General features: G+C 43.4%; 1 protein-coding gene across 1 annotated transcript; it reads right to left on the bottom strand.

The window, feature by feature from the left end:
- Positions 1 to 23052: 23052 nt before the first annotated feature.
- Positions 23053 to 124522, bottom strand: LOC144782355 (protein SSUH2 homolog). The gene is made up of 13 exons (XM_078661673.1): positions 124448 to 124522; positions 74105 to 74172; positions 73004 to 73114; positions 70030 to 70108; positions 67595 to 67724; positions 66837 to 66897; positions 57564 to 57688; positions 57125 to 57187; positions 48765 to 48844; positions 45254 to 45346; positions 31528 to 31633; positions 30084 to 30191; positions 23053 to 23704 (listed from the first exon to the last, which is right to left on the bottom strand). Exons 1-13 carry the CDS (start codon positions 124468 to 124470, stop codon positions 23564 to 23566), a joined length of 1188 nt encoding a protein of 395 aa, XP_078517799.1. The 5' UTR covers positions 124471 to 124522; the 3' UTR covers positions 23053 to 23563.
- Positions 124523 to 144179: the final 19657 nt, after the last annotated feature.

Raw genomic sequence — 144179 nt, 5'->3', positions numbered from 1 at the left:
CTAAGCACCCAGCAGCTCTTCTTACATGCTTGCCAGTCTGCTCATTTGGAATGCAGTACAACAGACTTACAACCACTACTACTTTACCATTAGCCTATCACCATTCCCATCAAACCCACTAATATTACTGTCACTATTAGCATAATTTCCACTATCATACTATCACCACTATGATTTGACTGTTACCATTACCTTAGCACCATTACCAGCTATTCAGTTACCACCACCATTATCAAATTACCACCACTACCAACACCATTGCACCACCACCATTAATGCCACAACCACCATTACCAGCACATTACCATTACCACTAACACCTTAACCACCATTACCAGCACATTACCAGCAACACTATTATCATTACCTCCACCATACACCTTCACCACTATTACCACATTACCATTACCACCTTTACCAACACCACTGCCATTACCATCACTGCTAGTACCACCACCATTACCAACACTATCACTCCAGTTAACACCACCAAAGGCACCACTACCATTCCCACTAACACCACTATCAGCACCATTAATGCTATTACCACAACCACTGTCATCAATAGTTACACCCACTGTCAGCACCACTATCAGAACCATCACCACTACCACCACCACCAGTACAACTATCACCACAACTACCACTACCAACTCTTATTAGGTGGACCTATGTGTATGATAGTTGTGTTTTGACAGTGTTGTGTATGTGTAAGCGAAAGAGTGATGTGGGCATGAGCTTGAAGTATCATTAGTATTAAAGAAGGCTAGACCTATTGGCTTTTCCAGGGATTGTTTTTAAGTCATATTTTTCATTTAAAAGAATGGACTTGTGGATATTGCACAAAGGTTTGGTGAAGAATCTGCAATTCCTCCCGCTTATCCTTCCATGCTGACGCTGTCAGTACACGGAAAACCCCTGCTGTTTCATCACATTAAGGGGGTGATTTACTAAGATTTTATGCTGTGTTTTGTTACACAGATCGGCGCAAAATCTTTATTTAAATTTCTTTCCAGTGCTAAACTTTTTTAGCGCTGGAAATAATGTGAAAGTAATGCAAAGCAGCGCATACTTAGTGCCATGGAGGCATACCATGGGTGGAGCATGGGCGTTCCTATGCAACCACCCTAGGATTCTGACGCGAAACCCAATTTACTGAATAAAGTAAACAGGGTTTAGTGTCAGAAAACTGCGCCCTTTTGAAGTAGTTTCAGGGAAAGAGAAAATGCTTTCTTTTCTCCTTTTTTTCCGACTTTTTACTTATGCTGCACTTTACAGCACACATGCAAAGAGGGAAAACTCAAGTTAGTCTAAGCTTGGTATTTTGTACTGGAAGGACACCCTTCCAGTACAAAACCTATGCTAGACTCACAGAGACACCCTTGCACCATGGTGCAAAGGTGTCTCTGTGGCGCACTGCAGCTGATTTCAGTGCCGGTGCTAGGGAAATGGGAGGAGAGTTCCAAATTTTTGTAAACTTGTCGCTCTCCTGCTCTCTCCTTCTCACGCTGGCCTGTGCTGTGTGATAAAGTGGTACATCTGGCCCTGAGTGTCAGACGTGACATACTTCTTACGAAGGTTGGCCATGATCCGCAAGTGAGTGCCAAAAATCACATCGCACGATGTGTCTCGCTTTCCTGGAACCATGTTTTCGTAAAATCTTTTTTTCAAGAATTTTGGGATATTGAAAAGCGTAACATACTGTTCACATTCAAGGCTTCGAGATCTTAGTGTGATCCAATTGTCAAAGCAAAAAACACCTTGGTATGAGCCAGAGAAGTGGTAAGAATGTTTGTTGAAGACCCGTTCATTTGAAAAGAAATAGCTAGCCTTTGGTTAGGGTTTCAGTCGTCTTGGAACCTTGCAGTGTAATAATTTGGTATTCCATGTAGCTGGAGGTGGAGGATGTGTGTGCTGGTGGGTGAACACCCCTGGGTGCTGAATGTCTGGAATCCAACAAGAAAGGTGTAGATAGGTCGAAATAGGTATTAACTCCTTGAGTGCTCAGTTAATATGCACGTTTATATTTACTAAACCAATAACCATGGTTCATTTTTACTTTATTTTTCTTTATTTCCTACGGCGAGAGACATTTTACATCATGGAGAAAACTCCTTGAACAACAACTTCACCAATTGTAGGGTTGTTTCCTGCCCGTTACCTTCCTGGAACGGGAGTTACTCGACAGTAATAATCTCTGATTATTTCCGCGGTGGATTACGGATCATGAAAATATATAGGGCTCGATTCACAGAACTAATTTAAGACAAAATCCTAAACTTACTACCATTTTGGTATTCACAGAAGGCACCTACTCATTTTGGTATTGACAGAAGGCACTTACTCATTTTGGTATTCGTAGAAGGCACTTACTAATTTCGGTATTCACAGAAGTTAGGAGTCCTAACTTTAGGACTCCTAAATGCCTTCTGTGAATACCGAAAGTCTTAAAGTTAGGATTTTTCTCAGTTTAGGAGTTGTAAAGTTAGGACTCCTAACTTTAGGACTCCTAATTGCCTTCTGTGAATACCGAAAGTCTTAAAGTTAGGATTGTTCTCAGTTTAAGAGTCCTAAAGTTAGGAGTCCTAAATGTACGACTCTTAAACTGAGAAAAATCCTAACTTTAAGACTTTCGGTATTCACAGAAGGCATTTAAATCTATTCATGTGTGTAAAAAGTAGTTTGACATGCATAAAAATTCTCTTTGTGTATTCAAGCTAAACGTACACGTGCAAACAGCTAAGTGCCTTGATTATACTCAATGGTTAAATATTACATTTCCTTGCATTTCGGGGGTGTTAAAGTTCTGACACCTGCGTCTGCAGTTGACTTATAGGGATCAATCCAAAGACCTGGGGCCTGATTCACAAGGGTAAACTTAAACTTAAGTCTAAGTTTACTACTTTTGGTATTCATAAAAGTAAGTTACTACTAGTAACTTAAGTACTAGTAAACTTACCAGTACCAAAGTTTCTACTAATAAAAGTACTAGTTTTAAAGTTACTAGTAGTAACTTACCTCTGTGAACACCAAAACATAGCGAGGTTGGATTTAAGGCTAAGTTTACTAAAGTCTAAGTTAACTACTTTTTGGTTTGCACTAAGGTGTTACTACTCACAACGTTACTGCTAGTAAACTGACTAATACTAAAGTTACTGCTAGTAAAGTTACTACTAGTATGATTTCTCGTAGTAAACTTACTACTACTAGTGTGAATGCCAACATGTAGCAAAGGTAGATTTAAGTCTAAGTTTACTACTTCTTGGTATTCTCAAAGGTAAGTTACTTCTAGTAACTAAACTACTAGTCAACTTACTAGTAGTAAAGTTTCTACTAGTAAAGATACTACTAGTAAAATTACTATTAGAGGAAGATACTAGCAGTAACTTACCTCTGTGAAAACCAAAATCAAATAAAGCTCGATCTACATCTAAGTTTAATACTAAAGTCTAAGTTTACTACTTTTGCGAATTCACAAAGGTAAGTTATTACTAGTAACTTTACTACTAGTAAACCTACTAATAGTACATTTATTAGTAGTAAAGTTATTACTAATAAAATTAGTAGTAGTAAACTTACCTCTGCGAATACGAAAAAGTAGTAAACTTAAAGTTAAGTTCAGCAGTCTTGGGATCGCCATACTCATAATTAGGCCCTAAATTTGTGAATTAGGCCCTGGGAATGTAGATTCATTAAACCACCTGCACAGTTACATTGCACTCGTGAGGTTACATCAAAGGTGGTAACATATGGTTTAAAATAGTACGGATCAAGTATTCTTTGGAAGGCCGTCTGCGAAAGAGCTACGGATGTCTGGCTGACTGGCATCCCGCTAATCCTGCTAGGGTACCACATTTTTCCATACCATCTCTGTCCATTAAATTCTCTATAATGCAGATAAGCATAGATGAGATACATGCATTGCCAAGGAACTTGGATAATACAGAGGCGACCACTGTGCAAATCGTGTTTTACTCTGACAGTAGTTTCAAGCAGCAAGAACTGGTCCTCTGCTCTCAGGGGTCAGGAGTGCGTGGGATGCTGACAGAAAACATTTCTGGACTCTGCACATTCGCGAGCATAACACCAACAGCTGATGCCAGTTACCCAACAGCATCATTAAGGGGTTAATGTGTCAGTGCCTGCCAAGTGTATGTGGCTGCTTGCAATCCCAATTGGGGGGCATATTAACAAGGGCCATATCTCTGCTTTTTTGGTTTTAAAAGCCATAAAAAGCGTAGATAAAATTATCGCCCTATTTACAAGAGGGTGATAACATGCATTAGCACATGTTAGCACCCTTTTACCAGATGCCTCCCTTTGCATTTCTAATGAGATGCAAAGTGGGCGTCACTGGGCAGAACAACCTTGTGTAAATATCGCTGATGTGCACATCGCAACATTTACAAGGAGGCCCAGGCATTTTTGCAGACGTTAGTTTTTCGTGAAAACCGCAGTTTTCGCCAAAACGAACGTCTGCAAAAATGCTGACTTACCTATACTTCATATTGGAGGTGGATTATGCTGATACGACCACTGGGTCGTATCAGCAAGGTTATCACCGTTTTCCATGGAACATCGCTGGAAAACCAGCGATGTTCCATGGAAAACATCGCTATCGCTGGAATAATTATAACCATTGCGCTATGCGTTTTTAATACAGCGCTAGCATGGCGATAATTATCAGCGATAGCCGGCGATAACAATTCTCACGCTAAGAGCGGCCAGCGATAATTATCGCTGGCCGTTGATAATATGCCCCAGGGTTCTTTTTCACTTAAAGTGATCCCCCCTCCCAATGGCACCATGGAAGGTAGAAGGCATTTCATAGCTTTTTCTAGTTTTTACCAAAGTGTTCTTTGTGCAGGACCCAAGTCACTGCTTGTTCCTTCTTCAGATTTCCAATAAGCACTTTTCCAGAGAATCCAATGCTCAATCATAGTGTCACAGCCCACTTAATGTTACTTTCTATCAAGGCATCTAGGTCAAACCACATATGTCATGCCATTTCCTCTACTCTTAGGATTTTATTTCCCAGTGGAAGTTGAACGAAATTATTCTCATTTTTCACCTTTCATCCGGCTATGTCTTGTTTATTATTCAATGGGAAGAAAAAGTCACTTAATACTGTGGACTTGCTGGCGCAGCAGAAAGCCAGCGTGGGGTGCACTCATCAATCTGCCTTGTTGACGTCAGCGGCACCTGGACAGCTCCCCGCGTTCTGCCTTTCTGTCAGCGCTGCACAGGATGTACATTTGATGAAAGTGACTCATGATGCCAAAACCAGTGCCAAGAATCTCATTCCCTCTAACCATCCAGTTAAGTTCCTGGAACTATTTATATATGTCATTGCATTACATTATTCAATACTTTTGGGATATTTAAAAGCAAAACAGATCCTAAGTTTTAAAGTATGGAAGTGCCCCGTTGAGTTACATTGTCAGGGTAAGACGCATCCTGTGATGTGCAAAGAACAACACAGATTAAATTTCTTGCGTATCCCCAAAATGCTCGAGTACTATTGACCATAGAGAAAAGAACCACCTAATAATACGCAAACACCCCCCAAAAAAGTTTTTAAAAATGATGCACTCTCCCCACGTATCACAAATTAGAAGGCTGAGGGAGATCAATTAATCAATCAATCAATCAATCAATCAATCAATATGGTGAATTGTAAGTGCGCTACTCACCCGTGAGGGTCTCAAGGCGCTGAGGGTGGGGGCGGGGGGGTCTGTAGGTCGATTCAGCCGAAGAGCCAGGTCTTGAGGGTCCCCCTGAAGGTGTTCAGGGTGGGGGAGAGTCTGATGTCTGCCAGTAGCTCGTTCCAGCTCTTGGCTGCAATGTGAGAGAAGGATCTTCCGCCTCCTCTGGCTCTGTGGATGCGTGGGGTTTCGGCCAGTGCGAGGTTAGCAGATCGGAGGTTTCTTTGGGGTATGTGGAAGTTGATTCTGTCATTGAGGTATTTGGGTCCGTTGTTGTGTAGGCATTTGTAGGCATGAGTGAGGATTTTAAAGGTGACTCTTTTCTCCACTGGGAGCCAGTGGAGTCTTCGTAGGTTTTCGCCAATGTGCTCGTGCAGAGGGATGCCAAGCACGAGTCTGGCAGCGGTGTTCTGTATTGTCTGGAGTTTTCGGAGTAGGGATTTATTGATGCCGGCATAGAGTGTATTTCCATAGTCCAGTGTGCTGGTGATGAGTGCATGGGTGACGGTCTTCCTTGACTGAGGCGAGATCCATTTGAAGGTCTTGCGGAGGATCCGGAGGGTGTTGAAGCAGCTGGATGTGACGGTGTTGACATGTCGGTTCATGGTGAGTGAAGAGTAGAGAAAGAAGCCAAGGTTTTTGGTGTGGTCTGAGGGTGTAGGTGGGCTTCCGAGGGCGGATGGCCACCAGGTGTTGTCCCATGCTGAGGGTTCCATGGACGAGCACTTCTGTCTTCTCGGCGTTGAGTTTCAAGCAGCTGTTGGTCATCCAGACTGCGATGTCTTGCATTCTTTTCTGGAAGCTGAATTTGGAGGTGGTGGGGTCTTTGGTGAGGGAGAGGATGAGCTGGATGTCTTCCATGTAGAATACTATGTTGAGACCGTGTTGTTGGATGATGGCTGAGAGGGGGGCCATGTAGATGTTGAAGAGGGTCGGGCTCAGTGATGACTCTTGTGGAACTCCGCAGGTGATTTTTATGGGATCGGAGAGGAAGGGTGGTAGTCTGATCCTTTCGCTTCTTCTGGTGAGGAATGATCAGATCCAGTCCAGGGCTGTTCCTTGTATTACCGGAGTTGTGTAGTCTAGTGACTAGTGTGCAGGGGGAGACGGTGTTGAATGCCGCTGATAGGTCGAGTAGGATGAGGGCTGCAGAGTGGCCTTGGTCCAGGAGGATGCGGATGTCGTCTGTGGCTGCGAGTATGGCGGTAACCAAGGGGTGTGTGAGAGTTTGAGTCTGTGCATGTCTATAGGGTATATGTGTGTGTGTGTGTGTGTGTGTGAGAGAGAGTTGTAGATGTGTGGTGCTTGTGTTTAGCTCTCTGTACATGTTTGTCGGCATATTCTGTGTACGTTGAAGCCACGTGACAGGAGGTGGGCAAGAATCTATATCTCATCTGTGTTTCTCTTTGACATGACTTAGGATAGTGCACAATAATCAACATTAATCTTAAAATGCGCCCTGTGACAGCCAAAAATTCTGGCTCTTTTATAATTTACTGATTGGTCATTGTGTCTGTGTGAATGTGTGGATAGACAAATGTGATAATGAGTCGATGATTGGAGGGAGGGGTAACTCATGGATGGAGGAATACGTGATTGAATGAAAGGATGAGTTAGGAGATCGGTGAATATTTAATACACCAATACATTGATGGGTGGATGAATTAAATGCTGGGCGAATAAATGCAAGCATTACACCTAGGGTGGATCACTTTATTCTATGAATGCCTGAAATATGTCCAGGATTGCCCCCTGGATGCCAGTAAAATCATACACAAGATTGGACACCATTGTGCCATGCAAGCCAGCTGCTTATCAGGAATAGAAATTATCACGGTTTTAAAAATATAATTTATCTTGAGATTCCCCCATCCAAAATCATTGCTTGTCCATATTTGCACCATTACGCAGTATTACCTGTGTCTGTAGATTTGCCCCTAATAAATACTTTCAAAGAGTTTTTTTGGCCTGACAAATATTAAATGGAATTTACTGATGCATGTAAATCATAGTTCAAGTAAGCCTTTGTTTATAAAAGGTGTTGCTTTCATTATGAAATGCCTTATTTTCAAAATGGCATTTGCGTTCTACTAATAATCCATGCAAGATGCTGAAAACACTGCACTTTCTACATCAAAATGGAAGCACATCCCATGAGGAAAAACAATGCACCCAGTAGCCAATAGTTTGGAAGTGAAAGATAAGAACTCCTCTGGACCTAAAGGCAATATTGTCATCTCAAGCAATGTAGAACCCAGAGGTCTTCTGAAGAACACACATTTGATACCCTACCTAGGGGTGGACGAAATTTGTCGCGCTATGCAAAGCTCAGCAAAACGGTAAAAAATCTCCGCGAGCACGCAAAAGTTCAGCGAACACACGGAATTGCTTGTTCTGCCCGTTCGCGATGCTTTCTTCCTGTTCGCGAATGCTGTTTGCGTGCTCGTGGAGAAATATCTTGTGAACACACATATTGAAAGCGCAAACAACCAAAAAATTCAGCGAAGCCACGGATCGTGGAATTTTGGCAATTCCGCGTTCTCCGCGGAACGCGAAATTACCCAAATTCCGTGAGCGGAACGGAATTTACCGCCCAGCCTACCTACTACCCAGCTCTCCCTGTACATAACATTATTCATTTACATTTGTTCTGTATAGCGCTCTCTTATACCTCTCAGAGCTGGGAGCCATATAAAGCTGTTAAATAAACAGCAAATAGTTAATGTACTAGAAATGGCTTGCATCTCTTTGACATTCATCATTCAGATTGTAAGATCTTTGTGTCATTGCTGTTCTATGTAAAGTGCTCTCACAACTCTCAGTGCCAGGCGCTTCATAAAAATATTAAATATATACAACTTTTAATTGGTCAAACCATTGTCGCATGAGACTGCATATACCTGAGCTTGTCCTCATGTAAACAATACATTTCAAGGCCAGTAAACTCTTAAATATTTTCTCTAACCTACAAGGTGGTGCCAGTAATGTCATTTCCTGATCCTATGGTGAATAGCGTATCATTGAGCCATGTCCAGCAGCACAACACTCAGTTTGCATTCAATCCACGAATAATAAGACAGGTGAGAACACAATAATGTTATAAAAAGTTCCTTATGCGGAAGATGTCTGTGGATCACTTGGGTGCAGAGGACAGGGAATTCATATAGTCCCTTGGCATTGGATATGCTTATGTATTTGTAACTCTATAGTGTCAACCAGGGGTCTCCATCTAGTAGTTCAGGAGCTACTGATAGCTGGCCAGCTCCCTGGCAGCCGCTCGTAGAAGGCTAGCCCAGTCCATTAGGCCATAGAGAGGGTTTGGGAACATTAAAGGAGGGGGTTATGCCAGCCAAACCAATGGCAGGCATATACAGTAACAGATAAACATACACTATGACAGCCCAACGTGACCTCCTATCTCCACACACTGTCTAGCAAGGTGGCATGAGATTGGCATGTGAAAGGCCCTGCTCTATCAATCACACTGTGTGACTGAATACTCAGTCAAGAAAGAATGACATTAGGAGCAAGAAGAGGGTCACTTGAGTGCAAGGTTGCAATGGTGGTGGTTATCAGTATTGTTTTAAGGGAAGGTCAGAATTGGAACCTTATTGAATATGGTTGTATTGTATTGTGATGTTGACTGGATGGAAGGAGCTCGTATCATAGAAAAGGTTGGAGACCCCTGGTGTAAACTGAGTTACCAAGCACTGTGAATTAGGTGAGGACATGAGAGACGTATATTGTATACGTCAGGTGGGGATTAAGCCAATACACTGCACACACAATACTTTTCTAGGCAGAGGGAGCTTACGTTTTTGTGCCTGGAATCACATGATGTTGAGTGAATCACCGAAGCGGTATTCGAGCATGGGTTCCCAGGTTCCAAAGGCAGCAGCTCTAGCCACCAGAACACATCTCCCCCCACCCCCCCTTAATGCTCTTCCCTCTTACATAAGGTAGTGGCAGCTGTTTCATTGGGGCTGAGGGGCCACGCCTCTTCACATTTAGCCCCTCAAGAACAGTATCTGTCAGGCTGAGCAAAGGTCAACCTGACAGACATTATTTATTTTCAGGTCAGGCAGCAAGGAGTTAGACAATCACTAACTGCGCAGGCGTAGCTTGAGCTAAAATTTGCTGAGCTAAGGATTTCGCAGCCCATGTAGGTGTGACCTCCTCAGCTCAGTAGAGGTCCTCGAGGCCCACCCCTCAGTGGTGAGGGGTAGTGTCACTCATTGCCTCGCACATGGGCGCTTCAGTTTTAGGCCCTCAAGCACCCAGGGTAGAGTGTCAATCAGTGACACTTCATCATAGAGTGGGGTCAGCGGTCTCACTGACCCCATCCCACTCTGTGACGACATCGAGACTGCTGCCTTCTCTCATTGGCGGATCCTAGGTCAGCCAATGAGGGAAGGCAGCCCCTCATTACCTGACCTTGGGTCAGCCAATGAGGGAAGGCAGCAGTCCCAAGCCTTCTGAGACCACCGAGGCAGAGCTGCAGGTAAGTGCGATTTTTAATTGTTTGGTGCATAGGTGTATGCTTGAATATTTGGAAATGAAAGTTGTGAATTGATGTGTGCATGTTTGTGAATGCATGGTATGTGTGTGTGTATGTGTGTCCCATCATTCCCTCCTCCTAAAATGACAGCCCGCCACTGCACCTGGGAAGGAGTTATGCAAGTGGCCCTCTCTGAATTGAACAGAAGGTGTGTTTATAATATTGGCATGAATGTCAAGGATCTATACAGCTTTCCATGTGTGTACAATCGGGCTTTTGGGTGTGTGGGACAATTGGGCATCAAGAGTGCCAGATATCCTTGGTTTAAATACATAGATCTTAGGTGCGAAATACATGACAAACTGGCTCAGTGCATTTACATAGCAATGAGGAATGACTGCTCACAGGTGGATTTACCAGGTAATTTTCCAATAATTTTTTTACCATTCTGGCAAAAGAAACACTGACATTATCCACCTGCGTTTCGAAGCAGGCTAATTGGCAAAGGGATTGCTGGTGGGGGTGTTAAATGAGAGAGCCAAGATGAAGGACACACTTATGCCTGTCCGGGGAGCAATTTCTGCTTGCATAGGACTGCGCCAGACAGTGGCTTGGCTGTGCAATTCCACCTACAGCAGGCCCACCCTCTGCAGCTTTTCTGAAAGGCCAATTTGTCTCCAGACCTGGAATGATTGGGTCCAGAGATGTCCGACCTGATCATTCCAGGCGCGGGTACCATTGTATTTGCAAATTGCATACCCTTGTAACACAGCTCCTAATAAATACCTGAGAAATGTATAAAATAATGAAAACAAGACTGCAGGCCTTTTCCATCTATGCACCACATCCCCAAATCCATCAGAACAACCGCAATGCTGCTCCAATATAGACAAGTCGTGAAGATGCACTACTCTAAGAAGACCACACTACAATGAAGTACACTTCTCATCCCAGAAGTGAGCTGCCTCTCCTATCGCTCATTAAATGTATGGATGCGTTTGACCCTGTACAACACTCCGCTGCCTTATGGCTGGGTTTGCAATATACAAATACCGCATACATCCATACAAAAAATGGTGCTTATCATATTTCATATGTGAATAATCTGGCAAGGAATGCTGCATGCAGCAATAGGGAAAGTATTGAAGTCTCAACATTATGTAGTGACTGCCTTTATCAAGTCTTAGGACCTAATTTTGAAGAGTGAGGCATATAGCCGACTACCCACAACCTCCTTGGTTTACACTCCAGCTCAGGGAGTGCCTACAAAGTCACATAGCTGTTTGGACCATGCTGCAGGGCACCTTGGACATAGAGATGTGTGGGGTCCACTTCCTCAAGACATAAACCATGCTGCGGTGCCCAGTTCCCCAAAGCTGGACTATGTCTGACGCCTAACTTTGTTGGGATTCACAAACCAGTTGAATGACTTTTCTCATCTTGAAAACACAGAAAGATCTCACGTGAACAGCGGGACTAGGGTGTTTTTCCAATTTGGGAAAGAGAAACCTCTACGTGTACCTTCCCTGTAACTCATTCTTATGAGGGTTTAGGGGGAGGGATTTATCTGAAAACATTCTCCTGAAGTTGAAAACCACAATTAATGTTAACACGCTGGTTACGCTATTCAGACAATCCATATGGTCTGCTTTAAGACATTGTCACAAATAAGACTTAATCCAGCTCAAATGTAGATATATTGTAAATCTAATCCTACAATGCTATACATACACTCATATGCTTTGATGACCTGGGCTCATGGAAATCAGTCTCAACTTCTGTTTTGCTTTCTTTCGCAGAGACAAACCCTGGAGCTGGTTGCACTCACCAAGGGGAACTATACCTGGGGAGGGAAGCTGCACACAGATTTTGTATATGGAGAGGAGAATGCATTATATACATTTTTCGAGCAAATTGCTGCTGCGCTGTGATGTGAATAGGGAGAAGTCACTGATGGGTATTCCATGGACCAAACCTCCAGCCGGCATCGGCATCACATAACCGGCCAGGACAATGATTTTATCTTCAATTTATATCAAGAAGTACAATTAAAATCTGGAAAAGATTTTGCTATTAATTTTTAAAGTTTCATAATGTTTTATGATAGAAAATGAGTTGCTGAAAAAACTATTAGTTTTTTTTTTCATTTTAATACTTATTTACAAATATAGAGCATGGGATTAAGGGCATGGATTACGAGCAAGTGGCAGGTGGAGGTATTTACTGAGGCATAGCCAACTAAGGTATTTACCAGATTCAATAAATACCCCATAATCCAAGTAGCTAAAAAATTGGGCATAACAAGTGGGAATTCGGTGCCTATGGCATCAAATTATATATGTCTTTGTAATTAAATAAGCATGGTTTACCAGTGAAGGACAGCATGTTTGACCTACAGAAAAGTGTTGTGAGGAAAAATAAGTGGGGCTGATGTTCACAGTACATGATCATTCACCGATGTGAAAAACTCTGTGGGGTCATATTTTCATTCTCTGCACAAATAGGAGGTTCCACAGAGATCAGACTTTAGCCCTACATTTGGAATCACACCCTAGCATTTGAATGTCTGATTCCAGACCAAAGTAAATTTATCAAGATAAGTGGATGAGGAAAAAGTGAGAAAGAACCGGATTCAGAATTGGTGGTAACAGAAAATCTTCTGATGCTTAGAGTAAATGGAGAGTCCTGCATTGGGTTATTCTCACTGATGGAGAATCCACTCGCGGAATTACTTTCAATATTTATATAAGATGTAATTTGATTGGAGCATTCTCTGCCAAATGACAATCCCCCAATTGGGAACTTTCCACTTCCCTCAAATCTCTTAATTATACGTACCCTTTCATTTTCACAGCTTGATACAATGACCCCTTGACTGGTGTGTGGGTACTTTCTGAAAAGAATTATGGTTGTCATCAGAAAGTGCCAACACATAAAACTGAAAACATGGGATTCATGCATACTCACAAGAGCCAAGCGTCTAAGTGAGAACCGATTTTCAATGTGCCTTCTCTCTGACACCTTCATGACCACAGGTATACAGACAAAATATTGAATCAAAAATATAGAATAGCACCAATATCGAAGTGAAAATATAGAATGGACAAAATATCGAATGGACAGAATATAGTCAACAAAAATATCGAATTTAAGGTAAGTATTTTAATATCGATTTTCATAAATATGGAAAGTCAAAATATCGAAGTATATAATATAGGTAGTAAATATATCGAATTTTTAATAATATCGAATTTTTTAAAGTGTTTTGTATGTTAGTATATGTGTGAAAATTGTATATTTATTTTATTATTTATTTTAAGTAATGAATTCTATGTTATTTAATTTTTGCGTAATTTAATTCTGTAACGGGTTGTGGGTTTATAGGGGAATAGGGTGGGAAGTAATTTAATTGTAATTATTTAAATTTATTTATTGGTATTTTTTATTAATTGTTAATTCATTTTTAATTGCTAATTAATTAATTGTTAATTGGCAATTCATTTTACTTAATTGATAATTATGTTAATTTTATTAATTTATTTTCCGGGTTGTGGGTTTATAGGGGAATAGGGTGGGAAGTAATTTATTTATAATTAATTAAATATTTTAATGTATTTATTGGTATTTATCTTGAATTAATTAATTTTTAATTGGTAATTCATTAAATTAATTGGTAATTAATTTTTATTGATCGATTAATTGACAATTATGTTAATTTTATAAAATTATTTCCTGTAGCGGGTTGTGGGTTTATAAGGGAATAGTGTGGGAAGTAATTTAATTGTAATTAATTAAATATTTTATTTTATTTATTGGTATTTATTTTGAATTATTTGTTAATTAATTTTTAATTGCTAATTAATTAATTGTTAATTGGTAATTCATTTGTATTAATAGGTAATGAATTTTAATAATTTTTATTTGTATTTTTAATTGATTAATTATTATACTATATTAAATTGGTAATTACTTTTAATTAATTTTGTATTGGTATTAATATTTAATTTTTTTTAATTAATATATGAAGTATTTACTTTCCCTACTGTTGCACTCTCTGGAGTGGGAATAGTAATTGTTACCCCTACGCTATCCAACGCTTTCCATACTGTTGCACTCACTGGAGTGGGAATAAGTAATTTTTACCCCTACGCTATCCAATGCTTTCCCTACTGTTGCACTCACTGGAGTGGGAATAGTATTTTTTACCCCTACGCTATCCAACACTTTCTCTACTGTTGCACTCACTGGAGTGGTAATAGTAAATTTTACTCTATTTTGTTAGTATATATATATATGTTTTGAAAAATAAAATTGTATGTTTTTTTATAACTTAAATTAGTTATGTAATACTTTTAAGGTTAAGTATATTTTAGTTAATTCTTTTTAATATTTCATTAATTTTAAATTATTTTTAAGACATTTAAAAAAATTCGATATTTTGACTATTTTTTTTAACTATATTTTTGATTTGATATTTTTGTACTTACCTGTTTGTAGATAGGATTTCGATATTTTTGTATTCGATATTTTATCCTCGATATTTGTGTAATTCTATATTAGTGTAATCGATATTATGTCAGTGATCCTGACCACAGGGTCAGACGCTTATGCAAAAATAATATTTATGCTGACGGTAAGAGTAAATGAAGAACTGAAAAAGTGTGCTAAAACATATGCAACATCTGGTGCAAACAAACATTTATCTATGGTATTCCCTATATTGTACACCCTGCTGAATTGAATCCAAAACTTCAGTATGAACAATACACAATGAGTGAAAGCACGACTGACACACTCATTCAAACACGTAGACAATGTGGTTTAAATGGAGAAAGCACCAGGAAAAAAGAAAAGGTGCTGTGGTGCTTCATGTTCTTTCCTCATATTTTAACCATGAACACATTGAAAGAGAACTATCAATTATATTAAATTTTAACACTTTGTCCTAGTAAAAATGCAAGCAGAAAACCTGCTTAAACTGTAGTTTCTCAGGACTTTTCCTGCTCCTAGCCAATATATACCTTCTGGAGACTTTTCAGTTAACTATGGGGAGCATGTCTACTTTCTGCCAGCTTCAGGATGGTGGTAGAATAACTAAAAACATTATTTTGCCACTTTTGAAAAACGTAATTCTGAGGGGAAGCTGTATTTCAACCTAACCCCGCCATACACCAACTTGTACCCATGTACCAAACATAAGCTATAAAGCAAGTAAGCCAATGTGATAGCTTACAAAGCTTTTGTTTTTTCCCACTTAACTTGGGGACGGATTTAAAGCAATTTCTCTCATGATCTAAAAGTGTGTTGGATGGTTCTTTTGGTTTTGATGGGTGTCTACCAAACTTTTAACATTATTTAGTTTGTTGGAAACAAAATACTAATGAATTCCCAAGCCGAAATGCTTTCTCCCAGGGTGTGGGGGTCAGTTTTGTTGTTTTGACTTGTCCCTCACTGCCAGGATATTCCTGGGGGTGATGGGCATGGAAAAAAGATTAGGTATATCCCCCATGAATGGGGCGTCCAGTGTAATGTCCTGCCTCCAGGCCGTTGGACTAAGTATTCCATTGGTTTTGCCGAAGGGGGCTCCATTGACAAAATACATAAGGTCCCCCTGTCTCTAAATGAGGAGGAATTTGGCCAGCAGGGTGCTCTGTCATATTTGCAACAGAGTATCCTCACTGACAAACTCTATATCGGGCCCTTGGTCTCCTAATGAGCGCCTTAAGGTCTCAAACTGACCACTGAATTGGTGTACCAATGGGCTTATTAGATTGGACCATATGGGAACACCAGCATCTAATCAATGCTCTAACTGTGCTGGTATCTTTGTTTATAACACATCAATTCACACCTCGGAATGGCAGAAAAGGATTTAACCGCATGTGTCTCACCTGTTATGAGATGGGTAGACGTGGATTTCACACAATATTTCTGCACTATTAGCTCCAAGTTTTTTTCCTGATGAAATATGAGGGGACAGACACCTGCGGTGAGCAGGTAACACCTGAGATGAATTCCAATCTATACCTGAACAGGAGCTTGTGCCCAAATCATAATTAACTAAAAGGTCTCACGTGTGCAATGCGCAAGGCTTTACATAACACACACAGGGCAAAGCCAGACTTGAATGGTATGCCATGACAAAACTCTTAAAATTCACTGAAACTAAATGAATGAGATTGAATTAGCCTCCCAAACAATGACTATTGTCACAGCCGTTCCACCGCCTCATCAGATTTGGCAATACAGACCAGATAGAGTGGAACATTTCGGTTCAACTTGTGTATCTTTGAGCCCATGTATAAATGATCTATAACAATCAGCTTGAAAAGTGTGGTCTTAGGTTAATGGTAAACCATAGATGGACACACTTTGGTCTAAAGGCTTTTAAGGGGTTCAGACTGACACGTCTTCCTCACCCTATGTACGCATCTTCATATTACGTAAATTCAGAATTACAACATTTTAACTCCTGGAATAACAATTATCTGCCTTGTCTTGAAGTTTGGTCTATGAAATATACAATATTGATCTTGGTATATTTTAAAATAGTATCAAATGTCAGCATTTAGGAATCTTCTTTTCACTACGTGGAGGAATAAAAACATTCTATTCAAGTGTGGAACAGGTTCATTCAACCATCATCATAATTTCAATGCAGTCTGCTGTCTTCAAGAATATGAATCTTGCAGAAATCCTCTCAGAATGTCTTCCACTTAACTCTTCACTGCATTTAAAAAGCTCATGCTCCTGTTTCATGTCCAGCTCAGGCTCCTCGAGCCAAGTGGGTTATGCAATTGGCGGGCTTAGAAACTGGTAATTTTTGGCCTCATTCCTCTAGATGTCATACGGCATCTACAGTATTTTAAGTGGGTGCCAGACTTCCAGTAATTTAGAGAACTGCTTATGATTAAGGGATACCACTTTCCATATGCCTTATTGCAATATGTGATAATGGTTGTCTCAGGAAATATGACAGGCAACCCGCTTTTCCTTGTTGCTCCACAACTTCGTATCTCCTAGCTTCTTTAACAAAGCCTAATAAAGTGTCTCATCCCTTGCCATCCATCCTTGGATCCTCTGGGAAATAGTGGTTGACAATATTGACATTTCCAAATGTGACACTCACTTTCCTCGTTGTGCTATGGTCTCAAGAGCCGCATTTGTAGGCTGTGGTCAGACAAACATTCTGGAAATGGTCAACTGGTTCCATGCCTCCATCTTCAGATTTAATGTTCACTACGCATGCTGCTTCCTTGGTGATTGACTGGTTTTCAAAGTATTTAACAATATAGTTAGCACTTACTTAACATGAAACAGAGATTTTCCACGCCTGTATAGAGACAAGCAAGACAAGGAGGTTGCTATTATTTCCTTCACTCACATCCAGTGGCACATATGTGCCTTCTTTAACTAAAAGCAGATATTTGGCTTGTTGGCATATCATGTGCAGTTGATTTCAACTTTTTCCAGGCCACACTATTGATACTAGTATACAGTGATTAAATGTTAGTCTGTCTAAATTAGTGTGCGATTTTTCTGGTGTTGTGCTTTCACTTCATTACTGTTTGAAGTGCTGCATAAACAGTTTACTCATTCTCTCTAAGTTAAGCCTGACTCCTTCTGTGCCAAGCTACCAGAGGGTTATGCACAGGTTATCTCAGGGTTTGCTTGTGTTTCACCCTTACAGAAATTCTGGTTGCTGTTTGACTAGGGTTTCACCTTCCCCGGATGAGCTTTTATCTAATACATTTGAACACCAGCACTTGTCTCAATCCTACATCATTTGATATTTGATTGTCACATTGGGCATTGATCATACAGAAATGTTAATCCAATGTGAGAAAATGAGTATATTATTTTCAGTAATGTCAATAATCTTGCCTGTCATGAATGAAAGATCTTGGTTGGGCCATATTTCTGGACTTGGGTTAATGCTTTAAATGTTACTCCATCAGCGATATACCTCCAGATCTCCTCTATTTGATAGAGCGGTGAGAGGCTGCATAACCACCCTTCCATTTCAACTGAAAGAACACATCCATGTATCTACATCTCAAGCCCTGTAAATCAGATTCAGGTGCCAAAGAGGCTGAGAGAGCCACCCACCTCAAACCAACGCCAATTCAAAATGTGCCAATGTGAGGCCTTAGCTAAAATGCCATTAACATTGGTTTCTGAAAATTCAACCCCTTCAACAGCAAATGAGACCTGGTTTGCTCCATGATGCACCTTTCAAAAGGTATGCCTGCACATACAAGTAAAGAGTGTCGTATTAGAAAGAACGCACTACTCCCAGGGCAGCCGGGAACTTGTGCTGCCCCCAGGGCAGTGAATTTAAGTGAAATACGGAGTAGCTGTTTAAAAGCTGATCCCTGTTTCTCTGTGCAGGCGGCAACCCGCCTGTACGTTCAAGGGGATTAGTGAACCTCTTGCATGCAGGTGCAATGAGTGCAAATGAGGAAACACCCTCTCATGATAGCGCCGGCTCTATAGTGCACCAGCGCTATCAGTATTCTAGAAGAGAATGCACAAACGTCTGCAGGCCTGTCTGTAATACCATTGTACCCCAGGGGCAGACAAAGCGGGTCATACACCCGTTGCGCTCCCAGGCAAAATATATAATATGTCCCAAGGACTTTCTATTTTCTGATTACCAGCATAAATGGAGGGAACCATCAGTGATAGAGCTAGAGCATATGCTCAAACCCTTAATGAGTGAAACATACCCTCTGCAACATTAAATGGTGCACCTTGTAGGTTATTTCACACCTTGATTGACAATCATATCTATAACTAGCTCCCAAGCACGACATGTAGCAGTCATCATAATCTCTTATGGAGATGGCTTGCATTCAATGCTATGTAATTTACATCCTGAAGTCTACATTCTTGTTTTGGTAGACCATGGTCTGAGAAACCTTTTAATGGCTCTGTAGGACAACTGTAAGTTTCCCATAAAAAAATATTAAATAGACACGTTCAATATGTACATTTCAGCGTACATACTCGCCACATATACAACCTAAAATGAAATACTGACGCTGGGTTATGGACAACAAATCAAGCACAGAAAGTGCAATAAGCATAGGTAGTAATCTCAATATGTGTAAATCCTAACATTTATGAAAACTGAAATATATTGCAATAATGCCCTTGGTATTTGGAAGGGATAACATATTTCAAAACTAGAATCGGAATCATTAATTAACTCTAGATTTAGAAAGCACAACCACACATCATAAGCATTTATACGTATCGTGGAACTTTAATGGCAATCACAAAAAATGTAATCAATGATCATTTTGGGTTATGAAAGATTCAACATATACATAAATTCAGTTTAAAAGTAATCTTTTTGTACTTTACAAGAGATGACAAATTCAATATAAATCTTCAAATTAGGATATATAATAATGCTGTAGAAAGCTTAAAATAACACAAAAACTGATATAAACATCAATATTTATCTTGCCCAATTAATGGCATATATATAATGTGAGAGGTGCATCAATAATGAACAAACAAGAAAAAGGGCCTTATTTGGAGTTTGGTGGACGGGACACTATCGTGGTGGATATCCTATCTACCATATTACAGGTACCATGGCCCACAAAGCACTTTTAATTGTGATAAAGTATCCCATCCGCCCAGCTCTAAGTAAGGCCAAAAGTCACCAAAAAGTGCTGCAATAAATAACTTTGGATTATGCATATGATGCATTCAAACTTGGCCTTTGAGAAGGAAAAGTACAATAAGAAATTCCAGAACACTGTCTACTGTGTGTTTTGCTAATCAAAAATAGAGATTTTTAATCTTGAAGATCTTAAATTGTGAAAGAGCAGGCTGCCATCTGTCAACAAAAGTCTCCTCTGGCAGCAATTGCCACATTCCCACCAACAACGAATTGGAAGTCCAACTCAGGTAGTGAAGCTTCGTGTTTTTAAAAGTCTTTTCCGACTATTATTACATGAAGGAAAATAGATTCTGAAGGCAACCACTCCAATCATTAACAAATAGCAGCGTATTACGTCTCACTCCACATGCCCCCCCTATATGTATTGTGTTTATGTACACCCTAAAGTCAAGTGGGGTTCCAAAATATCCCCAAATATTTACAAAATCTGCTGATACATCTGAAAAACCCTACAAAAGTTGGTGGCTTTTCTCATATTGTCTGGAGTTGGCTATGGCTTTTCACACAATTGATCAGAAAACAAAATATCCCACAAAGTTTGTTTAAAAAAAACAGTAGGAGTTTACGAACGCCTTGCCTCTGAAAGACAAACTTCTTTATAATAAAAGTAGTTTATCCCTATGTCCCTTTACCCGCTTTACAAGTGTAACACACACACTTGCAGCTTCTAATCAGTAGCATACTACACATAACACAAACATAACGTTCATTAGTAAGTAGTTTGCGGGCTTCTTTTTTAACATGGCCGCCGTTTTCCAGTATGAACACGGTGCAGTACAAATCACCCGCACATCACGTCAAAACAATGTGGAAAAACACAATAGAGAAAAGAATACCATAAGATATAACAAAGGCTAAGGAATGACATGTACCCATTAAAGAAACAGCAAATAGATTATAAATAAAACAAATTAAACTTAAGAGTGGTAGTGACACAAATTAAAGTTATAAAAACTTAGTCCGCAAATGTGATAGAGGTGTGCCGAGTGGTGAAAGTTTTTCATGTACCAACATATTGCAATCTCAGTGAATGATAAGAAATTTAGGGGCAAAAAAGGAGTGAGTTTAATTTACTTTTAAATGTATGCCTACAGCAAATAAACTGCAAAATCTGTTTTCATATCCAATGTTTTCTAACATGTTAGGTTTTTGTGAGAACAGTTTTTGCCAGTAAATACCTCCAGAATAAAGGTTGATTCAAACTGACCAAAGATGGGAGACAAGAAACATTTAAAAGTGATCGGAGTGTGAAGTTTGCCAGCTTCTCGTTGGGGTGAAATTTAAAGCTTTGTCCCTTCCTTTTATATCATTGAGAAGCATTTTCAGCAAACAAAATAATGAGTAGGCAGTTTGAAAATTTTTGCTATGAAAAAGTGTTTGTTTTCTTATAACAAAGTTCATTAAAAGCCTGTTAGCAATTAAAATATGTACAATGTGAAATGTGTTGTTGCAGAAAGTCCTGCACTGGAAGCCCTGGAACCTGATGTCTTGGAAAGCAGTGCTAGCTACCCAAACTGCATCAAAAGGCAGAAAGGCCACTTGGCTTATTCAAAGTAATATTGCAATGTTGTGCTTGTAAGAGAACGCTAGGGTCAGACCTAGTTAAGAACTGGAAGAAAGACAAAAGAGAGAGTGTTCTGGCTGTTGTTGGAAAGTAGGTGCATCAACTTCAGAAAGATCCTGCTGTACATTGCATAGCAGATGTGGAGGGTTCGAGGTAGAATTCTGAAATACCACTGGACTATGTGAAGTATACTGCACAAGTTACAACACATCTGTTTGCAGTGATGTCAAGATGGCATAGTAAAGAAAGCTGCAAAATAATGACGCAAAAGTCATTACCATATCAATTCACACTTAGCCGCACAGAATGTTGTAAAGATCTATGGGATGAATATACATAGACTCTAGAAAGGAAAACCCCAAAACTGGAGGTGAATTTAGTGTGCATCCATCTTCTACACAAAAATAAATGAAATCATACCATGTATCTTGTAAGAAGACAATTCGGTTCTACAAAAAAAACCTCCAAAACTGGAAGCGCAAATGTACGTCTTCCATAGGAGAAAATGTAATTATACCAAATAACTCTCTTCCAGAAGAAATCCACTCGCCAGCCCCAAAGCTACCAAATTCCAAATGAGCACTAGTAGAGCACACTTCATTAGAACGCTAAGGTTTCACCCTAATTTGTGTACCATAGTGGAGAAGCGTGGCTCAGTGGTTAGAGGCGGCAGACCCGGAAGCTGAGATCGGCCGTGGACCAGGGTTTGATTCCCAGCCTCGGCGGGTCTCGGGCTCAAAAATTCCACGGACTCAACAATTCTCGCTCCGGTGCCTACTCAACTCACGGGGTCACACTCTGCGACTCTGGGCAATAGCTTGCTTAATCTCCACTACGGCCCCTCACGGCGGGATGCCTGGCTTTCACCTTGTGGATACCCTGCCGGGGTATCTCACAGGGGAATACCAGGACGGGTTCCCTAAGCAAGCGCTTAGATACCGGGTCGGTGATTTGCGCTATATAAATACATGTACATGTACATTTACATTTACATTTACATCCGGTGCCTTCAGACTGACCGCAGGGTATACGGGCACAGTTGTTGCAGATATAATTCAGGAATGGAGTTGCTTTTTTTTTAAAGTTCACCAAATCACTCCCTTTTAGCCCACCTGAATAAGATATTGTACTTCTACTTACCTATATTTATTTCATATCTTGTTTAGGAAGGCTCAGGTGTCAAGTGATGTACATATTCAGCCTGCAGTCAGTAGGGCAGGAAATTGACTCTAAAATTCAGGGAGGAGCTTCTTCAACATGGCCCTAGATTTTTGTGTTAGGAAAGGTGATAGGCTTATGACTCCCAGTGGGGGATAATGGGGAAATGTGGGTGTGTGAAATGAGCATCCAATGGGGTTTTCCCTAAAGATGTAAGCCTTGGAAGGTAGACAGGAGCAGCCTTAAATAAGTTATCTTTGTGGACAGATAACCTTGTGTGTGGCTAGATATGTCTGTATGCGCCTTGCTTAGTCCTTAGGACCCCTAAGCTGATCCAGCATGATGGGCACTGTTACTTAAAACTAGACGCGTGTCCTTGGGGTATGAGATTCAGAAGGGGTTAAACAGACTTTACGCATGTACCGTTGTCATTTTCCTAGGATTTCTAACCTTGGTGAAAATTTATGAAGCATGGTTTGTATATGTGTGTAGCTTTAGTACATGTACTCTGGTTAAAGAAAGGCATGCACACATGCAAATCTGACACCATATGAATTTGTATTTAAGTTTTTCAAAATCTCCCTACTATGTGCACTAAATATTTAACTATAGGTTGTTTATATAGTAATTCATCAATTGTATGTCATTTCAAACCATTGATACTTGCAGGTATGCACAAAGGTCATGGAAAATGTAATTAAATAGATAACAATCACAAAAAGTGCTTAGAAGAAGTCCTAAAATAGATAACAACCTCAAAAAGTGCATAGATAATGCCCTAAAGTAGATAACAACCACAAAAGGCACATCCTGAGTGGGCGGAGTGAATCAGTTGAGATGAGTCGGTCGATGTGCTTAGCCGATGTAGTCCATGGAGAGTGTGGCTCCTTCCTTCTTTTTGCATGTACACCCTTCATGGGCGGTCTGCTGCCCTTTACTGGTTACATGACAGAGCAGCAGCACTTCGCTGGATAGTCGTCTGTGAACACTTGATTCTCCACTCCATACACAAAATAAAAGTGTGACTTGTCTTTCCAGGTGTACTCCACCTTGGTGAGTGGAATCAGCTCAATGGTGTGCCTCTGGAGGAGAAAGCCAAACAAAAAAGGTAAAAAAAGACAAGAAAAAAATATATATGATTACTCAACCTCTCAGAGGAGGATTATTAATGAAACGGGAGAGGAATGAGAGAGAAGAGGGGGGGTCACACAACAAAAGACGGACATAACCCGTACTTACTACTAATAGTAAGACAGGGCACCTCGCCATAGTAGTTTCCACTGGGTGATAACCTTGCAGGTTTAGGTTGGCACACATTGTTTTCATTTTCTTGTAGCGCTCTAGAAGTGCGTAGCTCCTCGCCATATCGCTGCCATACTGGAAGGGTTGTTACCCTATTTTAATCGTTTTATGTTTTTCAACCTTGCTCACTTTTATTTTAATTCTGCGTTGGTTACAAGTAGCTCTCCCTCACGGGGAGTATGCGAGTGGATTGCAGGGGTTGCAGGACCCCAGTCTTGCATTTTGGTTAACCCACCTGTTTATTCGGAGTCGCACTGCAAAGCTCCGGCTCCTGGTCATGCCCCATCGCATGGAGGGTTCTTTAAATTGGCAGGAAGTGCAACTGTGCTGCTGGCACACCAAAGGCAAACCTGTCGGAACCCATCAGCACCTGGACTGTGCACTGTGCATGCGATTATGCTGGTTGTGACTTCCACCAAGTCTCGCATAGAATTTATAAAGCAGATACCCTCTGTGCACTCAACCGAAATGGTAAGAGTTCTGCCAGCCATCTGTTAGACCCACTGCCGCTTGTTCACAACCCTAATATGATCTGTCCTGAGTGCAGTTTACCCTTTTGTTAATCATAAGCCGAGTGTTATAACTATGGAAAAGCCAACTAACAGTAATAAATTACAAACTGGAAGCATGAATATGAGCTCTAAATGCTAAATTCTCTCTGCCCTTGTAAATGCCAGATCACTGATAAATCCCTCTTCTGAATTTGTGGACTTTGTAGACTGCAATCAGCTGGATATAATTTTCATGACTGAAAGCTGGGCCGACCAATCCTCATGCCCTGATAGACCTTATAAACGAGATGGAGGTCTGTCAGTAGTTTATAGGGAAATCATTACGACCAGAATGTAAGGTCTTGACTTTTAATAGCGAACTCACCAAAACTCTATCCTTCAAGGAGCTCCTAATCTTTTGCCCACCAGGCCACATGAATAGTTTCTCTCAGTCAATAGGTGCCCTTCTAGAAGCTAGCCTGTGTGCAAATAATTTGACTGCACTAGGAGATTTCAATTATTAACTTGAAATCTTAGATGACAAATATACAGAGGATATTACTAAAGCACTGGCTAGTTTTGGTCTATCCCAACTGGTGGATGACGTCACCCACAGTGCTGGCCATATGCTGGATGAGATATTCTCAAACAATTCCTCCCTTCTGCTGGTTGCTCGTGTGCCACAGATGTGGACTGACCATCATGCAGTTATATTTGTGATGAATCTACAGTACACCACAAAGCTGGGAAATATGTCCTCTAATGCTGTCTAGTATTGGGCAGGTTGAACTACTAAGTCAAATTCTTGCTCAGGGGCAGCCAGATATCACAGAGGATCTGGCTCTATCTACCTCCTCTTATGAAGAAAGGTTGTCTTTGGCAATCTCTTGGTCAGCTCCACTTAAAGCCAGAAAACTTCCCCGAACTGAAATGGCGGAAGGAGTATAGCAAGGCAGAGAAAGTAAAATACAAACTATCGGTCAGCCCTTCTAAAGCCTTCATTTTAAAAGAAAAGCTAGATACTTCACAAAAAGAGCTAGCAAAATATTCTACCAAATAACGCTTCCGGGAAGTCTCTAAACGCTCTACTGTGCCTGCTAATAACCAATTAGACAGTAATCAGGATTTCGGTAATACACTTGTGACTTTTTTTAATGAGATAGCGGAGCAGATTTACAATAAGTTTGAGCATAAATCTAATCCCGTTCAGAAAGTCAATAATCAGATGACCAGGGAAGTAGGTCAAGCTACCGTTTCAGAATTCTCCACTTTGAACAAGAGCCAGGTTATAATGCAGATAAATGCTATGTCAGGACCCCCTCTTGATCTCTGCCCTTCTGCCGTAACTTTTGAAACAATTGGTGTCACGTTTAAGAAAGGTTACTTCCCTAAGCAGTGGAAGATTGCCTCTACCTTCCCCTTGCTGAAAAAACCTAGCGTAAATCCAACAGATTCTTACAACTTCTCCCATTTGCTCCAGACAGCAAAATTTGTGGAAAAGGAAATGAACCAACAACTAGCACAATTTATTCAGAATAATCATTTATTAGATAACACTCAGTTTGGCTTTAGATCTGGTCATAGTACTGACACAGCCTTAGTTCAGACCTCCAAGGAGGTAGGGATGATAAAGTAGGTAATGTTGCTCTGGTACTTCTTGACCTATCGGCTGTCTTCGATACGGTCGACCATGCTTTGCTGGTCGACCGTCTTCGAGCTTTGGAATTGAAGGATCAGCCCTGGTCTATTAAAATCCTTCCTATCGGAACAGTCACAGACTGTGGCCCTGTATCCATTTGTTCCAGACACCTTCTCTCTTCAGTGCAGGGTCCCACAGGGTTCCTCAATCATCCCAACTCTGTGCAATATTTATGCCACCTCACTTGCCCCTAAATTAGATCATTCAGCTTTGAAGTAACTTCTTATACAAATGATACACAAATTGTGGTTTCAGTGGCAACCAAGGACATAGGCTTTTGAGAAAGGTTTCATGACTGCATGTTAGAAATAAGCAAATGGATGAACATAAACTGTATAAGACTCAACTCAGGTAAAACTGAGGTCATCTTGTTAGGGAACCAACCTACCTTCTGGTCTCCGGCATGGCCGGAGGAGTTAGGCTCCCTCCTGGTTCAAGTACATAAAGTCATTAATCTAAGAGCCATTATGGGCAATAAACATACTTTTAGAAAACAGGGGAATGCTGTGATCTGTTCTACTTTCTATATACTGAGAATGATCAAGAAAGTCCTGCCTTTTATCCCAGAAAAGGCTAAGAATACTGAGGTTGCAGCTTTGATTTTATCAACAATTGACTACAGTAATGGCTTGTACCTTAATATGCAGAACCAACACCTGAATAAATTGCAAATCCTCCAGAACGCTGCAGCTATTTAACACAATCTGTAGAAGATCTATGGATTTAGTAGGTCAGGAAGAAAGCCTGCTGACCCTGAGTGGCACGTGTAACAGGCTGAAACATGTCGACCTTACCGAGCTATAGATGTTAAGGGTCATTGCACTCATAGAACATCACACTGTTTTTATCCCAGCTAAAGGACCTTAATAATAAACAAGAATTAGGATCCTGAAGGCTTTATTAACTTGCACTTAGGTTTTAGTAAGCGCTATGCTTACAAACCGCATTGAGCCCACCCACTCACACTAGGTGCACTGGGTCACAATCCGATGATGATGCATACCACTGGTGGTACTAGTGGGTGAGGATCCTACTAATGTATCCATGTGATGCAAGGGTCACACGATACACCTGGGTGCAGATCCCTTTCCACTTTGATATATATTGAGACCAGTTAATTAGACCTCTTAAAATGTTAGGAGTTCATCAGTTATGAGGCTGTCCCTCTTTTGTGTACTGGATTCTATACATCAGCACTCTTAAAAACAATGGCAGACTTTCCACTACACTTACAGTGTGACTGACAGTGCAGGGACTCCATTCAGGTTCTGTACCATGCATTCGTATCAGAAGAGTGAGGGGGCATCCATAAAACCTAAGCATTGCACAGCGACTAACCTCCTCATGTATTTTGAGTTCAGTTAGTTACTTTCATGCTAAACAAAAGTAATATGATTTCGATTATTTATTCACAGAAAACAATACATGTAAAAGAAAAAGAGAACAAGTCAGCCCACGAGGGAAACGGCAAGGCAGTACGAGCCATCACTGTCTAGGGAGAGTGAATCCTTGTTCATGAACAGCAGGAAAGCAACAGCAATGGTAACCCGGGAGACAGCGCGGGCCATCACTGTCAAGGGAGAGTGAATCCTTGTTCGTGTTCAGCGGGAAAGAAGCAGCAATGGTCACCCGGGAGACAGCGCGGGCCATCACTGTCAAGGGAAGGTTCACTCACCAAGCAAACACAGTGCATACCATCACTATCAAGAGAGGATTCACTCTCCCAGCAATACAGTGAGCACCATCAGTGTCAAAGGAGGATAAATTACCCAAACAACACAGTGCATACACTCAGTGCCAAGGGAGGATTCACTCTCCCAACAAAACAGTGCATACCATCACTGTCAAGAGAGAATTCACTTAATCAGCAATACAGTGCACACCATCACTGTCAAGGCAGGATGCATTCATCAAACAACACAGTGCATACACTCAGTGCCAAGGGAGGATTCACTCTCCCAGCAAGACAGTGGGCACCATCAGTGTCAGGGGAGGATTAACTCACCAGGCAACACAGTGCATACCATCACTATCAAGAGAGTATTCACTCTCCCAGCAAGTCAGTGCGCACCACCAGGGAAAAGGGAGGCTTCACTCTACCAGCAAGACGGTGCGCAACATCAGTGCCAAGGGAGAATTATCTCTCCCAGCAAAACAGCGCAGAAACACAGTGCGTATCATCACAGTGAACGGAGGATTCACTTTACCAGTGACACAATGCATATCGTTATGGTCAAGAGAGGATTCACTCTCCCAGCAATGCAGTGCGCACCATCAGTATCAAGGGAGGATTCACTCTCCCAGCAAGACAGTGGGAACAATCATTGTCAAGGGATGATTCACTCTTCCTTGACATTGACTGTATCCACCATCTTGCTGTTTCCCATGTGGGCTGACCTATAATCATTTTCTCCTTACAATGAGGACATGCAGTGTCCCAATACTCATGTCCTGACCCCCTGGTGCGAGTTAACCAAGTACCACTGCATGTCCTAACATTGTGGGCCGCTTCCTTTCCCCAAAAGGTATTCATCTATTCGCCCAACTGAAGTGCCCTTCGGATGCTTCACTTTGGAGCACACAAGCAATTATAGTGTCTCTTCACCATTAAGACCTGCTGAGTGAGTACAGTTTTGTTGCCTTCACCCTGGTTTCGACCTTTATTCTTCAAGGTTCCTTCCAACCAGTGCATACACAGTTTATTCTCAGGTTCCTATTGGCAAAATGGATTGCTCTTGTAGGCTTTAAAGTCCCCTGTGCTAAGCATCCATCTTACAAAGTTATTTTTCCTGCACTTTTTTATCATTGCATCTATGGAAACTCCTGTCTAGGACTCTGTCTGGCAAACCTCTGCTGAACTGCCTGTTGGGCAAACTCTCCTGCCCAGGGGTCAGGCAGCACCATGTCATTCTGAGATCTTGAGGCATCAACATTTTCCTCATGTATCAAGCACTGTCACTCTTCAGTTTCAGAAGACAAATACTGAAATACCTCTTGACGATTTGATAATATAATACAAAGCATCAAAACCTAGATGTCTGTGTTTCACTTCATTCCTACCAATACTGAGTAGGCTCCCTCCATAATGGGCAAGCTTCTAGAGGCCACTGTCTACTGCCCTGTTATTCATTCCCCACATTATCTCTGCACTTCACTTACTAGCAATTCTGCATTTGCGTGAGAATGTCACAAATGATCTCCGACAAGTATTTTAACCACAACCTCCCATCCTATGCATGTCTGTCCTGCATCACTGTGCTCAAAAATCCAAGTCCTGCACCATTATTGCCTGACTAGTAGAGTGACACCAACTCTGCTCAGATCTCTCGGGTCATCTCCTCTATTGCAGATGTATCTATTAAATACTCATTCTTACATGAGTCTGCCCACCAACACACACAATACCAGCTATCTGTGGTCAGAAACTCTATAATTCAAATGTCTTACTAGTACCATATTTGGACATGGGCTGTATAGCTCCCCTACTTCTCAAGTGTCCTCCAAACAAAGCTCAAGAGCAGAGGAGACAGAAGCTGCCCGGTCACTGGACTGGAAATCAGCAACATCCCACCTATGTTGACCCCTGTCAAGGCAGCTGGTATACTGTCTTGCACATGACATGTTACACTAGATGCCTATGAAATCAACTGATGTACATGTGTTTCATATATATAACATTCTGCTCAACAGGAGCTCAGATAAATGCAACTCATGCTGCATACCAAGAACATATGAATACCTAAGAAAACTATTTAGAAGCACCTACTCTCAGCTCAAATGCAAATACGCTGCCTGTCTAAAGAGTACTTAGACTCAATTCAACTTACTGTAGACATATATCAGATGGCACCATCCTCCCTCGCTGGGTATGCATTTGTGGCAGCACCTCTGCTTCCCTGGTGGTTCACAGACACCCCCTTACCCACAGTTGTCACATCAACATAGCCTGAACAATCTGTTGTGTCTCACCTGTCTTAGAATGCGGGATGTTGAAGCAAACTGGGCCTGATGTTGCTGAATAGCAATCTGAGAAGCCTGATTAATCGAAGCTTCAGGGAATGTCATCAGCGGATAAACCTAGGAAAGGAAACGCAATCAAGGGTTAACCAAGCTCCAGTTATGATCACAGCTGTTATTTATGAAGCTGCAGAGTCATCTTCTTAAACACAAACCCAATATCGGATACTTCGGTCAAAATAATGATATTTGCCTTGATTCATTTTTCTTATTTTATCCAACGGTTGGCACCAAAATATAAAACGACACTTGCATTGTGTCCTATTTGTGATGTACTAGATCTAAAAGTGAGAAAAATTCTTTATCTTGAAGCCTTTCCAGTCCTACAGCAAATTTTTAGCAGGTCTATAAAATGGATCCTTTGGCAACACCAACCAAAGCTCCATTGAAGTACCAACCACAAATGACAACACTGTCTCAAAAGCAGGCACATACCCAGCAGTGGTGACATCAGTCTGCCTTATTCTCTGTGATGCATTGGAGGGCACAATAGAAAGAGAGCAGAGCCCAGAAATAAAAATAACATCATCTTGTTACAAGGAAACCACTGGTGCTGCAGTACTACAGAGTGTGGTGTAAATAAATGTGTGCTAAGATTGAGATTGAAATGCAATGCTGCATGGTGATGTTGTGGTTGGTCAAGAGGGGTGGAGTAACAGAATAAACTGTACACCGGAGAAGATTAGGGTGCATGTCAGGCCCCTGGTGCATTGGCATGGATGAATTGTGTGCGTGTGCTGCAGTATTACAGTGAGGTGCAAATGTATTCAAAGATTGAGCTGTGCATGCAATGCTGCAGGGGTGTGCTGGGGTTAGTCAAGAGACTTAGAGTAACAGTATAGACTTACACTAGAGGAGTGAGGGTGCATGTCAGGCCCCTGGGGCATTGCCACGGATGAGTTGTGTGCAGGTGCTGCAGTCCTACAGAGTGAGGTGTACATACATGCTAAGACTGAGGTGTGCATGCAATGCTGTAGGAGTGTAGTGGTGTTAGTCAAGTGACTTAGAGTAACAGTATAGACTTACACCAGAGGAGTGAGGGTGCATGTCAGGCCCCTGGGCATTGGCATGGATGAGTTGTGTGCAGGTGTAAGGTGTACATGTGTGCTAAGATTGAGCTGTCCATGAAATGCTGCAGGAGTGTAGTTGGGTTAGTCATGTGAGTTACAAAGACAGAATAGGGCGTATACTGGAGGATTGTGGGTGCATGTCAGAATTCTGGTGCATTGACAGGACTGTGTTAGTAGCTGATGGTGCAGTTGGGTGGACTGACATGTGGAAGCATCAACAGAGTAAAAGATACTTGAGCTCTGTAGTCATTAATGGTATTTACTTTTCAAAATACATATTCAAATGTTCATGATTCTAAAAAATTGAATCATGGATCAGGAGTTACCATGAATTGTTCATCTGTGAAGAGCTTCTTGCCGGTAACCTTCTTGAAGAGCTCAGTGGGAAACCCTGAGTTCTTGTCAGACAAGTATTCATGGATATTATTCTTCCTGTCATGTAGGAAAGAAATATGAGAAGAAACATTCTTGTACCATAAAATCAACCACAACAAAGACTTTGAATGCAGTTCCCATTACCTGCTCTATCCCTAGCACATCCTGTTGTTTGTAATTTGGTTTCAACCAGACTCTGCACAGCATACTCTTTATGTACAACATCAACAGGACGCCAGGCAACATATTCTGAGTACAATATCTACAGGATCATGCAAAAACATACACTTCCATGTACAACATCAACAGGACCCAGCACAACTTACTATTGTATGTAATACATCGACAGAACACCACACAGCATGCTCTTCCATGTACAACATCAACAGGATGCCGGAAGGAAGTGGCACACCATACTCTTCTCCGTACAAAATCTACAGGACCACCCACAGCCTGTTCTTCCATGTAAAAGATCAACAGGACCCCACAGAACATACTACACCATGTACAACATCAACAGGACCTAGAAAGGAGCTCTCACAAAATACTTTTCCATGTATATCAACAGGCCCGTCCAGGAACACGTCGGGATCAGCGTGGCACCGAAATCAGGGAGGGGACAATGGATTGAATGTTCCATACTTAGGAACTTCGGATGATGGTTTTTGGGTGAACCATTCAGGACTACGAATACTGTTTGGCTCACTTGCATTAATACAGAAAATTTGATTGAGCTTCGCTCCCCAATGACTGAATTAACAAAGAGAGAACTTTATTAAGGGTTCACTTGGAAATCCTGACTACCAAACACTTTTAAGATTCTTTGACTTAGCCGTGAGAAAGGCAAAGAACGTTCTGTGCCTTGGGAGATCATATTCTTATTATTGATACAGATTTATCGTACCAAGCCTTGAAAAAGTCGCGTTTGCGATGAAACACGTGTCGGCTGTGGAGTTTTGGCTGTGGAGTTTCAAACAAACATCGTGTCAACCTTTTCTCACAAATATTGGCTGCCTAAATACTTTCTACTTGGATCTGAATATGCTATGCTGTAAATTGTGATATTAAAACATAAGTCCGACTTGAAGTGATCGGAAAAGAAATTACTTTTTATGCAGTGCTCTGTTGCTTATTGTTATAAGCCCTCAAATGATATACTTTTCGAAATAGAACATGAACCTGGCCCTGCACAACATGCTATCCTACTTGCAACATCAACAGGACCCCACACAACCTACTCTCCAGTGTAAAAGATCAACAGCACCCCACACAACATACTATCTTATGTACATCAACAGGACCCAGACAGGAGCTCTCACAACATATTTTCCTATGTACATCAACAGGACCTCACACAACATACTATTCAGAATACAACATGAACAGGGCCCCCGCACAACATGCTATCGTATGTACAACATACTCTTCCATGTACAACATCAACATGACCCTGCACAACATACTCTTCCATATAGAACAACTGATGGCCGACAGCCACCTCCTTCAAAGACACATGTTATCACTAAATTTTTCTACTGCTCCATGGCTGGTCTGTGCTTTACAAATACCACCCAATGTAATTTAATAAATACACAAACTTAAAATCTGTTTTAGTTCAGTTAACAGAAGACACAAGGATTATTGTGTCCAACTTTCGTGTGCTATGCAAAATGTGTGTAACTATCTACTGGATGAAGCTTTTGATGATGGGAGCAAAAAATAAACCACAGTCAAGCAAGACGCAAAAATGGCTGCACCCAAGTGTTGTTTCTTGTGTGCTATGGCGTTGTCCAGTGTGGAAGGATGGAATAAGCAATGGGTGAGCAGGATGCAGAAGTTCCAATCTTGTTGTAGCCTTCCACATGCCTGTGCATCAAAGCAGTGTGACCAGTCCAGCTGCCAAGGTTGCCTTTAGCACTGGTGAGCCTGGTACGACAATCTTTTTTGTCCGGACCCCCTGACCCTCCACAACCTCCCCCCGCCCCCTCCAACCCCAGTTGGCCTTCTTCTCGGATTCCCTCACTACTATCTGTCAAAAGTGCCCCTCATCTCTCTATCGCTCCTCTCTCACAAACATTTCATTTGTTTTAAAGCATTTGTAAAATCTGGCTTAAGTAATACACTCAGCTATCCACGTAAAATAATGATCTGTTCTTTGCAGTAGGCATATCAACACTCTGCGCTACTTTATGGCAAGCCAAAACTGCGACTAGACAAAACTCAGATCTATCTCTAGCATAGCAGGAACATTAATCACTAGAGTTATCTTGCCATTTTTATTGCTGCCTGAAAGCTGGACGCAAAAGGAAAACTGCAGCAGGTGCTTTTAAATCGTAGTGAATTGCTATACAAAGCGCCCAGATAGGGGATTGGGTTTAACTTGTATATAATATGATTCCTAAGACAGCTGTTGTGTGTACTGATGCACCAGAAATAGAAAACAACATTAACCCCTTGCATGCTGGGCCGATTCCGCCGCTGTGCGGTAAACAAAAGAACAGGGCGGGGCCGTGACGAACCCCAGCCGTCATCAGCACACGAGCACCGTGGAGCGTGACGGCTGGGGTTCGTCATCAGCATGGAAGGGGTTAAAGCGTTAGTTCAGACATCACAGATATCAGGCAGGTCCGTATGGAGAGCACTCATACATACACAAACACAGCACCGTAATTCGGGGCAACAGATTTCCGGCAGGTTAGTTGAAAATGCACATGCAGACACCGTGGTCCATGCCCTCCTCACTCTTCAGCTATCCCTGACTTCCCTATGCCCACGAGTTGGAGATAAAGTAAACTTTCCCCCTGGTAGCAGGCCGATCGCAGCCCAAGTCACATTTAGTCAGGGTTCCAGGGAAGAAGTGGCTGCAGGTAGCCGGGCTAACTGGGCGGCAGTCGACACATGGGAGTTGGCCACCACTCAAGAAGTTCACCCACAGTACTCAGAGCAGAAGCGGGCTGAGGGCGATAGTTGTTCAATCGAAGGGTTACACAAATGGCCTTCCGGAACCAGCCCAGTTCTGCGACGAACATTGGGGGGGGGGGATGGGGTAGTTACACAGTCTCTTGACTCGCTTCTGTCCGCACTTGGAAGAGTTCCTCAGCCCAGTCAATTACTCTCACCATCCACACCCGATCCGGGCAATACTACCTGGCAACACAAAGACGTCGGGCCGGGTGAGGAGAGAGCAGTTGGTCCACCACAATGGAGACACAAAAGGAACAATTGATGAATGGGGGATGGAGCAGGGGAGCCTCTCAGAAGGAGAAGGAACCCCGTCAGACCCACATCAATAGAAGTGACACCCAGACAATCCGGGCACCACGAAACACAAGTCTGCTCCTCTGCACCCCCCTGGAAATGAAGCACAATTCCTGGCGCACATTGATATGTTTCGCACCAGACAGTTCTGGTTACAAACAATAAAGATTCACAAACCCAGTAACTACCTGGAAATGAGGCACAATGTCTGGAGCGCGTTGATACGGGTTGCACCAGACAGTACTGGTCACACACAACCAATTTGCAAATTCCGTACCTCCCTGGAAATGGTGACACACACAGATGCAAGTTCAGCGGTGCCACACAAGGTAGAATGAGGTACTACTATGGGTACACTCTTCCTCCAAGAGTTGCAACCTGTGAATTGGACACCGCACACAATGATCATGCAGTCAACTTGCACGAGAGAGATGCGGCTTGCTGGATGAAACGTCCATGCTGGATCCTGCAACCGGTGAATCTGCTCACATCCAACAAGACGCTTATGCGTATTGAGGCTCCCAATCTGCAGGGGTCACACTCCTTGGATGTGGGCAATACTTTTGGGGCTGCTCCGCACCAATAAATCCGGTCTCCAGACATAATACTTAGGTCAATGTTCATGCTGCATTACCAGTCTTGTTTGTCATGGGGCCATGGAAGGCAGATCTTAATCTGCAGTGGGGCCATGATCTAGCTACCCAGAGGCCAAGTGTCAAAAACTCTCCCTCCAACTATCCAGCCAGGCCCTCAAATGGCATAGGGCTATCATTCCATTTGCTTGCCCAATGTTTAGAGATGTCACTGGGGAATGCACAGATGCGCTACTCCCCCAGCCTTTAGTGTGGACTGGAGTCAAACTAAAAGGTCCATAAAGAGTTTTAGAACAAAGAAATGCCCACTAGAAGTGGCATTTCTTAACTATAAATGACAAATTCACCTTCACCCCAAGTGAGGATGTGTCATTGTGAAACCAATGATGAGAAACACAATGAGGCTGCTCCAGCGTATGCCACCACTGCAGCTTAAAGTATTTTGAGCCATTCCCCCATGATAAACTATGGGAAGAGCAAACGTCCTAGGTAGTGAAACCACACTTGGCTATTCTTCACTACCTGGGCAGGAAACACACATGTGTACCTGCCCTACCTTCCACCTAGTTCCTGCTTCACCCCTAAGGGCTTACAGTAGAGGTGCTCTAGTGGTAGAGAAAGGTACCCTTTGGATTGGTCAGTGGTTAGCAAGGCCAACCTGAGCATACGTGCAAATGCGCACACACACATACCTGCAATGGCAAGATTGAAACCTGTTTGAAATGTGATTCTAGTGGGTGGCACAATCAGTGCTGTGGCCCACTAGTAGCCAGTGCTGTACCTACCCTGGGTATGTGGTATACCTCCCTAGAGGGTACTCACAGATACAGCACCTAAACCAATCAGGTCAGCACCATTTCCTAGCATGTATAGGATGGGCGCATGCACTTTCACACTAAATTACAGTGGGAAAGTGCCCAGAGTCATAAGGCCATGAAAAGACAATCAGGCAGGACCACCATGAGGCTATCCCCGTTGTAAGCTAAAACTGCAATTTAAAAGTAACCCATGAGAAGAGAAGACCTCCTAGGTAGGGAAAACCCGCATGGGGATTATTCACTACCTGGGCAGGGAATATACAGGGAATACACTTGTGCAACTACCCTGCCTGTTCCTACCACTTGCCCCACGCCCCAGAGCTTACCCAAGGCATGTCCTAGTGGTAGTGAATGGCCCATTCAGCATTGACAACTAGTTCAGAAATGCCAACCTGAGCATACATAAGCTGCGCACATACAGGCCTGCAATGGCAGGCTTGATACATGTTTAAAGGCTATTCTGGTGGGTTGCACAATCGGTGCTGCAGCCCACTCTTAGCCAGTGCTGTACCGGCCCTGGGTACGTGGTAAACCTTTTAACAGGGCACTCACAGGAACAATACCTAAACCAATTACGTAAGCAACACTTCCTAGCATGTATAGGAAGGGTGCATGGGCTTTCATACTGCAAAACAGGGGAAAGCACCCAGAGTCCTAACACCACAAAAAGAGAATCAGCATAAACCAGGAGGGAAAAAAGCAAAGGGTTTTAGGGAAATCCCCTAAGAAGTGCCATGTCCAACAAGGAGGCATTCATCTACAAGGAAATTTCAATCAATCAATCAATCAATCAGGATATTTATAGAGCGCACTACTTACCCCGAGGGTCTCAAGATTCTGGGGGGGGAGGGGGGAGGGGGTGTGCTGCTACTGCTCGAAGAGCCAGGTCTTCAGCTTCTTCCTGAAGGAGAGGTGGTCTTGGGTCAGGCGCAGGTCGGTCGGGAGGGAGTTCCAGGTCTTGGCGGCCAGGTATGAGAAGGACCTTCCTCCTGTTGTCGTTCTTCGGATGCGGGGGACGGCGGCGAGGGCGTGGCTGGCTGATCGGAGATGGCGTTTGGGAGCGTAGAAGTTGACGCGGTTGTTGAGGTAGCTCGGGCCTTGATCGTGTAGGGCTTAGTGTGCGTGGGTGAGGAGACGGAAGGTGATTCTTTTGTTGACGGGGAGCCAATGCATGTCTCTCAGATGTCCGGAGATGTGGCTGTGTCGCGGGATGTCGAGGATGAGTCTGGCTGAGGCGTTCTGGATCCGCTGGAGTCTCTTCTGGAGCTTCGCGGTGGTTCCGGCGTAGAGGGCGTTGCCGTAGTCCAGTCGGCTGGTGACGGGGGCCTGGGTGACCGTCTTCCTGGTCTCGGTGGGGATCCACCGGAAGATCTTCCGTAGCATGCGCAGGATGTTGAAGCATGACGAGGAGACGGCGTTGACTTGTCTGGTCATGGTGAGGGAGGAGTCCAAGATGAAGCCCAAGTTGCGTGCGTGGTCTGTCGGTTTGGGTGCGTTGCCCAGGGCGGGGGGCCACCAGGAGTCGTCCCAGGCGGAGGGTGAGGATCCCAGGATGAGGACTTCCGTCTTGTCTGAGTTCAGTTTCAGGCGGCTGGTCGTCATCCACTCGGCTACGTCTTTCATCCCTTCGTGAAGGTTGGCTCTGGCGGCGGTGGGGTCGTTGGTCAGGGAGAGGATCAGCTGGGTGTCGTCAGCATAGGAGATGATGTTGAGGTTGTGTTGGCGTGCGATGGCCGCGAGGGGGCTCATGTAGACGTTGAACAGGGTGGGGCTCAGTGATGATCCTTGAGGGACGCCGCAGATGACTTCGGTGGCCTCTGACTTGTATGGTGGTAGGCGGACTCTCTGTGTTCTTCCGTCGAGGAAGGAGACGATCCATTCCAGAGCCTTCTCCTGGATTCCGACGTTGTTGAGGCGCTGCACTAGGGTGCGGTGGCAGACAGTGTCGAATGCCGCGGAGAGGTCTAGGAGGATGAGGGCCGCTGTTTCTCCGTTGTCCATCAGGGCTCGGATGTCGTCGGTGGCAGCGATGAGGGCGGTCTCGGTGCTGTGGTTGGCCCGGAAGCCTGACTGAGATGGGTCGAGGGATCCAGTCGTCTCGAGGAAGGCTGCCAGTTGCTTGTTGACGGTCTTCTCGATGACTTTGGCTGGGAACGGGAGGAGCGAGATGGGGCGGTAATTCTTGAGTTCGGTGGGGTCCGCTGTAGGTTTCTTTAGCAGGGCGCTGAGTTCTGCGTGCTTCCAGCTCTCTGGGAAGGTGGCGGTGTCGAAGGAGGTGTTGATGATGTCCCGCAGGTGGGGTGCGATGACAGCGTTGGCCTTGTTGAAGACGTGGTGAGGGCAGGGGTCGGTTGGAGATCCGGAGTGGATGGAGTTCATCATGCGGACGGTGTCTTCGGTGCTGATCGGAGTCCAGGCGCGGATGGTGGTGGTGGGGGGCGGTGGTTCGGTCGTGGCGAGCGTCGGTTGAGCGCTGAAGCTGTTGTGTATGTCCGCGATCTTGTTGTGGAAGTAGGAGGCGAGGGAGTTGCAGAGGTCTTGCGATGGGGTGACGTTGTTGTTTCCGGCGTTGGGGTTGGAGAGCTCTTTCACGATGTTGAAGAGTTCCTTGCAATTGTGTGCGTTGTTGTCCAGCCGGTCCTTGAATGCAGTTTTCTTGGTGGTGCGGATCAGTTGGTGGTGTTTCCGGGTGGCAAGCTTGAGGGTGGTCATGTTGTCCGGTGTTGGTTCCCTTCTCCAGGCTTTCTCGAGGGCTTGGCAGTTCTTCTTGGAGCTCTTGAGTTAGTCGGTGAACCATGGGGCCTTCTTGCTGCCGGGTCTGCTGGGCGGGGTCCTTAGTGGGGCGAGTTCGTCCGCGCAGCTGCTGATCCACTTCGTGAGGTTGTCGGCGGCCTGGCTGGGGTTCGCTGAGCTGGCGGGAGGGTGCTGGCTCAGGGAGGCGGTGAGCTGGTCGGCTGTGATCTTGTTCCAGCTTCTTCGAGCAACCGGTTGCTGGTGGTGGTGGATCGTCGTTTTTTTGAAGGTGAAGTGGACGCAGCTGTGGTCCGTCCAGTGGAGTTTGAACAGGTTTGCAAGGAAAGTGTTAGACTTATTAAGTTTTTACCTGTGTGTATAAACAGATGTAATCATTAGCGAACTTATTGTTTGCAAAAGCATATTTGTTTGATTTACAATCCAGTCCAATGGTTACTAACCACTCGGTATTACCAGAAGCATGACTTATTTTAAAGTCTTTTATGGTATTCTATTGTTAACACAGCCAAGTACGAGGACCATTTGCATCTGTGTAGGTAATTCTGTAGTTTTCCAAGACATGCAGCAAGGCTTTCATGGGGCTCTTACAGTGGCCCTTCACCAATGTAGTAGGCTTGTACTCCTGTTCCCATTAGATCCATTTGATCTTTAGACATGTTTTTTGGCTAAAGATATGCTTCCTGGCATGCTCAAGCCAATTAAGTAGATCCAACTCTGTTGTCCATTACCTAAGATTGCCATACATGCCTATTATTTTAATTCTTCTATATTTGCTCCTTGCAAGGAGATTATTTGTCACAACATATCAATACAAATCTCCTTGGAAGGAACCAAACAGAAAAATGAATGTAAGTGTGATATAGTATTAAAGAGAGAGGCACAAAAAAGTATAGGTCATTTGAAATTTATTTTCAGAATTGCTTTCATAATCTTTGGCTTTTTAAGCAGGAGGGTAGGGATAGTATTGCTGGAACATCATCGGAATACTAAAATGTTTCATGAGTGTCCTTTCAGAACCTGCAGATTTTCAGCAAATGTTTGTGCAGCAGAATGCAGTATTTGGCACCCTATTTGAAATTCTGAAGTAAAGAAGTACCTAATTTCCCTTTACAGATGCCTCCCTTGCTAACATCACCTACCAGCATTCTTCATTTTGGGGTAGGTATTTAAACCCTACCTCATTCAAGCATCACCAATCACCATGGCCTAACGATTTTCAGAGTTGGTGTAAGATCAAGGACGTGCACTGCTCCATCTGAGCTGTTTGTTTGTGTGTGCTAATGAAGCTTGCACTGATGATGACTGTGTGTGTGGGTAAATCTTGCATTCTAGTGATGAGCTTCTAATCACAAAATTAAAAGGCCGATAGGGCGATACGAATCCGGTTGTTCGGGCGGTTTGTCCTTTTTGAGAAAGCTGAAGATGACTGCCTCCGTAAACTCTTTAGGGATTTCACATCCAACCAGGATTTTATTGAAGAGTATGACAAAAACAATCTATCAATTTTGCAGCGATCATTTTGGAATACTTGGATGGTAGGCTGTTGGTACCGAATGCTTTGACATTGGGAAGATGCTTAAGTGCTTTTTTGGTTTCCGTACAAGTGATTGAAGCCTGAACCTATCTGAAAATGTGCTGTTGAATAAGGTAAGTTTTATTGCGCGCAAGAAAGCTTCAATTGCGGAAGGCATGGAGCTACTGGTAGAAGTATAAAGATCTGTGTAATGATCTAAAAATGCCCTGCCAATCTGCTCAAAGTGTGTTACAGTGCAATTCTGCTTGAGATTAAAGATTGCTTTAATGGCGCTTTTGTTGTGTTACTTTTTGAATGACCATGCCAAAAAACACCCGCAAGCTTACTCTTCACAGAGTCATAGGAAACAAGATATCTGATTGACAAGATGCCTGAAGGTAAAAAAATCCTTAAGTTTCTAGGTTAAAGCTTTCTGGTGAGGCTAGGCGTCCTTAAGATCAGAAACTCACTTCAAAATTGAAGAACCACGTGGTAAACTGCTATATGTTGGTGTGGATTAAGCTTAGTTGCTGTTCTGTTCTTTTATAGACCTCATCTTGAGAAATTTTTATTTGTTTTAGCTCCCCAAGGATCTGATGAACGAGCACATTCATGAAGGCGGTCTGAGATTCACCTACCATGAGGGTCTGGACTCGCATGAGGGCTCAGGTATTGGTGTCAATGTTCCCAAAGTATCTCTATTATTTTACCTGCAAACTTTCCAATACCATGGGTAAAGCAGGTGCCAAAGACGCATGATTTGTGCACTCTGCACTATCCCGAGCCTATGGAATTAAGTTGCCTTCCAGTGACAAGTGCCCCCTTCCTTGCGGTGCTCTTTAGCACTGGCGAAGAAGAACAAGGGGTATGTTTGTAGCAGTTTATTTCCTAGAAAATTATTTGACCGTTGACTTCATCCCTTCTCCCCTCCAAAACCTCTTATCTGGCAATCCTGGTCCACAGCTCCTTCTCACGGCTTGCTGTCTGTAGGGAACGAGCAACTTAGTTTCCTCGTGACCAGCCTGCTCGACATTCTCCGGATCTGGAAATCTTTCCAAATGTGAGCAACGAGCCAAGAGGCAGGGGAGCTTGCTGAGGGCTGAATGCACCGTGGAGAAGAGAATCCAAACTTCCCTGGTTAGAGCAAGGAGCAGCGCATTACTTGCACACCATCTAAGACCCCATCAGCATAGCATAGCAGCCTCAACCACGGAGCATGACAGGAGTTCTATGTGGTTTCCATTTACGACTGCCATTGAGAGAAATTCCTTGGGGGTGAATCTCTAAATTCCAAACATTTTTCCACTTTTGGTCATTTGGGCATAGAAGGAGCATGAAAATCTCCTTTGCAATTTAGCATTATTAATGCTAAACCTGCCTTGGGCTTCAGAAATGATACTGCATTTAAAAAGTGGCACGCAGACATTTGCTGCTGCAAAGTGAAAATGGCACTTGAAAATTCATGTAAAACATTGTACAATTAATTCATATCTTGACTTAAATGTGTTTAGTTTAGATTTTGTTCTCGCTCCGGAAATGTGATTTTAATTAGCAAAACTGTTAAATGTGCATTAGTAGAATATAACTTGTATTAGAATTAGCACAGCATTTCAGAATGTAGAAACAGAGAAATAGGTCTCCTGATTTATCTCTTTCTCTGTGAGTTTCAGTTGGCCTTTGAGATAAGAGAAGGAATTTTTCCTCTTATGCGAAAGAAAAACTCTTTGCATAATTTACAGCTTGTAAGCTCAGAGCCTTGATGGAAATGTTTAAACAGAGCCTCTCTTCATTCTTTGCTTTAGAGAGAATAGAAAACACACATATCTTAAAAGTGCATTTCCATGTTATGTTTAATGTGTCTTGCTTAATTAAAAAGTTATTTTGCAGCTCATGTTATGTGTTTAATTAAAAATAAAATGTTTCGCTAAAGGAAGGTTAGGAGATGAAGTTATATTAAATAAGATGCAGAATATGCTTTGGAAAGGATCTTCGCCTGTCTGATAAGATGACATATGCAGTCTGCCGAGGGGTGGAGGTGTCCTTTTGGAAAATGCTGGATTCCAGTTGGATTAAGATGAAGTCATGATACATGCTTTGTAACATTATTCTTTGATAAATGCGTTCCTAGTTAGGAGTTTCAGGACACTTTCAGAACCCTTGCAGACAGATTTAGAGACGGAAGGGTTTGCAGGGAAGTTTCAGACTTCGATGCAGAAATGAAGGGAGGAAAGCAGATGTGATTTGCAGATGCAGGGAAGGAGAGGTCAGACCTTGGAGCAGAACTGAGGCAGACTAAGGCAGATTAGATATAGGCATTGCTCCATTCTGACTTTTATTAAAATCCCCAAGCTTAATGCTTTGACTAACTGGCTTTGCCAAGGCTTATTTGAACTATGCTTTATTTCTCTTTATGGGAGATTCTGCAATTATTAATTATTGATTTAGCTTCACATGAAGCTCACTCTTGCTTCTATTCTTGAACTCTTCATGAGTCTTGATTAACATAATTTGTGCCACATTTTCTTAGAATAGGTATCCTTTATGGAACGCACTGTATGCAATTGATGATATGCTCTGTCCCAAACTTATTTATCTATGATCAATTCTGTAACCTGATTGATTCATGCACCTGACACTGACCCTGCATATCGCTTAGACAGGGTGGCTCTAGGAGCGGGGGGAGTCATTAGGGTACTCTACAACAAACACAAAAAGCTAAGCATCCTGAGACCGACAGCGCACATGGTCAATGTCTGGCACACAGTGACACGGCACCTGGGTTGGGCTGACAAACTTACATAATATACCCCACTATGGGACACTGGCAGGTTGGGTACCCTGAGAAAGAGCACGGGTTTTCATAAGTGGCACCTGATAGGAATCTCTAGGCTGGGGAATCTCTGGAAATATGGAAAGGTCGTCACCTTTGCTCACCTGCAGGAACACTACGAAATGGCTCCCGGTGAAAAGTTCCGATATATACAGATTAAACATGCACTAGATGCAGCTATTCCAGCAACGGAGGTACTCCCTGAATCATCCCTCTTAGAGGACCGACTGTTAACAGATCACTTAGACAAGAAAGCAATTTCTCTTACTTATCAAAAAATTGTCAATAATCAAACAGACCCCCTGATACGACCCCGGACAGTCTGGCGGACGGAGGTTGGACACCTAGATGATACCGACCGGCAGGATGCGATTGCATCGCCTAGGGAGGTAGTGATCTCCTCGAGGCTGCGTCTGGTGCAGCCAAATATACTGCATAGGACCTACTACACGAGGGTGACAATGCATAAGATAGGTAGTGCCACTGACCCGCACTCTATGCGCCAATGTGACGATTTAGGAACATTTTATCACACTTTCTGAGCGTGCCCGCTGATTACACTATACAGGAAGGCAGTGATGGATACTATCACAGAGGTTAACGAGAATTTAGTCCCGCTTGATCCCAAGTGTTGCCTGTTGAACATATGGGAGCCGGCGGACCTCAACCATGGGGATCAACAGTGGGCAACAATGTGGATGATGATCGCTAAGTGGAATATAGCTCAGAAATAGGGGGCGGCGGAAGCCCCAACTCGGACAGAGTGGTGCAGAGATATGGACATAATAATGGTGGCTGAGAAGGCTACGTATGTTCGCAGAGGGTGCCCCAAGAAATGGGGGAGAGTGTGGGGTAGATGGAATGCCTATAGAGGCCATATATGTACCCCTCCTGTTTTCGATCGACACTCTGATGAGGAGGTATAATAATCGACACTGTGGAACTGCTGTATCGCTATGTATAATGTTAACTGATGAGACTTTGTCAAGGTATTATTCCCTATATAAGAAATGTGATTGCAGATCTTGTTTTATGCACAATAAAACGTTTATTAAAAAAAAATCTGTAACCTGATTGATACCTAACTAATGAATGAAGAGTGAGAGATTCTTACATTTTAATTAGAAAATAAATCCCTTTAAATCTACTCACAACTCTCATTATTGGTTAAAATGTTTATTTGAATTTGATTAATTGCCAATGTTTGTGTAGGAGTCTTTTGGTCATAACACGGTGGAAAAGATCCTTCGCCTTGAGTGGAAACAAGGGTAATGATAATCAAAGGTAATTTCCTAAATTTTGCAAAGAGAGATTACCATGAGATTTTCATTCCAACAGCAGACCAGGAAACTAAAGTCCCCTAAAATTCCTTATCGTGAATGCAAAACCAGCTGTACCTATGTTGGGTTGGTAAAGGTTTGTGAATAACTTTTTTACAATGCAAAGCAAAGTGGCTGATTTTGCCAATGGCTCTAAAGAACACATTTCTTTACTGGAGAACAGGAAAGATGAGCAGAAGATTGTGGCTTCCTGTATGAACTTAGTAAGATGCTCCACAGTCTCTTTACAGACTATAAGTTTACCGGTTTGAACCTCTGCCTTACCTTTTACCCTATTCCAACACTTGCTGAAATAGAAGGGGGACACGCGCTAGCATAATGATGAAAATCGTTTTTAAGTAAGCTGAAAGGGCATTTTTTTAAAAACATAAATTAGCACACCTTGCTAAAAAGTGAACGTGTGGTGCAAGTAAGATTATTGTAACATAACCTGTAAGCCAAAATTGATAGTGCTCAAGTATTGTCCTTTTTGCATATTTTAAATAGAAAGCTGGTGTACACTGGTGCACCGTGTGACAGCAGGCATACAAAACGTAATAATCCCCACCCCAGCTGAGTGGGTCATGCGTACCATGTGACTTTCACCTCGATGTAGCATAGCAGTTGTCTCCTTCCATTGCAGACAGTACAAGTCGTGCGGCCTTGACCATGGCAAGTAGAACAGCTGCAAAACAAGGGAAATACAGAAGCTCCTTTAAGTACAGGACTCTATCAAAAATATAATCTCCGCACATATCATCCCACCTCTTCGAACCTCAGTGACATTAGCACACATTCCAAACTTTTCTTGTTATCTCCAAACCCTCTCCATGCTTGACCCCAAACTTTGAGGAGGTACCAAATGGCCCCTGTACTATGAATGGTGTTGCCCCGGCCTACTTGGGAAGTCAATCCTGTTTTTTTCTCCATTTCCTAAACATGTTTTTTTTACTTTTTATATGAATGATCAGACATTACATGTTCAAACAGGATTGTAAACTATTTGTTAGTATCACCATTTTCTTATTACCTGAAGGAGCATAGTACAGGTCAAAGAATAAAAATGACTGCTGGAAATTATACTCCAACCAGGTTTGAATCATGACCCTCTGTCAGATATTCCTCAGTCACATCCCTTGATGCTGCAGGGCATGGGGCACAAGTCAGTCTGAACAGCTTAGTTTCCAGATGTCTCTTGTAGAAAAGATGGTTCCATTTATCCTCCAGATTTGGGCTCAGGGCGTTCCACAGTTGGGGACCTGAATGTACAGCTCTCTTCTTCGGGGATATTACTGCTTGAAAGCTCATTGGTGAATTAGACGAGGTAGCAAACGTTGTTTTACATGCATGAATCTACCCAGATGGACAAGGCAAGGTCTGTACAAGGACTGTGAAATATGCCTCAAAAACTGAAGTAATAGCTTCTAGAAGTTGGAGATGAAAGGTGTAAAGACTTAGGGCATGGGTCAATACTAGACGTCATCCCTAACCAATAAATCAATACATTACAAGAAAATAAAACCACTAGCGTCTAACAGTGCATAGTATATTCCTAGGACTTGCAGATGAGCTGATTGAGCACTGTAACCAGTGGCGACTCCTCCGCTAAGGCGGAGGAGCATCATCCTACTGCTCATTTTAGCAGTGCAAAAGAAAAATAAAATGATAATAACAAGCAGTTATTATCATTGTATTTTTCTTTAGACTCCAGCCACATCGGGTGGGGAGGGCAGGTCTGGGCCTACAGCATCAGAGGGAGAGGGAGTGGTTTGGCCATGGCCAGTGACGGTTTGACCGGTCCTCCTGGGATGGTCAAACCATCATGCGCACTTGGCATGTTCTCCATTGGGTTGTGTTCCACAGCCCTGTGGAGAACATGCCCAGTCTTACCAGGCACTGCCTGAGAGTCCAAACAGGACGCTCAGACCAAACACGATGCAGCTCCTGCAGCGCCGTGATTGGCTAGCAGAGTCGGGAGGCCTGGGTGCTTCCGGGGCTACAGAAGAGCAAGGACGAGGAGAGGAGTGCTGCGGCGTCGGAGAGGGTATGTTTCCCCTCCCCCACAACTATCCCACCCTGGCAGATCGTGCTGGACTGTTCCTATTGGGTGCAGGGGAAAGACCGATTTGTATATGGCTGTGTTCAAACTGGAATGGCATGGGGAGCAAAAAAACAATGGATTCAGGCCCAGCTCTCTGTAGTGGGATGAATGTATGACATTGTTCTGCATTCTGTCTATCAATTGTTCTTTTTGCATTTGTTACCCCGAGTGAGACGAGTATGATCAGACATGGGTTCCATAATCCCCATGCCACTGGACTCAAGCTATCCTGGCTGATGATGGGTGAAACCCCGATACGGGTCCTAGGATGCTTGTTTCCAGTCCAGTGAGGAACTGGCCTGCCAGTTTGGGCTGGACTGTTCCCATTGGGTGCACGGTCAAAACTGATTTGAATATGGCTGGGTTCTAACTGGAATAACATAGGGAGCACAAAAACGATGGATTTAGGCTGAGATCTCTGTACAGGGGTGAATGTATGACATTGCTCTGCATTCTGTCCATCAATTGTTCTTTTGGCAACTTTCTAAAAGAGGCATTTTTCAGAATTGCTAATTTAAACCTGACATCCCCATAAGTTAGAATTTTGAATTGTGATTTCAAGGAGACCAAACATGAACTGGTTTTCTCTGTAAGAGTTTTTCACTAATAGGACATGTAAAACTGAAAAGAAAATGTCATACTCTAAAATTAAAGGGCAGCCTGTTTTCTGGGCTGTCCATGGCCTACCCTACAGGTGACCTACATGTTATAAAGGAAGGTTTGGGCCAGGCAAGATTTTTAATTTGCCAGGTCAAAATGACCATTTAAACAGCACACACAGGCTCTGCACTGGTAGGCCTGAGTTAGTTCAAAGGGCTACTCAAGTGGGTGGCACAATCAGTGCTTCAGGCTCGCTAGTAGTATTTAAATTACAGGCCCTGTGTACATGTAGCACCACTTTACTAGGGACTTATAAGTAAATTAAATATGCCAACTGGGCAGTAGCCAATATTACCATGTTTTAAGGAGTGAGCACATGCACTTTAGTACTGGATAGCAGTGGTAAAGGGCTCACAGTCGTAAGGCCAGCAAAAACGAGATCACTAAATATGGAGGAGGGAGGCAAAAAGTTGGGTGGAAGACCACCCCAAGGCTGACCGGTCTAACAGTCCTGTTTTGATTACTTGACTAAGAATTGCTGTAGTATATTAAATACATAACTTGAGGGGCCACGTTTAAAGAAATCAACCACTAACATGAGATCTAGTTTTGGGAATGACCTTAGGATCTGAAAATCCTCTCCAACCAATGTCAGGCATGCACCCTCCATGCCAATGTTCAGCAAGAGATATGATCGACTATGAAAAAGTCCTGTTGGCTATGGTAAAAGTGTAGAAAGCAATGAAAACATTGCTCTCTATGATTTCAAGATTGCCACTGAATTGCATGATGCAATGTGCGTTGAATCATTACATGCTGTGGCGCAATGTGACAGAGCACCATTTGTTACGTTCACACAAATTGGTGACCAACTTGAAACAATAGAAGCCAATGTTTTTGTTATATTCTATTCTTTCATCTTAGTCACACGTGGAGTTTTAGGAGGGAGGGTGATAAGGGACATCCAGAGCATCATGAAGGCTTCCATCTGGTCCACTGCAGAGGAGCAGCAATGGAAAGGAGGAGGAGAGTGTGGGATATTAAAGTAGAGTGCATAAGTGTGCTCTGAAAACAAAAACATGGACTCCCATCAAGTGCTAAAACACTAATATAAATTAGTTAGATGACATCAACAGAGCAAGGCTCAGCCCTAGCGAAGCAATCAAAAGCAAGGGTAAAAGAGCTATGCTCCAGGGGAGGGACAAATAAAGAATTGGGAAGAAAACAAATAACTGAGATTGATGAGAAAGCCACCTAATCATATGCAAAGGTGAACTCTGTGGAATAATGTGGAGAGGTCTGTAGCAAGACTGCAAAAATGGGAATGGTAGCAAGAATACGTGTTATGGATTACCACACAAAACAAGACAATAAAGTAGTCGGGTTGTTTGTAAGTGCTTACCTTTCATTACCAATGCCTTGGCAGTGTGAACATGGCTCACTCATTCGCCGTCTGGACCCATTGCAAACCCAGCACACATTCTGTGCAAAAACATGATTGTGTTAGACCTAATCATTTCAGATCCTGTAGCAGTCTTCTATTTCCCTCAAAGCTTTAGGACTGGAACTATCTTGCTTTTGGTCTGAACGAAAACATGACATTCCCTTGTAAACCACTCAATGAGAAGTGCTACCTCCCTCAAGGATCTCTACAACTACAGTGAATACTCAGAGACCATTTTCATTCATTATTTTCCAAACTCAGGTCCTGTTAGCCCAGTTATTTTTTGCATCATCCATAAGGCGCCCATTATAAGCCTGCAGGATGCATTTACTTGTCAAAGCAGGAGCATCAAGAGAGGAGGAATGAAGATACATCCTTAGTAGCAAATTAGAAAACACAGTGCAATAGGATACATTTCAAGTGTGTAAACATTCAGCGTTAGTAGAACAAATATGAAATGTTATTAATGTATTTATTTATTTGCAGCTTTAGGTAATATGGACCATACCCATGGAGCAGCAGAGTATTTATTTTACACATCATAAATGATACAACTCACAGTTTATCCAATTTCACACCAATGGACACACTTAATGAGCTGTACAAGGAGTGCAGAAATAAACTTGAATAAAATAAACTTGAAGCGAGATAGAATGCAAAAAAACATACAGTACAATAGTGCAAGAGAGCAACACATTGTGCCAGTGGCTGCACTATAGGTTCCATAAAATATAATCAAAGCAGCATGTTCTAGTAAAATATACAACTAAAGCAATTTATCAGGGGTTTGTCGAGGGCCACCAGTGCACGCATTCATACCAGGAAGGCTTTCATCGAGGGAAATGCTGTATCAAGAAGCATCTCTGCTCCATTCTGATTGCGATTGTTCCTTAGCAGCGATATGTCCTGACAGGGAAGGGATAGAATTCCATATCCTGACTATTCTTGCTGATGAATAATTGCTTAAGTGACCTTTTTTTCCCAGGAGTTTGTGGTTTCTAGAAGAAAGCTATCTGATGGCGTATCTGCGCCGAGTGGAAACTCTTGCTCTATTGTTTCTTTATTATACTTCAGTATTCTTTTTTTTTTAAGTTAAAAAAAAATCGTTTATTGAGAGAAGATAAGTCATATTACAAAATACAATAAAACAAGAAATAGTCACATGAATCAATGAGAAACCAAAAAAAAAAGCGGAGTGGAAACTCTAATACAGTATGCTCCAAGCTTCTACCACCCTCTTGAAAAAGTTAATTTTTAATGATTTTTGGGTGCACAAACAATACATAAAAAAATAATTATATTCTTCTCAAACTCGAGCTGCTAACAATCAACTGTGTGATCTGTAGTAGTCTCTGCCAAAAAGAGTGGAGGCCCTTGATTCCTGCCTTATGTCTCCACCCTTTGATGATTTCCTCCACCCTTTTCCAACATGAGGTTCATTAGACAAGGACACATCAGCTCCACTTAGCGCCCCACTAGAGCTCTGCCTAACCTAGGTCTGCCCGATGTAATATCCAGCAACTGCCTGTATGTAATATAGTCCTGGAGTAGTAATGTTAATGTTAACTGCTGCTTTTATAGCTCATATTCACCATCATGTCTCTTAGCGCTTTGAGAGAGGGGATAATACCCAGAACCCACTGTAGTCCCCAGGAGCATGCGTGACAAATGATTAGATGGAGTTTAACGCCTCCCTTAACAGGAGAGTTTTGAGGCGTTTCCTGAAAGGGAGGAGAGCGCATTCCTTACGGAGGTCATCAGGTAGTTTATTACAGAGCTGCGGAAGCAGAACAGAGAGGGCTCTGCCTCCCTTGGACTTTGTAACGAACAGAGGGACTGCCAGCAGCCAGCTTTTGGGGGACCGGAGTTTATGGCTTGGCACATAGTTTTGAAGACGCTCTTTAAAGTAGGATGGGGCCTGGCCATAGATTGCTTTGTGGGCAATACATATGCCCTTGAATTTGGCCCTTTGCTTGATGGGAGCCAATGAAGCTTGTGCAAGAGAGGGGTCGCATGTGCCCTTCTGGGGAGCCTGAAGATCAGCCTAGCTGCGTCTTTCATGGTCATCTGTAATTTGTTGGTTAGTTTTTCCGGTAGGCCGATGTATAGGGCATTCACGTAGTCTAATCTGGACAGGATGGTGGCCTATACTATCATTTGAAGAGCTGCCGTTGAGAGGAGGGTGGCGAGTCTCCACATCTGTCTCAGCAGGCCAGTGCATGTACCAGTCATGGACGCAACTTGGTTGGACATAGAGAGGTCCGTGTCTATCTTGATGCCCAAGCTTTTTACGGTTGTGACCGGCGTAGGGGTTATGCCCAACCCTTGGGGTCAAAAACGGTCAATCCAGGGGGTTTCCTTCCCGGGGATGACTAGGACTTCAGTTTTGTCTGGGTTGACCTTCAGAGAGTTTGTCATAATCCAGTTCACGGTGTATCTACGAATATTTTGAACCAATCAAGGGGCCTGCTGGGAGTTGTCAATCTGGAGGATAAGCTGCGTGTCGTCCGCATAGTTAAAGACTTGGCAGTCCATGCACGCCAAGGCAGCTATTAGCGGCCGGAGGTAAATGTTGAAGAGGAGCGGGGACAGTGCAGAATCCTAGGGGACGCCCCACGTAAGGTTGCCCCTTTCGGACACCTGCTCCCCAAGCTGGACCCTCTGTGACCGCCCGGAGAGAAAGGATTCCAGCCACTGGTAGGCCACCTCGCAGATGCCTAGCTCGGCAATGCGGGCTAGAAGCTGCGCATGATTGACTGTATTGACTGCTGCCGACAAGTCTAACATCACTAGTGCACACGGTTTCTACTTGTCCACCATGACTCTGAGCTCATCAAGTACTGATAGCATTACCAGCTCCGTGCTGTGGTGGGGCCTGAAGCCCGCCTGCCACCCTTGGAGTAGCAGGTGTTCTTCCAGGAAGTCCGCAAGTGTCTTTAGGATGTGCTGCTCTAAGTCTTTTGCCAGGAAGGGGAGCTGGGAAATTGGTCTGTAGTTTTTGAGAGTGGCAACATCCGCCCCAGGTTTTTTCAACAGGGGGGTGACCCTGGCTTCCTTCAGGACGGAGGGAAGGTAGCCTGTCTCCAGGGAGCTATTAAGTAGGGCGAGGATCTGTCTTTCAAGACCTGGGAGGGCCATGTGAAAGATCCTTGGAGGATAGGGATCTGCTGGTGAGCCTGATTTAATATGGCTCATGAGGCCTGACAGAGAGGCTGAGTCTAAATTGGGGAAAGAGGGGAGCTGGTTTGTCGGTGTAAGGGGCATGGGGTGCTGTTTAGGTGGGACCTGATGGGTCGGGGTAGTCTCAATCTAAGCTAGGATGTCCGTGACCTTATACAGAAAGGTCTGGAAGGTGTTGCAGTCTACTGGTGAAGCTGTAGATCCTAGTGTTGACTTGTGGCTAAGTTCTTTTAATATTTTGAAGGTCTCTTTCTGTTTATTTGAAGCAGACTTGATTCTTGCCTCATAGTATTCAGCCTTCCTAGTCATAATGGCCTTTTTATATGAAGCAAGCAAGAGTTTGTGGGCAGCAATATCCGCTTGGCTATCTGATTTCCGCCACCTCCTCTCATCTTGTTCATCAATGTTCATCCAGAATATCAAGAAAATTGTTCATGGTGTTGAAATTCATATTGCCCCCTTGGTTCTTAGACAACTACTTATCCACAGAATAATACCTGGCTCCAAAGTTTCTGCGGAGAACATAGGGTTTTCCAAAAGGGCAGTGGCTGCAGTATATATCAGTTTGTGCAATTGCTATCAAGGGTGTATTACAGCTAATGTTGCACTTCTTTCAGCTTCTATTTGTTTTTTTTAATGCGCTATTATTTAAATGGAAATCTTTTCAGGGCGTGAGGCAAAATCTATTCTAAACTACACACTTTGATGAATTCTGAAGAGGGTACTATTTATAAGTTTCAGGGTGCTTGTGATGCTTCTGCATTTAGTAATTATTGTAGATGCTCTTAGAAAGTTATAGGGTGTTTTCATAGTCCTATAACTTTCAAGAGCTGTCATACAGATGCATTATAAACAGGAGGTCTTGGAGTAGCACCTGGATACAAAAACAGTAGGGGTTAGTAAGATCGAAAGAGGAAGAGATTTAGACATCCAGTGGAGTGAAGACCAAGACAGATTTTCTATTGTTGTTGGTGTTGCTTCTGGCACTTGGCTAGCCAGTTCTTGGAATTTTGATGAGCGGCTCCGACAGGAAATAGAGAGGTTTGTGATGGGGTACGTAGGTTGTCGTGTCTTTTTTGATGAAACACCAGAAATGGCATATGAGTAAGATACTGGTCTGTAGGCAGAGCAAAGTTACTTTGGCCAGAGCTGAGTAATGTGGCCAACACTGGCCATGCCTCCTTTGGCATTTAACAATGTGAGCAATCCTGATTAGTTTTCAATGCAGAGGCCTCAAGGATCAGGGAAGCCAATAAGTAGATCATTATCTCATCAAGGAAGTAGAAGAGCACTGATATTTTTCAGGACTAGAAGTTATTTTAGATAGAATACATACACATGGTGTTGCAGACAAAGTATAGCTGCAACAATGCCTTTTGTGTTTTCTTTTTTAGATGATGTTGAATGACAGGTTAGAAGACAATTCAAAAGAGAATTAATTTGTTACTAGGGTTGGTGATAGGAGAGAAAGCGTAGAGTCTTGCTATTGATGAGCATGCTGATTTTATTTGTAAGAAGTACAAAAGCAATCTTGGTTGTAAAGAAAGAAACTATATATCTATATCTTTATAATTGACTGGCAGCCTTCTATGCTGGACAATACACAAGTACAAAAACAGGCATTGTTAGATGTTGCCATACTAGCATATGAACAATACTTCCATGACTAGCAAAGACCAATTACACCTCCACGAAAGGTTTGAAAGGCTTGGGTGAGGAACTAGATTCTGAGAAGGGATGCAGCCAATAGGTGATTTGACCCTTTCTAAGTGAGCCTATGCAATCAGATTATAGAAGAATTAAGAGAAAAAATTCCAAACAGTTGTGCTCAGGTAGTGAACTATGTTCTGTGGTCTGCCATGTTGAAGGCTGGTTAGAGGTCCACTGGATTAGCTGACCGGTGCCTCTTTGTTTCCTGTGTAAAAAGGATTCTCCAGCATGATTGAAAATGTAAACAACCAGCGTAACACAACTGGCTGATGAAGTTTAATGAGGAAAGGTTGTCTTCCTCCTATAATGTGGCTATCATGGGTGAAATGGTATTGGACTAGTCAATTGTGGTATATAAGTGACTGGCCAATCATTCAATTGTCTGGCAGAGAATAGCGGAAATAGCCGTAGCTGGTGGACTGCTTAAATTATTGCTGCAAATGATCTTGCCTTCTTTTCAACTAAAAGCCCAAATAATGTCTGTTGATTTTTCAATGACATCTGGCATGGAATGTGTGGAAAAACCAATGCACTGGGCACCATTAAATAAAGCTTCACATTCATTGACAGCATTATCAATGGTTTGCCAGTAAAAGCTGGAGTTTGCTCACAAGATCTCCTTTTGCACTAGGTTCACTGGTTTTTCAGATTCCTCTGCAAAGGAGATAAAGAATTGTTGCTGGCCGATAACCCTTAAGTAAGGTTTTTCGATGTACCAGAGGCTGCAGGGCTTGAGCTTAATATTGTGGCGCTTACCTGAAGCAATACAAGAATCTGGCTGTGGGTGTCAAGTAAGGTGCTACTATACTGATTTAGATGTAATGTTTCTTGACAATGCATAATGGTCTATGCTAAGAGAGATATTTTGAACTTGAACAATAAGTGTGACAATTTGGCTATTGCAAGATAATTCAGAATGCATCACCTGCCAACACTATATAGTGCCTCAAAGTGAGGCAAGTAATCAAATTTCTGGTTACCAGACAGGTAGATTTGGTTGCTTAGTGGAAATATACGAATGGGTCTGATGGGACTGGAACAAGGTAGGAATGACAAGCCCATTCCATTTTGACTCAACTCAAGATAGCAAGAGTGGGTCAGCCCATTTCTCAGTCTTCCTTCTTTGTCAAGTCCACACTTTCACCTAAGAGCAGTTGTACTTGCACCTTGTTTTCTCGTAGCTCATTGAAATAAGCTTTGACTATTCAGAGGATGGGTTAAACCCACTGCCAGGATTAACACTTGTGGTCCACAGCAGATGCCTCTGCTGTCACAAGCTCTGTGCCCTATCCTTTTCCTATCATTTAAGCTAGTTCAAAACCTGGATCCTGGAGGTCCTCTCTCTGCTCAAATTGGACTTTTGGGAAAAGAAGCAGGAATATCAGTCAAGAAAATAAGATTAGAATGGATATTTATATTTGGTAAGACACAGACCTAATTTGTTTATGTATTTAGCAGTTTCATATAGTTCCAGCCCCCCGATACGTATTCAAGCTCTTTTGAAAAACAAACAACAGAGACCCTCAGTGAACAATGAACAGAGTATGTTTGGACAGTTTGAGTAACAGTGGGACTTTCAAAGTGCCATGGAGAGAAGGAGGGGAAAGTAGGACGAGTGCAGGGAAAATGTGTGGGGACACTGTTATATCATAACGCACCATCAAGAATCAATAGTATATGGCTAGAATCCAATTGGAGTATTGAGATTCAGTGTAATATATTTAGCTCACGACAGAATTAGAGTTCTAAGGGTCAAACATGTCAACGTAGATTCTGCAGAGATGCGTTTTCAGACCTCTGCTGAAAAAAGATGTCAAGTGCCAATCTGAACAGTGTGGGTATGGAGTTGCAGGAGCGTGGGGCCAAGATGGAGAAGTATTGTTTCACTGCTAGACAGGATTTACAGGTTGCCAGGTAGAGACAGCTTTTGCTTCTGGATTGTTATAAGCCTCAAGAGTGGAGGCTTTTGCCATTGGCTTTTCTAAATATGAGAATAAATGCAGTTTTTACAGGTTTAGTTTGAAACAGTGTAAAACCTTACAATGGTGAAATTAATTTTCTTAGATTGACCTGTAGGGTGGGGATACCATTGAATTATTATATTTTTGATTACAGCGGTTTGTCATTTACGTATTGATGAATCCTAACGTTTGTGTTGCCGAGCAGCGTTCTTAAAGGTTCCGAATACAATAAAATCTGTGAGCGTGACTCCCTGTAGATATCCATAAGTTACTTCTTTGGGTGACGATAAGTAGTTGTTTAGTTTTGTTAGATGTGAACTGACTTTCAGGAAGGTCTCGAACCAGTTGAGTACATTGTCCCTGAAGCCCATCCTGTGTTCAAAAGGTTTTAGTAGCAGTTCCTAATCCACTGCTTAGATGGCTGCTTACAAGTCCAGTAGTATCAGGAGGCAGGCTACACCTTTATCCTGTATGTGAAGAAGGCCATGCATTACTTTCAGCGTGAGTGTTCCATGCGGAATCCTTCTCAAAACCTGACTGAGTCTAGTGGGGAAGTCCTCTTTATGAAACAGTTTAATTGTAGTGGTAAGAGAGGTTAGTGCTAGGTCCAAATGTTTCTATGATATCTGGGTCTGAGTTGGGTTTCTTTAAGATCAGCAAGATCTCACTGAGCTCTGATCTAATATCCCAATTTGGTTGACAATCTTATTATGAGATGTGACCAACTTTACAGGAGCAAACGCTACCTTAAAGCAGTGAGCGGATTTATATAGGGAGCGTTAGAGACATCAGCTGAAAGATGTTTGTGAGGTATGACATTCAAAATGTCATATTGGTAGTGTGGGACTGAGGATTTCGGGCATTATTTACAGTTTGCTGGGTAGTGTGCCAACCCACTAGGGTGGCAGTATTCAGGCTTCATTAGCCATTGTGAGATATTTGTGTTGTCTTGCCAAGGATAATTTCACCAAAGGTGCTCTAGCAGCACAGGGGTTGCGTTAGGTGAAAAAAAACTGAAGGCTGTACAAAAGAGGGGGTTTGTTTCTGCAAAATAGAAAACCCAGATATTTCTGATAACTACCATGTATAAATCGCTATCACAAACATGAGAGAAGGGCATCAGACACATAGCTGAAAAAGGAATGTCCTTTTCACACTACCGCCTATGACTGATGAGTTACTGGAGCTATATGTTTATGATACCAGAGTCAGGCTCCATCATTGGAGACCAAGCAGTTCTCTTACCTCTAAATGAGACAGAGACAAAGTTGGCTTTTCAGACAGATTCAGGAGACAAACTAATATAGGTGGATGCCCTGCACCCACGAATCCCTTAATGTCTCCTTTATTTTAAGGTTTTCTGAAAGGCTTCAAAAGACCATATCATGCTAGAGCCTCACAGGAAAAGAATATTAACCATGCAATTACTACCAGTATGAGCTGATATTGCAACAAGATGGCACTCACCCTGCCGGCTCCATTACATTTTTTGCAGATGTTTTGTCCCATGCCCAAACATAATTGACAGGGCTGCAATCAAGGAAAACAAGAGAAGAAAATACAGATAATTGTATTTACACAGCGTTTTTACTATGTACTTCACTGTTTATGCATATACGCCCACACAAACAAAAAACTAATTTTTAGAGGTAAAGTCCTTGGGTCGAAGGTCTAAAATTAATATAATTTCCTATTGATGAAGGTTCCCATCTATTTCTGATATCAACAATATTTAGAAGAAAAAAAATACATCAACCATCAAATGAGATCTGAATTTCTACATCTATTTAAACTATAAAAAGGTAATCTTTGTCCAAACTTCCAATGCTCTATTGATCAAACAAGGTGCTATTCCTGCATCATGGATAGTGCAAGAAAAGTTAGAAAACACACTGGGCCAGCATACCTTCAGAGACGACGTGTGAGGGACTTTGATATTTTGGTTAGCATCTTTGAACATGGCAGGAACCGGCACTTGGATGTCCCAAGGAAGAGGGACTGGACCACTTCCATAAGCATCTATAACTTCACCTGAGATGAAAAATACCACTTAAAGTAAATAAAAGTTGAAACATTTATCATAAACGTATCAGCTCACAAAGTCATTAAAAAGGTGAAATTAGCAATCAGGCCACACAGCAGCCAGAAAAGTGTTCATAAAAATAGCCATAAAGCTCAAACATAAATCAAACTGGTGCATAGTGCAGTTCTGCAATATACCCCTCTCTTTAATGATGCCCATATGTGCATGTATTTGGGTTTAGTGAGTGTATAAGCAATGCACAGTGTAATAGTTTTTTAGTGCCATTCATTCAAAAAATAAACCAGGAGGAAAGGAAAATTAAATAGATGAAAACAAAGTTGATCTTTTCTGTTAATAGATCTATTCACAATGCTTAATTGCCCAAATAAGGAGATAGATACTCCCAGCATGCACCCTGTAAACAGATTTTCCTCCAGGTGCTGATGCAGAACAAACCATAGTCTAAGTCAGTTTGGAAGATACTCTAAGTACATACATAATTTGAAAAATGTATCAAAAGCTAAAAAGGTGATTATCCTCTGTACGAATGAAGAGAAATAATTCAGAATGGCTGTTCTTTTGCTTCCTGGAGGGTATTTTCCCAGCACAACCACTAAATTCACAGATATGGCTAGTGCTGACAATGGTAAAATACTACCCACTGAATTGTTGGTATTTATTTTCCTCTCGTGTCAGCCATGTGTGCTTAAGAAACAGCAACTGCTGACTTCTGAATATAAAATTAGAAATATTCACGAAGTTAAATTTGAGACATTGCCTTTTGTAAGAAAATCGGGTTTTGTCTGGGAAGGATAAGAGTCCTTCACAAATAATAAGCCCAAAAAATTCCATTTAGAAAGAACCAAGTGCCTCTTTTTAACACTTGGCACTCAGGGTGGTGAGGGGGAGCAGTCCAAAGCTTACTCAAGGGAGGAGCTGTGGGCCAGACATGCAGCAGCTTGGAATGCAGCAAACAAGCATTAGTCAGTTCTTTTTCTTATCAAAAGGAAACATACTTAATTGTATTGCAGACACTAAAAAATACTATCCACAAATTCCCAAATTACAAAATACTATGCCCCAATTCACAAATACTATGCACCAATTCACAAACATATACAGGATGGCAGATGGAAATGCCTATGGCAACACCATCTAAAGGACCTCACTATCAACAGAGGGTGCATACTAAGGAGAGCCCAATGGATAGGTAACTCTGTGACTGTACCCTCTATGCTGGAGGTACCACTAACGGCTTGCGCACCAGCAAACCCTGAATCTTAAAACTGCAATATGGCCATTCCCAACATAATGAACACAATACAGTGGGTGCAGTTAATAAATGTCAGTCCTACTGGCCTTGCCAGGGTACTATCACAACAGTTAAAAGTGGAAATGTATGTGGGAGGATGGCTGGATGCCTGTTGAAGTTGGCTCCCCGATAATGCAGCATCAGAGCAACCGCAAGAGTAGCTCAGCAGTTAACATCTTTCCACCTGCCCGGCCGCTCCCAAACCAGCATAGGTGCAGGGGAGCCATTCCTGCACAGAATGCAATGAATAGGGATGCTTTTCCTTGTGTGCTCACCCAATTTCCTTTCATGATGGTATGTGTGCTGTCATTCTGATCGCTCCTGCCATTTGGAAAATGTGCCGGTCGGTCATAGTTACATCGTGTTTCATAATTCTCTGCCTGCATTCTCATTTCAAGCTACTGCTCATCACATTGTGATCATTACGGCTTATTGGAAGCATACGATTTTCCACTATTTTCCTTTCATCTTGCTTCAGTTTTACCTCACAATTTATAAGTGGCTGCTGCTTCAATATACACTTTTTCCCAAGTGCGAAAATCCAGGAATTTAAGCCTATGCTTTGTCTCCTCAATTAGATTTTAGCAAGCATTGTTGGTAACTTTATCTTCCTTATTCTTACCTGAACTTATGGGAAAATCTAGACAACAAAAGCTGAATACACCTGTTAAGCCCATATCTACTCAGTATACGGGTGATACCAAAAATTATTTTTGTGCTCTGAAATATACTATATATAAGTGTCTTATTCACAAACTAGCGGCATTGGCACTTATTTTCGTTCATTATATGCTTGTGGCAAGCTATGCCGGTGGAAGCCCAGACCCAGTGGTTTTGTTTTCGCTGAAATATACTATGGAAAGACTCAATACTTCTCTTCGGGATGCTATCCCATCAAGCTTATCCTTCACACCTGCATTCTCATCTAAGGTTTTCTCTATTGCGACCACGACAATGCCTCCAACAACCAATAAATAAACCTAAAAGAACACCCCTACTCTCCAGTCAAATCTACTACTGCGGTTTCCATGGAACTTATACTAGGTGAAATTCGAGTATTGAAGCCTTACATTGAAGACACTAACTAGCAAATTCAGTGGCTTGATGTGATGACAAGTGGTCTTTAATGGAGAATAGAGTTACCTCTATCTAACAGCAGATCTGCGAAACACACAGAATACTACTCAAAATTTTAAACTTCTCCAATCCAAAGTCGCACATCTCAAAAAATGTACTGAAGACTCAGAGAACCGCAATAAGAGTAACAACCTTCACATTTCTGGACTTGCTGAGGATGTGGAGGGCTCTCAGCCTATTGCATTTTTCACACCATTTATGCCTGAAGTTCTTGATATGCCAGAATCTACATCTTTAAATATACAACAAGCCCCTCAACTTGGTCATCGTCATCAACTGTCTTCGCCATCCCACAAACCTCGAGGCATTATCATCTTCTTTCTGGAATACCAGGAGCTCCTCATGCAAATTAAAGCAGCAAAATCTAAAGGCTGTGTTATTGGGCCTGGTAACTCATTATTTTATGCTCAGGATCTAGCCAAACCTATGGTGGGTAGACCGAAAAAGTTTATAGACATGCCCCATGCTCTACACTCCCTTGCTGACAATTTTGGTCTATTTCACCCAAACTTCTTTAAAGTGAGGGCTAAAAATATAACAAGAGCTTTTCTTTCTTCTAATTCCCTGTTGATAATTTCATGTATACAGTTCTTCATTCTATAAATACAGTTTTTACTAATAAATGTCTGTATATAGAGCATATTAATTATATTTTAATTTGTTCTGAATGGCTATATGTGTAATTACTTGGAATGTTAAAGGGTTGGGTTCACCCATCAACTGGCAACGGATACTGTCTCACTTAGCCAAATTACATTGCTTTATTACCGGAAACTCATATTGAGGAATCGGAAACCAAGAAACTAGTTCAAACATGGGTGGCCATGCTTTTACTTCACTAGGATCTGGCAAATGTAATGGTGTTGTAATGCTTTGTAAAACGACCTTAGATGTTACATTAATATAACAAGAACTAGAACAGGAAGGTCGTTGGCTTATAGTGAAATTATCAATCAATAAAACACCACTTACTGTCTTTAATGTATATGCTCCAACACACTTGCTGAAACATGCTGGTCTAACATACACACCAATTGATGTCTATCACTGATTATTTAATTTTCAGTGGTGATTGCAATCTCATAATAAATCCTTTTTTATATCGATCCTCCACAACTACATTAGAACCCTCTTCCATAAATAAACAATTCAATTCAGCTATTAAGCAAAGATTCCTTATAGATTTCTGGAGAATTGTAATCTTTGTTTAAGAGAATATACATTTTTTTCTCCTGTCCTCAACTCTCTAGGATTGATCGCATATTCATCTCTGATGATTTATTTCAACACATAATACAAGCGGATATTGGTACCATTTTAATTTCAGATCATGCCTCGGTTACGATAGATTTAGATCTTCTACCTCCTCCTCCAAAGACAAGGCTGTAGGGATTTAATTATTTCCTTTTATTAGATAATATCTTTACACAATGTTTTGACTCTTTTATAGCTGAATTATTTATGTTAAATGAAAAAGCACATTCAAAAACAGCATTGGAAATCCTTAACTGTATTGAAACAATAGAACACTTTTTGCCGAAATCTAAGCCATGCGGAGATGAATAAGTAAAAGGCAAATTTGAGTTTAACAAACTCTCTACGGAATATGCAGCCTCTTGTGTTATTTGATACAGTGCCAAATATAAGGACACCAAAATAAAGCAGGCAATAAAAAAAAAGGTTGTGTTAAAATAGAAACTGTTTTACGTGATGACTTATCTCCTATTTTTGCGGACAATACGATTTTGGCTGAATTTACCAAATTTACCAAATACTACAAAGTTCTTTACACACCAGAAATAATCCTCTCCAAATCAACATCAACTCATACCTCTCTTCTATCAGTAAAAAATCTCATCTAAACACTGATTTTTTCCCTTAACCTCATGCACGCTAGCGGTTTTCCCGCTGTGCGCTGAGTTTTTAAAAAACCCGCATTACATGATGAGCTCAGCTCGTCATCAGCGTACGACAGGCGTACTTCATGATGAGCTGAGCTCGTCATGAGCGTCGAAGGGGTTAAAGCAGATATCTCAGTTCAAGACATTCACAAGGAAATCAGCTCTATTAAAAGATGCAAAGCCTCTGGTCAAGATGGATTTCCTTTTGAACTTTATCTACATTTCTCCTAAAAGTTACTTTCTAAATTACATACATTATTTACATTCTTTGCTTCCTTCAATGCTGCCACTGGAACTTTTCAAGATGCTTTAATACGTCTTATTCCTAAAGATATGAAAGAGCCTAGATTATGTAAAAATTATAGGCCACTCTCCCTTATTAATTTGGATTATAAAGGTTTTTCTAAAATGCTTGCGTTATGTCTAGATCCTCTACTCCAAAACCTAATTGGCAGGGAACAATCTGGATTTGTTAAAGGCAGACATCTTCTTCTAAGGAAGTGAGTGACACACCGCACACCTCCCTAGGAACAGTGTCCCTCTCTTTTTGGCCTTGTATCATTCCGATAACACCAGATTCTTCTTTGACATCTTTAGTAAATCCAAAACATATAAACATTCATTAGCAGCTAACTCTCTGGACGCTTAGAAGGCATTCAACCATTTGCACTGGAGTTGTATTTTTTCTACTCTCACTAGCTTTGGGTTTGGGCAAAAGTTCAATAATCCAGTATCTCTTTACATTCATCTCCTAAAGCGGATATTCTAGTCAATGGCTTAATTTCTACTTCTTTTCCCCTTCACAGTGGAGTTTGGCAAGGATGTACTCTATCTCCTCTTCTTTTTATTCTTGAACTCAATACCTTTTTATCTAAGATTCAACAACATAAAAACACACATGCCTATCATTATGAAAATAAAGAACTTAGCTAGCACTAAGAAAATAAAGAAATTACATTTTCAGTTTACAATGAAGACATTCTTTTATATACGTGTTTCCCCGATTCCTTCTTACAACCATTTTTGGACACAGTCTCTACTTTTGCCTCTCACCCGGTTAAAAACTTAATTGTGACAAATGTCAGATTCTTCCTCTTGACAAATGATGTTATAAACATGATTTCCTACCATAAAACATTCTTTGGAATCTGGTAAAAATTAAATACTTGGGTCTTTATTGATTCCTTAATCCCTCCTAATTTTTCTACTCATACTTCCCATTGGCATCCATTGTTTATTTTATGGTGGGGTAGGTTAGATTATACCAAAATGATGTTAGTCCCAATCTTCCATTCCTATTTTATGTAACATACAGAGGTCTGTTTTAAAAATATATATATATTACTTAGGCGGTGTGCACAGGTGAACATCGGGATTTCTGGCAGTGGGGTGAAGGACCTAGGACACTGCTACCTCGCCCACTCAAACACCGAAGCCTTCATGAACTAGGCAGCCACTAGGAGACGGGAGCAGACACCACCCACTGGGGCAAGTACTTACGTTGGTGTCTGCTCCGCTTGGACCTGGATTCGTGGGTTCGGCATTTCCTTGTGGCATGACGTCAGTACCGCCTAAACCAATCGAAATGAGGCAGCCAGTTTAAAGGGAGGGCGGGAGAACCGTGAATTGTTTGGCAGCATTTGAGAAAGCTAATACAGAGTCATGCAATGCCAATTGGAAAATAAAAGCAGTTTTGATCTGAAGTCCTGCATGTGCTCTGCTTCCTTCGCAAAAGAGGGGAAAATTGGTGGATATATATATATATATATATATATTAACTACTTTCTTAGAACCATACAAAAAGTTATACGTACATCAGCAGAATGCAACAGCATCCTAAACTTCAAGGAGGAGTTAATTTTCTTGATTTCCAATCATATCATAATGCTTTCTTTTTGAAGCAGTCAGCATTTTACTATAAAGATCGATATACAAAATATTCCCCCCTATGGATTGATTTAGAATTATTTTGTATTCATCCCTTCTCCTTTTCAGATTTTTTTCCAATTACTCAATGTCCTTCTTCCATGTGTCTTCCTATTCTTAAACATGCTTGTAGATTATTACGTCCAATTTATGTTTCTACATCTATCTCTGATCAATTTCTTCATTTCTTAAATTGGTATAATGAACTCATCAAAATAATAATAGAGTTGTCTTTTGAAAGTCCTGGAGAGGTAAAGATGCTCCCTATGTACACATCAGTTATTCCAACATCAATCTTTTATCTCCTTTTCTCAAGTTTAACTCATCTTTAATTTTCCTAACTCTTACAAAGACAAATTGTAATATTTGAGTCTGGTCATATCCAAATCATTTCCAAAACTGATTTACATACCTCTTTTTCTCCTTCTTTATGGAACAAAATATGGCTCAAGATACGCAAAACCTCATGCTGCCAGCGCAACTGAAACTCTATTTTTCATTTACAACCAGCTTACGGTTACCCTAGCTAGTTTACACAAATGTAATCCCACTATTCTACCTGCCCATTGGTCATGTAATGTCTCTTTTTCAGCCACATACCATAAATTATTTGAATATTCTACCACTTGTCATTTCTGATTAAAGGTTTGGTCACAAATTAACTCTATTTTTCATATACACATAGCTTTCACCATTACAAATCTGTTTTTAAGTCTTTGAGACAATTGGAATGATTATGCTTTTAATGTACATATTGTAGATCTACTACTTGCCTTCCAACAAATAATACATTGGAAGCATTATTTCAATATATCTTTTGAAGCATGGTGGCATGGTGTACTTTACAATCATATACTAGATAGAGCATATACCACCCCGATATCGTTAGCTATCAAAAAAAGACATTCTTTGATCCCCAGTAATGATTTCCTTGATTCCTGTTTTTTAAATGCTATACACATCTAGTAGAAGTCAGGGAGTCCTCTTGTCAAGTGTTGTCCACCTACAAGACAATTCCATACATGTTTTAGGGAAATTCTCTACTCTAGGACCCCTCAACAGGTCCACTCCCTGGAATGCACCAGACAGTTGAGGAGGCCACTGGCCTTGGAGTGAAAGATCCGCAGAGCCCACGTCAGTAGATGTCCAGTGTCCCATCTCTCTTCAGGGGTCTAACTTTTCATGGGATCCTGTAGATAGCTTCCTTTCATGTTCTCCCTAGTGCAGAGATTTTTAAGTGGGCTGAAAAGTTCCAGAAAGTGGGCACATTTTCCTAATCCGAGAAATGCAAATGATCACTCCAGCCCTGTTCCAATCCTTTGGCACAGCATGTTGGGACTTTTCAAAATTGGAACTTCAAGTGGTCACAGCTCTCTTGGAACTCTGAAACCTGTCCCTTTCAACACAAATTTCAAAATAGAGTCTGTCTTGTGAGTGGCGCCAGAGATCTGGCTGCCTTCCTTTGTTTTTCTGAGGTTAGACAAGCTCAGGCTTATAGGCAGTGAGAAATGAAATTAACCTAAGCAGATCCAGTCCCCACAACTGCCCTCTCCCAGGAATAGCCTAATCCCTTTCATATGACCTATTGTGTGTGGAAGGCTTTCGACCTCCTGCTGGCCTAGCAGAGTAAATAACGCGTCCCAGTAGGGTGATTAAAAGCATAAATCTAATATGGTACTGACTCAGAGGAATAAGATAAATATGACCAAACGTGCATGAAGAAGTGGCAGCATGATTGAAATAAAGTTATATTTGCACTCAGTACCAATGGTTACTTAAACAGTTAAACACTTTAGATTTCCAGTGAAGCACTACAGATTTCAAGTTCAGCCAATAAGAAATAGAAACATTTATTTTTCAATGCCCAATTAAATCATAAGGCTTGCCCACACCATAAACAATTTGTTAAGGGTCCCATATGCGACTGGCTACCTGTGAGTAGATACTGCACTGATTTAGAAAGTAGTCCCACTCGCTCAACCCACACAGGCATGTGCTTACGTCCATAAGCAACCAGCCTAGAGCCTCTTACCCCAGCTGTGCATAAGTGGATCTTATTTTAAAAGGTAGGCACACTCAAAATCCTTTTTTTGTGAGACTCAATGAGAATCTCTCTAAGTAGAGATAAAACAACTAGGTGTCCTAAAAAGTAAAATACCTAAGAGAGCGAAATGGGTTGGAACCCACTTCCTCACAGGTTTACTGCTGCTGATGATGTTGGGATGAGTATTTCTTTAACTTCAGACAAATCTTTCACTAAGCTACCCAGACACACTGTTCTCTAGCTGGAAGTTACAAAATGATAATTGACATGTTGCAAAATATATGTTGGCAGGCAGGCTATGTAGCTAATTCGCTCTATGATACTCAACTGATTTGACTATTTAATACCTTGAACATCAAATGTAACATTCTTTAATGTTTCAGCTTGAAGTTTATTGTACAAACTACACTGCAAGTGTTAGCCCTTCACGCAGAGATCAGAAATTACTAAATATATGGTTAGGACAGGCACACTGATTACCTTGAAAGATTCATAGGTGGCTTAGGAGTCAGGACTAACTAGAATGACCTACCAAAACTAAAAATATTCATGTAGCATTCTTGGATGAGTTCACCCATATCTAGTATCTTGTTCCCTCACTGCCAAAATGCTTTCGGGTGAAAACAACGATTTAAAAATTTAAATAACATAATAAATTGAGTTAATAGCCAGCAGTATCACTGGAGTACGGTGGTCTTTTTCTAACATGCTTTGACATTTAGCAATACAAGCTCTTTCACTCTCAGTCTAGGAAATAGAATGTTTTCCTCATTAAATATCATGCATTAAGTTAAGTCTAACTCTTAGGCAAGGTTTTAGATGACACCCCAGCTTACCATTATAAGGTACACTTTTCCACTCTGAGGATCTGGACTCCGTGAACGTCTCAAGACGATACTAGGAAAAACAAATCATATAGTAATAAATCAATAATTGTACTTGTTACTATTTCAAACGAAAGATGAAGACACAAGATTGGACAAGATAAAGAATGATCATAAACTTAAAGATCTCCTGTACTATGCTTGTGGATTACCCAATGAGAGAATGGCACTCTTCTTCTAGCTCTCTAGACCTAATGATGCTCTCTGAACAGACTCACTATGCGAAAGGGTTTACAATGCTACACAATGTGTATGGATAACTCTCTCACCATCAAGACAACAAAACTACAACTTAAGCCCAAGTCCTTGGGAAGAAGAAGGGAAACATGGAGTGGACATGAGCTGAACTCATCCCTTCAAGAGTATCTTTCAGAATGTCAAGATTAGAAGTAGGAAGGAAGCTGACACCCCTCATACTAAGGCTTGATCTTTCCAGACATAGAATGGTTATTGAACTGAGCAGAGCCTAATACAAGCAGCGAAGCCGCATGAACATCCATGTAATGAAACAGCTGACGCCTCTACAGCAGAGATGTCCTCGTTTCTGGAGGGATTCTAGAGCATACACAGAGGCTGTTGAACACACTCACTGCACACACAACATAAAGTTATTGCTTTCCTGTATATTTGTAATGGCACACTCAGAAACACCCAGAAACGAATAGGGATTCTGGAAGAAGGTGTACGATAATTCCTTCTGTAGTACATACTCTGTAGGTGCTGAGTGACTGGAAGTCGCGAAAAACCATCTCCTTGGCAGGAGCACTACTGTAGCAGCACTTGCTCTCTGCAAACTGTATAAAGGCTTGCTTTGCGGTATCTTCAGTAATTGAAGGAATACTAGAAGGAGAAAAATGTGTGTTAAATTAAATACACCAGGTGAAGTGTGTGTTTGTGTTAAGCATGACAACGCGTAGTTTGTACTGTTCCATAGATCAGGTGAGGGCTTTGGGCACAGAGCTCCTTGGTAGTCTTAGCAGAAATGACAAAGACTAAGTCATCATAGAGTCTGAACTCACCTCTTACACTACTCATCAGGATAATGGTGAGTAATGTATCTCATGATACAACCTCTTCTTTCTTCAGCAAGAATTAAAACGATTAATACGAGTTAATAACAGAAGAGTATTGTATATTTGCTGAATATTTTTTTGATGAAAAGTGGCTTATTAGAAAATAAAGAATACATAACTAATTAATTTTACTATGTTGTCACATTCGAGGCTATCCCTTACGATATGTTCACGCATTTTTAAATGAACTTAAAATTCAAGAAGCTGCAGCTGTCAAATGTGAAATGAACAGATGAGGTGATAAAGCAAGCCTCGAATGTCAGTGTACGAGGCCAACCCCTTTTTTCTCCCCCAGGGTGAGACATGTGATGGTAAATCTCCCCCCCCCCCAAAAAAAAAGAAACCAAAAAATGAAGCCAAACACCATATGTTTTACAGTAATACCTAGGGCATTTAGTTTTACACAGTCTCCTAAAATGTATCAAAATAATTAATTCACTTCTACTCTTTTTGTTTTCAACACTATGATGATTTATATCATTATGGAGAATCTTGGAATGATCAAAATCGTATTGCTTCTGCTGGACCAGGAGACAGTCATTCTTCAACCCCAGGCACAAAGTCTGTTTCCATTGATCTGAAGATGCCACCATGATTCTATAGCCATTGGAACTGCTAGGGCTCCTAAAAAAAATACTGGTCAACGATGCAGTCACTTCTAACTCAAAGGTGGTCCAGGTGTCGGGGGGTACTCCGGTCACATTGACAACTACACCACAAAAAACATATAGTTAGTCAGTGGTGAGTGCGGACATGCAGGGCTCCTATCCCACAAGGCTCCTAAAGTGGCATATAGCGAGGATTAGCCACTATTTAATCGCTGACCCCAACATTGGTTCCAGTTGGATTCTTACTGGACTCAAGTGACTGCACCCTGCAGCCTCAACCAGACACCACTAGCTAGTTAGTAGGTTACCCAGGGCCCTACAGATAATGTCCAAGATTTCTCTTGTGGGTGGATACATTGTAGTTTGGATAATGGGATTTTAGGCTTAGAGATCATTGGGATTTTTAGCGACCCCCTTTTAATTTAGGAACTGTGGACAATTTTAAGGGTGGACGCCTTTCATTCTGCTACATCCTTTATACCATAAGCAGCTAGGTCAAAAAGGTTCCTGGGTGAGAGTACTGGGCCAATATCCTGCCATTCCCCTCATATTTTTAAAAGGCATTTTACTGTTTCCAAAAGGACCAGAGATGTCCCTAAGCGACCCCTACAGAATAACATTGGCTTTGGGACTCCGGGTGAAATTATTTCCTAAAGCTTAGTGCAAGAGAGCTCTAAAATATTTGCAGTTGTATCTTTTTTCATTTGATGTTAGAACCTTCTGGCTTTCTATCAAATTGGTAAGTGTACTACTTTATCCATTATTGAAGCTCTATACCTTAAATAACATAGCATACTTTCTGGACACTGAAATTATCAATATGTTATGAAGGTGCAATGACTTTCTTGTTTTGTCGTGTATCATTTTCATTTGCATTTGCGTACTATTTTACTTACCTGATAGTAAAGTTTTGCACTTTTTATTAAGTAAAGCATTGACTGGCTGTAAATGTTGTCTGGCTCTGTCTTATTGATCCTTTAAGCCCTAACACCACGTCAGCCTTGACTGTTCAGTAATACTATCGTGAGAGAGTCAAGGGCATAACAGGAGTCACTTTGATATCTAATTTGGAGTGAAATAGGACTGTGGTCTTAAAACACTAGTGGTAAAGAACATTACCCATAAAAAGAAACTTCTAAGTGTTCCAGGACTCTATGGAGAACTTTACACCAATTATGATATGTAATGTGGAGTGACTATGTGGAGTAAGACAGGCCCCAAGACTTGACGCTCAATAAAAGGTAATAATCTCACAAAAAATTAAGTATGGCATTAATATTTGTGAAATTGGTCAATTTCTTTTTTATGAGCCTAAGACAAAGTATTGTCTTCCACATGAAAGTGTGGCATGCAGCCAACACAGGGAAGAAACCATTATTATTCTTTACTTAGTGTCACAGGAATAGGCAACAAAGAAATTCAAAGTTAATGATATCGCAATTGACATGAAAGGAAGCTTCTTACCTCCATTGCACATCTGGAGGAGCAGCAGCTTTCCCAGGGCCTGACCCTGGATATGACGGGGGAGGAAGACATTTTCCACCTGAAAAAAAAGATGATTGACAATTCAAGATATTGTTGCAAAGTGGACGCTGTAACTCAGGCATTGTATGTTTCGGACTACCATTCTATTCCTTAGGTGTAGCTAAATATGTTGCAGTAAGTCAGTTGGGAACGGACGTTATAAGATGAAAACAGGCCCATAAAATTAATGAAGGTAGGTCATTTTCATCGGAGGTGCATGCTGTAGAATAGTAGAGGTTGTGGCATGAGACAAATGTTGTTAATCAAGGACAATACAAAAAAGAACAATTATTCAGCATAACGTCTGAATTCAGGGATGACCCTTTAGTCAAGGGCGATGACAATTAATCAGTGTATTGTCCTGGGACAGATAAAGAAGTACTATGTTGGGCCTACGCATAAAAACAAGCTTGCGACTAGGTATTCTGTATGACCAAGAAGTCAAAATTTGCATTCAGGGTTCTTGATGGGGCTTTTCTGTCTGACCGCAGACTGTCTTTGGCTAACAAAGGTCCATAAATAATGTAAAATTGCGTGAGTGAGTGAAAGTATGGATGGGTGTGTGAGTGAATGGATGGATGAGTGAAACGGTGGATGAGTTGACGGACGGATGAATGAGTGAAAGGACAAAAGGAAGTATGAGTGAAAGAATGGATTGATAAGTGAGGGAGGATGGATAAAAGGGTAGATGGACAAGTGAAAGAATGAATGGATGAACGAAAGGGAGGGTGGATGGATGAGCGAAAGGGTGAATGGATGATGAGAGAAAGTATGGATGAATGAGTTAGTGAAAGTTGGATGGCTGAGGTAAAGGGTGGATGGATGGGTGGAGTAACAGGGTAGATGGACTGACGAAGTGAAAAGGTAGATAGATGGAGGAACGAAAGGATGGATAGATGAATGAGTAAAGGAGTAAAAGATGGATGCTGGGGTGTCATAAACCCACAACTTTAGCAGCTACAAATTAGGTGAATTTCTTTTTGGGTCTCTTATGTCTGCAACTCCTCAAGCAATTAAAGAGCAGGGGAGCCACTCACCAGTTATAGTTAGCAGTATTAACTATACCTTACGCCCCTGCCATGCACTGGTTATGACCTCACATATGACATAATGTATGCCATGTTCTATGACATCATTGATGACATCATTGATGACATCATCCAATGAGAATGCTAGTATGTTTTACTTATCCACGTAATTTTGTACAGCCTGGGTCCAGCTAATGGGTTTAAGTGTTTACAAAACACATTTGCTCCAAATGCACCATAGGTGTGTAGATGTATTGAACATGTTTTAAATCTTTGTATTCAAGAGTAACTCTGTTTGCAGGTGACAGTTGACTTGTGTTTATTATATTCTACTTTTCTATATTTTTTGTTCTGCAGAAGATGTTTTCAACAGGAGTAAGATTATACTACGTAGTAGATACTAACTTTTGTAAGCAGCATTGACTTATTATTAGAGAGAATCATGTCAGCATGACGATTTCTACTTAACATAGAAGACTGTGTGCACCATGTACTTACCTATGTACATGTGATTGTCTTGCATCAGAATATAGGCTATTTGTATAGTTTTCGGCACAGTATGAGGAGTGCAGGGAATCTGATCTTAGCACCTTCAGATCGTGATTATTTCGAACAAATAGTGTCTTCTTTGACAACCGTTGCATAGGGTGTACACTGTTCTTAATAGATTATTTAATACTTTGTGGTGTATTTCTCATGCGAGTTTCACTGCTTCCAAACAGTGTAGTATAGAATATACTCCCTCCATAGTGTAAACACTATTTACAGTACCCAGTTCTCTACTGATATTAGGGTTTGATATATATATATATATATATAAAAGCTGTCCATTGTAGAGCATTTGTTTTAGAACTCACATTAGCTATTTTTTGGAACTTAGCTTTCTGTGAACAATTGTATAGAGATTGAAAACAATACTCATTGAAGGATTCCCAAATATATGTAGTTGACTGTTAATGTGAACTATGCAACCTATAAAGTTTATGGTATAGGGTCAATGTTGCACATAATGCTTGCTTTCTACATATAAGAAAGATGTTTCTGTGATGGCACTAAGGATGCACAATATTTTTCTGAACTATTTTGTACTTACTGTCAGGCCTAGAATGCCATAGTAATTTATAGAGCAATATGGGGGAAACAAAGCTTGGGTGATGTCATCAGTTAAGTCATCAATGATGTCTTCAGTGATGTCATAAATGTCATAAAACATGTCATGAGTGCGGTCATAAGTGAGGTCATAAGCAGTGCATGGCGGGGGGTGCAAGTTATTGTTAGGGCTGTTAACCATAACTGATGTGTTCCTGTGTTTTTTTTACTTATTCACTTAATAGTTTAATGTTGGCATTGACAAATTCATCTAGCTATAACGTTACTTTAACCTTTGTTTTTTTCAGTGAATTACTAAGGTTTTGTTGAAACAAAAACAGATGCTTTTATCTCACCTAACTATAACATTACTTTAACCTTTTTTTTTCATACAGAGAGATATTTTCCCCCGTACTTTCTGGAAATCCAAGAATAAACAAAGCGGCACACCTCCACACAGGTATGCCGCTTTGTTTATTCTTGGAACTCAAGAAAGTATGTGAGGAGACAATACAGACGGCAGCTGACTTCGTCGCTGGCACCGCAGGAAGGTGTAACGGCCTGGTGCAGCAAAACACTTTAAGCATATATAGAGAGATATATATAGTGAAAAGAAAGGTCAAATAGAAAGAAGATACATAATTGACACTATTGCACTGGAATATCGAGTTCGAAATATTGTGCTGCAAAAATATTGATGGACAAAATGTTGCCAACCAAAATATTAACAAGGTAAGTAGTCGCCTTCAATGCATTTCTGAAGTCTATCATATGCATATACTCGGTTTTATACCTACCTTCACCTCCTGCTGATATGCCTTCATACCCAGTTACATTGTCCATCAAGTGAGAGGGTGGAGCAGAGGCAGCATTGCCACCAATAGGGGGTGGATATGGACTTGGTGCACCTAAATGGAAAAAATAAGGTATTCAAGCAGCTCAAACCATGAGTCAAACACAATACCTAAATTACAGACACTTCCTCGCTGATCTTGTGAATTAACAATCCATCTCTCCCCAAAAAAATGCATTTTCAGGCTGTATCATTTGTCAAAATGTTTACTACATGGTGACATCACTTGCATGCATTCTCAGGAATGTTTGTGTGTTTCTCAATACTTCAGTCCTTCCTAGTCTTGAATGAAAAATAGGAACTTGAAGTCTTCTCTGACCGATATCTAAGAATGTGTCTTGCACTCAATGCTAAAGTGATCTTTACATGGCTCCTGGATAGCTTTTTATCGAACAGCACTATACACACTGGGACCTTTAGGTCCCAACAAGCTAAGCACTGTTTTCTAAAAGGTCAGAACTGTATAACAATAACACTTGAGAAAGGATCAAGTGGCAAATGTCCCTTTCACTACTGCCCCTATTCTCAATTTTGCTTGGTCCTGAAGTACTCCATAAAAGTCACATACTTTACTAAGATTTAACAAAGAAAAAGTAACAGAGGAGCTAAAAGCATTTTGCCCTCTAACAACCTATATTCATTGAAATTATTTCAAACTTACTTTTAGTTAGGCTCACTGATTGATGGTGCAAATTAATATAGTAACTTAATATGGTAACTTACAAATGCCACACTACAGAACGGATTGCATATTGACCAGTAATTAATAGGTGTTAGTGCTGCATAATTCATCATTTCATCATATCATCCTAGGGAAGATGTAAGGTGGAGGTGGGAATTAACCTTCTGACTCCACGTAGTCTAGCCAGTGGAACTACAATGCAACACTTAATAAATGGGAATGATGCATCCGGCTTCTTTAACAGAAAAGTCACTGGTTCTCGACTCTTTAGAAAATTGCATAGAATTCCATTTGTATGCCATTCTGTACTGCTGCTACATAGGTTTAAAGCCTTTCACTGATGGCACACATATTTAATCATACCAGGATCACCAGAGAAGTCAGCACCAAGCAAAGGATTTGTGGATCCATAGTTTGGCCCCATGGAATTTCTGTGGGAAGAGAAGAAAGAAACACATTTCAGGAAGAAAGGTTTTGGCAATAGACCTAAAAAGATACAATATTTTCTAGTTCATGTCAGCAATTTTATGTGGCTCACCGAAGACACAGAACCCAGTTAAAGTAATATAATTCTTAAGATGCGCAGGTGTCTGTTGAGGCTCAGCATCTGAATTTGTTTCAGATTGCTGAATGTGTGAAGAATCCCTAAATGTGGATGAATTCCTTTTATTTATGTATCTAGAGAGACAACCAAATTAAATCTTGGTCCATATGTTTTTAATGGAAGCTGGATAGAATGTATTGCTCTTATTTATCAGCTGTTTTCCTTAAACAAAATTGAAATCTCTCAGATGTCTAATGTATCAATCAATATTTAATATAAATTTAGTTCCATTTTAATAATCCCCTCACACGTATATAAACTCATCTCATTAGAAACATATATTAAAAAGGCATGTCAGTTCCTGCCTAATCTTCTCCGCCATCATGCACACTATTCTTTATGGGTGTATGTTAATTGCTAAAAGGAGGAACATTCAAAGATATTTCTCTGTATCATTAAGTATAGTTACACTGTTCTCAAGTTCTTATTTTTTGTAAATTGCCTCTTTCATGTTGACACGTTTCGGTCTTTTTACATTTTCAGGCCTCCTTAAAGCAATTTACAAAGACCAAGAATTTGAATATCTGGTATTGGCCATAATACATATACCCTCCAATTTTGCAAAGGCCATTTATAGATGGTACACAGTTTTTTTCCACAAAAGAATATGTAACATTCCCCCTTCGTTTATTTTATCTTGTGAACCACCTCATAGTATTGAGATGATGGTCATATTTGTTATATAATTTTTAATGGCTGGTGGATAGAGGACACTAAGGTGCTGCCCCACCAGCACCCAATATAAAAGAATCTGCTCTTTGCAGCTTTGATCAGCAGAATTGTAAGCAGAAAGAAGGTAGGAGTTGTGTGGAAGTCTGATTTCCAAGGCAAAACCCTCCACAAACTACAGCCAGGCTCTGATGGAAGTTCTTTCTGTGGTTCTCAGGTGCCCGAAAAATCCATGTCACTATGGAAGCTTGCAATTGGTAAATATTGCACCAATAAAAAAAGCACCCCTAGCTTACTCCTGCATTCCCTTCAGAGAGATGGCGAGATGTCCTTTTTCCTAGTAGATCATTCTTTGAAAGAAGCACCAGACTTTGAAAACATACAAAATCAACCAATCACCTCAAGCCAAAGGCACATTCCGTGCTAGAAGTGTTGAGATGATTTTGTGTGTCTTTTAAAACAGACATTTCTTTTAAGATAATTTTACCTTATTTCTATAACAATTTCACACCATGGACAACTGGCTATAGGTGAAACTGATAAGAACTATATAGTTGCAATTAACTATATGTCGTGAAGCTGTCAGAATTGAAACAAGCATTTACAATGCAATAGGTCTCGCAGCATTAAAGTTTGAGTTATTGGCATTGTGTATGACAATGCCAATAGTTATAACATTTGCAAATGTGACACCTATAGCATTTGTAATGCAATATGTGTTGTATTTATGTGACTTAGATATATTGATATTATAAATAACAATGGCTTTTAATATTTTTAAATAATTAATACTTGAATAAAAGTTATTGTAATTGAGTCGGTGGAAGGGTGAAGTGGGTGGGGCAGCAAGTTGTAGTGGAGAGAAAGGAGGGTGAAGTTGGGAGAGAGGAAGGTGAGACAGAGAAAAAAGGGTGAGGTGTGGAGAGTAGAAAAGATAAAGCCCATAGGAACCAGGCCTGGGTACAGGGAGGTGCATCCTACATAAGGGACTTCGAGAGAGTGACTGGCTTTTGAACAGAAACATCTCCGCATCTCCCTGGAATTTAATGTTCATATGCGCAATATAAGTCTCTTCCACTCAGGCCAATATTTGCTCAAGTGGGCGGAAATGAGGCGCCTGAAGCTTCTCACAAACGTCACACCACATTTGCCTTCTTTCATAAGAGGCGCGCCGCTGGTGCAAATACATTGATTTGACCAGGATCACACAATTTGGGCATGTACCGAATCTAGGATTTAAATAAGGGTGGTATTTTCATTCTCATACTCAGCTTAGGTACTGGACCTCACATCTCCTCTACCTTGGGCACATGTGTCCAGAGCAGCTCAGAAGCACTGTGGATGTCGTGAATGGAACAGATGATTATAGTCGTTTTATACACAGTATGCTCTTTTTGTCCCCTGTCCTCGCGGCCACTACAACAGTAGTTTCGTATATCTTAGTTACAGCTGTGTGTGCTTCTAAGGGCTACAGCGCCAATACCGCTTTTAGGGGGCTCCGCTCAGTATATTTCCGAATTTTATAACTGCCCAGTTGAGTGATAATAGCCAGCATGGCTCTTCATGACACAGATTACAAATAAAACAATGCAACAAAATTTTTTAAAGGGTAACGAGGCGCGAGATGCCAGTGGTCCTTTAACAAATGAATAAAAGTAAATAGCGTGGGCCATGGTAAGCGAACCTTTGTAGGAGCAGACAGTCTACTTTTCACAAGGAGCAGTTGTGAGTGCTGAGAAGTTGACCCATACTCACACTGCAAGCACATGTAGGCACACAGTGCCATGGAAATGTATATATAGACAAATCGCACGTTTCACCAATAGGACACACAGAGGCACACTCCGTCGCACTCTGTCTCTCAGTTTTGCAGTCACTCAGACAGGCTCACTCATCACACACAGAGGAGCATGCAAAAACAACGGAAAGCAGGCATGTACGCACAGAGAAACGAACACAAACAGACTAACAAACAGGCAGCGCCCGCTGGGGGAGGGGGTGCTGCTGTAAGGCCGGCGAGCAGCGCCTCGTGCCTCAGGTGTGCCAGAGCCACATGCAGTGGGACTGCTGGGAGCCGGCGCCTGCTGAGCCAGCAGTAATGGAGCTGCGTGCAGAGTGTGTGTCACTGTCCTACGGAGAGCAAAGTCGGCGATGGTAGGGATGCTACTGAGGAGTTGGTAAGGGAGCTGTGTCTCACACGCAGTGCGTGTGCCAGCTGAGTACAGCGTATCCTTCAGGGCGCACATACACTATATTAGGTGTGCTGCTCTGTGGTGCAGTTTGTCTGCCAGGAAGCTGCGTCGACAGCCCACAGGGGATGGCTCAGTTGTGCCATGTGAAGCCAGACGTAGCTGCGCTTTTAGAACCAGCCGCTACTCTCTGTACCACTTGCCATGCGTTCGAGTGCTGTACACTTCCGAACTAACAGGGTGCATATACCATGTGCGCATGTCCACTGGGCCTTCTTATGTAAATGTAAATGTACAGGAATTTATATAGCGCAAATCACCGAGCGGTTTCTAAGCGCTTGCTTAGGGAACCCGTCCTAGTATTCCCCTGTGAGATAACCCCGGCAGGGTATCCGCAAGGTGAAAGCCAGCCATCCCGCCGCGAGGGGCCGTTGTGGAGATTAAGCAAGCTATTGCCCAGAGTCGCAGAGTGTGAACCCGTGAATCGAGTAGGCACCAGAGCGAGAATTGTCAAGTCCATGGACATTTTAGGACTCAAGACCCCGCCGAGCCGGGAATTGAACCCTGGTCCCGGGCTGACCTCTGCTTCCAGGTCTGCCTCCTCTAACCAGTGAGCCACACTTCTCCACTAAGTGCACTTAGAGCTCAGGTCCATACGTTGTGTGTTGGTGCTCAGAGATAAAGTCTCCACTACGCTAAGATGAGCTTACTGTGGAGAAATCCTTAGGGAATAACCCTAGCCTTGGTGTAATTTCTGGGGTACAATCTTTAATTGGGAGCGGGTGTAATATACCCCCAGCGGTGCAACACACGTTCCCTGCATGCTACAGGGAGTGAGACAGCACGCATGTGCATAGAAGTTAAGTGCCGCTTATATCCCAGTGTGCAGTGGCCTCTGCAGTGCTCTGCAATGGAGTTGAATGCAGAATATCTTCCAGGGGGAGGCCTCTGCTATTCATGTGCAGGTTAGTGGAGCGCCTTGATTAGGGGGTCAGTCTTCAATGCGCGTCCGGTCCAGTGCGACTCCATAACTTGAGGGCGCCGGGGGTAGTCCCGCAGAGGCATCAGCTGCCTGTGCTCTGGCCGAGTGCTAAAAATGGTAAAAATGTATAGACCGCGGATTGCGGGTGGGGGCGCGATGCAAATCATTACATTTTTATGCTGTTTGCGAAGCTACCGGCGGATAGGAACAAAGCAAACCTGACTTGCGTACCCTTGCGGATTGAAAGCAGCATCGCCTGCATGCCAAGTGTCCTACTGAATTCCACCGTAGTGTAGCAGAGCTTGTCTGAGGTGAGCCGTGGAAGGGGGGTGGGGGGGGGGGGGGGTGAACATTTACAAAAAAATCGCAAAAATATGATTAATGTGCACAGTGACATTTTGAAGGTAGAGCATATCTGTCAACTTGCCACGTGCCAAGAAGACAATTTTCAGCAATTCCTGATTTCAGCACTAAAGATACTGGTTGAAAGGCACGCTTGTGACAAGGGGGTCAGTTGACGGCAAACCTGACACCTTTCAAAGATGTCCACTGACACCCGATGTTAGTGGGAACTCAAAATGAAAAGCCGTTGCTGCTTTTGGAAGGATTTCTCGCGTGACGTGCCACCGAGCTCCCCGGATGCGCACACGAGCTAGGCGTTCCTGCTCACTGCTTGCAATGCATGAGGCCTGTTCCAAATGTCACGGCTTGGGTGTTTTTTTTTTTTTTGCATCGGAGACATTTCCCCAAGTGGAATTACTTTAAGTGCTTCCGCATACCTGAAAAAGACGCACTGTGAGTGGGAATGTACCTGATCAGTGAGGTCATCATTTTAGGAAACTCGGTGACTCGCAAACAAAAAAAGAGCCAACGTGTTACCCACAATGGCATTCCTGCATTCGCAGACGATTGAGCCACCCAAAAAATAAAGCATTACTTCTAACGTAATGTATGCATTATGGAAGAACAGAATGTTCGGCAGGTCACTTAACTTTGGCGGATGTAGTGGAAGCACCAGTCGGGCGCCCAGATACTCTAAATCTTCCACATGCCTTCAAATCAGTCCTCAGCGGTTTTAGAGTCTATCTGCTGATCAAACGTAACACACAACTTCAAGGACAGGGAGAAGAAAAAAAATGTTTTTACACACAGCTATACAAACTCCTTCCGCGATGTGTCCGGAAGTCAGGCAAAGTCGCCTGTGACGGGGGCGGGGCTGCGTCTGCACCGGAAAAGAAGGCAGGCGGAGTGAAAGCGTCTCGGGACGCCAGAAGGAGAGCGGAGTCCCTCTACATTGAACTGGTAAGTTGGGGGGGGCTCGGTGCACTTGTGTGTGTGTGTATGATGTGTGCGACGGCGTGTGTGTCTGTGTGTGTATGTGCATGCGTGTGTGTGGTGTATGTGCATGCGTGTGTGTGGTGTTTTGAGCTTCCTAGGAGACAGCGCCTGGCCGCAGCGCTCATTCACGTGCGCGTGGCAGTTTGGAATCGCCTCCAAGGCGATGCGCGCGGCCAGGATTGTCTCCTGGGAAGCTCACATGGCAACAATAGGGGCTCGGCGGAGACGCGCTTCGCGCGGCTAGCCGAGACCTAAAAAGGAAAGAGAAATCCTTTCAGGACGAGAACTCACACTCACAATTTGGTGACATGCTTCATCATATGGGTTCACTCCTCACACCTGGATTGGAAGGTCCAAGGTGTGGGTGACGACTCCCCGACGGGGAGGAGCTAGGTGTTTTCTCAGAGATGAGCAGTAAAAGAGGGTGAATGAGGGGCACAGTACCTGCAGCATGACTATTTAACCCTGAGGTCCTGAAGAATGCCCCACGATCCCTGTATAGGACCTACTTAAGGCAGACACATGTTGACCCTTGTAAGGGATATATTTTATTAATCTCTAGTCCTCTTTTAGACTCTATTCCAGAGGCCACCCAATAAAGTTTAAGTGGAGCCCTGGAGATAGTTGTATCCACCCAATCACTTTTTCTTTGCACTCTACCCCTCTTTCACCCTCTTTGGCCACTCATCTCTGAGAAAACACCTCAGCTCACAGCTTCACGACATATAGTTAATTGCCACTATATACTTCTTATCAGTTTCACCTATAGCCAGTTGTACATGGTGTGAAATTGTTATTGTTTTGGGGATCAGTACACTCGTAGCTTTGCAGATCTCTCTAGATCCTGATTGTGGAGATCAACCTTATTTCTGTAACCTCTCAAACCATCGCACAAGATCACAATATACAATGCAAGTAGTTTCAAACAATGTTTCGCTCAGTTAATCCATTTTATGCCTGTGAGAAGAATGGTGGTCATCAGAAAGGAGTTGGGGAGAACGATTATGTACATGAAGGAAAGCAAAGATGACACAACAGAATGATTATGATAACAGACGTGCAACAGTGAAGTACACAATCCTGAGAGAGAGTACTGGTGGAGTGACAATGATTACATAACTAGGCTCCTAATAGTATTTTTTCATTTTACATACAGCACAGGCCTGGTTGTATGCTAACATGGTCACTGTGTAATACAGGAGACAGAATGGTGGCACAATTTGAGGGCCTAAAAAGCAAGGTAACTTCTCTGTGATGTTACTACTAAATGTTTTTTGTTATGTTTTTCTTAAAATACACCATCAAATTGGAGAAGAAAAATTTCCATCCTATGCGCACGGGCTGTTCACGAACGCGGCATCTAAAATATGGCTACAAAAAGAGATATGTGTGGTGTGTCTAGAAGGAATAAGAAACAAAAGTAACACCAAGGTTTGGCATATGACTATATTTTGAGGAAAAATCTTGTTCAATATCCTGTGTAACAACACAGGATTTGAGCATGAGTTGACCTGGCCACGCTACACTGAAAACCTACCTCGCTAGAAAGAACTCCAAAAAATAAAGGTTTAGAAGATAGTACCATAAGGCAGGGTTAGTCACTCAGACCAGTTGTTGGAATGATGCTGCAAAACAGAGATCGACTTCAGGCCTGATGGAACAATAAGGTACACAGGGAGACTTTACATGATTTGGAATAATATGAAGAACTAACACAACCATTGTGTTAGGCAGCTGGTGATCAGTTAGGTAGTTTTTAGAAGAATAGGATAGGGGTGTGTAATAAAACATGTTAGGGGCTTATCTCAACTTTTCCTTGTTATTGTTATTGTTATTGTGTTTTTGTAAAGCGCCTGAATCACCCAGGGGCATATCCGCGCTGCTTAGTCCTTTTCCCTGAAAACGAAAGTTAGAGTACCAGAGTGCATCAACAGTAAAGGAAGGCTTTAAGATGTTTCCTGAAAGTAAGGTATGAAACTGCTGATGTGTTAATATTTAAAGTCAGGCTATTCCTTGTAGGTCTATGAAAAATAATTTTAGAGTTAAATACTACAATTGTGTGTGTACTGCTTTTTTGGCACGGGCGGCACTTTATATATACTATCTGCTGTTGAGAAATTCTCGGACAGGTTTATCTTACTCCTAGAACACCCACCCACCGAAGAAGATCAGCAGAGGAGCGACAGTCACCTGCCTGTTCCCCTTTTTTTGGGAGACATACTAGTTGTGGCCCTAATAATTAGACAGTGACGCAACAACAGAGACTGCAGAGTGAAAGTAAGCACAGCAGGTCCAAGAAAGATTATACTAACTGGTGGTAATCTAGTAGAGTAAGGACAGGTAGCACAAGGAAGTGATAACTGTAGTGTCTCCATGTTGGAACATTTCCTGGAATGTTCTCTGCATTCCTTAGCATTGGGATTCTATACGGGAGGTTGGGTAGAGGTTAGAAGACATTTGTACTTTGTGGTTGTCTAAGCTGTCTTCTCCCAATAAACTCATCTTGTAACTTATGCAGTGTCCACCCAGTCTTTACTATACGATTGGCGATGAGCGGGAACGTGGAGGAAGACAGCATTCACATTATCGTTAAAAGAAGAAAACCGGGAAATAAAAATAAGAAACCCACAGGTATATCGTTTTATGAATAATTTTGTGCGTGAATGCACCAGCGGCTGTTTTAAATGTTATATTGCCTTGATTGCACCTGCGGGAGAGTCTGTGGAACAAAGTATACGTAAATGCCTGAATTTAATTGTGGAAACGAAGGGGTCCGTTACGATGTCGGGTGATTTGCCTCCGCCAGGCTGGCGGTGGCCACCACCGGCCTGGGGGAGGCAAACCGCCCGACATCTCAAGCCCAAATCCCCCCCGCCATATTAGGATGGCGGGGGGGAAGTCGGCGGTGAAAAACACCGCCCGCCTGTTTTCCGCCTCGGTCGCCTTGCAGCCGGGCCAGAAAACGAGTAACATGGAGGCGGTGTCTGCTAGACACCGCCCGCCATATTACAATTGGCTTTTTTAAATGCGTTTCCATGGCGGCAATGCCGCCACGGAAAGGCATGCGGTGTTCACTCTGGGGGCCCCCTGTGGGCCCCCAGAGTGAATGCCAAAGGGGGGTGGCACATGGGGGGGTACCTTTGGTACCCCCCTTCCTTTGCATACTCGAAGAGGCAGGCACCGCGCAGTGTCTGCCGCTTCGAATGTGCAAAGGCTGCTTTTGTTTTTTAACATTGTGGCAGGCGGTCACCCTAGCGGTCCCGATTTCCGCTAGGGTGGCGGGCATCCTAATGTGCCCCTATTTTTATCTTGTTGTGCTTTGATCGCATCTACGGCTGTCATGTAGTTGCAGTGCCTTGATTACACCAGCGGGAGTTCGATGTCTGTATTGGAACTGTTGTGAAGTTTTTTTTTGTTCCCGAATTTAGGATATTTCATTGTCATAGCACTGCCAGGTGTGAATTTCCGTTATACAAGAGTATTCAAACAAAAATACTCACGTGAAACGTTCATCGTCTGCTTTGTTATTTAGATTCTGGTGAAAACGGTGATTCCAACATTCCTGGGTGTTCTTCCTGACTACCATTTGTACTTTGTGGTTGCCTAAGCGGTCTTCTCCCAATAAACTCATCTTGTAACTTATGTGGTGTCCACCCAGTCTTTACTACAATAACAAAGGAGAAACAGATGCGCAGAGGAAAGGTAGAAGCTGTCACCAAAAAGAATGCAGACAGAAATGTTAGCAGAGCAGCAATGAGAATTAGTTTTCATAAAGGAGGAATAAACCTTAGAAAGTATACCAGAGGAGGGACAAAAAGCAGAGAAGAATATTAGGAAAGAACAAAGAGAGAGGCCAGAGAGAACGTTTTTACAAGAGCAGTAGAGAAAATGTCTCACCTGTTCTAGCCTCCCTGAATGGCCCTCATTGCTAGTTGCAGTATTACACTGAATCACTAACTCAATAGGGTATCACTTGTAAAGGCCTGGGGTATCACCCCAGGCCTTTTCAAATAACTCAGTGTCTTCTTCCTGTTTCAAAGACATCGGGAACGGGTTCATCAGGTAAGAATGAAACACGGTGAAACACCACGGAGAAGCAGACAATGCTCTCCCAGCCCCACTGGCCTGGCCTGCATGACCCACCAACCCCACCCCAAGTCCAACTGCAGATCCAACTCCATCCGGCCTTCACACCAACATGGGCTGCTCTGAGCAAGTGGAAAATGTTTATAGATTTGTCTATGGAATCAGGGAAACGAACGAATAATTGTACAAGCTCTTCCAGGGTAAGAAAGGTTGTTTCCCATTTCCTGGACTCTATATAAAAATCTGGCAAACCTTTAATGAGAACCTATGTGGTTGGATAGAATAAAGAAATAAAAAAAGACAAGAGAGGGCGATATACACCACAGGACAGAAAAATAGGTGATAGAGAAGATAGGAATTTAGCACAGGCGGGATGGACAACAACCTATTGACAGGTAGGAAAGGAAGGTTAAACAAGCATTGGCATAGCCAATAGACCTCGCCTTTGGGATCTTATAAGTGTTTAGCCATGCAATAATTGATGTTGTTGCATCAAGGATATTGTGCTGGATAACTAAACACTTATAAGGTCCAAAAGGCGCTGCCACAAATCGACTATGTTCAACAAACAGAAGCAATAAAGAAGAAAATAATTCCAAGACCAAACACTTCAACGCACTGAGCGAAAATTAACCGAAGTTAGGCCTTGCTCTGTGGGCGGTAAGAAATAAAAAAAGGGAGGGACTGAAAGCCATATTAGCCAATAGAAAGGAAGACATTCTACACTGGAAATCGTGGTTTTATAAGAAAACTACCCTAAATAGAGTCACTTTAGAAACAATGCCTGTGCCTAGAAAGAGCATGAGAGTAGTGAAAAAATTACATCAATAGAACCCTTCCAAGTTCAGAGTGTAGTGCAATTATAAGGGCAGGACGTTTCTAGTGCTGGCATGGTTTTTAAAAAAACCCAAAGAAAACGTGCTAACATTTAATAGGAAAAAAGGAAACACCACAGGTTGGGGACAGCTGCAATATTTAACTGTCTGTTTACATTTCCTGTGAAGTTCACTTACACTTTACATCAATTGTATTTGATATTCATTCCAGAGCATAGAATAACAATTGCTTATAATAAACTGATGTCCCTTAGAATAGGCTTGCAAACTGCTGCAATTTTGTTACAAGAATGAGAAACAAGGCTTGCTTTCCACTGCTCTGCAGTAGCACTTCTCAACCCCACTTTGCAGATCACAGGAAGCAATGTTGTCAGTACCATGCCGCATTTCATGGTTTGGGTTCTGGAAAAGGGGGAATATATTTAGAAATGCCACGGAAGGCTGAACGGGCTTTGGTGGACTGCAAACCGGCGTATCACAGCACGTCAACGTGGCAGTTTAACTAACTGCGCAATCTTGCCAGCCATTTATATAATCGAAACAGGAAAACAAGGTAACATAAAAAAAACGTAATCTCCAATAAAGTTACAATTTGGATTTGGAAATGACAGTAAAAATATATTGGCTTTAGTCGCTGTGGCAACATAGGTTCCAGTACTAAAGACCAGCTCTGCATCGCATTTGACGTCAGTCGAGTGCAGGCTTCTCAGACTAGGCTCCCACACTTCCCAGCTTCCCCCTGGCGCTCTCACATTCTCAGAGAAAACAGTACTAATTCCGCCACTACGTGAAGTAATAGATGAGGATCAAAGGGCTCTATTTGGTGAGGATTTATTCCAGGCGTACAAAATGAGTCACAGCCCTAATGAAAATAGTTCACCAGCCAATAGAAATTAATTGGGCATTTGATGTATTGATTTCACGTAGTTACAGGATAATGAAATTAGAGATGTATTAGTTATTAAGAAAGTGAAACAGCCCATTGAAAATGTTTAGTAGCACAGACAATGCATGCAAATAGGCGCTTTCAAACAGGCTGATGGGCATGATGAACGCCTAGCCCTGCGACAGGAGGGAAAGAAAATTAAAAATAGAGTTTTTCATCCCGCCTGGCATTAAACAGAGAAACAAGTTTAGAATTAAATCAAAGTATTTTTAAAATGAGTGCAAACAAAATGAACGATTCAAACGGAAAGGCAGTTACAATTGACACCTTCTATTTTGCAGGCGCTCAGTCAGCCATCAGGATATATTTCCCCATTGTTTTCAAAGCTCAAGTGCATACTCTCACTATTAATTACCCAGGGAGACAAGCGCGTGCCTCGCGCTGAAAGTTAAAGAAAAAAACAAGCATTGGCCGCACGGCTGTGAAAGTGACGCGGCCGCGAAAGTGATCGCGATCGCAGGCTGTAAGGGTGCCCGCGAGCGATGCACTTAATGACCCATGACGGAGGAAAGCCAGATGGTGACTGCCGTCTGCCAGCGCAAGTAACCACAAGCTTGAGGCCAGCAAAAGCGTGGGTAGCACTTTGAAAACCCACTTACTAAATGTCTCGCCATAGCAGCGCATGCACTGGCTCAGGCGAGACCTAAAATATCCTTGAGAAGGAAGACAGAGAGTAACTGCAAAGAAGGACTGCAAGGAAACTATAGAGATAACTGGACTTATAAAAAAGACAGGTGGCAACGAGGCACATAGGCAACTCATAACACTTACACTGTCATTTGCATGTAAACATCCTAATCATTTGTGGCACTTCGACACCTACAACCAGGGGTAATGGAAATATGCTGCAAGGTAGGACCAAATTATGCGGCAGGGTTAGCTGAATTATGCAGCAAAAAAAGGCAAATTATGCTGCATTATGGGGCACTTTTTGAGACTTTGTTAAGTTGTCATTTGTAAAAGTTAGCACTGTCTAGGCAAATGCTTCATGTCATTAGTGCTAGACACACAAATACAGCAACAGAAAGGAAACCAGTCGAATCTTTGCAAACGGCCCTCACTGTGCAGCAACATCTGTTGCCACGTTTTCAGTAACTTTTTACCCAATTGAGCTAGAAACATTTTTTGTTGTTAAAATCTGCCGATTATACAGCAGATGGTGTATTATGTGGCAAATTCATAATTATGCAGAAAAAAACACAGCCACAATATTGCATAATTCTAGTGGCCTTGTCTATACCTGTATGAAGACTCAAATCAGTGTTCAGATCTGCAACAAATTGGGCTACTGGTTGAGCGAGGTGGGAGCTGTAGTCAAGCAGCAAACACAATCCTTGTCAGGGTCAGGCACAAGCAAACCCCAAACTAACAGCAAAAATCCAATTAGTAGAACTGGAGCTACTCAGTGTTAAAGGTTTGGATCAAACTATCGCCTAAAAGCACAAAGCACCAAATGTGGATGTCTGGTTGGCCAGACTGGGAAAAAGGCACAAGTTCAGGCCTGCCGTAATGGAGCGCACCTGGCTACAGGGACCCACTTAGGCCCGCTGAACAAAGTACCTCAAATCTTGAGTTTCGGAGCATTGTGTAGATCCGTGTCGAAAATGCGTTGCGCTGTCAAAGTGATGCGTCAGTTCCGAGATGTGGTGAGACTGTGATGCAAGAGCCTGCATCACCGTCAAGGATCATGTCAGCTGGGCTTGCGATGCGAAGTCCAGCGCCAAGGATGCTACACGCAGTCGGAGCAGAGCTGGGAGTCTGCAATGTGGAATCTGGCCTCGTTGTCGTGGCTGATGGCTACGAATGAATGATGTCATTTATAAAGCGCAGCTTTTATTCCGAGGAGCATTTTGGCGCTAATGCAGGGGGCAGTTGTACGAAGGTCATCAGAGCAGTCAGGAAATGATCAGATGAGTGATAACACTAAATTATCTGGAGCAGCAAAATTCAAGGTTTTCAAAAGTTTCTTGAACATGGGTTCTGACTGTGTGAGTCTCAGCTGAGTGGGCAAACTATTCCAAGCTTGTGTTCCCAGGACTGCCATTGACTTTGATCTACCAGCATCCTGCCTTCCCACCCTGGCTCCAGGCTAACTAAAAGGGGTATACGGCCCTTTGTGTGGAGGCAGGCCACAGCCTACTTAGGTTTATGTGGGGTTGTGCCCAGCTCCTCCCTCCCATCCTGCCAGTTAAGGCCCATCCATAAACTCCCTATTGTGTGTGGCTGTCTAGGAGGAATAAACAAAGCCCGACTGTCAGCTATACCCCATTGTGTGGCCAGAGACCGGCTACAGGCACTAAATGGGTAAGGCAGGAAAAGCCAACTTTGAAATAAATGACATTTTCAGAATGGCAAGTTACAATCTGACTTCAACATAAGTTAGGATGTTAAATTGTGATTCCAGAGACACCAAACATGAACTGGTTATCTCTTACCATTTGGAAATTACACTAACATGAAATAAGGTAACTTCAATGTTGTCCTATGGGAGAGATAGGCCTTGCAGTAGTGAAAAATGAATTTAAGAGTTATTTGCTACCAGGACATGTAAAACTTAAAAGAACATGTCCAAATTTTTAAATACATTGCACCCTGCCCTCTGGGATGTCCAAGGCTTAACCTGGGGGTGACTTAGATGTATTAAAAAGGAAGGTTTGGGCCTGGCAAAAGGTTTCTTTTGCTAAGTTGAAATGGAAGTTTAAAACTGCACAAACAGGCTCTACAATGGCAGGCCTGAGATATGTTTAAAGGACTTCTTAAGTGGGTGGCACAATCAGTGCTGCAAGCACACTAGTAACAATTAATTTAGTCCCTGGGTACATGTTGATAGGCCAATACTACCATGTTTAAAGGAGGGAGCACATGCACTGTAGCACTGGTTAGAAGTGGTAAATTGTTCAGAGTCCTAAGGCCAGCAAAAACGAGATCAGAAAAATGGAGGCTGAAGGTAAAAAGTTGGGGGAAGACGGCCCTAAGGCTGACAGGCCTAACAAGATCCATCCTCTCTAAAAGCGGTTTCATGTTACATATATGAAAATGTTAACATGAAATTATCAAGAAATGGAATAACCAAAGTATGAACTGTCTCTACCCTAAGCAAGTGAAACCAAAATTGTCAGTTCTAAGCATTTTAAAAAAAAACATAATAAAGTGAATGCTGACGTCCATGCCAGACTACTTTGCATCACAGATGTCCAGCACACCAGGTTATTTATGCACATTGAAGACAAATGCAGGCCTTTGTATGATGCCATAACAATGTCTCATGTCTCTACATTTGTGGATTTGTTCAATAAACTAGAGTGTAAGAGAGATACAGAGAGGGAAAGAGAGAGAGAGAGAGAGAGTTAGAGACAACGAAAGTGAGAGAGAGACACACACGGAGGGGAAGAGGGAGTGGGTGTGTGTGTGTGCGTGCTTGTGAGTGTGTGTGTGTAAAGGTTAGTTGTGTGTGGAGGTTTTTTGGCTTCGGTGAGGTTTTTGATGGGGTATGTGTATCCAGAGAGGTCTATCTGTAATATAAGTGGCCATATTTAGCATTATTATGACTACCCTTCCATTATGCTGACCCCATAACATGTTGTGGGTATGTTCCGCTCATTAGGGCATAATGGGGGCTATTAGGAAATCGGTTTTAGTTTGGGATGTAACTCCTTCCCAACTAAAACGTCCAGGGCTTAATTTGTATAATAATAACTGCTGGTGCCCAAAGATTACTCAGACGTCAGAGGCATGTGCTGTCGAATGTCAGGATTGCTGAATCTCAAGACTGCATAGTCTTAATTCCACCTCGTGCTTTTTCATACCCCACCATACATTCCCTGGCCCTTTATCTCACGCTTGTAGGATCTTTTCCCTTCCTGCTTCCTCCCTTTGTCACTGTTTTCCATTTTCTACTTCTTTCTGTTTTTAGGTCTCGCCTGTCAATGCGCATGCGTATTGAGCGGAGCGAGACTATAGGGGCTTAAACAGAGTTTAACCAGACTGGCGATTAGATGAAGTGCATGTGCGCTTTTAGGTCAATGCGCAAGCGCAATGAGTTAAAATGCGCGTACACAGCATCAAATCGCCAGCCATCTGTTCCCCAGCAGCTCTTCCCGCTCCGCCCCACAAGCTTCCCCCAGCGTGCGCTCTGCCTAAGCCGCACTACTCCCACACCTTTGAAGTTAAGCTTCACTTCAAAGGCCCCTGCTGCTTCACACTATTCACGTCTCTCCCTCATCGCCGCTCTCCCCGCCCCCTGCTGCGGCCATGTCGAATTTCTCCTCCCCCTCCCCACAGCAATGCCCTCCGTCTTGTTGAACTTGCATCTATTCCAACAACAACGAAACTTGGATATTGGCATCAGTATACTAGAAGGCATTAAGGAGATTTAGAGCCCATCAATTGCGTACAATTCGTTGGCTTCATCATCACTCTTATTTCTTATTTCCATGCTTTTGTGATTAGCGCATGCTGGTTTTATTTCCTCCTTGTGTGTTTGTCCATCCGGGGCGCAAGACAAAAGGGCTGTTTTCGTTCTTACTGTGTGTGTTCATGAGATTTTTCTGAATGTTGTATTTGTTGTATGATAGGCATGTCTATTCGTTTTGGCTTTGCACACTCCCTCCCACACCCTTTCCCTCTGTTCATGTTGCCTTTGCCTCGCTCCTTCTTACCCTCCGTCCTTGTGGCTTTTGATCTTTTTAACGCATCTCTGCCTTTGTTACTGCTTCTATCACGCTTCACAGTAGAAAGGAATGCACATTTCCCGGCCGCTTGCATTTCCAGGCCGTTTTTTGATTAGCGCATGCTGGTTTTATTTCCTCCTTGTGTGTTTGTCCATCCGGGGCGCAAGACAAAAGGGCTGTTTTCGTTCTTACTGTGCGTGTTCATGAGATTTTTCTGAATGTTGTTTTTGTTGTATGATAGGCATGTCTATTCGTTTTGACTTTGCACACTCCCTCCCACACCCTTTCCCTCTGTTCATGTTGCCTTTGCCTCTCTCCTTCCTACCCTCCGTCCTTGTGGCTTTTGATCCCTTTAACGCATCTCTGCCTTTGTTACTGCTTCAATCACGCTTCACAGAAGAAAGGAATGCGCATTTCCCGGCCGCTTGCATTTCCCGGCCGCTTTTAATTTCATTTTGCGACCACTTTACTGTGTCCTTAGTTGTCTCTCTTTCTCTCAATCTGTGCCCCTTCATCTCAGCGTCTCCTTCGCCCTCCCCCACTCACCCTCTCTTCCCACCCTCGCCCTCTCTTCCCACCCTCACCCTATCTCGAAATTTTACTTTTAACTTCTCTCTGACCCCTCGTCTACTTTTCCCGTGCCCCTCGTGCATGTCTGGCTGGTAATAATGGCTTGGCTACAGCCACTTGAAAGCTGCTGTAGCCAAGCCATTATTAAATTTCAGTTTAAGTGCTCTCTCCCTGTTACGCAAACTAACAAAAGAATTATAGAGTATGAAGCTGCTGCCTGATCACAACACCAGCACTTCCTTTGTTACAAATTAAGCACTAGTAGGGCGGCTGTCACTGCGTGTTTGCAGCTATACACAAATAAAATTTGTAGCGTAGCTCCACTTTAGGTCATATTTATTTTTGGTGTGTATAAGAATACGTCCACAATCACAGGCTATTAAGCACAATCGGTCATTAAAACCTAGTTTCCAAACTCTTTCATTGGCAGTTATCCCCTTTAAAAAACATCGCCTCCCCCATTTGAACACTTTATGTGCTCTGTGTTAGGAAGGCAAAAAAAAACAAGCATTGAAAATGCAATAGGTCTCGCAAAAGAAAAGTTTGACCTTTTGGTGTTGCAAATGTCAATTTTTTTTTGTTTATATTTTTTCAAATTATAAAAGTATTAATTTTGTTTTTTATAAAGTGAAAAGTTATAAATCTACCAAATGTTACATTTATAGCATTAGTAAAGTTACATGTTTAGTTTTGTCCTTTTTTACATGTATTGATGTGCAAACTCACAATTTTGTGTAAAATGTTATAAATAAAGGATAGTGACCTAATGTTTTTAATTTTTAATGGTAAAAGTTTTTACATATAAAAAAGGACAAAACTAAACATGTAACTTTACTAATGCTATAAATGTAACATTTGGTAGATTTATAAATATTCACTTTACAAAAAACAAAATTTATACTTTTCTAATTAGAAAAAATATAACCAAAAAAAAAGAATTACATTTGCAACACCAAAAGGTCAAACTTTTCTATTGCGAGACCTATTGCCTTTTCAATGCTTGTTCTCTTTCTTACTCTGGCATAATTGAGTTGTTTGTATTGGTCATTTTAGTGAATGTGAAGTGGTCGAAGAGTTGTACGTACATTGTGCATGACTAAAGTGCTGCTTCAGCAGCTAATTGTAACAGACAGTCAAATGTTTATGTTGACAATAATGTTAGTATGGTGTGTTGTGCTGTTCTATGCTATATTTATTGTATAGCGCTCTATAAAACAGGATGGTATCCTGGCACTGCTAGCACAACAAATGAGAAGCGCACTAGCATCATACAACATCTTTACGGGGACTACCAAATCACCCCTCTCTTCCTCAGGATTTAGAACTATCAGCTTAACCCTTGACAGGAAAGTAATCTATCCATCATGTTCATTTGCACGGAATTCTGGGACTTGTGGTATGTTTTCCATTATAAATGCTCAACTACAAACACCAGAATGCTACGGAAAAAACAGAGCAGGACATTCACAGTGCAACACAGCTGACAATGGAACTACTAGAGGTTGTAATACATCTGAGGTAGTGGGCTACCTCAGATCTACTACATCGAAGTGCCACTAGATAGTAATCACCACAATTACAGATGCCACTACATGGAAAATAGTAAGCAAACTAGCATTTAACTTCATTTCGACTTAAATGTGTTTAACCAATGGCTAAAGATACATTGATGTAATCTTATTGCAAGTAAGGTTAGCTTGTAATTAATTAATGTGAAATAAGAATAATTTACAAATAGGACCAGGGATAATAATGTTTAGATTGAATTTACTTATGTAATTAAGAATACGTACGGTAAGCATTAGAGTTAGGTTAAGGGTAATAACTCAAACACATCAGTTAATTAGATTCCATTGCTATAGGTCCATAGGTTACATTAGATTTAACAAATAATGTAAATGCATATGTTAAGTGTTGGGGTGGATGTGCATGCAAGGTTGTAGCAGTGGGGTCTATATGGTGCTAAATGAAACTTAGGGGCCGATTCCGATCTCGGTCAGAAGGGCACCGAATCGAGTTCGGCATTAGCGGATCCGATTCAGAGGCTGAATTTCCGTCCGAGTCGTACACGGGTCTGGACATCGAAGTACGATGCGAACAAGCGAGAAATCTCCGTCCAAATCATTTCCGGGTCCGAACCGCTCCGTACGACTCGGTCACAAGCAAACCGTGGCGCACAATGGAGACGTTTCAGGACTGAGCTAGTACGATGCTCGATTCGGACAGCCGGATCGTGTTGGAGCGTCCGGCTCGCCATAGCTCCCGGAGTTGGACTTCGGGGTACCACATCGGACCGCCTTTTACCCGCAGCCTTACGACTCAGACACAGGGGGGGACCCATGGGACTCCCCAACACAGGCATGTACGGTGCAGATGGCACCAACACGTATCCACTGTAGGGGGCTCACTTGTCCGCGACGTACCCATTCAGTCAATGGGGGCCAATGTACACGTCGTACGACCGGCTCCCATTGACTTCTATGGTAATCCAACCGAACCAAGTCCGACAGCATACGGCCGCATCGTACTCGCTTGGTCGGACTGCAGGAGTCCGGATCGATCGGAAAATACCCCGGATACGACTCGGTCGGAGTGCTTTCCGACCCAGATTGGAATGGGCCCCCTAGTTGTAGTCCAGTTAGTACCTCTGGAGTAGTGGTAGGATGAGGCGATGGGCCTTGACATAATAGCATAAAACACTATATTGAAAAAAAGACTCAAATTTATTCGCTATGGGGGATGTTGTAAACTCAGCCAGTTGTCAGCAGCACCTCGACTGATTTCTTAAGTGAACTGATTGCCCCCGACAAATATATTTTGTTTACAAATTAAGCCCTGCCTAAATTATTCACTTGTCAAACAAGCCTTGCCATATTATCAATGCTTTTCAGAAATCCAAACGTACCTTTACTTACCAATATTTATGCTTTTTGCCCATATAAAAAAGTTAATTGATATTGAACAGACATAGCTGCAAGCAGCTTTACAGTCACTTTCTTAGAATATTGGAATTTTAGATGATCCATTGAAGGAAAGGGATTAGCAGAGAGCCAACAAAAGCTCGTAGAAGCCTTTGAATGCAGGAATGATAATTTCCATTCGGCTGCAATAATTGGAAATGCTGAATAAATGCAGCCTTTAGGAAGAATTGTATTTGGATTGGTGTGTTGGAGCAAGGAAGGCAGAAAAACGAGTACCCATTTAAAAGTAAAATATGAGGAGGGGGATGTGTAATTGATGGCGAGTTTGTTTTAGCCACTGGAGGACCTCTGCTTTACATACTTTTAGTTGGGAGTTCATTTTCTAACACTAGTCTATCAACGAGTGACAAGTGAGTGGTGTAATTTGGAGGAGGTGAGATAGTGCCCAGAAAGCTTTCTGTATGCCAGGTTTGTATGTGTGGAAAGAGATGGGAAGAGGTGAGAGCGAGATTTGGAAGTTTGAGGGTATTAACAATACACTTTATTGTTTGAGATCCATGGTTTGCCTGATGTCATAAACGGAGAGAAAAAGAAATGCCGAGGGACAGAGAGAGTGCGTGACTGTGTGAGTTGTTATTTGTGGATGCTTTCGCTTGTGTTGGGATTCCCTTAATTTCAAGCCTAAACTGAATTAAAAGCCATTTACCAGGCTGCAATCAGCTGAGTTATGCTTGGCTGTTGATTGCAATCAACATGGGTTTATTATTCAGTATAAAGGTGGCATGTGAGTCATGCAGGCTGTAGCGGAGGTTATAATCTACATACTGCGAGGTGATATTTGTGGGAGTTATTATTTTGTTAAGTATGCATTATTTTCTTAGGAGTAATTTGGAACATCTGTTGCATTATGCATGCGTACCATGTTTTGCAAAATTGTGTTGACGTGTGGAAGGGTAATGTTGGTGTGGTTTATCTCGGGTAGTTTGTTTCTTGCTTTGAGGGCTTGTGGCCTAATTTGATCACCCTTGAACTTCATGGGTGTGAGATGTGTTTTTTGTGCTGCTGTACATAACACATCTTTTACAGTCCCAAGAGATTAGTCAATCCCTTTACCCACAATGGGAATATGAGGGATTTTAATTTGGAGTCTTTAATAAAATAGATTGCTTATAATATAAAGAACATACAACTTTCATCAGGGTTCATATTTATGTGACATCACTTCAAGTGATATCGTTAGGGGGGAACAAAGCACAAGCAATGCCAATTTAAATACCGCAATCGTTTTGGTGAAACACTGGGCATCTTTGAGCGGTGATCAGGGGAGTGAAGCACCCTTCCTCCCTGACAGCCAGTGCATTTAGAAGCAAGGTGACTGCAGCTGCTACAAGCACTAATCTTTCTGTTGCAGACGTTTGAACTCAATCGCAGGGGAGATGGTTCACCAGGTTCGAAGGCTGGCTGCGGGGAGCATTGGGCTGCCTTTCAACATGGATGAAGAACCGTAGGTGGCACATCCACATACATACAGGGAGATCCTGCCTGTCCCACACTGAAGACTCACACAGGGAATCTGGAAATGTTCTTGAGCTGGGGGAGGGAGCAGTAGGAGCCAGGACAAGGCTTCCCTTCTGCTAATTGAGTTCTTCATTACTTGTGAGGGTGCACTGTGAGCTCGACACCACAACATAACCTGAGGAGATTGCTTCAAAATGCTGCAGAAAGAGCAATAAGAAAAGGATTTCCTTGCGCTACATGCTACCCTAGCTTATCTATCTACAACGAATGATGGGGAGGCGGTAGATCCATAAATGGCACATTGCTGATGGCTATGAGAGCATGTCAGTACATGGGACCACGACCACTGAGAATAATGTGACAGTGAAGAAGAATATCCTTGAGGAGCTAAAGGTGCAAGCTGGAAAATCAGAACAGCTGATATTGGAGATGACCCAAAGGGTTGGTTCACTACAGGAGAGAATGGGGTCAGACTGAGAAGCTTAAGCAACATGTGACGACTTCAGAGAGCAGTAGAGAATTTGGACAATTTGCCAAGGGCCGCAAAATCTATGTTTTTTGTTGTCTACCCCTATCGGAGGGCAAGGACCTTGCTACCCTTATGTTCCAATTTTTGAAAGGTACACCTAAGGCTTCCGTAGACATGCACAAGGCACTGAGGATCCTAGTTAGAGGCACACTCGGAGCTAGGACTGTTATTTCACAGTGGGAAATCATGATGAGGGAAATGGCTAAGAAAAGACAATTTAGTCTTAGGGGATGTATCTGCTTATCTTCCCAGACCTGAGTAATGCAACTCAGAAAAAGAGGAGGCTGCAAGTATCAAGAGGGACATGGTGGTTAGCAAAATCAAGGCCTCAATTTGCTTTCCTGCAAACCTTTGTGTTTTATGTGACGGAAGCCCCTACCAATTCACACGATCCAGATCAAGAACCTGCAACCTCCACCATCCGTAACCAAACTCTCTCACTCCTATTGTAAGCAAAAACAGGTTAAGAAGGGACCAAATCATGTAAGGCCAGACTAAAGGTGCAATGCTTGATCTATAGTTGCGTAAAACATCACATAACGTTGGCACTGAAATATGTTTTTTTGTTAAAGAAAGCAAAGACTAGGTAAAAAAAGTAGACAATGTGTTTTCTTAAGTCTTTATCAATTGGTATAGTGTACCCTGTGATAGAGATGACACAATCCCAATCAAAGACTCAGATGTGCAGTGATCACAGTAAAGGAATCTTTTCCTGGGGCTAGGCCTTTCCTTAAGTTTAGCCTCCGATCAGCTCCTGTGTTGGGATATCCCACTCTAAACAGGTGAACAAGGCTGCCTCCTGTGATGCAAAGTTAAATGGGGTGCAAAATTCGAGGCAGGCATCTTAAAAAAATTGAAAATAGTAAACGCAGGTGAGGTGGCATGGTTCGGCTAGAGAGGCAGCTAGTCTTAGACGGTGCCTGCTTTGCCGCAAGCATTTAGTGCGTTCTCAACAAAAAATGTTTTGCCTTTTTCTTCTTACATTCTAGCCCTTTTTGAGGTCATTGGTTGGTTTCTGGCGGGATCGTAGGGCAGATGGTCTTTAAGCAGCACCCACCAGGCCCCGACTCCAGGTCTGGTGCCTTAAACGCATGCGTGGTGAGCTGCTATAGTACCAGCATTTTCCCTCTGTGCAGATGAAAGGGACTCCTGCAAAGTGCAAGATCTTCCCTTTCAGGTGAAGAGAAGAATACCACTCTGCTCTCTTGGTGTGTCATTGTTCTGCTTTCACCAAACCCAAGTTTTGTTCCCATTTCAAGAAAAATGAGGAAGGCCACGTAGAAAAAGGAAGCAAAGAAATAAACAGTCACAATAGGGCTGTTAAAAGCCCTTTCACTTCCTACTTGTTGATTTGGAACGTCTCCAATCCCTACTGTTATTCGGACGAAGAACGGATTTCTGCCCACTATGCCCTGCAGTATCAAGTAGCAGTAAAGAAAAAAGCCCTTTTTCACCTACCAGAGCCACACCACCCAGACACACCCAAGTGCTGCAGACATAATGACAATGCATGCACGGTTAGCAGAACCAACAGAAGTGTAAAGCCTACACAGAAAGCATCAGAAGAACAATAACTCTAAGTCACAAGTCCCAGGAACCAGCCTGAAGTAGAGCAATAGGAAATATCAATGCATGCAGTTAAGATAGAGTAAAACTCTGCCAGTAAGCCATCCTGCCTCGGCATCTTCCCATGTGCCATATCTCGTATTGTGCATTTAAGCTCTTGTGGTGTGAGTGGGCCGCCCAGTCCTTCCGCAGCAAGTCTGTGTAATCGCATGGGGCTCAGAAGGGTCCCTGAGGCCTCCACGGAATCATTCGCCTGTCTCGCATAGAGGGTCGTATAATAGTCTTGAAAGACTTTATTGATAACAATTGGGGAGTACACCAGCCCTCCATCCGGCAAATGCAACTGAGTAATAGGGGGCCTCCTACTCTCCGGCCGTACCAACCATGCCAGTAGACTAGGACACTGGAGCTTCTCCAAAAGGACACTGTAATGCTCCCTGCGCTCTGCTAGTCGTGCCCCCAAATCCCGATCAAGTCCAAATTGATGGTCCAGACGCCAAATAGTGCCATCCATTAGATTCAAATTCCTCACAAGGTCTCGCCTGATCCCCACAGACACGTGTCAAGGCAGTATCCCTGCACCGCCAACTTAAAGGCCCTCACCCTACAAGGCACTTTGATGCAGCACCTTGGTTATGTTCAAAGTAGCCCGATCTGGACACCCGGAGACCCCCTCAGTATGTAGCATCTTCCAGAGCACTGGGGCACAGGCACCACTAGCAGATTGCTGGACGTTCTTGCCCCAGGTGGATACGCATCAGTAGTGGGCTATGATCAGACGTAGTACGAGGTACTCTGTATGCCTGATGAATGGACACAGTTGGCTGGAGCAAAGGAATTTATCCAAGCAGACCTGCAGTGTACATAGGATGGAATAGAAGGAGTACTCTCTGGTTAGGCCATGCTGCACCCTACAGGCATCCTCAATCCCCCTGCTTCCCATCCAGTCCCTGAACCCTCTTGCTAGTCTATGAGCAGGAGCCTCTGGTAAATGTGGGGTAGAGCGTTCCAACTCTGTGTATGACACACAGTTGAAATCTCCTCCCAGGAGCATGTTCCCGTTAGTAAGTAAGGTCAAATGCGAGGATGGACCAGAAAGGTAGGCAAGGTGGTCCTGCTCTTGGAATATAGGGAGCCTATCAATAAGTGTTTGCCATCTAATCTCCCATCCACCAAGACATACCTGCCTTCCCCATCAGTTCTGACCTGCAATGCTTCAAAGGGGACCCCCATCCTGGCCCAAACCAGAGCACCCCAAGCAATTTCAGAATACTCAGTAGCATATACCTGTCCCGTGTCCCTGTCCCCTCTAGTGCCTTTCGAGCCGCTGTGCCTCTGGTAGGGTGCGTTTCTTGCAATAAGGCAATATGAACAGCTATGCACTTTAAGAACATATGGAGCTTAAGCAGTTTAAACCCTTTATGTACCCCTCCACAGGAAAAGTGCTCGCCCCGCGTCTCAGCCTTCCCATTCTAGGCCCCCACACCCATGTGGGCAAATCTAGCATGCAAGGATGTGCAAATCCAAGAGCCCATTAAACAAACAAACAAACACCAACTCCCCAACCCTGAGCAGGCATGATGAGCTATAAGTGCAATTTACTACCACTATCCACAAGTAAGTGAACAATGGTAAGGGCTCAGGACAATCACGCAAGCAGTGCATGAAGGCATCCCGCTTTAACCCCATCTAGTTCATTTAGGCCACAAGCACCCTCAAATCCCAGTAGAATAGTTAGCACCCCAGGGACACACAGCTACGCGAGTCCTGGAAAGTCAGCATCAGGTGGTTGCCTGCTGTGGGTCCAGTACACCCAAGGTGATCCAGCACAAGACCGACAGGTCTCTGTCCCTCTCCAGGGCTCAGCCTATGCAGCCCACCCACCACATACTGCAGGTGGACACCTACCCAGAATGCCACCCCAAGTTCACCATCATTCACAGCACTCCTCTACTGTGGAACTATCTCACCCACATGAAACCTTGATATCAAATCAAGTCTACTGTGGAGTCACTTGGGGCATGTTCTGTTTACTGGCAGTCGTGGCATCAGAAGCAGACCCCTCAGAGTGGTGATCAAAGCATGTGCCATTGGTAGATCCACAGTGCCCCCACCAGTGATCCCAGTCACTGCCTGCAGTGCTGTTGCCCTGGCCGCGTCTGCCTGAATTCTTGGCGGCTTTCTCATGTGTTCAAGGCTTGTGGCATCTCCTTCACAGACATCGCGGCTGGGGCCTACCCTTCACTGCCCCTTCAACTCGGCCTGCAGCCTAGTTAGTTTCCAACCACTCCCTGGCATCCGAGCGGGTCAGGAAGACGTGTGGTGCACTGTCGCGCATCACACTTAGTTTTGCAGGGAACAATAGGGAGTATCGCACTACTGCATAAGAAACCATGGCTTCACGCCAGTTTCCTACGCTGACGAAACACACATTGTAGTGACAATCTCAAGTAACATCAAAGAAACAGCAGAGAAATTTAATAAATGCATGCAACACATCTTTCAATGGATGCAGAGTAACTGCTTGAAATTAAACAGGAGCAAAAGCGAAGTAATGCTGTTGGGGACAGACATGCAATCCTGGTCACAGGAATGGTGGCCTGAGGGCCTAGGCCAATGCCCCTTCCCAGTTTATAAGGTCCGAAATTTGGGTATCCTCCTGGACGATAAACTTACGTTTACGGCACAAACAAACAAGTTAGCCTCTTCCGTATGGTTTATTCTTAAAACAATTAGGAAACTTCTAACCCGTTATTCCTCTTGACACACGCAAGACAGTGGTCACAGCACTAGCGCTATCAAGGTTAGAATTTGGAAATGCACTATATGCTGGGATCCAGGTCAAACAATTGGCGACAATGCAGCGTCTTCAAAACGCCGCGGCCCGATTGGTGCTAGATATCCCAAAGTATGAACCAGTGGCACACAGACTGAGGGGCCTACATTGGTTGCCAATTGCCAAAAGAGTCAAATTCAAGTCACTATGCCTGTCATACAAGGCACTCCATGGAACAGGCTGTCAGTTCCTGAAAAATCACCTAAAATGTTATGAACCCTCTAGACTCCTGAGGTCCAGCCAATTGAAAATGATTCATGTCCCAAGATTCAAGCAGGTTAGATGGGGCGGAAGAAGCTTCAGACTGCATGCAGCCAGGCTTTGGAACCAGCTCCCAATAGCAATCAAAAACTGCCCCTCCTTGTACTCTTTTAGAAAAGAAATAAAGACTTGGCTGTTCACCACAAGTCTCTGAACCACGTCCGGAGGTAGCAGGGCCTAGGGTCACATAGCGCCAAGACGCCCATGGGTATTCGCACGCTTTACAAAACCCAAAATCAAATCAAATCAATCCTGCAGTCCTATGTCACTTCATCAAGGAAGCCCGTTTAGCCGGCATAATCCAGAAACATGGTCACTGCTGCATTCTCAATATGAAAAGGGCCATTCACACATGCTTTCTGAAGCAGAGTATTACGGTCGCTGTAAAGCAGCAACTTGACCACCAAGTGAGAGACCAAGCATAGTTATAGATGGAAAAGAGGTGGTTTTCAGGCCTCCAAAGTAAACAAAATATACTTGGGGTAAAAGCTTGAGAAGTGCTGGATCAGGAGAAAGTGGTTAGGTTGCTTTTTGAAAACTGCTAAGGAGGGTAGAGTCTGAATTTCTGGGGGGTTGGAGTTCCATGCTTTGGGATCACAGCCCGCAAAGGACTGTCCAACGGTACATCTTTCTTGAAAGCTGTAATTCTGCGTAATAGTGATCCCTTACTATGAAGCCGGCAGGGGCTACCTAAGAACTTCAGTTTCTTAACCAGTAGCGCAATTCATTTAAGTGGATGAGTTTCTGGACTTTGCAGGCCATCAATTGGGAGTGAGAACTGTGATCAATGCACCAGCCCCTCGGATCAGATAAGCTGCAGCATGTAAGAAGACTGAAGAGCAGGAGTTTTGGGAAAAGTTGGATAGAATAGTATTCCAATAGTCTAATCTTGATAATAGTAGTGCTTAAATAACTTCCTTTAGGTCTTGTTCAGGTAAGGGTTTGATCTTCCTTATAAATCCGAGCTAGTGATTTACGTTTTGAGCCAGGGTGATGACATGTTTTTGCAGATTCAGTCTACTGTCCAAAATGAAACCTAGAGATTTTGTGCTATCAATGATAAAGGAAGAGCAGTCTAACATGATTGTGGACATCAGCCATTTTTGCATTGGTCTGGATGATGCTTGTGGGACAAGAACTCCACCTCCTGAGGGTTGCACTTAAGATAGTGCATCATCACCCATGATTGTATGTTATACAGGATTGGGTCAGTTGGGAGATATCATCAGGACATGTACCTCATGTACATCTGTGTGTTAGAGGCACATTGGTGATAAGATACCAGCTTATTTTATAATAACACCCAGAGGTTTGCAGTAAAGATTAAATAAAGCGGGTGCTAGGACAGACCCTTGGGGTGCACACTGAGAAACAGCTACCACGTTAGACAGTAAGTGGTTCAAAATAATCACGCCTTTCCCTTCAAAGCCCATGTGGTCTTTTAAAGTTTGAATGAGGAAGTCATAGTTGACAGCACTGAATTCTGACGAAAGAACAAGGACAAGTCTCCATTGTCCAAAATGCAAAGAGCCTCGTCGAAGACTGGTAAGCTGTCTGGCTTGGTACTCCGAACCCACAGTAATACTCAACCAAAATGTTGCTGTCTTTAAGTTGAGTACTGACACCGTTTTCCAAGATTCTGGCAGATTATGGAAACTCAGAGACTGGACTGTAATTTTGGAGATCATCTGGGGCAGCTTTGGGTTTTCTTTACTGTGTGACTTTATTCATCACAGTCTCTGTTTCTCCAGTTTCCCACTCCCTTATGACTTTATGCATCACTGGCTGTGTTCAGGGCTGCTTGTAGTGCATGTTTCGCCTGGTGTGACAACTTTTGTTGGTGCACCCCTCCCTTTCGCCCCAGTGAACTCCTTTTACACGGATTCCCTCGCTACCACCAACCAACGGTGCCACTCATCTTTCCACAGACCCTCTCTCACAGGTATTTTATTTGTTTTATAGAACTACTCACACTAGTGTAGGGTGTTAGAACACTTTACATCACATGCACATTACACAGAGACAATGAATCATACATGTGTAAATCAGTGTATAGAAAATGTTGCATAAGACAAAGGACCAGAAGGTGTTAGAGTCACATGTCATCCATACTATTAGGCAATATATTTTAATAGTGCTTGGCCTGAAGAAGCACAAACTCAGTATTTAAAACATAGCACAGTGGTTGGGGTTGGCTTTACTAATACATTATTTCCACCCAAACTAACTAAACTTTTTTAGCATTGTTAGGACAATGAAAGACTAGGAAAAAGCATAATTCTCTAGCCTATGCTTTGTAGTTTGCATGCAACTCTTTGATGCCAGTTCATAGCTCAATGTGCTATATTAGGAGTGTAAATTATGAACCACAAGTAAAAGAGTCTCTCTGACAAAATTAGTAACCCAATGAGCTATCTCCATAAAATACAATTCTATGATCGACATGGTACACGTGCTTTGCAGCACGCATGTTAACTGTCTGTGCTACTTTATGATGAGTCAAAACCGCCACCAGACACAATTCATTCTCTCTCCAGAAGGTAGATTAATCACCGGAGTTTTCTTGACATTTTTACTGTTGCCTTAAAATTGCTGGACCCACAAGGAGCTTTGCTCTCAAATACATAAACGCAATGACTTCATTCACATCATTTTGTATCTTTTCTCTCTACCTCTCCACTTGTGACTTCATTCTTCGCAGACAACTTTTCGCAGCTCCCTCTGACCTTTTGCCTATAATCATCACAGGCCCTACTTCTCATCTTTCACTCTTGACTATTCATCACATGCTCTGTTTCTCGCCTTTCCTTCTTCTCCTGCTCATACCCGCATCAATCTACTTTCAGGTTTCACATTTTACTTAAACAAACACGTTTTAATCTTAAATCAATGAAGAATGAAGATGAAGGTTTTAGATATGTACTCATTTTTTTAGGTCAACAACACTCCAGTTTTTCTACATTCCTGCGACACACGATTGTAAAATGCACGTCGTGCAAATGTCACAGCCCGGAGGCGTGACCAGCTGCCTCTGAAGGTTGAAAAGAAACCTTTTGTTAGCTGCCACTCCTCTTCCGCACCAGACAAAAGAGAATTTCTATCAACCTGTAAGGATTTGAAAGGTGCTGCAAATACCCGCCTTAAACAAATTCCCTAGTGAACACAGACACCCCTTCTAACTTCAGTGGAACGACCCTACGTGAATACTGACCAACCTCTCCAAAAGAGGGAGTGATTCCCAAATTTCCCTAAAATTCAGATAAGCATTGCACGTTACCTAGATATGTAAAAAAAACTATTTTTTTTTGTTTTTGTTGCTACGGTCTGCTGTCTGGTTGCTAAAGACATCTTTTGGACATTCTGAAAGCCTCCCTGAGAATGCATTCCTCATTATTCAAATGTGTTTGGTCGTATTCTGCAAGAGGGACATTCGCCTTAGGAATAAAGCAGGGAGATGCCCTTCTGTCATATTACAAGTGCATTTATGTCAATGGCTTTCTAAGTATGGCAGATGGGACATCCTCCACTTTTTGTCAGGTGTCCCAATACAAGAAATTCTACATTAGGCCCCTGTTCCTTTTAGAGTCTTTATTTTTAATGTTACTAGTGGACTGGCATCAATCTTGAATTTGAGCTGTGTCTCAACATTCTCCTTGCTAGCAAGCAGGCATGTGTGGAGGTCTGACCAAGACCAACGTTAGAGGTATAGATGTCTGCATCTCGAGTGGTAACTGCTAAAGCAACTAAGCCTGGGCAAGGCAGGGCTATTCAGTTGTGGTTGGTCACAGTCTGTAAATGGGACATCCAAATTAGGAATATAGAAAAAAGATTATATGTTGTGGCAAGCTAAAAATTCCAGAGTGATCCATTGTCTTGTGCGAAGGGGCCATAGGTTTGACAACACATTCATTTTGGAATCAACTCAGATGACATACGTACTGCTTAGATATTTTAGATAAAATGTGTGCTTTAGTGGAGGTCAAACGTGTCTGGATGACTTTGCATCACTTTTTTACTGACTTTGCACTAAACATTACAGTGGTAAGTGCTTCCATACAGGCACAGCCCTGTCAATAATGTGGATCCTACATCCTGTGTCTCTATGGACAGCCAAGCACAACGTCCATTTCAGCAAAGTTTTAATAGCCTGACCTAAAACCTCTGGAATCCACAGATGCCTTTCAACCACTCCCTGTGTATTTTTCAGGGACTATACCATCACTGAAGTGACAAGGAACAGAGTTAACTTTTTACTACTTTTAAATGCTTACATTACTTTCTTTATACAGCAGTTTTCAGTTCTTCTACTTTTAGGTTTCACCTGCACAGTGCTTGTGCTGTGCTTGAGAAATCGATTGTTTTTATTATAAACTTAAAAGGCACTTACATCCCACCTCCTAGCTTTCCTGGCTTTACATTGGTTCCTCCATTTCAATTGGCTGTAGCATATTTTCCTGTACCTACCAATGCTTGTTCCTCTCCTGCTTCCCTTATCAGTGGCCTGCCATCAAAATACTGTTAACATCCACTTTGGTGGAACTTTATTTTTATAAGGTTATGCCTTTTACTGTTGAAGCATATTTATATAACAATTTGTCACCGGGACAGATTAAGTGATTTGCATCAGCCAATCAATCAGAGTTTTTTAAAGCGCAGCTACTCACCCGCGAGGGTCTCAAGGCGCTGGGGGTGGGGGGGAGCAGCTCCAGTTCAGTCAAAGAGGGAGGTCTTGAGGGTCTTCCTGAAGATGTGCAGGGTGGGGGTGCGTCTGATGTCGATGGGGACCTCGTTCCAGGTCTTAGCTGCGATATAGGAGAAGGGTCTTCCATCCGTTCTTGCTCTATGGATGCGCGGGGGTTCGGCTAGAGCGAGGTCGGTGGATTGGAGGTTTCTCTTAGGTACGTGGAAGGAGATTCTTTCGTCGAGATAGGTGTGGGTGAGTATCGTGAAAGTTACTCTCTACTCGACGGGGAGCCAGCGGAGGTTTCGCAGGTGTGGGATGATGCATAAAATCACAGGATGTTGTGCACCGCCACAGAGACTTTACCCGGGATTCCCAGTTCTCGAGTCAGCATCCCTGCCCGCTGTGCCAAATCCTCTCCACTCTGTGTTATCTGTCAAGGAGCTCTTTCCTTCTCCTGGATGATGATTGATGAAAACAGCTCTTTATTCATTACATAGTTGAACCCGATGCATTACCAATGCTTGTTCCTTCTGCAGTTATAGCATACGTCTTTTTAATTTGGCTGTGGTGAAGATCAGTAGACTAGAATATTGCAGTGCAACTGAATTAGAGGTGCAGTGTTAGAGCATGCCTTGTATTTAGTTTTGCGGAAATGTTCAAGAGGGTAAACACGCCACAGAGCATAACAGTGAAGGAGACACCTTAGAGAGTATACGTATGTATGTATGTATGTATGTATAAACCATTTTATAGCGCGCTCCGTTACTTGAGAGTATCCTGGCGCGATAAGGGAAAAACAGAAAACAGAACAGCAGGAGGGCATTTTAAATTGTACTCATGAATAAATGTGTTTTTAGATTTTTCTTAAATAGGGCCACAGTTTGCGTAGAACGCAAGTGGAGAGGGAGAGCGTTCCAGGCCCAAGCCACGGTCACAGAGATCGATTGGCCACCGAGCCTGGCTCGTTTAAAACGGGGAAGAGACAAATTGAACAGAGTGGATGATCTAAGGGTACGAGCGGGGGTATAGCAAGTGAATCTCTTTCTTAGATAGTGGGGGCCTTGATCATGAATCGCTCTGAACGCAAGCACCAGAGACTTGAACAGAATGCGCTGCGCAACAGGGAGCCAATGGAGGGTGCGCATCTCAGTGCGTACACTCTTCCATCTAGGGATATTGAGTAGCAGACGGACAGCCGCATTCTGAATGATTTGCAAGCATTTCACCAGGTAGGCCGGAATGCCACTGAGCAGTGCATTCGCGTAGTCCAGCCTTGCCAGTATGAGAGCCCGAGCAACTGTCTCCTTAGCCTCCCTAGGGAGCAGTGGGAAAAATTTGCGGAGCATTCTCAGCGTGGCAAAGCAGGTGCCTGTCAATTTTTTAATATGGTCCTCAAATCTAAGATCCTCTGCAAACCAAATGCCAAGGTTTTTTGCCGGTCTCCCCATCTCTTTCGGGCCAGGAATGTTGGGGGGCCACAATGTGTTCTTAAACGAGGAGGGAAAGGAACCATAAAAAAGCACCTCGGATTTGTCCTCATTGCATTTCAGCTGGGCCTGGGTAAGCCAGCGAAATACAGAGGACAAACACAGATGCACTGCCGATACATCCAGATTGTTGTCTAGCCAGGTAAACAGCAGTTGAGTGTTGTTAGACCTGGCATCATTGGCATGAGTCTCTCCTCCATTTTTTTCTGTTTGCCTCCTCTGTTTACGATGTTTTTGCTGGTATATGCTTTGGGCACTGTGCCACTGCTGATCAGTGCCACAGTGCAAGTGCTCCCTATGTGAAATTGCTGTATTGATTGACTTCCATGTTTGGCTTATTTGGTTTACTATCAGTCCCTAGTAGAGTGCACCAGGAGTGCCAGGGCTTGTAAATACAAATGCTGCTAGTGGGCTTGCAGCACATGTTGTGCCACCCACAAGAGCGGCCTAGTAAAAGTATGTCTGAAGGTCTGCCATTGCCAGACCACGTGCAGTCTGACTGTCACAAGGACTGCGCAAGTACACCTACTTGCCAGTCCCTAAACCTTCCCTTAACTTCATGTTAGTCACCCCTATGGTAGGCCCACGGGCAGGGTGCATTGTAAGCATAAGGTAGGACAAGCCTGACAAGGTTGGCATGTCCTAATAGTGAATTACATCCATAGTCGTTTTTCACTATTGTAAGGTAGCCTGCTCTCCATCAGTTAGAATGGGCTGCCAGGATTATTAATGTTATAATCCTAGCGGGCTCGGGGAGCATGGTGCAATGTCGAGTTTGGTATCCCTGAACTCAGGGTTTAATAACGCATCCGTTTGTGTGGATGGTTTTTGGACTCTGTGTTTGAAAATAGCACTTTTAGAAAGTAGCTATTTTCTTGTCTAACTGTCTACCGGTCTCTGCTGGTTCTGGTGTGTGTGTGACAGGAGCTGGGTGGCTCCAGAGAGTCTGAATGAGTCAGTGTGGGATGAGTGGGGCATTTGCATTGAGAGTAGGGGAAGAGTAGCTCTTGATAGCCTGCCCTGCCTGATACAATGTTGGCTCCGCCCCCCTGCCAGGCGACTGATGACTCTGTGCTTGCCTGGGACTTTCCTGGCCCGCCTCCTGCCGGGCAGCTGATGGCCCTGCCCCTGCCAGTGACAATGCTGGCTCCGCTCCTGCTGAGCGGCTGAGGACTCTGCCCTGCCCAGTGAATAGGCCAGGTGCTCTGGCCTGGCAACACCCACAACAAACCCAGGATGGGGGGAATTTCCCCTGCATGGACAAAGGGATCAAAGCCAAAAAGGGGTATAAGAGAAGGACCCCTGAACCAAGAAATCAGATCACTTCTGACAAGGAAACCTGAACCAAGGACAAGAAGCCTGCTGATCTAAGGACTGCCTACCCCTTCTGCCAGAGTGCTGTTTGTTGGGGGAATCCTGCATTGCTTCTTTATTTTTGCCAAGGAACCAGGAGAGAGGAACTTTTGTGTGTACTCTCACTCTTTGCTGAGAAAATCTCCAAGGGCTGGAAGAGTGCCAGTCTCCTGTTGAAGTCACAGGGCTAAAGGACTTCATCTGTTAAAGTGCTATTTGCTGGAGTTTGTGAATCCAGCACCTCTGAAAGAATCCAGCAATCTCGACGCCGACGGACGCCGCCGAATCCAGCTCGACATCGTGAGTAACGGCTCCAGTGTCCCGCTTCCTCGACGCCGGCCGCCGGGCCCGATCGACGCCAGCAGCAACGCCAGTGAGTAGTGAGTTCGGCTCCAGCTCCAAGTGACCCCGTGTCTGCACCGCTGCTGATCGCATCGACTTCGAGCCCTCTCGACGCCGTGAGCGCTGCTCACTCTTGCAACATCGACATCGACGACGCCGTGTCCTGCTTCATCCCGTGAGCGCTGCTCCCGCCTGACTTCGGTCGACGCCGCTGCAGATCGCCCCGACTCCGAGGCCCGATCGACGCCGAAGACGCGACGCCGGACATCTCGACGCCGCTGATCATCGAGTGCTTCACTTTTCCAAGGTACTGTGTTGTTGGGGTCTGTGCGACTCCGGGCTCGACGTAGCGCTCCTCGCGGTCGACGCCGAACCTTTGGATTAACTTTGCCTCGACGTCGTGTGACTCCCGTGTGGGTTACATTGTTGCCAAGAACTGTGTTTTAGAGAAGAAGAGTTGCTTTTGATACTAAAGACTTTGTGCTAAGAAGAAACCGTGCTTGAACTATTATTTTTCCTTCCAAGAGTATTTATTAAGATTGTGGTATATTTTTGTCGTTATTTGGTCTTGTGCTAAGCCTTATATAAAAATACTTATAATACTACTGTGTCGTGTCCATTTGTAGTGTATTCACTTTATTACTGTATGTGGTCATAAATGCTTAACGCACTGCCTCTGAGATAAGCCTGTCTGCTTTGCCAAGCTACCAAGGGGGTGAGCAGGGGTTATCTAAGTGTGTGATCTCCTTGCCCTGACTAGAAAAGGTGTGTCCCTATTTGTCAGAAGTGTATACCTCTGCCAACTAGAGACAGCCGCTTCTAACATTGGTGGGTCAGCGGTGGGATTTTGAACTTTGCATTTATGACCCATGTGCAGTGATTAGTGTGCGCTACATAGTGAAAGCAGACCATAGCGCAGCCACAATCTGTTTTGGTTGGATATTCTATTTTTGTTCTCCGCTTTTCCTGAAGCTTGATTTTTGAAACTGCCAGTTTTGACCATGAGTACTGCTGGAAGCACTACACCTGTTGTTGCTGTTGTGGAGGAATTTGATAGGAGTAAGATAAATGGTTATTCCTTAAAGGAGCTGAAACACTTTTGCAAACAATTGAAAGTCCCTACTCCAGGCCTCTCCAAGAAAGCAGAATATTTCAAAGCATTGGAAGCCTGGTTAGAGGCCAGAAATCCCTCTGATCCGGTGGTGGGACCGACAGAGGAAGGGGAGGAGGAAGTGCCCGTGACTGGGCCTGTATCCCCTCCTGGCAGCAGTGTTTCCTCCAAAGGTCTTTCCCCTGAAGAAAGAGAAGAAAGGGCGAAGGAGCGAGCCTACAACGTGGAAATGGCAAAACTTAAGATAAATGGGCAGTTGGAGATAGAGAATGCAAGAGGCAGGAGAGAAGCTGATTTGGAGATCAAAAGATTAGAGTTTGAAAGAGAGAAGTTAGCTTTTGAGCGTGAGAAAATGGTGAGGGACATGGAGCTCAAAGCTAAGGAGTTAGAATTGAATCCCTCTGGTGGCAGCGTCCCATCTGTGCCTGCAGAAAGTAGGTTTTATTTTCCCAAAGATGTGATCAAAGATTTTCAGAAGAATGAGGATATTGGTCAGTGGTTTAAAGCATATGAGTTAGCATTGTTGGCCCACCGGGTCCCTGAGAAGGATTGGGGAGCGGGGTTGTGGGGTCGCTTTGTGAATGAGGGAAGAGATACCCTGTTAGACATGCCTGTTGAGAATAGGACGTCTTATGCTCATATGAAAGATGCTTTAATGTTAAGGTATGGCCTCACAATCAAAGCCAGTAAGTGCCAGATTGGGCAGGGTTCAGTGGTGTACTTGGGGCACCAAGTAGGGAGCGGCAAGGTGGCCCCCCTGCAACCCAAGATTGATACCATCCTGGCATGGGCACCGCCCAAAACCCAGACTCAGGTGAGAGCCTTCTTGGGTCTCACGGGTTACTACAGGAGGTTTGTCAAGGATTATGGTAACATTGTGCACCCCTTGACTTCGCTGACTTCCAGGAAGCAGCCACGACTTGTGAACTGGACTGACGCCTGTCAGACGGCCTTTGACACCCTGAAAACTGCAATGTGCACAGCACCCATACTCCAGGCACCCGACTTTTCTAAAGAATTTGTTGTCCAGACGGACGCTTCAGAGCATGGCGTGGGGGCTGTTCTAGCTCAGGTGAATGAAGAGGGCCGAGACTTACCTGTAGCCTTCATCAGCAGGAGGTTACTTCCCAGGGAACAGAGATGGAGTGCGATAGAAAGAGAAGCATTTGCTGTGGTCTGGGCACTGAAAAAGCTGAGACCCTACCTGTTTGGGACTCACTTCCGGGTGCAGACAGACCACAGGCCCCTCAGATGGTTGATGCAGATGAGGGGTGAGAATCCAAAGCTGTTGAGGTGGTCCATTTCCCTACAGGGGATGGACTTCACGGTGGAACACCGCCCTGGCACAGATCACGCCAATGCTGATGGTCTGTCCAGATTTTTCCGCCTTAGTGATGAGGACTCCCTAGGGTAAGGGTAGTTCTCCCCACATTTCAGCTGGAGGGGACACGTGTTAGACCTGGCATCATTGGCATGAGTCTCTCCTCCATTTTTTTCTGTTTGCCTCCTCTGTTTACGATGTTTTTGCTGGTATATGCTTTGGGCACTGTGCCACTGCTGATCAGTGCCACAGTGCAAGTGCTCCCTATGTGAAATTGCTGTATTGATTGACTTCCATGTTTGGCTTATTTGGTTTACTATCAGTCCCTAGTAGAGTGCACCAGGAGTGCCAGGGCTTGTAAATACAAATGCTGCTAGTGGGCTTGCAGCACATGTTGTGCCACCCACAAGAGCGGCCTAGTAAAAGTATGTCTGAAGGTCTGCCATTGCCAGACCACGTGCAGTCTGACTGTCACAAGGACTGCGCAAGTACACCTACTTGCCAGTCCCTAAACCTTCCCTTAACTTCATGTTAGTCACCCCTATGGTAGGCCCACGGGCAGGGTGCATTGTAAGCATAAGGTAGGACAAGCCTGACAAGGTTGGCATGTCCTAATAGTGAATTACATCCATAGTCGTTTTTCACTATTGTAAGGTAGCCTGCTCTCCATCAGTTAGAATGGGCTGCCAGGATTATTAATGTTATAATCCTAGCGGGCTCGGGGAGCATGGTGCAATGTCGAGTTTGGTATCCCTGAACTCAGGGTTTAATAACGCATCCGTTTGTGTGGATGGTTTTTGGACTCTGTGTTTGAAAATAGCACTTTTAGAAAGTAGCTATTTTCTTGTCTAACTGTCTACCGGTCTCTGCTGGTTCTGGTGTGTGTGTGACAGGAGCTGGGTGGCTCCAGAGAGTCTGAATGAGTCAGTGTGGGATGAGTGGGGCATTTGCATTGAGAGTAGGGGAAGAGTAGCTCTTGATAGCCTGCCCTGCCTGATACAATGTTGGCTCCGCCCCCCTGCCAGGCGACTGATGACTCTGTGCTTGCCTGGGACTTTCCTGGCCCGCCTCCTGCCGGGCAGCTGATGGCCCTGCCCCTGCCAGTGACAATGCTGGCTCCGCTCCTGCTGAGCGGCTGAGGACTCTGCCCTGCCCAGTGAATAGGCCAGGTGCTCTGGCCTGGCAACACCCACAACAAACCCAGGATGGGGGGAATTTCCCCTGCATGGACAAAGGGATCAAAGCCAAAAAGGGGTATAAGAGAAGGACCCCTGAACCAAGAAATCAGATCACTTCTGACAAGGAAACCTGAACCAAGGACAAGAAGCCTGCTGATCTAAGGACTGCCTACCCCTTCTGCCAGAGTGCTGTTTGTTGGGGGAATCCTGCATTGCTTCTTTATTTTTGCCAAGGAACCAGGAGAGAGGAACTTTTGTGTGTACTCTCACTCTTTGCTGAGAAAATCTCCAAGGGCTGGAAGAGTGCCAGTCTCCTGTTGAAGTCACAGGGCTAAAGGACTTCATCTGTTAAAGTGCTATTTGCTGGAGTTTGTGAATCCAGCACCTCTGAAAGAATCCAGCAATCTCGACGCCGACGGACGCCGCCGAATCCAGCTCGACATCGTGAGTAACGGCTCCAGTGTCCCGCTTCCTCGACGCCGGCCGCCGGGCCCGATCGACGCCAGCAGCAACGCCAGTGAGTAGTGAGTTCGGCTCCAGCTCCAAGTGACCCCGTGTCTGCACCGCTGCTGATCGCATCGACTTCGAGCCCTCTCGACGCCGTGAGCGCTGCTCACTCTTGCAACATCGACATCGACGACGCCGTGTCCTGCTTCATCCCGTGAGCGCTGCTCCCGCCTGACTTCGGTCGACGCCGCTGCAGATCGCCCCGACTCCGAGGCCCGATCGACGCCGAAGACGCGACGCCGGACATCTCGACGCCGCTGATCATCGAGTGCTTCACTTTTCCAAGGTACTGTGTTGTTGGGGTCTGTGCGACTCCGGGCTCGACGTAGCGCTCCTCGCGGTCGACGCCGAACCTTTGGATTAACTTTGCCTCGACGTCGTGTGACTCCCGTGTGGGTTACATTGTTGCCAAGAACTGTGTTTTAGAGAAGAAGAGTTGCTTTTGATACTAAAGACTTTGTGCTAAGAAGAAACCGTGCTTGAACTATTATTTTTCCTTCCAAGAGTATTTATTAAGATTGTGGTATATTTTTGTCATTATTTGGTCTTGTGCTAAGCCTTATATAAAAATACTTATAATACTACTGTGTCGTGTCCATTTGTAGTGTATTCACTTTATTACTGTATGTGGTCATAAATGCTTAACGCACTGCCTCTGAGATAAGCCTGTCTGCTTTGCCAAGCTACCAAGGGGGTGAGCAGGGGTTATCTAAGTGTGTGATCTCCTTGCCCTGACTAGAAAAGGTGTGTCCCTATTTGTCAGAAGTGTATACCTCTGCCAACTAGAGACAGCCGCTTCTAACAAGTGTCATCTGCATACCCTATTATCTTAGCCCCATACTGTTCCGCTAGATAAACCAGGGGGGTGATATAAACATTAAACAGTAGGGGACTAAGAGTGGATCCCTGGGGGACCCCCGTGAGAAGTGGTTTGGGCTCAGATGCATATGGGGGCATCCAAACCTGCTGAGACCTGTTGGAAAGGAAAGAAGACAGCCAGGCCAGCACAACTCCCCCAATACCAATAGCAAACAGCCTGGCGAGGAGAAGCTCATAGGGAACGGTATCGAACGCGGCAGAGAGGTCCAATAAAATTAGGACCGGTCTGCCGCCTCCGTCTAGACAGTCCCGAATCGCCTCAGTCATCTCCACCAGTGCTGTCTCAGTGCTATATGCGGCCCTGAAGCCCGATTGGGCAGGGTGGAGGGCATTGGAGGTTTCTACGAAGTTCTCCAATTGTTGAAAAACCACTTTCTCACAGATTTTCGTGAGTGCTGGCAAAAGGGATATGGGACGATAGTTCCCGGGGACCGTAGCGTCCAGTCCCGGTTTTTTCAGGAGCGGCAAGAGTTTGGCTCGATTCCAGCCTAGAGGCACCTCACCTGAGGCCAGGGAGAGATTCACTATCTGCGTGATCTCGGTGCAGACCGTTTCTGCCACTTCCGAAAGCACACGGGCTGGGCACGGATCGGCTGGAGAGCCAGATTTCAGGGATTGAAGGAGAGGCAGAATAACGCACTCATCAACTTGCACAAAGTTCGAAAGCTGTTGTCCAGAACCAGGACATAGTGTGGAACACATGTCGGTCACTGAGCCGTCAGCGGGCAAAGCCGCTAGTAGGTCCTGCTGGATCTTCGCTATTTTGCTGATGAAAAAGGTGGATAGATCCTCGCACCATTGCGCAGAGGATGGGAGAGTAGCTGCATCAGCAACCGGCGTGACAAAGCTTTTGACAATAGCGAAGATCTCTCTGCTATTGTTATCTGCTTTCGCAATACGCCCTGCGTAATAGTTCCCTTTCGCTACCTTAATGGCTGCATAATAGTCCTTTTGTGCAAAACGTAGGGCGGATTTAGCCTCAGAACTATAACTGAGCCTCCACACTCGTTCTAATTTTTTGCAGCCAAGTTTCATCACCCTCAACTCAGGAGAGAACCAGGGTTGAGAGGGAGAGCGTCGTGATCTGGACACAGTTGTGTGTTTCGTGGAAGCAGAAGCCGCCTGCCGCACCCACTCGTTGAACTCGCAGACCGCCTCATCCAGAAGCATCATAGATTTAGGGCGGGCTCTGGACAGGGCCTGTCTGAACGCGGGCAAATTGATCTTTTGAGTGTGACATATGGGTGGTGTAAAACCAGATTCCGCCATTACCCACGCGAACCTGACCAGATCGTGGTCAGACCAGGTTGTTTTTTCCACGGTCACAGACTGAATTGGAAAATTAGAGCAAACCAGGTCAAGCAGATGACCTCCCGCATGAGTCGGAGCAGTTACCCATTGCTTGAGCTGAGCCAGGTTAAGAATTTCACCGAGCCTACGGGCTTCCTGTGAATCAGGAGTATCAACGTGAATATTTAGGTCGCCGACCAAAAGAAACTTTGGAAAACTTAAGGCCCGCGGCACTATATATTCTTCTAGGGAGTCAAGAAAATGATTAGCCTGGCCCGGAGGCCTATAAATCAGGGAACCACCTAAGGTGAAATGGGGGGAAATTATTTATGATATTTCAATTCAGCATAAAACCTGAATCAGACAAAGCAGGCTCTGCTAATCCTCAAACTAATCTTAGATCTTTAAGACAATTGGAGCGAATCCAATGAAAACACTTGGGACTACACATTTTTATTCAGAACCATCAAACCTATTTAAGCATACATTATATACTGATTAGAACCAACCTAGACGCAGAGAACATGGGAGTGGAACACAATCCCTAGCCCTGGGGTCGGACTGGTCCACAGGGTAATCAGGCAGTGCCCTTTCGGCTGGTCTCATAGGTCAGCATGTGGGACAGTTTTGGGATGTTTGTGGGACAGTTTCATGGTCTGTTGTGCCTGTTTTTACTGGTCACTTCCCTGATATTAAAACAAACATTGCCTGCAGCAAGCTCAAAATTATGCAGCCCTCCATACTTTTCAAAATACTTATACAGTGTGTCTTTGAAAATTAAAAAATTCCCAAAATTGCTCCAACATACCGCAGATGGGGTCTACAGCCAGTCGTGCAGAGAGACCTGGCCCTCAGATCAGTCCATCAATGAAGGATTTGCAAATCGCAGTAAATCACCAGCAAGGCACCCGTGAGGGCACATAGCTGGACACCCAAATGGTGGAATATTTCACCATCAATGATACAGGAGAGATGGTGTTAGAGTTGCACGGGATGCTCTTAAGACAGTGATGAGATGGAAATGCAACAGGTAATGGCAAATCTCAACTGAATTAGGGCTCAGGAGAGGGAGTATGTAGAGAAATCAGTATGAGCAGCAAAGCAACAACACAAGGCAACTCCCTTGTTGCCTTACACTGCAGGGCGTTGAAATGCAGGGAAAGATTAATGGGCTGAATGTCTCCGGAGAGTAAACACCTCATCTGTTCATGGGCCAAGCTAGAGGAATTCCACCCCTTCCACACCCTACTTTACAAAGTGGACTCTTCATGTTCAAGTTGATTATTTATATTAATTTGCCATGTCACAGAAACCCTTATTACAACAGAAGCGTGGCAGTGGTCATCAAAAGCCTCAGGCCTAGACAGATTTCCAGGAAGTTTCAATTAAACCTTTGTACATACTTTCCTCCCTAAACTTGCCTCCCAATAGAACATTCTTGATGGGGTTTCTAGGGTGATTCCTTCAACAAGAGAGGCCGATATATCCTTTAAACTTAAACCTGGAAAAGATCATATACTGTGCTCCTGCTGCAGAACAATATCCCTTATTAACACTAATGCAAAACTGTTCAAAAGATCCCATCAATGAGATTTGCTACCATTCTATGCCAACAGATCTATTCCGTCCAATTAATCCTTAGCGCACAGAGCCACTGGTAACTGGTACCCAGGAAGAGTCCAGCACAGAAGGAATTGGTTTGGCCCAGATAACCATTAAAACTATCAATATTTGCAGTCAGCGTTCTTACCCTCTCCTCTCCTGAACCATCATGCACAAATCTAATGATGTTGCTGCCGGACTTTGAACAGGTGGCAAGCTCTAAAGTTAGTTTTAGCAAGTCTGAGGTACTCAATTTATCCATCAGCCATAAAAAGATTGTCTTTGGCTGAGTGGCTAAGTTAATTAAATATCAACGCGTCAATATCACAACTTATTTGGGACAAACTACCCAAAGTTTTCAATACTGCCATGCAATGACCTGAGAAAATCATCTCTCGGCTAGGGCAAATCAATCCTATCAAACTGGATGTTCGGCTGAGACCTACTCGGTCTGTTTCAGTCCCTTCCAGTAATAGTCGATACTTATTTTGTTCAAGAGCACAATCAGCATCTGATCTCCTTCATGTGGCAGGGCTCACGCCCACAACTAGCACAAAAGATAATTAAAAAGTCTTGAGAGAAGGTGGCATAGACTGCCCCAACCTCCACTACAAAGCAGATTAACCACGGATAATAGCGGAGTGGTCTTGCTAGGATAACATTTGCCAAACATGAACAAGCACTGAAAGGAGGTATGCTTTGAGACCTAACCCAGGATAGAACACCCCATAAACATGTCCTTTAGGTCCCCCATGATCCTACCACTTTGCCCTCCAATACATACAAAACATGAACCCAGCCTTCTCTCCAGCATTGGGTACATCAGAGGGTTGGCAATAGAAGATGGGATATACCATGATCATGGATATGTTTAAGGATGGCCAAATTAAATCATTCAAAACTTGTACAATTAATTTCAATATTGAAGAGGAAGAAATATTCCATGATATTAACTAAGGCATTGGATAATGTACCTCACTTTGAAACCTGTAGGTACCAGGGATCACATACCCTTCCAGTAATTCATGGCTTCCACAGCAGGCTCAAAAGGCATTATATAAAAATCTATGCAACTTTAATTGATGCAACCTCTATACTCCAATGCCCCTACATAGAACAATGGTCACATGTTCTGGTGATGTAAATCAGGGAGGCCTTAGAGTTTACTCTGGCATGAAATTAGTGTGAAACGTCACAAGCATGAAGGGGAGGGGCTCACATCGCCAACTCGTTTATGATGGCTACATGTACTTGACTAAGATACATCAGCTCCACCCAGAGGCTGACGTTCTATGCTTGGATGCCGCAGCTTCCTGAATGACTTTAAGCATGTATGGTGGGATTGCTAAACTATTTAAAGATACTGGACAGAAATTCTAGCAGGAATGAAAACTGTTATTGACAATTCTCTACCAAATGATATGGGCCTTGTGTTGTTAGGCTCAGGCTCCCCCCTTCACCAGTGGCAGACAAAGGCAAGAAGGGTCCTTGTGCGGAATTGACTAGGAGCTCTCAAATCAGTGTTAACTTTTAACGAGAAGTGCAGGGAGCCATGTTCTATCATGCAGCAGAACAAAAGAATCAGAACATTTCAGCCAGAAAAAGACTTGGTAATTGGGTGGTGGAAGTGTAGGGGGGAAGAGGCTACAATGAATTATGGCTACCCTTATTGTAATACCTCTCAGTAGGTTTTCCCGTTGTACACTGTCCATATAGACTCGAAGCACCCAGGCTTATTATCTTTTCAACAAAAGGAGAAAGAAATAAAGGGTGGTCAGGATAAGTGAGTTGATCATCACTGGTAGGAAGTGAACATAAGCTGAACTAACACCAATCAATCTTTAAATTGATCGCACACTAACCACAAATTCTCCAGCCATTCCACCCCTATCAAAAATCAATGCTCCAAACAACTTTTGGCCTCTATCACTATTTACACGCCTCTACTACGGGATAGCTTCAACTCTAACAACGGTACTTAAATGAGCAACTGTGTTGCACAGTTGTAGTGTTAAATATTGGTGCTTATACCCGAGATATGTTTAAGATAGTTAGCAATGGGTTCTGGTAAATCAAATTGTTGCTGCTGTACATGGTGGGTTTGTTTTAAGCAATGAAACATCTCCCTGATTTATCACACTTCAAATGCTAACCCTACAATCCGTAATCTCTTACAGCCCCTTCCCCTCCTTATCCAGCCCTCTCACACCTAAAGTCCTGACTAATTTCTCTGATAGCGACAACCAAGCTTCTAAACCAATGTTCTTCATACCCCCTTTCCCATGGCGGAAGCCTCCATGGTGGGAGCAAGGGGGAGCGGGACTCAGAAGCTGAGGAGCACTTAGTCTGTCACTGTTTTGAGATTTAGTGGAAGAAAACAAAACAGCTTGGAGCCAGTTGCTAACGGGCAGCTTGTAACACTAGTCAATCAGGTACTGGCTAGGAGGGGTCAAATGAAGCATCATATAACTCCCAACACTCACATCCCCTCAATATTGATTAAGGATCCCTCTATGGACATTTTTAGGGTGGATTTCTGCCAACTGACCAACATGTATTTCAGGGTGCTGTTAAAAGAAATAACTGAACATAACTGCAGCATTTGAAATGTTAAATATATTCAGAACTGGAAGAGTTCCCATGCCTTGTGTACCATCAATCAGTCCGGATATTTTAACCATGGTTCATTTGTGGGACTAGTAAATGCGCTTTTTTCATTGAAAGTTAAAGCTTAAAACAAAGCTCAACATACAAAGTGTGTTTGGCTAAAAATCCAGAGCTTGAAGCTGTAATACCACAGCATAAGGTCAACTGACCCAGGTATGATAATTGCAAAAAGAACAATTGATGGACAGAATGCAGAACAATGACATACATTCACACCAGTACAGAGATCTGGGCCTAAATCCATCTTTGTTTGCTCACCATGCCATTCCAGTTTGGACCCAGCCATATGCAAATCAGTCTTGACCCTGCCCTCAATGGGAACAGTCCAGCCCGAACTGCCAGGCCAGGTCCTCCCTGGACTGGAAACAAGCATCCTAGGACCGGTTTCGGGCTCTCGGCCCTCATCAGCCAGGATAGCTTGACTCAAGTGGCATGGAGAGCACAGCACTCACGTCTGAGCATACCCGTCCCACTCGGGGTGACAAATGCAAAAAGAACAATTGATGGACAGAATGCAGAACAATGTCATACATTCACCCAAGTACAGAGATATGGGCCTAAATCCATCATTTTTTTGCTCACCATGCCATTCACTTTGCCACTGGATTCAAGCTAGCCTAGCTGTTGACGGCTGATTAGCCAGAAACCAGTCCAAGGATGCTTGTTTCTGGTCCAGGGAAGACATGGCTTGGCAGTTCGGGCTGGACTGTTCCCATGAGGCACAGGGTCAGACTGTTTGCATATGGTCATGTCTGAACTGGGGTGGCGGAGTGAGCTAAAGAATGATGATGGATTAAACCCAGATCAGTTGACTTGGGGGGAGTGCTTGCAATGTTCAACACTCTGTCCATCATCCCCTTTGGTTTTGCTTTGTTCGCCCTAAGTTGGCAGGATATGCCCAGGTTTTGCCAGGTATGATAATGTCAAAAAAAAGGAAAGACTGTACAATTATTTTTGTTAGACACCTTCTAAACTGACTTACAATTTTTGGCTCATTTTCTTACCATGCAGTTTTAATTTTACAAAATGTTTTCTTAAAATACATTCTGTAATGCAAAACATTGGTTTAGGGTCATTCCTTCAAGGGCCCTCTCCTTCTAGTGACATGCAGGAAGCCCCCCAATGGTCCAAGATTTGAAAATAAATGTGTTTGTGCCACGGGTACTATGGCCCTTTCATAATGTATGTACAACGGTTCCCCGAGGGAGCCGCCGTTCACACTTTGGCCCCACAGTATCCTTATATTCCCCAAAAGTTATAAGCTGGCAATAGAACGGATCCAACCACAGATTACAAAGCACAGGAGAGAAAAATATTTTTACGGTAAAACATATTGGAACTATGGTCCAAAAGCTCTCCTTTGACCACATATTTCCCTTTTTATTACCCTACATTATCCTTCTCAATCCAAATAACTGACTAACATGTCCACTGCTGAAAGTACTTTCATTTTTCACTATACTAATGCACCACTAATCCTTCATGGGTTCCGGAGTAGTGTGCTACTTGCCCAAAAAGCGCGTCAACACCTCATCAGGGGTAGCAAGCGCTATATAAATGCAAACCTTTTCCCTCTGCTATCCCCCTCAATCCAAATAATAGACTAAAATATTCACCACTGAAATTAATTTCATATTTCACTATACTAATTCACCGCTAATCCTTTATGGGCTCCAGAGTAGCGTGCCATTCACCGAAAAAGTGCTTCAATGCCTTGTCAGGGGTAGTAGGCACTATATAGATGCAATTGCACTGGTCACCTATGTAATTTTATACCTATGTTATCTCATACTTCTTACCTCCTTTGTGAGTAATGACTAATATCAAATGCATGTATACTACCTAATTTTCTATGTCTTTAACTATATACTGTAAAGCGCTCGTATACCCTCGTGGGTCACGTTCGCGCTATATAAAACTTTATAAATAAATACATTACAATACAGTATATGGGGAAGGCTCAGTCACATAACAGAACCGGTTCCAGCGGGAGAATCCCGATTATAGAAGGCCATATTCTTTTTTTTTTTTTTTTTTTTGCTCTCCCCAGCCTCAAATCACCTCTGCTACAATATAAATCAATGGGGAAAATAAATGCTAACCGTTTTAATTTTCAAATCCTCCCACTTTCATGTTCTAAAATTCTGGCATGTATTTATTTCAGCGAGTCATTTCCCATCGGGAACCGACTGAACCGTCACGAGTTTGAAACCCGGAAGAGACAGGAAATTGAGAAACATTAACGTAGCAGTACAGTACTCCTGATTAAGTTATCCCTGTATAGTTGCAAAACATTTTGTTTGAGAAACTGGAAGTCACACTGCTCGCAAAACTTAAACCAGCATTAATTTGTTGATCCTTTCCCCTAATAATTACCATTTCGAAGATGTTCTTACCTGTAACTGTTTTTAAATACCTCACTGACAAAAGCTAGCTGCTCGCTCTGCCCTTTGCTCCCCAGCAGACAGACTTTATTTTCCATTATGCCTAACTTCTCCCTTTCTGGTACAGTACACACAAAACTCGCCAGCAGGCTTCCCCTTTTGATCTCAAAATCTGTGCTGTGTAAACGTTTCAGTTAAACAGCAAAACTTACTGGGTGACCTCATGTCACTAAGAACTAAACGATCAGCTGCTGGGTTCTTCTTTTACAAATCATAGTTTAAGCAGGGTCATAGATACCATTAGTGCAGCTGGTGCAGTGGCACTGGTGACCTGAGGGGCCCACTGAAATCTTATACTTGCTGCATTTTCGACCCCAACAGCATTCAAAAGGGCTATTTTCCTTGCTAACACCAGGGCTTCTTGCATTATTGCTACACTACTGGCTTTAAGGTGTATTATTTCAATTTTGACCAATTGAGGTTAACGTTGACTACACTACCCAGGATGCATTAGGATGTTAAATGATATCCCACACTAGGAGCACTGAATATTTAAAACACTTTTGCCATCTGGTAAACCTAGTTATAAGATTAAATAAGAACTGTACAGGGCTGTTTGACCCAGAACTCCCTGCAGGGTCACACCCAAACATTTTGCCCTTACCCTCCAGTTTTTGCTGTATTCCTTTTTACTGGCCTAAGGACTCTTTGCACCTTACCACTGCTAACCAGTGCTAAAGTGCTTGTGCTCTCTCCTCTAGACATGGTGAAATTGGCTTACACCCAATTAGCACATCAAATTAATGTGTATGTCCCTAGTAAAGTTATACTATATGTACTGAGGGCCTGTAAATTAAACGTTACTAGTGTGCCTGCAGCACCGATTGTAGCACTTAGGTAGCCACTTAAGTAGCCCCTTTAAACATGTCTCAGGCCTCCGATTGCAGCCTGTGTGTGCAGTTTTTATACTGACATTGCGATCTGGTAAAATGAACCTTTTATCAGGACCAAACCTTTCTTTATAATGCAAGCAAGTCACTGCTAGGGTAGGCCCTGGACTTCTCATAGTGCAGGATACAGTGTATTTAAAAAGTGGGACATGTAATTTTAAGTGTTATATGTCCTAGTAAGGAAAAACTCTTAAATTCGTTTTTTCACTACTGCAAGACCTACCTCTCCTTTAGGGTAAACTTGAAGTTACCTTTTTAGATTTAATACGCTGCAATTACCAACTGAGAGCAGGTAACCAGGTCATGTTTGATGTCTTTAGAATCATAAGGAAAAATCCACTCTCATGGTAAAGTCGGATTTTAAATTACAATTTTGAAAAATGCCACTTTGAGAAAGATTTCATTTACCTGCCTTAACCATTTAGTGCCTGGAGCTTGTCTCTGGGTTGCATGACTGCATGTAGTTGCCAGCTGAGCTTTGTGTATTCCTTCTAGACAGCCACATAAAATATAGAGCATAGGTATGTGTGGATGGGCCATCACTGGCAGGCTGGAAGGGCGGAGCTGGGCACAGCTCTACTTACACTTGAAGAGGCTGTGTTCTGCCTACACACAAAGGACTGTGTAACCCTGTAGTTAGTCTGGAGCCAGGGCAGGGAAGGCATGATGCATGAGGTCTTCAAAGGGAATTTCTGGAAGCTTCTCCCACCTTCCAGAGGAAGGGGCACAAGGTATAAATAGTGGACCCCAGACACCAACTCTTCAGAACACTTCTGGGCCTGTAGATACTCTTCCAGAAAGATGGACTGCTGTCCTGCTGAACGGACTACCACTCTGCTGCTCAGACTGCTGTCCTCACATGCTGCCCTCTTGCCTAAGTAAGAAGTCCTGAACCTACATCTGTTGAGCTCAGGTCTCCAACTTGACTCCAAGTGATAGTTCACTGGCCTCCTGACTAGATCCTCAGAGACAGAAAGCTCCAACAACTTCGAACCCAGCACTTGGACTTTGCCGTGTGTGAGACTACCCTGCCAAGTGGTGCCACCCCAGCCGTGGACCCTTGGAAATGGGCCTGAGGAGCACTGCCAGCCTCTGTGGATTCAGTGGAACCGACTCATCTCCTCTGTTCTGCGGCACAAACCCGAGCAGAACCGATGCATCTCCGCTGCTGCATGCATCAGAACTGTCACAATAACCCGCATTGTAACCCGTCTCCTCATTGAAACCGCTGCTATGCGACACATCCTTGGTGCAGGCACTCACATCCTTCATCGACAACAACCTCAACGATGACACCAGACTCTACATCGGAGCCTCGCAGCTCCTCAGAACCGATGCATCCCCCAGACTGCAGTGCGCATCCTCGCCGGACTATGAATCGCAAGCCCTCGTCGACGGGATATTCGATGATGACACAAGCAGTCGCGCGGCATCTCTGAACTGACAAGACGCATTGTTGACACTGATCCATGCAATGCTCTGAAAACCAGGATTTAAGATATTCTGTTCAACGGGCCTAACCAGTTCCCTGAAGTCAGCCCACACTCCATTGCAGTCAGCCCGAACTTGTGACTTTGTCCCGGCCCAGTGCAACCAAATATACACAGCTGCCGCTAAGTGCTTTTTGGAGCTATTTCTACTGAAATCTTAAAACCTTCATATGGCCGGTGCTAGTGATTGAGATGTGTTGTTTAGGGCTTGTTATATTTATCAAACATTTCTCTAATCTGGTGCTGGATGCTTTTGTGGTGTTTTTTCACTGTGTTACTGTTTGAAGTGTTGCATAAATACTTTACACATTGCCTCGGAGTTAAGCCTGACCGCTCTGTGCAAGGCTACCCAAGGGCTGAGCAAAAGTTAATTTAGAGTTAGTTGCTTGTGACTTAACTCTAAGAATAATAGTGTTTGCTGCGTGAGAAGGGTTACCTTCCCTCAATCAGTAACCCAATTTCTTAGAAGGGTGATTCGGGGTACTTGACATGCAAACTTACTTTCACCTGAGGTGTCCAGTGCTCCACCAAATATTTCATCCTGCCTAGGCCTGGGGCACTGCGCCCTCATAAATCTGTTAGTTGTGACACCGAACACCGTCCAATCTGCAGACATGTGACCCTCGCTGGCCTGATTCTACATGCAGAGGGTCAGCTCAAATCTCTTTCTTCCCCCTTAAACCCGCCATTGCCATTAACAAAACACACAGCGCCCCTCCACCATGTCTGCCGCCCTCGAACGCCCTATCAGGCCGCCCACACCCAGTGATACTGAGCTGAACTACACCCTTGCTCCGATTTTGTGTCCAGAAATCGTAAACGTGAACTTTATCTGCACTAAGAATTGGTAACACAAAGCGCCTAGTTTAATTAAAGTTCCTAAACTGTGCTATCCTCAAAGGAGCTCCACGTTTGGGGTCGAGGGAGAGAAGTTGCTCACCTGAAGGGCGCCCCAGTCGACATGCTGCCGCTGTCTGTACTTCTGTCCGCAACTCCAGCATGAGAAGGAGGAAGTAAAACAACGCTGCCTGTCACGCAGCCCGCTCAGACACAGGGCATGCCTACAGAAGCATGGAGGATATGTGCCCGCTTTCTGGGACTTTTTGTGTCACGCGTCAAACATTTTTGACACTGCTTAATTTGATTCCCGGGGCGGGCGCACTGTGGTATCGCGTCAGTCAACATGTCAAAGAACAACATACGGCGCCACAAAGAGAAAGTTTTTATTAACACACATGTTCAATTGGAGGTAGAGTTATGCATAATGCATCTGCATGAGTACTGAGGGCTTATGGAGCATGTTTGAAACATCACAAACGTTAGCTTTATTAGATGTTAAATTGAATTACGGAAATGCATATTATTCGGACTTTCCTACACTGAGAAAAAATAAGGGTATAAGATTCCCTCCAATTTCTCTTTTCTTGAGGCAGCAGGGAGGGGTGAAAAGAAGGGTAAATGGGGTAAACTGGTTTAGGTTCGTCAATGTAACCTTGCGTGAATTTGCAACTTGTGTATATGTAACTTTAACCACTTTTATCTGTAGTAGACGTTGTACGTACTGCCATTCTAATGTGAATGTAGAGTTTATTTGTTTCTGTCTTTTATGTAATTAATTTACTCTGAAGTCCTTATGTAATGTAACTAACTGGTTCTATTGTAAAGCACTCTGGCACCTTCGGGTAAAGTTTGCGCTGAATAAAAACGCATAAATAAATAAACAAATAAATGTAATTAGGTATTTGTATTTGTATTTGTATAGGGTATTTATAGAGCGCTAACTGTCGCTCTGAAAGGAGCATCCTGGCGTTACGGGGCATCTGAGGCAACAACCGTGAGGGTTAAATAGCGTCCATTACATATGCATCAGAAAGATTGGAGATTCAGGTTTTTAATTGTTTCCTAAAAGAACTCTCTAGATTGAGAAGTCTGAGTTCTATGGGCATGGCGTTCCAGGCTTTGGAGGCCAAGACCGTGAGGGATTTCCCCCCCTTGGTTTTGTAGCGAAACCTGGGCATGGTAATCAAGTTGCCACCTGCTGATCTCAAGACTCTAGATGGCTTATAACAAGTGAATCTTCTTGAGAGATACCTTGGGCCGATGTTGTTGAGAGCTCGAAATGTAGTTAGAAGGATTTTTAACAAAATCCTTTTGTGAAGGGGCAACCAGTGCAGAGTCCTTAGGACAGTGGATGCGGAGGACATTCTGGGTAATTTTAGCACAAGTCTTGCAGCGGCATGCTGCACACTCTGTAGTTTTTTCAAAGTGGCCTTTTTGACCCCTGCCATAAGGCCGTTACAGTAGTCCAAACGGGAAAGTATGAGGGCCACTGCAACCGCCTTTCTAGAATCGGTAGGAAGAAAGTCAAAACATTTCTTTAGAGATTTAATGATACTAAAGCAGCTGCCAGACACATTCCTAACATGATGGTCAAAGGACAGAGAGGAGTCAAAAAAGACCCCTAGGTTTCTGGCTACTTCTACCATACTAGGCGACACAGTGGAGCCTTCTGGCCACCATTTGTTTCGGTTAAAGTTGACATGTTTCCCCATGGGCAATATCTCCGTCTTGTTGGCATTACATTTCAGGTGGTTATCGTCCATCCACAGAAAAACGTCCGTTAGACAATTCTGGAAATTCTGTTCGGCACTGGTGGTGTTTTTATCTAACGATACAATCATTTGTGTATCATCGGCATACGAAGTCACAAATATCCCATACGATTCAATTAGGGTGATGAGAGGCACCATATAGATATTGAATAATATGGACTCAGAATGGAACCTTGTGGAACTCCAGATGTTACCTTTTTTTCCTTTGAAAGGAAGGGACCTAATGAGATGGTTTGTGTTCTCTGGGATAAAAAAGAGTTTAACCAGTCAAGGGCAACCTCTGTAATGCCGCTAATTCTCAGCCTGTCAATCAGAATTTTATGTGAAATGGTATCGAACGCCGCCGATAGGTCTAATAATATCAAGACGGTGTTCTTCCCATCATCCTGTAAGAATTTGATGGAATCAGAGAGTTCAATGAGGGCCGTTTCAGTGGAGTGCCTAGGACGGAAGCCCGACTGCTGAGGATGTAGAATATTGTGTGTTTCAACAAAAATCCTCAGTTCTTGATGGACCATGTATTCTGTTATCTTCCCAAGAACTGGAAGAAGGGATATGGGGCGCAAATTGGAGAGATCAGTGGTACTTTTATTTTGTTTCTTCATAAGCGGTTTAACTATTGCTTTTTTCCAATCCAGAGGGACAATGCCTGAACTGAGTGAGGAGTTGACTATAACATTTATGAAGGGGTTGACAACATCAATTATTTGGTGGAGAATCAGCGGGGGACAGGAGTCAGAGGGCGCTCCTGATTTACAAACCATGATGGCTTCGCGTGTTTGTAGGAGAGACACTGGGGCAAACCTACTAAGCGTATTAGCCGTTGTCCCCATCATTGCATTGGAGCCCTGCAAAGGAGGAGAGGAGATGGGCAGAAAGTCCACCTGAAGAAGTTTAATTTTCTCCTCAAAGTAATCAGCGATCTGATTACAAAAACCTTGAGACGGCGGAATGACAGACTGAAGAGCTTAAGGGTGGGTGAAAGATTTCACTATGGAGAAAACTGTTTTTTGTTTTTGTTGAGCCTCCTTGATAGCTGTAATATAGTGTTCTTTTTTTGCTACTTTGATACTCGCAAAGTATGCATTCCTATGCTTTACATAAAGAGCTCTAGCTGTCGGGTCATAGATTTTCCTCCAATTGCGTTCACTCTTTTTACACAAAAGATGTTTGTCCGCCAGGGACTGGGTGTACCAAGGGGCACTGACCTTTTTCCTTTTCTCCGTTAAGGAGGGAGGCTTTGGGGGAACAAAGTCCTTGATAATATGTCGCAACCAAGTATGGAAGATTTTCGAATCCTGGACCACATCACCAGATAGACTAGGAGACTGCGACTGCAGAGGAGGATTAAGCTTAATGATGGCGGCGACAGCTTTCCAGTTGGGATTGGATGAAGGTTGCTGAATTACCTTTGCCCCTTTCCCAGAATGGGGCACATTAATGCTAAGAGGGATAAAACAATGGTCAGTCCAAATTTGCGGAATAGGCAGATATGTAGCCAGTAAAGGGAAGTTAGAACAGACCCCATCAAGAGTGTGACCTGCACGGTGAGTAGCCTGGGCCACTTGTTGGTGGATTCCAAAGATGTCAAGTGTCTGCTAAAAATTGATTACCTGGGCATCAATTTTAGACTCTAATTGAAGGTTGAAGTCGCCCATGAGTGTAAAGGTAGGATAACGCAACAGCAGTTGACCCAGGGATTCTCCCAGGGACTCCAAAAACATGGTAGCACTACCAGGGGGACGATATATCAAGCCTCCAGTAAAGGACGAAGCCGCATTGAGCCTGATAGAAAAACCCATGCCTTTGGCACCTTTAAGGGGGCCTAGATCAAATGTATGGCATTTCAGTGAGCTTCTGATGACTATGGCTATTCCACCGCCTCTCCCGTTTGACCTGTCCAATCTAAAGATGGCAAAGCCAGGCGGAAGAGCAATTGCCAGGTGGGGGTTGCTGGAGTCATTAAGCCACGTCTCGGTTAAGAAAAGAAAATCTAGGTGGTGGTCAAGGATTAATTCCTTGACATCTTGACTATGGCAGCACATTGACCGTGCATTAATAAGCCCCCCTTTAAAGTTAAGGAAGCTGGTAGGAATGGTCTCTCTTTGAGGACGGCAATCAAATGCGGGCCAAGGCGAGGACCATCTACAGGTTCGACATGAAAAGTGACCCCATACTTGATCCATAGGGATGTGGCACAGACATTTGTTAAGGAGATTGAACCTGCAGAGGTCACCTGAAAGATAAGACAATGAAGGCAAAATGTGTGCAGCATGGCCTGCGCCTGTTGCGTTCGTGGCGCGGTCGGGCACAGACAGGCTCGCCTTTGGCGTGCCACCGGCGCGCCCTCTGCGCTTGCCCGCTGCACGTCCACCACATCCATGCCTAAGTAGGCAGCAGGAAGTGGAGGGGGGAGCCAGCAAAGTGCAACACCCTGGACGACTAGAGCGCTAATCTTCAGGCGGGTCAGGGAAAGTTCCTGTCCCCGCGTTAGCGCTCCAGAAGTCACAGCTAGGGGTCGAAATGAAACACTATGCAGGTGAGGTAGGCAGTGAACAAAGATTTTTTTAAAGTCGAAGTCCTTAGAATTATGGCGCAATAAAATTTAAATAAAATAACAAAATATAATTATTTTAAAAGGCAGAGCCGGAGCAACAGCGCTATAAGCACACAGTAATGACACACAAAAACGCTCACGTAAGGTCCTAATTGCAGGCTTTTTTTGTCTACCTATCTTCTTTTGCCAATGGTCCTTACAGAGTGGAAGTAGAGGTATGTTTCTGTGAAGCACAGTGCACATTGGGGTTCTTACCTTATGTGAAAATAAAGACAAAAATTACATTTCATAGCAATAAATGCAAAGTGAAGAAATTTGAAAATTAAGACCTTTGCGCAGGTATTAATGAAGACACAAAGGACTTAGAAAGTATGTGTGTGGCAGCAGCAGTCTGTAGTGGGAGTACCTGCTAGGCGGTGACGTGAGGAGGGGGAGGGGCAGGGTGGGGGGTAGTAATCTATGGATTACGGAGGTATACAGGTAAGTAAACATGGCAGTAGAGAATCATCAAGAATCCTTCAAAAAGACGACAGCGGACCCAAACTTGAAGGTGCTATATTTTTATTGTGCTGAACCCCGCACCTCCGCCATGACGCGTTTCGAGCCTCAGCGGCCCTTGATCACATGACACGCTATGGAGTGTGCACAGGATATTTAAAGTGACAGTGCTCATTACTGCTGTAAGCGTCATCATCGACATAGAAGTTAATTCAATTCTGGATGTCGCCTTCAATTTTAAAACCAGTTTTGTTTCAAAACACAGAAGCCTATTTACAAAAGCTTAATAATTTTCATTCATAAATAAGACATGGAAAAAAGCGGGAATTAATACTAAAATAGTATTTAAAAAGTCAACCACAGTATCATCCATAATCCCAAATCGCATTAGCTATGTTGTGCATAACTATAAAATACATATAGGGTAGGCAAATAATTAAATTGCCATACCCTATGCACAACCAGTCAAGTGTTATTGTTCTATGCACTTGCTGCCAGTAATTGAACAATTTAACAGCCCCAATGGGCAGTCATTTGATGATGTGCATAAAAGTGCAAAAGTGTGCATGTTTTTTATAGTGCAACTTAAGCTGTGCAAAATTGTGAATGGTGTGCAAAATATGCAATATAAATAAATAATGCCCACTTCAGCAATGCGATGCAGTGCGCGCAACGAAAAACGTTTTATTTATTTAAATGTTTACTTACCTGTATACCTCTGTAATCCATAGTTTACTACCCCAAATTCTGCCCCTCCCCACGTCACCGCCCAACAGGTACTCCCACTACCGACCACGGCTGGTGTGGGGCCGTGATCTACGGCTGCCCGCACCCCCCGCAGGGGGCCTCCCTGAACGGGCTGACCCTTTAGTGGGTCCCTGTGTTGGGGTAGCGTCGGCCCCTGTGCGACCGCTGGACCCTATGCTTTTCCATGATTGCCTTCCATTCAGAGCGAATGGAGGGTAAAACGTGCAATATTACAGTGCTTACAGGTATTCAGAATAATATGTTTGGTGGCGCCAGCTGCCTATCCCCCGTGCAGATTTTGGCCGGCTAGGCACAATTTGAACACAAAACCCCATCATATCCGTGTGCCGGGGTGGCAAGTCTAATTAACTACAGGATCCACCAGTGTTGATTTTAGCACAGTCACTGTGCGTAAGTATGTAGTCAATGAACCTGTGTATGAAGCTGCAGTATACATGGGCTATAACTTTCACCATTGACACACCCTCGTAATGCTCGTAATTATAAACACCAAAGACATGCTCCTTCCTTTGGAGGCAGTACCAAAGAAGCCGTCTTTACCCAGGTCGGGAACATAGTCATTTACTATTATTTTCTCCAAATTAAGCACTCAACGTGTGAAATTTGTGAGGTCCTAGGGCACAGCTGGGCAGGGCCGGCGCTAGGCATGGGCAGCGTGGGCGGCTGCACAGGGCTTCGCACTCAGCCCACCAGCATGGGGCCACGCACTGGTGATGTGTCCTGTTGTTTCCCTGGCTATCTATTTCAAAAAAAGGTGTCGCCTTGCAATTAAGGTCCATTGGAGGGCCCCCCCTCCCCGGGCCTCTCAGGGATGGTATCTGTCTGGAGGCATAGGGGAGGGAGACGCTCCCTCAATTGCAAGGAGACCATTCACAGACACTGTGGGGGGCCCATTGTCCACCATTTTGGCGCCCCCACAGTTTTAACTTTGAGACCACAATCAATTCTCACACCTATCGGACTGAAGCATTCGCTTGCAGGGAGAAACATCTTTCTTGCTCGCTTGTCCTTGGCTCCAAGCAGATTAGGCGCCTACCAAGTTCCGATTGGAAATAACGGTGCACTGCAGTTGGCACTACTGGTTTAACAGTAGGCATAGTGGACGGAGCACTTAGTGCATTGTGCGGTGGGTAATTCTTTACACAGCAACCTACCATACAGTGGGGCCCCTCTGCAGTGTGGGAAGCGAGAGTTCAGCAGGATTTTCCTGGGCCTGATGGGTGGCGCAGGCAACCAATTTGACACAGCCAAAACAAGTTTTCATTAGTGCCGCAAGCACAGTGGCATTGGGGCCTCAGGAGAGCAACTAGCCCCCTGCACCCTGAGTAGGTACAGTGCGACCCACCTTGATGGGAAGTGGATTCCACTTGTGCATTAGCGACCATGAAGACAAATACATAGGGGCACTGCCCACACTGAAGTGGGTCAAGATCACACAAAGTAGGTGATGAGAGATTGCGGTGTCAGTCACATGTCGATTTATACTGGGAAAAGAAGTAAGGTGGGCTTGATATCTCTGGCTTCTACCTGCATTGGCACATCATGTCAGGAGTGATGGTAAAATAATTTTGCACTACAGGCAGGAAAGGTTAACACCCATCCACACCAAGCCGATTGGTAGGTCATCCTGGGCCGCAGATGCACAGCCCAGTATCCGGCCACTGTTGTGGTCAGTAGGAGTCCGCCAACTGACCATTGGAGTCACTTTCCCTGTCTTTGAATTGGGGACAACTTTGCTCCAGTGGGACACTACAGACAAAGCCTTTCCTTGCTAACCCAAGGTGCAATAGGTGCAGTCCAGTTTTTGGTGCAGCCTCTTTTTGCTCAGTCCATGGACTATCAGGGTAGTCCTTCTTTGGTCAGCTTCCCTGTACAGATGTGATCTGAGGTCTGGGTGACAGTGGTGCCACTTTTATTGGCAATTCTTACCCAAGGAAGTGCAGCGAATACTAGCCAATGGGCTACCATGTCCCCTCGCACCTAGTGAGGACTTCCTATGAAGAGTGGCATTTAGCTAGCCCAAAATGCATCATTCAGCCCACTCCCAACATGGAAGAGTGTGAATACGAGGAGGCTATACTGCCACAGAAAAAGTGGTTTGACAACAGCTTCTTGACAACAGCGCCTTCCTCTCCATCCAAGATGCATGATGCAAGTCTGTCTGTCTGTCTGTCTGTCTGTTTGTCTGTCTGTCTGCTAAAAACAAAAGAACATGCCCGGTAGTGTGTGACTACCATTTGCCCTTCAAAGGTGGCTTCACTTTTGAAGCTTACCATTTGGGCTTACACCCCATTTGGCCTTCTTGCCAGGAGGAGGTCCCACCTCTTCCAATGGCAGCCACTTTGTGTCCTTCCTGAGAGTCATTCACACCTTTCCCCAGGAGGACATAAGGGTGTTTCGAGGATAACAGCTTTTATGCAACTGTAAACGGTCACAGGAAAGCTTTGAGCAACAAATAGGCAACTTTCTAAAGTTGCCATTTGTATAAAAATTACATTGAGCAACAAGCTAAATTTAATGTAATTTTTATCTCAGTTTTAATGCCCTCAATGGTAGGTTTGCAGAGGGCAACTCACCTGCATCTTCATTCCACTCCATTACTATCAGCTCTACACTTTATTACACTTTTGTTACCCTCTCACTATTCCACTGGTCCATTCATTCTACTTAGGGCACAAAGTGGCACCATGTTTACTGTTAATTTCTAGTGAATCAAGTACTCACAATCCTCCTTTTGGGACCTGTCAATGTCGGCGAAGGATTTGCTACAAGGATTTCGGGCAATACCAACTTGCGCTATAAAAAGGTGGGGGTGCTTCACCAAATGGCTGGCAGTTACTTTTGCTTCTCCACTCAAACTAAGCACTCACCAAATACTCACTGGACAGGCCAGCATTCCCAGGGCCCAACTAACAAAACTGCAGTAATTCAAAAGGGAATTAAATAGCACCCTAAGACCTCAATGCTGTAAACCGGTTGACATTGGTCTTCAAACAATGCTAATACTTTACAAAGCCTCACTCAAGAAGCTGAAGTGGGCTATCAACAGGTCCCAGGAAGACGAGCTATGGGCGAAACTGTGTTCGGACATTAAGCATAAAAACTGCTGACGGTTCTTTGTGACGGTCAATAAATTAGTGAACCTAGCGCATGGAGGAGTTACTTCACACATACCTGAGGGAACCTGGGCAACATTTTTGAGCAACCATTTCAACCACCAATCGGCCAGAAGTGCCTTGCACCAAACATCAACAGGAACTCTTAACAGCACCATCCAATAACACATATTCAAAGGCAGTTAGTATAGCACCAACTTCATCTCAACCCCCAGCAGGTGAAGAGAATGCCTCAACATTGTCACACATTAAACTTATCAGACACCAAATTGCAAAAGGCAGAAGAGGGGGGCCCCGGGCCCTAACAGCATCGCCCCTGCCCTCTACAAGCAAGATGCAAAGCACTGGGTGAATACATTGGAACCAGACTTCTCCCAAATTAAAGTTATGGGTGTATTGCCAGCCTCATGGAGATGCTCTATAATTTCACCCATCTTTAAAAGTGGATGCAAATCCTTGCAAAAACAATACTGTTTGGTCACCCTTATCGACAACAAGGCTAAATATTTTGCTGGGACATAGTTAGACGAATTAACATTCTGGACATCCAACAACACCATAATTCCATTGAACAGGACAGGGCTTTTGTAGTAAGTAGACACCATACAATACTGGAAAGCTTGAAGTAGGCTTTAATGTAATCACAGGTGCTGCGAACAGCCACTGTCACCGCATATTCAAAGCACTATAGTACATGATCTAATGAGGAATGCTCGCAGTCAGAACATCATGGCACAAACATTCTGAACAAGAGGAAAGACCACTACATTATCCTCCTCCTCATAAATAGAAAAGACAAAAGAAGAATGAAAATAGAACAAGGTAAAAAGAAGAGAATTAGAATAAAGGAATAAGAAAGAAAAGAAAACATTATACAATTTAATGATACTTAGCAGGAATAAATTGTTGCCGGCAACTTCTTCGTAAGCCAACCATTGAAGGAAGAGAAGAGGAAATATCCTCAGGTCGACCACAGTGTGAACTTTGATCAGCTTGACCACATTGTGAACTCTGTTCAGCTCGACCAGACTGTGAATCTTGGTTTACAGAACGTCCAGTGATTTTTACAACTCTAGAGACATTCCACCAATTCTTATAATTAACTCTAACAGGGTTACCACAAGCTTTGTCCACAATGAAAGGTTCAGAATACTTTGAGCTTCCTTTTTTACTGTGAACAGGAATTTTCATGCATACTACATCACCAACAACAAATTGTTGTGGAACAGATTTCTTCCTGGCATCAAAATATGATTTCTGGCAAAATTGTACTTGAGACACATTGTCTCTCACAAACTGATCCACATCACTCACAGAATACATCTTTACCCACTTTGACATCCATCCAGGACAAATCTTATAACACGGTTTTCTCCCTCGCAGGAGTTCATAGGGATATACCTAGACCTTCTAGTCCCGCCCAACTATCTCATCGTAAGGTTGGACAGGCAATCTAAAAAAATAGGGGGTGGCATTGCCTGCATCTACCGCTCCAACCTCCTTATCAAGGAAATCTGGCAGAGCCTACTGATTCCCGCGAATATCTTGCCTTATCTCTCTGCAACAACACCTCCCTTCAGTGCAGGCTGCACATCTTTTACCACCCCGCAGGCAAGAATGACACCTTCATAGACTACCTCATGGAAATCATCACAGCCAAGGCCTCTCAGAATGCCATTGACATTTTCTTGGCGACTTCAACTTGCACTGGAACGACCCCAAGGACCCACAGGTAAACGCCATCAGAGACTTCCTGGCCGACCAAGCCCTTACCCAAGCCTGCTCCCTCCCTACTCACTCAAAAGGGGCCACTTTAGACTGGATCATGTCCAAGAAATCTGCGGTCAAACTCATTTCCATAGATCCCTGCGACTGGTCTGACCACCACCCTATCACCTTCTGTCTTCCTGGCACTCACAAGACATGGACACCGCCACCGGTGATCCCCAAAACATGGATCAGGGACACCAAGAACCTGGGTCACGAGAAATTGGCTGCCCGCTGTGCAACTGACCTCCCCCATATCACCTCAGTCGACAACCTCACTGATCATTATTCCACAACGATAGCCAACATAATCGATGACCTTTCCCTGCTAAAACTAAAATGATCACAGATCAAAGACAGGAACCCCTGGTTCAATGGATCCCTTAACAATGAGAGGAGGTCCCTCCGACAAACAGAACAAAACTGTAAAAAGAATCCTACCGCCGACCATCTTAAACTTCTCCGTCTGTCCAGAAACGCCTACAACAAAAAAATCATTAATTCTAAAAAAGAATTCTTCAGACCTGAACTGGATAACGCTAAGAATAGACCTCGCAAATTATTCGAGTTGGTCAAACACCAATCAAACAAACTTGCTAAATCATCCAAAGAAACCCCTATTTCTACAATCCCATGTGAGCAATGCACCTCCTTCTTCTGTGATAAAATCTCTGCCCTAGGAAAAGAACTCATATCTGCTACCAACTCCCAATCCCCTCCTGGTTCTCATCCCGACTCAGCGCTGCCCTCCAAGACCTCCCTCAAAAACCAAGCTTCATGGTCCAACTTCAAAGTCTATGATGAACACTCAATCTCAAAAACTCTTTCCTCCTTAAGCCCCAACAATCATTTCAATGACCCTCTCCCTTCAAACTGCCTTGCCTCTGTTCCTCAGGCTATCATCCCTTCTTGGACGACTATATTCAACTCCTCTCTCCTACAGGGATCAATTCCTGACTCTCTCAAAGCCGGCCAGGTGGTACCCATCCTAAAAAAAAACACCGTAGATCCTGCCTCTCCTGACAATTACAGACCTATCTCTAACATCCCTCTCCTAGCTAAAGTGCTGGAGAAATGTGTACAGCAACAGTTAAGCCAACGCATCTCCAACTTCCACCTTCTAGATGACTTGCAATCTGGTTTCAGACCTGGGCACAGCACGGAAACCACTCTCCTCCACATTGTCGATGATGCCCTTCAAGCCCTTGACCAAGGCAAAACCTGCCTCTTGATCCTCCTTGACCTATCCTCGGCTTTTGACACGGTTAACCACAAAATTCTCCTGAATCGCCTCAAACTAAGGATGGGCCGGGATGGCACCGTTCTGGCTTGCTTCCGATCCTTCCTCCAGAACCGCTCGCAGAGAGTCCTGATCAACGGCAACCTATCCGCCTCCTCTCCAATCACAGTTGGAGTCCCCCAAGGATCAACCTTATCCCCTACCCTTTTCAATCTGTACCTCGAACCGCTCTCAGAGGTGCTGCGCACTGCCAATATCTCCTACCACATGTATGCCGACGACACACAGCTTTACATCAATATCTCTTCTCCAGAGGATTTCCATTCCCTGAATGAGGCTTTGAAACTTACGGTTCACTAGCTCACATCCAACCAGCTTAAACTCAACGCCAAAAAAACTGAGTTCCTCTTAATCTCGCCACCCAACGCAAATACAGACATTCAAGCCTGGACCAAGACTATCACAGCGCTAAACTGCTCTCCTACCATTGTGGACTCTGCTAAGTCCTTGGGAATTACCTTAGACGGCAACCTGAACATGCGGGCCATATCAACGCGATGGCCAAAACCGCCAGATTTCACCTGAACTACCTACGAAACTTGAAACCTTTCCTCGACCCTCCTGATCTAAAATCGGCTATCCAGGCCTTAGTCATCTCTCGACTAGAATATGGCTGCTCCACTCTGGCAGGCCTGCCCAATATCTCTCTGGCACCCTTGAAAGCCTGCCTAAACGCCGCAGCCAGACTCCTAACTGGCTCTAAGAAGTTTGACCACATCTCTCCCCACCTTAAAGCTCTGAACTGGCTTCCTCTTGAGGCCAGAATACAATTTAAACTGGCTTGCATCGCCCACAAGGCTCTCTATTCCAAGTCCCCTGCTTTTCTCGCACAGAAACTTGTATTATCCGGAGGAATCAGAAACTCCCGGTCCACCAAAGCACTTTTGCTCCAAACCGCACGCTTCAAGAAAAAAAGAACATACAATTGGGCCGTCTTTGGGGCCGCCCCAAGAATATGGAACTCACTCCCACCCGCCATTAGAGAATACCGTATCTAGCCCACATCAAAAATGAGACCAAATCTTTCCTAATGGGCAAATTCCTCTCCTAAAGCTCACGCTACAATCACCCCCTCAACCTGACTTTACCTATCATCACTGCACTATTCCTTTGCCGCCTTCCCCTATGTTACCCACCCTGCATTTTGAACAATCCTTCTGGGTGATGAGACTGCTTTTCCATTGTATTGCATCGAGTGTTTTGTTTTTACCATATACTGTGTCTATTTGTTCCCTTATCGCCGGACTCTCCTCCCCCCTTTGTTCTGTATCCCACCTTATACTACTGTAAAGCGCTCTGATACCCTCACGGGTCTGGTTCGCACTCTATAAAACACTAAATAAATAAATAAAACTGAATAAAATAACATGGCTCTCACAGCATTTTGGACATTACATTGCTCTGCCAGCGCCCACTGTACACAGTTATTAAGAATCCTATTCATTCGTTCCACCAAATCATTTGTTTGTGGATGATAGAGCGTACTTCTGGAATATGAAATACCTCCTTGGTGCAAAAAATATTCAAACTCCAAACTAACAAACTGCACACCATTGTCACTTACAACAGTGGAGGGAAAACCTTCACGCAAGAATAGATCTTTTAAAAAATCAATCACATTCCTAGAATTAGGTTCACTAATGAAACGAAGCTCAGGCCATTTTTAATAATAATCAATGACCACAATTCCAAATCTTGAAGAAAGAGGAAGCATGTTGAAAGGTCAAACCAGTTCAATACCAATCTTCTCCCAGGGCATATTGGGCAAATCTATGGGTTGAAGAGGAGGAGAACTGACTTTGAAACTCTTCTCAGAGTTGGAACATATAACACACTCACCAACAAACACATCAACACCTTTGTCCATTTGAGGCCACCAGAAATATTCGCGCAATCTTCTTTTTGTAAAGGTGTTACCCAAGTGTCCTTCATGTGCACCCTTTATCAAACTAGTTCTGATCACTTCAGGAGGAACCAATCTATCACCACGCACCAAAAGACCATTGTTAGACCTGGCACCATTGGCGTGGGTCTTCCTTCCATTTTTGCTGTTGCCTCATGTATTTATGCTGGTATTAGATGCTTTGGGCACTGTGCCACTGCTATCCAGTGCCCCAGTGCAAGTGCTCCATATTGTAAATTGATGTATGGATTAGTTATTCCATGTTTGGCTATTTTGGTTTACTTGTCAGACCCTAGTCTAGCGCACTGAGTGTGCCAGGGCATGTAATCCAGATGCTGCTGGTGGGCCTGCAGCACTGGTTGTGCCACCCGCAGAAGCAGACTTGTAAAATGTGTCTAAGGTCTGCCATTGCAGAGCCTGCATGCAGTCTGGTACTGTCATGCTGACTGGGCAAGTGCACCCACTTCCCAGTCCCTAAAACCTTCCCTTTTCTTCATATCAGTCACCCCTATGGTAGGCCCAAGGGCCGGGTGCATTGTAAGTATACGGTAGGTCAAGCCCTGATGTGTGTGTGTGGTATGTCCTAATAGTGAATTAGAGCCATTTTCGTTTTTCACTATTGCAAGGCTACCCGTTCTCCATAGGCCAGAATGGGCTGTTAGAGTTATTACATTTTATAATCCTAACAGACTCAGAGAACATGGTAGAAATTGGAGTTTAGTATGCCTGAACTCAGAATAATAAAATACATCTTTTAGTAAAGTTTATTTTAATATTCTGTGTTTGCAAATACCACTTTTAGAAAGTAGGTATTTGCTTGTCTAACCATTCAAACCTGCCTCTGCTTGGTTGTGTATTCCTATGTCTGGTTTTGAGAGAGACAGGGCTGGGGAATTCCAGTAGACAGGCTGAGTCACCCTGTGGTGAATAGAGAGATCTGCATCTAGATGGGAGGAGGAGTTGCACCTGAACCTTGGATAGGGCTTTGCCTGCCTTCCACATTGATGGCTCCACCCCCTGGGGAGCGGCTGATGTCTCTGCCCTGCACACTGCAAGAAGAGAAGGAGTCCTGTAAACAAAGTGCTACAGGACTGTGCATGCCTTCCACAATGCTGGCTCCACCTCCTGTGGGGCGTCTGATGTTTCTGCCCTGCACTGTGAAAGGAAAGGAGAAATCTGGTAAACAGAGTGCTTCAGAACTGGTTTGGACTGGGCAAAGGCCCCTCTCCCCTCAGAGAACAAAGGATTTGGGCGTATAAATATTGGGACCCTGATCCCATGAAATTAGATCACTTTGGACTACAAGAAGAAACGTTTACTAAGGAGAGGAACCTAAAAAAACTGAGGAGAGACTATTCCCAAGCTGAAGTGCTGCTTGGGGGATTGGCCTGCAGTGGTTGCCTTACTGCCAAAGGAAGGAAAAAGGAACTTTGTGTACTTTGCTTTCAACTTGTGAAGGATCTCCAAGGGCTTTGAAAAGAGCTTGCCTCCTGCTGAAGTCTTAGGGACAACAGACTTCAACCCCCAGCTCCCCGGAGTTCTTGTGGAAGTGCCTGCTGCTGTTTTGAGCCTTCTGAGGAACTATGTGTCGCAAGGAGCTGGAAGCGCGACTCAATGAGAAGAGCGTGTCGCCATCCCTGGGCCTGCCATTGCAACTCCGAAGGAGGGTGTCGCCACTGGAACTGTCGCACTGCACCGCATCGGAGAGAAGCGTGCCGCAACGAAGAGGAAGCGTGTCGCTGCTGCTGCCGTCGCAACTCCGAAGAAGGAGGGTGTCGTCGCTGTAGTTGTCGCACTGCACTGCATCAGGAGAAGAATCTCGCAACGAGGTCGGAGCGTGTCGCCGTCGCTGTGCCTGCCGTTGCAACTCCGAAGCAGGAGGGTGTCACCGCTGGAACTGTCGCATTGCACCGCATCGACCAAGAGCACCTCGCATCCCCGAGAAGCGTGCCACCGTCGGAGCTGCTGCCGTCGCATCTTGGATATTGCCACTGTAGTTGTCGCATTAAGCGGAAGCTTCACGCATCGTGGAGAAGAGCGTCGCCGCTGGAGCTGTTGCCGTCGCATCGTAAGGGTGTCGCCGCTGCAGTCCACGCATCAAACTGAGGACTCCTCGCATCCCCGAGAAGCGTGCCGCATCTGGAAGACCTTCACGTCTTTATTTCTTGGTCTCTGAACTTTGCCGCATTTCCCATCGCAGCGACATTACTTGTCGTGGAAGCGCAACGCAACATAAGGTACATTGACACAGAGTGTTGCATCTAAGAAGTGTACTGAACTAAGCCTAAATGTACCATCTTAAAGTAATCATAGTGTGTATTCTTGTTGTTTATGGTCTTGTGGTAACTCTATATAAAGTCTACTTATTTTTTATATAAAACCTGTGTGGTGTCCATTTGTATTGTTGTCACTGGGTTACTGTATATGGTCACAACTGCTTAACTTACAACGCCTCTGAAATAAGCCTTGACTGCTCGCGCCATGCAGCCTAGAGGGTGAGCAGGGGTTATTTTAGGAGTGTAATCCCCCTTGTCCTGACTAGAGGAGAGGGTCCCTATTTGTCACAAGTACCTACCTGTGCCAACCAGAGACCCCCAAATCTAACAACCATCTTCCAGAGAAAGTTCTAATGAGACTTTAACAAAAGTCTGCAGAGAATAGTGTGCATTCTTCTCCTTTGGCCAACCATTTTTCACGTAATTAATAACTTCACAAAGTAACACATGCTTGGATAGTTCATCCCTTCATTCTGTTTCATTCACACCACACATATCATCCAGTACCAGGGAAGCAACAAAACAATCATGATCATCATCAATGACTTCACTCTCTCCCTCAACAGGATACCTGGAAAAATAATCAGCTTTTACATTCTTGTTTCCAGGAATGTATGAAATCTCAAAGTCAAACTGCAACAGTTTAGTAGATAATCGAGCAATCCTTGGAGTATGCTCCTTTAATTTATCTCCTGAGAGAATGGATACTAGAGGACGGTGATCTACGCGCAACTGGAAGTGTTTGCCCCAGACATATTGACTAAACTTCCTTATTGCCCACCAACACGCCAATAACTCTCTTTCAATCACAGCAAAATTCAATTCAGATCCACGTAGCACTCTAGAAGCATAACCCAACGTATGCTCAGTCATGTTAATACTCTGAGTGAGAACGGCCCCTAGGCCAAGACCACTGGTATCCACCGTAATCGTGCACATTGCATTAGGGTCAAAAGGTTTAAGTACCTTAGGGCTAATTAATTGATGTTTAATTCATTCAAACACTTCCTGACAACATTCATCCCGGAGGAAAGAAGCATTCTTCTTTAACATGTTAGACAAAGGTTGAACTCTAGATGCATAGTCCGGTATGAAAGGTGAGTAAAACCCGCACAGTCCAATAAATGACTTAAGACCAATCTTGTCTTTGGGAGCAGGACTGTCGACAATAGCTTTAACAAGACCTGGTCTTGGCTCAACACCATGTTCAGAAAGCACATGCCCCATATATTCAACTTTTTGTACTCTGAATACACATTTTCTCTTTTTAAGAACACCTCCTTCTTGTAAAACCGCTAGAACACGAAACATGGTTTCGTCATGTGAGTCACTTGACTTTCCGTGAACAAAGACATTGTCTTGGAAAATGACGACACCCTCTATTCCTTTAAGCAAGTTAGACATAATTCTTTGAAAAACTGCTGCCGCAGAGGCCAACCCAAGTGGCATGTGGCAGTATTGGAAAGAAACAATAGGTGAAGCGAATGCAGTCAGATCCCTAGAAGAGGGGTCCAAAACCACCTGGTGGTAAGCTGATGCCAAATCTAATTTGCTAAACGACTTTGAACCATTAATCAACGATAACATATGAGGAATCTTTGGAAGGGGTTGGGAGTCTATCCAAATATTTTTGTTTAGACTGCGTAAGTCAACACAAACGCGAAGTTCGCCATTTGTTTTCTTCGCGACGACTAATGGGGAAAGCCACAGGGACGATTTAATAGGCTCAATAATTCCTTTCTTGCAGAGACTGTTTAGTTCTTGTTCCAATTGATCCCTACCACTAAATGGAACATTTCTAAGCTTGTACTTAACAGGTATGACATCATCCTTGACTTTGATAACATGAGTAAATCCTTTAATTTGCCCAAGACCCTCGTGAAAAACAGAAGGGTAGTGCTCAGTCAATTTATCTACAAAGTCATTCGAACGAAGAATGGAAACTTGATCCTTTGAGCCTGTTCTAAGTACCATCTTGAATAAACCCTGAATGTGGACCGACCTTGTTCCGTGGGTTCAGCAGTCACCTGGAGATCGTCGCCATTAATATTGTAGTAAGTAGACACCATACGATGCTGGAAAGCTTGAAGTAGGCTTTAATTTAATCACAGGTGCGGCGCAGCTGCCGGCTCCATAAACAACCAAACAACAACTGTCACCACATATTCAAAGCACAATAGTACATGTTCTAATGAGGAATGCTTGCAGTCAGAACATCATGGAGCAAACATACTGAACGAGAGGAAAGACCACTACAGTTTTCTAAGCTGACAAGCACGAATACTAACATCATGGCCATTTCACTTCTTACTGATGCAGCAAAAAGCTCCAGGATACCTGTTCACCTCTGCTTTATGGACTACAGGGCAGCTTTAGATCTTGTGGACCGGGGCAAACTCTGGAGCAAGTTGGCACTTTGGAAAATCCCTTAGGCCCTACAGGACATGCTTATACTGCTTCACACAGAGATGTGGGTTCAGGTCAAGCTGAACATCAGAATAAACCTCTCCAGAAAAATACCAAGAACAAAAAGGGCTGAAGCAGGGGTGTGTTCTCGCGCATACCCTATTTAACCGTTTTTTGACTGACCTGATGCGAGGCTGAACACCTGTAACTCCCATGCCCCAAAACTAGGGAGCATTTTACTCTCTGGCTTCCTATATGCTGATGATGTGGTCCTGGTGGACGGACTGAATATCAACAATGAAAAAATGATACTATGATGATTATTATCAATAAATACACTGTCCTGGCATTGGGCCAATTCATGGATTCAGACAGCAAGAATATAAATAAAATAGCATTTTGGAAGCTATAGAACGGGGAGGGGAGTGCTCTATTCGTAGTTTTTATGCTATTTTGGCAGAGCTGAAGGTGGACGATATTGGAAAGTATGAAAATAAATGGGCAGTAAAGTTAGGAATTCAAGGTCGACACTTCTTGGATTCACTGGAACTGGGATGTACAGTCCTTTGCTCAGCCCCGCTCCAATCCCAACATTATAAAACACTATACCAACTATACTATACCCCGGCTCGTATTGCACAGTGGGGAGGAACTACAGGGATTACTTGTCCACGCTGTAGTGAGCCAGCAGCGGATAACATACATATATTCGCTGCTTGCCCTCAATTACGAATTTTGCTGAAAGGTATGGAAGACTTCCTGGATCGAACACTTGGGTTGGATGTGATGCTAACACCAACAGTAATTATGCTAGGGGTTAGGGGGATCGACGGTGAGGTACATCGTGAATTTTTGTTTATAGCAATGGCGGTTTATAGATTGACGATTGCCAGAGCTTGGTTAGATAAAGCACCCCCAGTATTACAACAGTGGATTGCCCTGCTTTTGGGAATTTTTAATTTAGAAAAAGGCATTTATGCTAGGAAAGGTAGAAGGGCAAGGAGGTTGGGAAGGAAAATATGGGAACCAGTCCACCAATGGAAAGAGAGGACAATAGAAAGTCGTAGTTGATTTATCCCCCTAAGATATACCTTGTATTTGGTATGCTGTGTCAATTTGTTGTATAGGGTTCCCGTTTCTTTTTCTTTTCGTGTGTGTTTCTGTAAACTGTATTGTAGGTAATGTACTGTTTTTTGTTCAACATTTTGATTACTATATGACTTAGGTAGCTTAGTTATGAATTAGCGCTCTGTGTGTTGCTATATGTGTGCCTACGAAAACTCAATAAAAATTTTTTTTTAAAAGAAGGATATAAATATCTGGGAGTAATCATTGATAAAGTCGGCCTATTTGGTTGCCAGAAAGAGGCAACTAAAACAAAGGGACTGACAATGACAGTAATGCCAAAACATTTTAAAAGACAACTGAGAGGGCCAACTCTTTCCCCCCTGCTTTGAGTCACGCAGTCT

Source organism: Lissotriton helveticus, chromosome 9 (assembly GCF_964261635.1).
Source record: "Lissotriton helveticus chromosome 9, aLisHel1.1, whole genome shotgun sequence".
NCBI lineage: Eukaryota > Metazoa > Chordata > Amphibia > Caudata > Salamandridae > Lissotriton > Lissotriton helveticus.
This window is presented reverse-complemented; position numbering and strand designations above follow the sequence as displayed.

Coding starts and splice junctions, on each gene's coding strand:
- LOC144782355 (XM_078661673.1), bottom strand. CDS start 124,470: ATGTCGACTGGGGCGCCCTTCAG. Junction 70,109..73,003: donor CATATCAGCAGGAGGTGAAG/GTAGGTATAAAA, acceptor CTTTTTTTTCAG/GTGGAAAATGTCTTCCTCCC. Junction 31,634..45,253: donor ATCGAGGTGAAAGTCACATG/GTACGCATGACC, acceptor CCTACATGACAG/GAAGAATAATATCCATGAAT.